This window comes from Mercenaria mercenaria, chromosome 11, assembly GCF_021730395.1.
Source record: "Mercenaria mercenaria strain notata chromosome 11, MADL_Memer_1, whole genome shotgun sequence".
NCBI lineage: Eukaryota > Metazoa > Mollusca > Bivalvia > Venerida > Veneridae > Mercenaria > Mercenaria mercenaria.
In genome coordinates, this window is record NC_069371.1 from 49,272,672 (window position 1) to 49,416,850 (window position 144,179).

General features: G+C 34.3%; 2 protein-coding genes and 1 long non-coding RNA gene across 5 annotated transcripts; all 3 read left to right on the forward strand.

The window, feature by feature from the left end:
• Nucleotides 1-26,934: 26,934 nt before the first annotated feature.
• Nucleotides 26,935-30,772, forward strand: LOC128546892 (uncharacterized). Its single transcript, XR_008366204.1, has 2 exons — nt 26,935-27,051; nt 30,558-30,772. It is a non-coding gene; the product is annotated as an uncharacterized LOC128546892 (long non-coding RNA).
• A 6,216-nt stretch (nt 30,773-36,988) lies between these two features.
• Nucleotides 36,989-88,784, forward strand: LOC123531794 (uncharacterized). Of its 3 annotated transcripts, none has more exons than XM_053517398.1 (10): nt 36,989-37,186; nt 76,524-76,769; nt 77,111-77,210; nt 77,854-77,990; nt 79,156-79,284; nt 82,261-82,392; nt 83,825-83,905; nt 85,058-85,130; nt 86,332-86,453; nt 87,411-88,784. In XM_053517398.1, exons 1-10 carry the CDS (start codon nt 37,093-37,095, stop codon nt 88,097-88,099), a joined length of 1,803 nt encoding a protein of 600 aa, XP_053373373.1. In that variant the 5' UTR covers nt 36,989-37,092; the 3' UTR covers nt 88,100-88,784. The 3 variants fall into 3 exon arrangements, with proteins under 3 accessions (XP_053373373.1, XP_053373376.1, XP_053373374.1); XM_053517401.1 differs by lacking the exon at nt 36,989-37,186 and adding an exon at nt 51,267-51,395; XM_053517399.1 differs by lacking the exon at nt 36,989-37,186 and adding an exon at nt 61,542-61,740.
• Nucleotides 88,785-101,472: 12,688 nt separating this feature from the next.
• Nucleotides 101,473-109,249, forward strand: LOC128546580 (uncharacterized). The gene is made up of 7 exons (XM_053517413.1): nt 101,473-101,676; nt 102,711-102,788; nt 103,179-103,307; nt 106,794-106,907; nt 107,429-107,537; nt 108,519-108,599; nt 108,858-109,249. Exons 1-6 carry the CDS (start codon nt 101,644-101,646, stop codon nt 108,590-108,592), a joined length of 537 nt encoding a protein of 178 aa, XP_053373388.1. The 5' UTR covers nt 101,473-101,643; the 3' UTR covers nt 108,593-108,599; nt 108,858-109,249.
• Nucleotides 109,250-144,179: the final 34,930 nt, after the last annotated feature.

Genomic DNA, 144,179 nt, shown 5'->3' on the forward strand with positions numbered 1-144,179 from the left:
AGGTAGGCAATCGGTAACCATTATTTAACTAACTGGCGGCTCACCAACCGGTCTCTCTTCAGTAACAAGTCCCGCCTTTGACAGGGCTCGAACCTTCGACCTCCCGATTGCGGGGCAGTATTCATTTTTGGAAATCGTTTAGTTCTATAAACATAACAAGCAATCAATGGAATATAAATGCCTATTCAATACACCCATCTCTTTTATTCAGAAAATGACCCCTGGTCAAAAACTCCATACTTCACGTGATGCTGCTCACGGGTGCAAATGTACATTTAAATTTGAAATGTGTCTGTAGAAAGAGCATTGAATGAGCTAGACGGGAATACCGCTGATTATGCGCTAAGCAAAAGAGAAAGCCAAGGACAGCACTATTAGCTCTTACAATCAGGGCCATAAACTGGTGAGTGTAATCTTCTTGTAAATGGTGGAATTTAGGCCTAATTTACACACAAGCCAGTATTATTTTACAGAATGTTAGAATGTAAGTAGGACGTATTTAGTGAAACATTAACTAATAGGATATTTAAGATTGAAAATTATGGGACAAGGGATGGAAAATTCTGACATTCCGCGGAAATGCGTTGATACAATTGTGAGAAAAATTACAGAATTTACAGAAAATTACAGAGTAAAATATCGGTTTCAGGACACTAAACTGAAGAAAAATTTTCTTCTCTGTCGTACATTCAAGAGGCGGCGTAGGCTGAAATTCCACAATTTTGTTGATTAATATGTCGCTGATTACTGTTTAAACGAAGAAGTTTGTAGAATTTTAAAGTCATGGTCTGAATAGATTGTTTTGTTGTTATAATGATGTACTTATGCACTCTTAAATGCCACTTAACTACAGACGGTAAGTAAAATTCGAATTCAAGATTTCCAATTATCTTTCCGAAATATAGACAGATCTTTTTGTATTGTATGTGAGGTCTTGATAACTTCAAATTCAATACAGCAATGAAATCATAAACGTTTTCATATAATCGTAGTCGATAACGTTAGATTATTCTGATGAGCCCATTCTTCTCAAAACGATATAGTTTCTATATAATCATTAAGTGCAGTAGCCGCAGCTTTTGGGCTTCTTCAGTGGCATTTATTCTGCAATGTATACTAGAAAAATAATTATTAGTTTTATATCAAAATTAAAATTTATCAACACATCTTTTTGTATTGTCTTCAGATTCAAATAACATTGAAAATGTGACCGATAACCTGCATCATGCCAAATTAAAGCATTCACTTTCTTTAATTGCTGGCATAAAATCCCAACCAGTGTTCTAACGTTACAACATTTATGTACAGTGATTTTAACTCACCTTTCTTTATAAAGATGATAAATGATTTAGACCTTATCTATGAAATGCAACCCAATCTGCAGTTGCTTATCACAGAAGTCTGACTCTTAGACAGTTTACCCTATATCTTATTTAACCAACATCATGTGTACCATGCAAAAGAGATATCACAGTCTGCATATAACAGTGACATCATCGCTGAATCGTAGACACATCAAAAGAATCTTAATACAGTTGTCTTTAAGGACTTTCAAATTCCAATCCTACATATGCTCCAATCAGATCTAGTAGTCTGATTTGCTGATTTTGGTTTGTCTGAAATAGCTTCAACTGAATCGTTTTACCTTGTACAATTTCATAGTTTCTCCTGGAGAACCACTGAACCCTTATTCTTACCTATACTCCCTATTTACTCAGAGGTTTGCGTTTTAGGTATCTTGCGAACACAAAATATTGTATTATAGCATAATTCATTGAGGACTACCTACCCCTACCTGTATTCCAATAACCACGGTACTGAACTATTTTTGTCTGAAATGGCTTAAAATGCAGCATTTAGACTCGTAAAATTGTTTACTTTCTTCAGGAGGATCCCTGACCCCAAGCCCCTACCTCCTAGCTATCCAGGTTAGTGGCGTGTACCTTTCAACCTGATTTGCCAACATTTTTTTCGTCTGAAATCAATTTTGTACATTTCTCTGGACTGAACCAGAATCCCAACCACTACCTATACTCCAATTATTCAGGTAGGTAGTGTGTTCTTTTCAACCTGCCTTGCTTCGTTCATATGTCAGAAATGTCCTAAGACTGCAGTATTTTGTCTTGCAGAATATAAACGTTTCTCCTTGAGGACCAACAAATCCTTCAATCCTATATACATACTTGAATTACGCAGGTAAGAAGTGTATAGTTCTACACTCAATATGCCTGTTTATTACTTCTGAAATTGCTAGTTTAAAATTGGACTATTTTGTCTTGGATAACTTCAACATTTGATATGTAAAGAAATGCTCAAAATTAATTCAGTTTGAACCTAACCCCTGTATCCAGCCTCGTGTTTCTTTTTTTTTTTTTTTTTTTTTTTTTTTTTTTTTTCGTTGGTTTCAAGAAAAAAGTTCTTTCCAAATTAAGTTATAATTCATGCGTTGATGCAATTGTTTTCCTACAAATGATTCAAAAAGGTGAATGTGTTTCCACTTCGCATTAGAGTGTGAAGAATTGTATTTAACGTCTTAGATAAAATTACGTTTTATTGTGGGATAATTGGGATTTTAATTGCCCTGGCGGCTGTTTTATAATTATTTCGTAACCACTTAAATGCAAAAAAAATGCCTGAAAGAATTTGCTTCTTTTATCAGAATTGAAAGGTATAGAATTTCTGCTGCAGAATACACGAACAGACATAAAATCAAGCAAAAAAACCCTGAAGTTGTTTTTATAGGTTATGCAATAAAGTACTATTAATTTCAAAATAGCTACATTTACCTGTAAGCGATGCTGGGGCTAGGAAGGTTTATTGAAAAAGTGTTACGGTATTTGTTGCTAGTTTTATCTATTTTATGCAAATTACTTTTCAATACAGAAAGGTTGATAAAACCCGATAAAAAATTGCTCAGTTAAACTATCAAACGACTGAGAGAGATACCGTATATAATCTAAAACAGAGGTTTACAAAGTTCATGCAAATAATAAATCTAGGTCTCAAAACTGGGATATGGCATGTCAAACGTTGCTAAATTATATATGTATGTTATTATTATTGTATGTTTGTTATTGTTATTCAATGTGTGTGTGTGTGTGTGTGTGTGTGTGCGTGCGTGCGTGCGTGCGTGCGTGCGTGCGTGTGTGTGTGTGTTCGGGTTTAACGTCTTTTTCAACAATTTTTCAGTCATATAAACGACGGTGTCTACTTGTAGCAGTGAGCACAATGCCCAACTTTATAGTGCTGCCTCACTGGAATATCACACCGTAGACACGTGACATGATACCCCACCCAGTCAAATTATACTGACACCGGGCTGACCAGTCCTAGCACTACCCTCTTAATGCTGAGCGCCAAGCGAGGAAGCTACTAGTACCATTTTTTACGTCTTTGGTATGACGCGGCCGGGGATCGAACCCACGACCTCCCGCACTCGAAGCGGACCCTCTACCACTAGGCCACCGAGGCGGTCATTCATATTCTAAGTGTTACTATTGTTATTCTATATGTCGTTATTCTTATTTTATGTTCGATATTCTTATTGTAAAAGACGTTATTGTTGTATATTCATTATTGTTTTGTAAGCTTGATATTCTTATTGTATGTGGGATTTCCCGCGATATAAATAGCACACGCGATATAAATAGCACAGCGACGCTATACAAATTACACAATCACATAACATAGAAAAAGAATGACACGTTTTGTAAATAGAATCGTCAGATATTGAACAACAATGATGACTTTCACCATAAGAATTTCGAACATACACTAAGAATAACGACATATACAATAACAATGGTATTACTTAGAATATGAATGACACGACATTGGATAACAATATCAAAGATACAATAAGAGTAACGAAATATAGAATAACAATAATGACTTTTACTGTTTTACCATAAGAATATCGAACATACAATAAGAATAACGGCATATACAATAACAATGGTACGACTTGGAATATGAATGACACGACATTGAATAACAATATCAAAGATACAATAAGAATAACGAAATATAGAATAACAATAATGACTTTTAGAATATGAATGACAAGACATTGAATAACAATAACAAACATACAATAATAATAACATACATATATAATATAGCAACGTTTGACATGCCATACTGGGATTTTTTTTCTTCTTATTGTAGCTTTATCTTTGGTTACATGTTAACATTAAATAGATAACCAGGCACAATTATGTGGTTTGATATAAACGTCAGTTCAGTTAATCAAGTAAACAAACATCAAGGATAACAAGGATTCTATTCTGAGGGATGAAGCGCTCCTATCTTAATTAAATGTAACTCCAAATGATATTACAACAAGTAGGTGCTGTTTAGTTAAGACGGGCCAAAACTTAAAATAAATCGCTACAAAAACACTTATGTTTTCAGGAACCTTGAAATAGACTGAAGCCATCATTCACGTAATGAAATTGTTTTATTAAAAGTATGTGATTAGAACGATAAACACAGACAATGTATGTCAACTTCAAACTTGCGCGTGTGAGTGAGGATAAGAATTACAGTGCAGTTGATTTAGAAAACAGTATTAACAGAAAAAAATATCACTGAAATTTCATGCAACAACACACTATTACTAAGCAACCTTAATTCAATAATAATATGCTTGAATGCTAAATGCAACAGGTCATTTTGAATTCAGATGAAATGCACCACTATTACACAAATTGCATCATGTAAGCAACATTTAAGATCCAAAAATCAAAACCAATATGCTCCAATTCAGTCAGTCAAAAAGGTAAAGAAGAGTACTACTAATAATAATCTCAAATATATAATACCAAGTTATTTTGTTTTTACTGACTGTGATCCGCCGCAACTAACTAATGTAGGGATACTGGCAGTCGCTCGTAGAGTACAGACTTTTAATACTAAGACATCTAACAATATGAAAACTAGCACATATAAAACCATAAAACCACCTGATCGCAGATCCATACAGCTAGACATAGAATCAGCAAAGTAACAGAGATTGTAGATTGTGAATTTGATTAAATAACTTCATGACTGTAAGCCAATTCAAGCAGTAGTCCGCCAGCTTAGCTCAGTAGGGAGAGCGCAGTTTTACAGTCGCTGGGTCGTTAGTTCGAGCCCTGGGCGAGGCGTATGTTCTCCTTGATGATTTGATAAAAGACAGTGTGTCTGAAATCATTAGTCCTCCACCTCTGATTCATGTAGGAATGTTGGCAGTTACTTGCGGAGAACATGTTTGTACAGGTACAGAATCCGGGAACACTGGTTAGGTTAACTGCCCGCCATTACATAACTGAAAAAGCTGTTGAAAAACGGCGTTGAACTCAAAACACCTGATTCTTTTTTATATTACAGTAGTAACTGACACGTTTTTCTAATGATTGCAAACACACATTGATCATTCACCTCTGGGTTTTCAAAAATACAAATTTATTGACTTTTAAACGAAAGTAACTCTTGTCATTAGACCATATCAATTGAAAACAATTGCTTTGAATATCAAAAAGAACCACTTGACAGCTTATGTCGGGGCTGACATCAACACATGATACGTGTAATGTAATCTTCTTAGCGTCGGAATTAAACAATCAGGGTCATGTGTATAACAATAATGATACAAAAACATGTCTGTGAGTTATATACAAAAAAGTCTAAAGGTCAAAATCTAACAAATATGCACGTATATACTTTAGATATGAAATTTGGATTAAGTTCCGGGTTTATTATTTTGTTGTAATATTGACTTGTTTGTGCATCGTTAAGTAACAGAAAGAGCATTGAAACTAGAGGGTAAACGATTTGTACGAGGGGGCGTAGCCACCCCCCCCCCCCCCCGAGTATAAATCTTTTACCCGAGAGTTTTAATATTCTTTCTGTTTTGTATCATAGCCATCCATATATGGTAGTTTTAGGCGGTCCACATTGCCATATACAGCAGTCAGTGAGTACTGAAAATCCTTGCTTTACAAATGTGTAAAGCCCAGGTAAAATAAACCGATGCTAGAGCAGAAAATCAATAAAATACACTTTGCTGTCTACTGTTCCAGACACTTTGCATACTTTCCTATCTAACAGTGCGGTAACTAGCGTGCGGGTATTAAATACCTGCACACTTTTAGTTACCGCACCCTGTACTCAAGAGTATACGAATTACCTGCACCAAATTTGTTCAGAAAAAACACCGAGCTATGATACAAATGCATTTTTGACTACAGACGGTAAGCATATTATCTTATTATTTCGATTAATTTTGAATTTTAACTTTGCTTTTTCAAATAAATGACGCATTCGAAAAATACATATAATTGATAGTTTACAATTTTAAAAAGATTGCATTATTAAGAATACATTTTTATACAGTCCTACTTTTCCAGTGTGGACTGAGTGGGTTCAATATTTGTTTGTACCTTTTGCCATGTTTTATTACACGGGAAATAACTCGTCAGACTATTCTATTCAAATATCTATCAGTTATGTCCTTTCACTTCTCAAAATAAATGAGAGCTGGCGCAAAGATCAAAACGTACAAAAAGAATGAAAACAAATCCTGATCAGAAACTTGTTATCATCTTATGATTAACCACTATAATTCAAGCCTTGAATAAGTTCAACAACTTGGGCTGTTAATGACAATATGACACAAACTATCATAAACTCAAATATAAATAACTGTGAAAAGTACAAAAATATCTGCAAGGACACTTATACGATGACGCGTTTCATATATCGCACTGTGTAACACTTTTAGCGTAAGTGGCGTTCGGTGCTACTCTGTGGTTATATAAAAAGTGTCTTTTCATCTAATTCAGTGTTAACCTTACTAAGACCACATGAAAGTCAATCTGACATAACAACAGGAAAACTTACGGCTTATTTGTTAATCAAACGAAGTGTGTTAAGCTTCGTGCTATGTTTAGCCAGTACGTTGCCAAACATGAAATGGTCACAAAGGTTTAGATTTCCCTTGCTTTAGTTTTCTTTATAATCAAGTTCATGATATGTAATGTATATACTATGATAGCGTAAATATTTACCAAGATCTTAGATTATTCAAACGTATACTTGAATGTTTTGAACAGCACCAGGCGATATAACAATAACTTGTAGAAATGAAGGCCGCTACACTGTAAGGGTATTAGTAAGGTAAAACAAAAGACGAAGGTTCGGTAACATTGTACGTTTTACGTCATTCTTGCTATATGCTGCAAACAAAATTTATTTGTAAAAAATATAACCAGTGACAATTGTTCTTTTTAAGAACGGTGAAAAAATTAACAAATAATCAAGGCCTCCGAGTTGTTTGCCGACTAGTTTATAACTGTTCATAGTTCAGATCCACAGGAATTGAACCACGAGGGTCTTAGCCCGAGTGGTTTAATATCCAAGCATCTGAACGATGAACCGTGGTAAATTAGACGACAAACCACAAGAATGCCTTGATTGTTTTCATTCTTTCATGTTCATTGAAATGTTTTGATTATGATTATGCTGGGCTTCATTTGTCCGAGTAGTAATGAACCAGATGTCATGCGAGACTTTGACGTCATAATTGGCGTCACAATGCTCTCTTACCTGTCCTCGCGTCAACCGTTGTTTATTGCAGAATATACAGAGCTTGAACTTCTCCTTTGTTATACTGGCAATCAAATCTAACCATGGATTAAATTTTGCTGAATTGATAAAACAGACGTTAGGTTTGACCTTTGATACAGTTATAAGCGTTTCTGGCTTTCTGTGAACAACAGAAAAGCTAGGAAACCTTTAGAACTGCTCGGCAGACTTAATCAACTTTATATATTTATTATATTGTATTCATTTGGTAAACAAGATCCAAGAGATTTTAGATATAACTGTATATCGTAATTAATAACCTTTACATTTTGTATGTTGCAGGCCAGAGTACTAAATATGAAAACACCCTTATTTCCAAAGAAACTCCTAGCAATTACGGATTTTATGAATTTTAAGTTTAATGTATAATACTTTCTCTGGCAAAAATACGAGCAAAGGTTATCACTTTTTTATTTTCAAACTTTATGAACGTATTTTTATTTAATATATTTCGTGAAAAGATTCCCATGCCCACTTGACCCAGTTTAGCATGTGTTCGATACTCAGTCTCCACAGAACGAGACGAACTAAGAATTATATGAGACGCGCCATGAGAAAAGCAACATAGTGGGTTTGCGACCGGCATGGATCCAGACCAGACTGCGCATCCGCGCAGTCTGATCAGGATCCATGCTGTTCGCTAACGGTTTCTCTAACTGCAGTAGGCTTTAAAAGCGAACAGCATGGATCCTGACCAGACTGCGCGGATGCGCAGTCTAGTCTGGATCCATGCTGGTCGCAAACCCGCTATGTTGGTTTTCTCATGGCACGGCTCATATAACGTATCTCTTTAAGACTTTTATTATTTCAGAACTTTATTTCATCACGAAGAGGTATTTTTGTATAATTGCTACTTTTGAATTTTTATAGGTAGCATTAAGATAATTAAACTTATCTATCTCCAGATGGGAGCCTGAATTGCGTCTGCAATTGAAGATTTCTTTCAATCGCATATATTCTACTGCGCAGAACAATTTTAACAGAAACTTGTTTTATGTTGCATTTTGAGTACATATACACATGTGATGGTCTGCATTTATGTCTAGTTAGGAAGTTATCTGCCTTGTCAGTGGTTCTACCTAAGTGTACTCTTATGCCTAAAACTAATGTTTTATGAGGCACTTATTATGGCTTTGCCTTTGTCCCTTAAAACCCAAGTACGAACGCTAACCTCTTTCATCCAATAAAGTTATACCGACTACTCAAAATGGTAATCGCTTAGTGATTATATAGTCGTAAAAAATGAAATGTTCCAAAGCTACTAGAGTAGTTTGTTGTCACTTTCATACTGATGGTTAGATAACATAAAAGTGTGATAATCTGTCTTCACGCCTTAATTGTTTAAATCAATGTTAGATTGCTTAAGTACATAATGTTGTGTCTAATGAGCAATGTTAGGTACAATAACAGTATGAAATGATTAGCATACACTTTCTGCCTGTCAGAACTCGTAACAATATTCCTAAATATAAATTATATTATAAATGCTTTTTGAACAAGATCCAACCGATGAGGATTTAACATTCTACATTTACAATTATCTCAGAAAATTGTCGAAACGGAACAATATATTGATCAACCCTGGGTTAATGACAGTGGATAGATAACGAGCAAAATCGTCATTGATATGTAAAAGAATGTAACTGATATTATCAGATAAAATTAGCGAAATAAATAAATATTTAGAGAAGGGGTACTATTATAGCAACCGGTTAATTCTAATGTAAACAGAATATGAACAGGCACAGCGTGTTCATTCATATCTCGCAATTAATAACTCCTACACTAGTTAATTATTTCAGATTCAAATAAAATAAAAATTGTGACCAACGACAACCTGCTTCATTCCAAATAAAAGCACTTTCTTTAATTGCTAATACTAAATCCACGATCCAAATCAGTTCGGCAGATTTATCATAACGTATTATTATACAATTTAAACAATAAAAATGAAAATACTCGTGCTTATTCATTTTAGCTGAACGATAAAATAAACCCGTTCTTAATGAAGATGATAAACGATGTAGAACTTATCGATGAAATGCAGCCCTATCTGTAATCGCTTATCATAGAATTCTGACTCTTAGACAGTTTATCTTACATCTTATTAAAACAACATCATATGCAACATGCAAAAGAGATATTATAGTCTGTTTAAAATAGTAACATCATCAGCAGAATGGAAAGACACACCTGAAGAATATTTGAGCCGTGTCATGTGAAAACCAACATAGGGGCTTTGCGACCAGCATAGATCCAGACCAGCCTGCGCATCCGCGCAGTCTGGTCAGGATCCATGCTGTTCGCTTTTAAAGCCTATTGGAATTAGAGATACTGTTAGCGAGCAGCATGAATCCTGACCAGACTGCGCGCAAAACCACTATGTTGGTTTTCTCATGGCGCGGCTCATTTATACTTATATAAGAAGTGGAACGGGAAATAAAAAATGGTATTTTCGTTCGATTGCATCTTCTCCGTATGCGCTTTCAGCATTCTCCGATTGTTGCGAAAAAAGAATTTTCTGTTATGACCGAAGGATGCAGAAATCGCACAGTATGGAGATTATGGAAATTGCCATCTGTCCTTACGGGTCCAATGCCTTTAAACTGGTAAGTTCAAGTTCATTAATAATCATATTATATGGTAAGCTTGTCAAGCTCATAACGCTGCTCTGCTTTATAATCAAGATTTTACTTATAAACATAGGATAAAGACAGACAGATCCAGGGTGAAAACTACCATGTTGTCATTTCCAGCTGAAAAAAAAGCAATGACAACTTCCTTACGACATATCTTCAATTTTTACGATTGTTCAATTTCCACATGATAATTTGATTCAGCTTCAATTTTACTCAATTGTATCTTTGTCAACCTATAATATTCATCTATGATAGATCTTGCAAGTTCCCTGCCCGACTGTTTGAAAAGATACATGTACATTGGGCACATGTTTAGAGCAAATAATGACGAAAACATGGACACAGACTAGATTTGTCACCTACTTGAACAAGTTTGTACTTATGCAACGGGGTAGGTACAATTAAATTAATTGTACAAGAATAAACAATATTTGTAATGAATACAAACTCATTTTGAATCATACTTTTAACAGTTTATGAAAACCAGTATAAAAATGTTGAAAAAAAAAATGAAAAAACGCCATAAAAATGTTGTACTTACCTTCTGTGTAAACAAATCTTAATCATTCTAACCTTTTTCTGGCATAGAACATTAATAACAGTTTCATCAGCCATATGAAAGGAACATGTTGTTTATGTTTTTCAACATGCTTGGTTTATATTTAACAATTTATGCATATTCAAAACGAACGAACAATAAATCATCAAAGTTAAAAAATGGCACATGATCGGCACGAACTTACAATAAATATCATAAAAAATCGTGTTTACAGAATTTTTTCTGACATCTCGAATTTTACACTTTTACTAATTTTCTGATGTTCCGCACTGTTTTATGAAAACTATTACACTTTAGTACTCTAGAGCCGTTAAGTCTTTACGTTATTTACATAACAGCTATGTTGCTGTGAACAGGTATAAATAAAATTATTTACGTTTTTCGCGTTTACTAGTATGTGGTTGCTAGTCTACTTTGGGTTTTAAGCTAGTCTATGTTTTTCAAGGTTTGATAGTTTCGCGCTTCTTTGTTTCGATTGAGCGATTTTCTATAGCGTTATTTATTGGGGATTTCGCCTTTGTCAATCACTCGAGGCTAGGTATTACACATTTACGAATTAAGTCTACGTGGACTGTGAACACCTAAGACGATCGATTTTTCAAGGGGACCGTCTCGACATGATAATTTTAATTTATGTGTGGTAGGAAAACATTCCAATAATGATGGTAAGGTCTGGCTTATTATGTTACCGCACAGGATAAGATTTGGATTTGTCTGTCCGTCTGTCTGTTCGCCAGAGAGGTGTTTTGTTATGCATATCGCAAAAAGTATTTGATCTAGCGTCATAACACTTTCCCGAAAGGTTCTTAAATATTATAAGTTGCGCATCTGCGACAAAGTTGAAAAGATGAGCTTATCTGTTCGCAATGTATCCGTATTCCATCGTCGTCGTCCGAAATGAAAATAAATCTTAACTGGGTTAGCTGGGATCAAAATGTAGGTCAGCAGGTAAAACATTGTGAAAACTGTAGAAAACGTAATATCTTGCGTCTCCATTCTTTTGTTGTTATTATACGCCCGAAGGAACGTAGTTTGGTGTTCGTCTGACCGTCTGTCTGTGTGTGTGTCCGTCTTAGGGGTCAAAGGTCATATAACTTTGTTTCGAGTGCGATGTGTAACACTTAAACTGCTTAAAGGATTTAAAAAAAAACTTGGCACAAATGTTCATCACATTGAGACGACGTGCAGAGCACATAGCTCGCTTTAAGGTAAAGGTCACACTTAGAGGTTAAAAGTCACATGACTTTGTTTTGTGTTTATGTTGCTTTGCACTGCGGTGCTCTTGATTTTATTTGGCAGATTCTTTTTTTTTTGTTTACTTACAATATTTTTTATTGAATTACTTCCCTTTTATGTTACTAGAAACAGGTTTTTTTGTAACTTTTTTAATTATTAGCCGTAGGTAAAAACCGAGACTTTTCTTTGGTACAACATGGATGGTACCTGCAAAGTTAAGGTGTATTTTGACACATCTGTACCTGTTAATAATTTTAGTGGACTAAGAGTTTTTCGGGGAATTTCTTCCCTTCGTTGTCATTTTCCTTAGGACTTCAACAGTAAAGTTCTTTAAATTTTGCTCCCATCCTCTAATATTTGACTTTATCAAAACCTTTGGGGGCCTCCGTGGCCGAGTGGTTAAGGTTGCTGACTTCAAATCACTTGCCCCTCATCGATGTGGGTTCGAGCCTCACTCGGGGCGTTGAATTCTTCATGTGAGGAAGCCATCCAGCTGGCTTACGGAAGGTCGGTGGTTCTACCCAGGTGCCCGCTCGTGATGAAATAATGCACGGAGGGGCACCTGGGGTCTTCCTCCACCATTAAAGCTGGATAGTCGCCATATGACCTATCATGTGTCGGTGCGACGTTAAATAAAAAAAAAATATCAAAAACTTTTACCAAAATTCTTAGTTAAAAAGGGACATAACTCTATCAAAATTCAAATCACAGTTATGAGGATTGTTTTTCCTGCTGTAGACGTTTATAGTAAATAAGTATTTTAAGTTTCAAGTCAATAGCTTTGATAGTAACAGAGATATTTGACTTTATCAAAGAACTTTAACCAAAAATTCTAAGTTAAAAAAGGGGCATAATTCTGTCAAAATTCAAATCAGAGTTATAGGGATTATTTCTCCTGGTGTAGACGTTTATAGTAAATAAGTATTTTAAGTTTCAAGTCAATAGCTTTAATAGTAACAGAGATATTTGACTTTATCAAAAACTTTAACCATAAATTCTAAGTTAAAAGGGGCACAATTCTATCAAAATTCAATCAGAGTTATGGGGATTATTTTTCCTGGTGTAGACTTCGATAGTAAATAACTATTATAAGTTTCAAGTCAATAGCTTTGATAGTAACAGAGATACTTGACTTTATCAAAAACTATAACCAAAAATGCTAAATTAGAAAGGGGCATAATTCTGTAAAAATTCAATCAGAGTTATGGGGATTGTTCTTCCTTGTGTAGACTTTGATAGTAAATAAGTATTTTAAGTTTCAAGTCAATAGCTTTGACAGTAACAGAGATATTTGACTTTATCAAAAATTTTAACCAACGGAGACGCCGACGCCGGAGCGAATGCAATAGCTCTACTTTTTCTTCGAAAAGTCGAGCTAAAAACAGGCACATCCAAATTTTATATCACCTACCGCATAGTGATGATATAGTAACTCAAACCCTATTGCCGTTATAAACTCTTTTTCATATCGCGCATAATATAATTAAACTATGTTGAGACGGTCCCCTTGAAAAATCTATCGCCTTAGGTGTCCACAGTCCACGTAGACTTAATCCGTAAATGTCTATTTGGCAGTTACACACCGAAGCTGTTTTTATTGCATACTAACCCTCACACCCTCCCTCTTTCAGCATCAAGCTCGTCTGCAGTGTCTTCAGTAATGATGAAGTTTGTTTCTTTTTCAGTTGCAAAGAACTGCTGTATACGTTTTGATATTGTGTCTTTGCTTATTTTTGACATTATATTTAACATATGTAGATCTAGTTAGTCTTTTTCAGATACTGATGTCAGACACATCGCATTGGTCATGTTCCTACTATTTATATCTCCTACAGAACAAATAACAATAAACTTGAATGGAATTTTACGTAATAAGTAGTTTGAGAAGCAGTTACTGTTGGAACATTTGCCGCCCTCAGGATCTATATAATGACGCAGAACATTCATAACCTTTATGGATAATGTGAACAATTCTTATTCGGATACATGGAGTTATGTACGTAAAAATAACATTCAAGTGCTGATGTGTTAAAGACACTTCGCTACTTAATATCTAAGAAGTAGCTTTATGTACCGCTTGTATATAATATAATATATATTTTTTGCTGCCAATACATGTCGATTGAAATGCTGCCAAATACTAATGCCTGTTACCTAAAACCTGTTGTTGTTTTTGTAGTATAGGAACACGAAATTAGTAAATAATTGATTTACTCACAGTGAAATGTGAGTAAATTGTCTTACCTTCTTCGTGACAACATGTCTAACACAGTTTCAGCTATGAAAATTACACGGTCGTTGATTCAAGAGAAGTAGAAATATAAACCTATAACATTGCACATTTTGGGCTACACGTACAGTGGGTATTTTCTGGTCAATTTTATTTATGGAATGTTACAAAGATGTAACTAAAAACAAAACAATTACTAGGAATAGATTTAAAGGTATAGATCTTATTAAATAAGTACATACAGGACTGATGGTAGCTTTTGAACAGTTTAAGAATCCCAGACAAATTGAATAGAGGCATGGTATTAACTGTATCCGGAAGCCAAAACGGCCCTTTGACCAAATTTTTTCTTAACATTAAAGGAACATATTTTTATTTTGTTTTATTTCTTAAAATATATTTTAAACAATCCCTGTATATTGTTATTTTCTATCTAAAACTAACTACTTTTGCACCTGTGGTCTCAAAACTTTCAGTTTTGTAATTACTAATATAACCTTGCAGCCAATTAGAAAACTGAACAAACATGGATACCGGAGAAATCTACGTTTGATACGTGCTATTAGCTGGAAACTTTACCTTAATGAATGTTAACAATGAATATGTAAGCGTTTGTAAAAACAGAAAGCAAAACTTGGCGTATGTTCCAGTCAGACTAGACATTGCATTAATACACTTGTGAATTATTATAGATTCTGCATACGATCATGAATGCCACAGAAAATTGGTCATTTGGAACTATGATGAAATGCAGCACAAGAATTCTGATTAAACTGGCCATGTTAATTTTAATAGATATAACGTACGCCGATCTAGTTATCTTAGTGAATAACGTACACAAAATGATGTATGTCCGGAAATTCTAAGACTGAGTGATAAAGGTTAAAAGGGAATTTATATAATAACAGACTATTAATGGTGATTCATACAAAACAAATACAAACTACGAAGCCACACGATAATTCATAATTATATCCTTTTGTAGGTTTACAGAATTCTTCTTTTCAATAAATAAAATGATCATGAATTTTCAGATACTTCTTTTCTTTTGCAGTTAGTAGGCCATAAGCAAGAAACTTAAATGCATTGTGATCTTTAGAACGAAGCACCTACGTGTCGATACCATTTGTGGTGGTCAAAATGTCTGTACAATTACATAACATAATTAATCTCAAATGCAATAGGTATAATTACACTTTGATCCTAAAAATGTTACCGGTAATCACTTTTAAGATTCGCTTTAACCGTGTTGAGCAAAGGAGGATCGAGTCGCATTAAGTCATCAACATATGATTAATGTAGAAACGGCAAACTCAAATTTATTATCTCTATTTTTCTAGAACTTTATTTTAGCACTTGCACATAATTTCCACTTGAGCAACTACAAAATGTTCAAAATTGTAACATGTAGCATTTAATCATAAAACGTATATATATTTCTATCTGTGGCTTTAAGTTATGTCTGCAAATAAATGTTTATTGAAAGTGTATGCATCCTTACATGGCATATCTGCAAAAAGATTATCATAAACTGCTTTTATCGTTTTACTTTGTACACAACAACATGTGATGGTCCGCAATTAAGCATACCGCTGCCTTTTAGTAATATACATATCAGTAAACTACTGCCTGAAATCTGGCATATAAGATCCTACACATTTAGAAATAAAATTATGTGTAAAACAAACGGTTTTAGTCGCTGCGTTTTATTTCTTTTCGAACGTGACATTCTCTGTTTGATATTTATCCTTGTTTATTTTTTTATATAATATCATCAATAAATGCTTACACACTGACGTAAGCTTGTTTTGAAAAATATGGTGTTCGTTTAAAGAAGGGTATGTACAGTCATATGACTAATTGTCTAATTTAATTCAAATATTTGGTTAATTAAAGGGTCCCTTTTAAATTTGTATATACAATTTTGACCCACCAATCAGTTATAATCAAAGAGACCCACTTATCGGTTCCTAAGACATTAGGCTAGTTTCATAGGGGTATCCCCACTTCCAGACCATTGAAGAAGTGGTAAAACATAGTTGGGTGCCAAAGGACCCACTTTTCCACTTCGTAGCCGGACAATCGACTTCAGACCCAACTGTTGACTTTCCGAATTAAATTAGACCCTATAACTAACCAAGTTTAAAAGCTGTATATATTGCGAAGCAAACCAACATTCATGTTCAATGTGCTACAGATCAAACAAGTTACTTTTTGAATACAAAACTCATCAGATATAAACCTGAATTATTGAATGAATAATTACTTTCATCTTTTGCATCACCTATCAAATAGAATAGTCCAGGAGATCATTTTGAAGGACGCAAAAAATTAAGAAAAAGAAAAGCGAACTCGGTTTGACTGAGTATGTTCACGGGAGATAATGACATTTGCGAGACCCTTTCCGCCCCAGCAATTTAAATATATACCAACCTTTGTGCTTGCTTGTCAAAAATTTACATCAGTTAAACATTTTTGGCAAGATTATCGCTTATTAATTATCAAAAGATATATTTAATATAGTCATCAGTAGGAGCGTAGCTGGTTTCGTATATATGCGCAGACCCAACCTGCTGGCACACTCCTACGAATAGTTTTGTCTAGATTGTATACGAGGATTGTTCAAATATGAATGCATCTAAACACATAAAAATGTATCCTTGATAGATTTCAATGAAAATTTTATTTGATCACCTCGAAGTATTCACCTCCAACCGATATGCAAAGTTTCAGTCTTCTAATCCACTCCTTGAAGGCATTTTCATAGTCTTGGCAGACGTTGCTGTTTTCGGCCGACGGCCATGTGGTGCATTTTCTGTTGAAACTAACCCACATTTGAATTTCTTAAACCAACAAATAACTGTCGAAAAGAACATTTCATTATGACCATAAACAGAACATATGTCATCAAAAATGTCTTTACATCCTATGCCAAGAATACAATGATTCTTAATATAGGACCGTATTTCAACGGCGTACGCTGACCTTCTTCCAACCATTTTTGTATTAGTATACACGAGTAGGCAATGTTTAGCGAGCGATAGACACAGCTAAAGTGAACGGATTTTAATGGGTGTGGTGTCAATGTAAAGCTAACATCTACCCAATAATGTTAATTTCCTCGTGATTTTCGCATCATTTCTGTTTATATAATTTGTAGGTAAATCAGTGTCAACTTTATTTCCCGAGGCAAATTTCTTTCCATGCTTATTCCGAAAAGTCGAAAATATTGTTTATGTTTATTCTCCAGTTCTATCGATATCACTGTTAAATTGAAAACAAGAAATTAATCTTGAAATCAATTTTATGTGTGCGAGATATGGCATACACAAATTATATATATATTTGTGAAAAAGACACAACAAATTTCTGTATAAATTTGGCAGAACATGTCTTATCAAGAAAAACATAAATAAACCCTACATGTAAATTGTCTGTATTCAGGGGCATCCACGTGGCGTGGTGAGAGATAGATATAACCAATACTTTCAAAGTTTGCTTCTGTATTCAGGTGCATCCACGTGCTGGGAGACAGATATAACCAGTACTATCATAGTTTGCTTCTGTATTCAGGTGCATTCACATGATACGAGGTAAATATATCTAAATACTAACAACATTTGCCTTTTTAACATGTATTCTACAGATTTTTATCTAACGTACCATGAATTAGGCTGCGGTGCCAGAATGTATTGCCTAACAGACAATATTGTAAAGTTAACAATATAAACATCGGTGTCTGCAGCTATTTTATTCAGTAATGACCTGGTTCACATACAGCAAGTTTTACAGTCAACATTAGCAGGAGTTTTGAATAGTGATAAATGCTACGTTATTGGAATATTCTCTAATTTTGCTGTACTGTTCTTATGACGTTTAATTATCAGTTAAATGTACCTTCGTCAACGCATCCAGAGTCACCAGAACAAATTTACGGAATGTGCAATAGTTTCCTAGCCTCAAATCAACAGATTTCAGCGTAAATACTTTCAGTTGTAAATAATACAAGTATCCGTTTGAACGATCCATATAGTCTTCACACGTCTTATATGGTTATCGGTGCCAAAAATCCAAGTTTGTCAAATCTGATGTAAATATTTGATGTAAACAGTAGCTACGATTGTCCGCTTTCTTATTAGCTTTAGCTGAAAGATAATATAATTCATCTTAATGAAAAGATGATAAACAATTTACAATAGAAATAATGTATATTTATGTAGACATCAGATTTAAACAAAATAAACTGCAACGAGCAGAATAAAAAATTAATTCAACATTGACGCCACCTAACTTATTTGACATGAATACAAAGACTCTCCTGTGTTTTACTTATTAATAATTTCGTAAAACCTATAAATCACGTATGAAAGTTTAATAAATATGAACTACGTTGCTATTTCAATTTTCTTTGCGGAACTTGTCTAGCGAATTAGGCGTGTTTAATTGAAAACGTGCCATAAAGATATTCTAGTCAAATCAGATTTATTCTTTTAATTTACCTGTAACTAGGGTTAATACAAGCTGATTTTACTAGCTAGAAGTTTGTAAAAGAACACGATGGTTAAGATAGTTACATAACAGACAACGTCATAGTTATAAATCATTTTTTAGATATTTTATATCTTTACTGAACATTTGCTTATACAAACTAAGTATCAGAGAATAGAAGAAAAAAAAGATATCAAGAAAAAAATAGGAGCACCAGAAACAGTGATTTGCTATTTCAATATCGTAATTTTATACCCAGGAGATCAAATTAGGGCTCATTTGGTCCTCTTGTTTGTGAAACAGTGTTATTCAAAGAACGTTTGTTGTTGAAATAAGAAGTTTGCATACTGGGTGTGACATTGCGGGATCAAATTTATTAGATTCTTTATGGAGTTTATGCATTACTTATGGTGGTCAATCTCTTCGAGAGCGTTAGCAAAATGCATTACCATAATTGTCAGGTCAGTTTGCTGGCCATTCTCTACATGTAAATTCTCGAAGAACTCTTGTGTAAAAGTTATATGTTTTGTTTCACCGATAAGTTTTGAACTTACACAATATTGGTTATGACTGAACGGACCATTTCTATCAAAGTAGGTCGTGATGTTAGATACTGAAATATGTTCCATCATTTCACAGGCAATACATGTTAAGGATATATGCCTATTGTTGTTATCCTCGGATTTTTAGCCCTCCTTGTATACTGGGTCGAAGCAACTGCAAATTTCCATCTACTGGGAGTTGATCGGTTTTAAGCGATAGTTTGAATATATCGTTTTATGACTAGAGCTGTCCTTTGTGAATCTCCTTGAGCGGTCATGTAGAGGCTTTATTAGGATTTCGCCCCTTTAATTATTTAACCATGCTATTTCATACTTTGTTCCTTAAAATGGGATTACGCACTCCGTTGTACATTAGATGAAATTTAACCAAAGAAAAATAAAATCTGAAAGGAGAAGTCCCGGGTAAGGGGCTATAAATTGTTGTATCGTAATGTAAGTAAGTCGTTGGACTTCTAAGAATTTCCTGGTGTTGATTGCAAAGAAAAGTTCCGTGTCTGAATTCGTGTAAAAACCGTAATTTTCGATGCACATATATGTATGTAATTATGTATAAGAAATGTCCGTTTTTGTACTATATTTAGCTACTGTTGCTCACCAATTCAATGTGTCATTTCAAAAGTCTTATTATCGGTGCAAAGTGTATGTGCCCAGCTATAGTATGATACCTTTCTATGATATTTCTGCCGATCACAATGCCTAGGAGAACCCCGTGCGTGTATAGTTATTATACAAGCACGGATTTAATTTAACAAGAAAAAAATGTCGTAATTTTATACACAGGAGATCGAATTAGGGCTCATTTGGTCCTCTTGTTTGTGAAACGGTGTCATTCAAAGAACGGTTGTTGTTGGAATAAGAAGTTTGCATATTGGGTGGAAATATATTAGATTCCTTATAGCGTTTATGCATTATTTATGGTCAACCTTTTCGAGAGCGTTAGCAAAATGCATTACCATAATTGTCAGGTCAGTTTGCTGGCCATTCTCTACATGTAGAGCGTCACTTCTAAGCGCCAAAACACTGTGTGCTACCTGTAGATCGGTTTTGAGGTCAGCGATAGTTTTGTACGTTTACTACTAGAAAGTGAACATTCACTGCCATTGTGCATATTAATAAAAACCAAACAATCACGTTTTCGCTATTGTGGCTGTATTTAATACATATTTGCTAATTTACGGCTGTAAGGTGAGTGTATAACACATTTTAAGTTACCCTGTGTACACTAACTAGTCAAAAAGCTATGTCGTTTTATTTTTTGTTAAGTAAATGCTGGGATCAATATCCAGATGTTCGTTCCCGTTGAAATCTGGTCTCACTCACATAAACATTTGTATTTGCTTTTCGTTTAAAACATTCAGTCCCTAGATTATTGTCATGTTCAAAGTTGTTAAGCAGTAACACGTAACGTTAAAAATATAATTGACCATATTGCTAGGACAATACAACAACTGTCCCACCACCGGGAAAATATTCCAGATGTCATCACGAATTTATTTGAAACACGGTTAAATACTAGATTGAATCCATCTTACATTTTCTAAGGTACAGAAAAGTTTTATTGAGCATAAAGTTCCAAGAGGCAGTTTCGCCGAATACAGAATTAGTTAGTAATTGTAAGAATTTCAAACAGATGATGAAAATGAGGTACAGAATAGGTATGATTAACACATAAGCTGTTAACACTGCAACTGCCTATAAAAGATATAGGACTACAAGGCTTTCTTTTAACACTGAAAATGAAACATAAGATGGAATACCCTGTAAGCGGAATGTTATAGTTATACTATGCAAGAAGCTATTTATCAGCCGGATTCAAATAGACACCCTCATGGTACAAAATCAGTTTGTAGCAACAAACTTTATTTCTCTAAATACGATGTAAAATAAGAAATTAATGTTAACTTCTATCTGAATGTCTAAAAAAAAAAAACCAAAAAAAACAACAACGAAAAACGCGTTGATTTTAGTCTTTTAGTAATTAATGCTTTTTAATTTAATCATATATCAACATAAACACGAAACATAGCCAAATGCAATTTACATTTGGTCACAGCTGATGAAAAAGCGAAGAGGAATCCTCTTCAGCGTGACATGATATTTGTATATAAATTATAATAACATATTATATTAAAACATATTGTATACATGTGTAGCGACACTTGTTTTGAAAGACAATAATTACATGCATGTGAAAATACAAATTACACTTTTTTTTCTAAATATGTTCCCTCAATGTTTCTGCAACTCAGTAATTAAATATATCACACATACGTTACATAATATGATGACAATCAGAACGTGTATTTCATATTCAATGTAAAAAGTGACAATCGATCAATCTGGATATGAATTAATTAAAAACGTTATTTCCGGCTGGTTAGTCAAAGGACTCACGAGTTAGAGTTTGATGTCAGGACAGACGGAGGCGATTTCTTCCGATGATGATTTGACAGAGGTCATTACGTCTACATACTGGGACAGAATAGTTACGTTACCTAATAATTGTTCAAAGAGAAAGGCGATGTAATATCAGAATCAACATTTAAAACTTCAATACATTCAAGAACTTTCAAACTGTATTACAAGGGCATATATATTATAAAAAACATCAAGACACGAGCCTTAGTGACCATTTTATTCTGACATTTTTCCCAACACAAATGCGAATTTGTCTATTATGTGAATGTTTATATATATCATACAATGCACTAAGAAGACAATATGATACATGAAAGTAAACTGGGCTTAACCGTGGTGAACAGTTTTGTTTAATGAAATCATTCTTGTTAAAGGCTCACAGCTACAAACTAGGTGTGTAACTCTGAAGTATATCTTATTAAAAGGGACAATTACTTAAGAGTTTTGAAAAATATTTCAATCCCTTCAAGTGAATAAGAACGTTGAATAAAAAATTCATGCGCTAAGTAATAGGTTATTTATTTCACCGTGAAATGGTTTTATAAATATCAGACATCAAGAACTTAAAGGCTGGTTGTAGGAAATTCTAAATTTTGAAGATACGAAACTGTAAACAATATTCTGATGTTGAACTTCTTTTTCGAAAATGTTTAGTCCTTTTGAGCCTCGAAAGTATTAAAATGTAAAACTGACTCCACCTGTTCAAAGATTCCTAGAAGGGCTTATGTGTTCCTGTTAAAAATGGAAACTTTTGAAAACCAATATTTTTTTCTGATGTGTTTTCATGAAAATTACATTTTTGATGATATATTTAAAATATAACCTATATTCAAAAACGTCCTAGACATACAGAACCAGTGAAGGAACATGATTTTGTTTAAACATAATTTAGAAGAATTTCGTGAAAAAAACTGTTATGGATTTAGTGAATGGAACCGTTAGAATTATTGTTTAAGTCCTGCTCAAATTCACTATAAAACAAGGTAAGATTGGCAATTCGATACAATGATACAATTTCCTTCACGTGTAATCAAAAGTTATGAAAGTTCACATCACAATTTTCTGAAAAAGAATTAGCCTGTGTCCTTTTCTAAAATTTAACGTTTCTACAGACAACTTTAACAGCACTGAATAGAGCTACAAATGCCAAATGCCAAATGCCAAAAGCTGCATCTTCCAAACAACTCGCACAAGACTTTAATGACTTTTTCATAAACAAAATAGACAAAATACGGATAGAAATAGCATCCTGTTCTGTATCTGACATTTTGTAGATGACACTGAAACACAACCACCAATGGAGGACTGCCTAAACAGTTTTACTCAAGCTACACCTGAAGGAGTGAAGAATATTATCAAGGCATCCCCATGTTAGTCGTGTGAATTAGACCCAATACCAATTTGGCTCTTAAAGACATGCCTTGATGAGCTCCTTCTAGGTTTGGCAAAAATTATCAACACATCACTGGAAACTGCTTATGTTCCAAAGGAATTCAAAAGTCCCATGTTCAACCCCTTTTGTAAAAAGACCAGACATTCCAATGAACAAAGAACTACAGGCCAGCATCAAACCTAACTTTTGTCTCCAAAGTGCCGGAAAAAGTAACCGATAAAGGCATTAAGTCCCACTTCACTTCGAAGAACCTACATAAACAGCACCAGTCTGCATGCAGAAGCATCACTCAGCAGAAACCGTACTATCTGAAAGTTCAAAATGACATTCTTCAATCCCTGGATGAAAACGAAATCACAATTTTGGTAATGCTTGACTTATCAGCTGCGTTTGATACTATCGACCAGGAAACGTTGCTAAAACGCTTGGAAAAGGACTTCAGGATCATTGGAAAACCACTAGAGTGGATGACGTCTTATCTGAATGACCGCTACCAAACAGTCTCAGTAAATGGCGAACTGTCTACTCCAGTCCACATGAAATACAGTGTACCACAAGGATCTGTCCTAGGAACGAAAAACCATATCATGTACACAAAACCCATCGGTTCAATCGACTGGATCATCACTTTATGACTCACAACTACACTTGTCGTTTAAGCCAAAAAAATGTTTCCTACCAACATGAAGCCCTATCTCGAATTGGGATCTGTCATAAAGACATAGTTAGTCTATTGGATGCACCAGGACAAGCTGAAGTTCAATAGTAACAAAACTGAGGTCATTTTGTTTCACACAATTCACACAAAAATACCCGAAGATATCTGCGTGTGAGTATGACCCTCTCGTATTAAACCATCAATTTGTGTGAAGAATCTCGGTGCTAGAATTGATTCAAACATGGACATGACACAGCATTGTTAAAGACCTGCTCCAGTCCTACCTTTTAACCTTAAATTGTCACTGAAAATGCATGAAAATCCTGACTATGAACAGTTACGCCTGTCAAAATAGAGTGTATTTTATATAAAATTCTGTATAAAATACCTGTGTTTTTTCGTGCTAAAGTGTGGCGCGTGGTCGTTAACTGTTACCTATTGTAACATGGACTATAGAATTCGAATAGCCGCGGAGCAGGGCTTTAACTCTCCATGTAGAGCTAGTTTTGTATAACTTCGGCAAATAGGCCACATTAAGCAGTATATCACAGCTGACGGTACTAAGTCTTTTGTGAACTCTCTGGTTACATCGAAAGTAGACTACTGTAATTCGCTGCTATATTGAATTTCCGAAGACACACTGCAAAACCTTCAATGTGTACAAAACATAGCGACTAGTCTTGATTGAGTTGCACTGGCTTCCGGGTCAGCACGAATTTGGTTCAAAATCTTGACACTTACATACAAAGCCATGTACAATAAATCTCCCAAGTACATTGTCGATATGCTGGACGTGTACAAGCCTCGTATAGACTTAAGGTCGGCAAATGGCCTAGTGTCTTTGTTTGTTCCGAGGAGTAAAACAGTAAAGTATGGTGACAGAAGTTTCAAGCATGCAGCTACAAAGCTTTGAAATGCCCTTCCAGCTAGCTAGCATCAGAGATTCATGAACAAGCTCACTGTCTGCATTTAAAAAATCTTTCTGTAAAATAAAATCATGACAGGTTTGTTTCGTGTTGAGAAAGGGATTGCTCTCCATTAATGCTTTTTACGTTGAGCAAAACTTAAGGATGATCACGTGTCAATTACTATTCCTTTTAATATTTTACCAATGTATGTATATATGTATGTGTGTATGTGTTCTTTAATGTCTTTGTAAAGCACTTTTGAACGCACACATTTTATATGAAAAGAGTGCTATGTAAATGTGGTATAATAATGATAATAACAAAAATAGTAATAACTTACCATAATTACCCCCAAAACCTATTACAGTCATACGAGTATACAATGCAGTATATTTATACAAATTCACATGACATGGTAATTGTTGTGTGTGCATGATAGAAAAAAAGATTTATGCACATAGCATGATACTTATTCAAGAAGGAAAATTAAAGGCAATTACTCAAAGTGACCTGAGTGAAAAAAATAGCTTACAGAAGCAAACTATGTAATAAGGACAGAGAGAGAGAGAGAGAGAGAGAGAGAGAGAGAGAGAGAGAGAGGGTGGATGTTGTATGAAAATCATCACCAATTGTATAGCCTACTTTGAGACCGAATAATATTTTTAATATAGACATTACTGCGGGAAATTTTTGAAATAGACTAAATTTGTTCTATCTAATAGTCTATGACCTACTTCAAACAGCTGTGTAAAACATATGCATTTTCGTTTTGTTTTGATGTGACATATGCTGTTGTGTGAATAGTAATATATTATCTTACTATTGCAAAGACAAGTCTGAAGTTTTGTCTTAAAAAATTATTGTGGACATGTATAATTTAATTTTGTAAAACAGTTTAGGTTAGAGATTTTTTAGAGATTATTAATTTATTCCATAAGGATATCAGCCAATCTTAAATACAACATGACGAACAGCAAAATATACATATAATTACTAACACTTCAATGTGGAGAAAGGCTGACAAATAATCTTTACGACCTTTTCATTTAACATTTATTTAAATTTGTTACAATGTTTCTGTTAATTACATCACACTATATATAACAATGATATGGTAGACATATTCTTATAATTTGTGACTCTCATAAGTTTTCTCTTAAGGTATAATTAAGGAGTACACTTAAGATATAGCGTAATGCGTTTTTGAGAAAAGGGCCCCAGAATAGTACTAATATTGCTTGATCATATATATTCTTTAAAAATATATTATTAACGGATTTAAAAAAGTATCTACATGTACATTGTATCTATATCTTTGCAGAAAGTTTATATCTTTAAACTGGAATTATGCGCATTTTCGAAGTAAAAATCCAGCAAAAATATATGTGTGTGTAAGGAAGGTGGAGAAAGTTATAGCTTTTAACCAATATTCCTGTTACCAGTACGAAATAATAAGTTTCAAAATGTGACTTTTCACAATTTGACTAGGGCAGTCTTTGTAAGAAAAGTTATTCTGCCCACAGGAGTTGCTTCCCTTCAACATCAGAAATCTCTACGTATAGGTAAGGGCGATCACTGAGTAGATGATTGAAGAAATGAACTATTATTTTTTAAGTCCGATTTCTTTATTTCAAAAGCATCAACTTCAAATACTTACGCGGCATTATCGTTAACTTAACACATTTAAATGCACAGCAACCGAAAAAAAAATGCTTTTATAAAACATTCACCAAAAATACACCATGTGCAGTAAGATGCGCATAATGCCACTTCAAACCAGGCAAGAATTAAAACAAAAACACTTACAAAACAACATTTTGTTACATTTTTTTCAGTGCATTATAGGAGTGTTAGTGTGAAATATATATGGTACCTAACACTGTGAAAAATATCAAATATATTTTTCACTGTTAACAATCTATAAAATTGTTAAACGTAGTTAAAACATTACACAAAAAGAAACTCTGTTGTTTCTATGTAAGTTTTGATATCCTTTACGGGCAAACACCATATTGCAATTTCACTAGTGATATTTCTTTGAAAGAAATTACTATTTTCTATTTCATCTCCAAATGTTATTTAGCATGATAATGGTCCTTAATAAAGTCTGCATTGCAACCTCGATTGCATGTTTGTTGCTCGTTCCTTAATTAGTTTCTATATTAACAGTTTAATTAGTGTTATATTTCATATGTAATTATACATACTGCCGCAGTATATTTCATTATTATATGATATTCGCCGCAGTGTTGAATTGTATTCTTGTACAAGAAATATGAAGTTCTACATTGTGACTTTGATGCTGGTTTTTACGCTTGTGACAGAAACTACATGTAAGTACAATTACTTTTATTTTATGGACAATAACTAATGAAATCGACATATTAAAATCACAAATACTGAAAGCGTCAATTTTTGTTTTATTTGTATTTAAGATTTATTCAGTTTTATATATTTGATACCTGCATTTTGTCACAGCTGAGATTCATAATAGTGTACATTACCAGGAAAATGAAGAGAAAAGAATTCCGCTTACGTTCGTGCTAAGGACGTGAGAAGGTGCACAAGTCATATTATTTACCCCTCATGAACACACTTAATCAAACTAAGTTTGCTACATATTTGCTTGCCTATGTTCTATGATTCCAATGGACCTTCTCAGTTTTCATCCTTCAGAACTGTTTACAGACAAAACTTGTAAACATATATGTCTTGCGTTTAATATAATTATGCACTTTTAAAACATGTAATAGAGGTTCAACTCATGTAATGGAGTGAATCAACTTAATGCAAAAGAAATGTTTTGAAACATAGTCTTTATAGAAAATGATCTCAAATCTCTCTTTAAATCAGCAGTACAACAATAGAAACAATGCGCCAACATGGTTTGTATACGTATCAACGTCAGTATTTTAACAGTTTATTTTACAATCTTTTGGAAATATAAATATGTATCTGAAATTACAAATAACATTGTATGAACAAAACTATAACTAGTTAAATATTTACGATGATAACCAATATCAAGAAGTGACTCGCAGCTTACCTGGACAAGACTACATCTGGACGCTAATGAAATAGTTTGTTTTTAATATTAAGGAATACAAAGTTCCTAAGTTACATACATGCACAACGGACAACATGCTTATTGCTGCGTAATGGCAAAACAGTGTAAAAATCAAGCAACATAATGTCAAACATGACGTTTTTGTTTCATTTTGTTATCATGGCAGCGGAACAGGTCATAAACCAAATAATAAGAGTTAAATCTCATCGCAAATGACAACAACTATTTTCCAGTCGCTTTGTTCTAGTCGGGGTGACTGCTAAGATCATTTTCAATTTTGTTTGTATTGGAAGAGCCTTTACGACAGAACCAAAGACCTAGCACTGAATAATTATTATAGAAAAGTTCAGTCGCGACTAAGCAATACTTTTGTTATCCAATTTAATAATGTCGGTTACTTAGAGCTGAATTCATATCAGAAATATTAGTTTCATTGACATATATAAAATTTGGCAACTATCTCTCGCCTGTATGTATTTCACATAGGAAGTATCAATATGTTGGAATGTATTTCTAAATCATCTGAAATAACAGCGGTGACAATACATAGAATATATAAGGCTGTATAATCTCAATTGCTCAACTAGCTGACAACGGAAATGAAATCTTAAGTTTTCGTTTCCTAGTAGTAACTTTTAACAAGGAAACTTGACTACTACCGTGCAATTAAAAGATAATCCATCATGGCTCTACTTAAACTTATAGTATAGCAGCAGTTTTATTTAAATAATTCTACTATAAGATTCTTTCACTGGATGTAGGTGCAGATGGGAATTTCCGGCCTCGAGGGTTACTGCTTAGGCGGTAACGAGGTTCCTACCGAGTTACCGCCTAAACAGTTACCTGAGAGCCCGAAATTCCCATCTGCACCTAAACCAGTGACAGAATCTTTTTCTTGCATACCGATATCAAGATATAATAATAAAAATATATTCAATCGAACGGCTTTCTTTTTAGAACTATTTCTTATAGCAGCGTATTCAAACAAAGCGCGGGAAACCAACGTCCGTAAACAGGAATGACGTCATTATTTTTAATAACAAATAACAATGTTTAGTTCCGGTTTTGTTTTATCAGTTGCAGCGTAACGTTATGAATTTTTAGTAAAATAACGTGTTTTGAATCGGGAAATATACTATCAGGAACAAAGAGGAACTGTCAAGGTATTGAATTTTTATTCCGTTTTTCGAAATAAAATATAAATAACTACATAAATCTTCTACATATATGTAGTTCGTAATACGTCATTTAAAGCACGAGAGTCATCTTACACCCCGGGGTGTAAGATGGATTTTTCCAGCACCGGTAAAATACCGGAAATCCCCGTCTGGTATGCAAGAATAATTTATCTTCATCTTCCGTCTTATTGCTCAAAGCGTCATCTAATCGATATGGATTAAACAACAGACACTGTTCATTATATACCAGATACATAGGGGTCTACGTTGCCGAGTAGTTAAGTCGCTAAGTCGCTAAGTCGCTAGATCAATTGAGTCTAACTTGGGGCGTTGAATTCTTCATGTGAGGAAGTCATCCGACTGGCTTACGGAGGGTCGGTGATTCTACACATGTGATGAAGTAATGCATGGAGGGGCACTTGGGGTCTTCTTTCACCATCAAAATCTGGAAAGTCACCATATGATCTATAATTGTGTCGGTTTGATGTTACACCTAACAAAACAAAACCAGATTAAAATGCAAGTGTAGTGCAGAATAGGTTTGAATTTTAGCCAGTAGACAAGTTATCTATTTTGTAGCTATCCGGTTACCTTTTTAGCTCACCCGAGCACAAAGTGCTCGGGGTGAGCTATTGTGATCACTCACCGTCCGGCGTCCGTCACACTTCCTTTTAAACAACATCTCCTCCTAAACCAACAGGCCAATTTTTATGAAACTTCAAAGGGATGTTCCTTGGATGGTCTTCTTTAAAAAGTGTTCAAAGTAGTGAATTGCATGCAGAACTCTGGTTGACACGACAACAGAAAGGAAAAATTTTAAAAATCTTCTTGTCCAAAACCACAGGTCATAGGGCTTTTATATTTGGTATGTTGCATCATCTAGTAGTCCTCTACCAAGATTTTTCAAAGTATCCCCCTAGGGGTCTACCACAAGACCTAGGCCTTTGATGTTCGGTATGTTGCATTGCCTTGTGGTCCTCTACTAAGATTGTTCAAATTATGCCTCTGGGGTAAAAAGAGTTTTACATAGACTTACATAGGGAAAAAAAGTTAAAATCTTCTTGACTGAAAGTTCAAGGCCTAGGCTTTTGATATTTGGTATGTAGCATTGCCTAGTGGTTTTTTAACAAGATTGTTCAAATTATGCCCCTGGGTGAAAAGAGGCCCTGCCCCGAGGGTCACTTACTTTTTGCATGAGTTATATAGGAAAAAATACTTCAAAGATTAGCTGATCATGTTTCCTAGACTGTTTAATTATAATTACCTGATGATCCCAAGTAATGAGGGGTCACTTGACTGTTGCCTTGACCTACTGACCTACTGTCTTGTTTTTAAGATACAGCCTTTAAATATGAATGACGTATACAGTTTTGTACACCGATCTGAAAACTGACTTTCAGTGACCATGAATGTGACCTGCTGACCTACTTTCTTAATACATGTAATGTAGCTCATATTACTCAGGTGAGTGATCCAGGGTCATCATAACCCTCTTGTTTATGAATGTAATGATTAAAATCGTAAAGGATTAGCCAAACCAAAGTTGAAGCTGACTTTAACACTATATAAAGTCTTATACTTATTTATTTTGCAGCACGGAGACGTAGTCAGGGCAATAAAAGATTTAATGGCGCAGCAGCTGGTCCCGGTTATCTTTTGAAGCGGGAGGCAATATATGTTGACAACAGGAATGAAAGGTTGCCTGAAATACGCCTGCCTAGGCCCAGGATAACCAATGAAAATGTTAAATAGCATATGACCATTTTCAATGACAAACCTATAGCTGAATAAAGTGCTACAAAACTACTAGCTTGTGTACTCATTCATCTATAATCCATTTTCACTACTCCACTACCTTTACTGTTCGGTGTAAGGACAGTTTCAGTGCTAATGATATCATCTAGGGTGAGTGTATAAAGCCAATTCGGCTTGCCTGTTACTGTATGTAAACTGCAAAGTAAAAGCGTGTTAGAGTGTAGCTTCTGTTTTAAGATACAGAAGTCAATTTCCGAAGTGATATTTTGCAAAACAGTTTATTATCTCTTCGGTAATATGAATCGAGATTCCAAAGAAGTTAACTGCAATATTCGCCTTTCCTTAGATTATCAAGATTACTTGATTTACAAATTACCTTAAGAAATATTAAATGGAATGTTCTTGGCAATATTCCTTACTTATGATATCTGGGCCCTGTTGTTCGAAACTTTAACAGGGGATTAAGCTAACAGCTGATTAACTTTTAGGGTTAGTTTTCGACATTTTAGACATTTTAGAAGACTTAAAAAAACAAATGTACGAGTTAAGAATTATGAAATTTGAAAATTCTTTACAATAAAATCAAAACATCATACTAGTGTTTCCTACCAAGACTAGTGTTTTGAATCAAAATTTAATCAGCGGTTAGTTTAACACAGCCGGTTAAAGTTTCGAACAACTGGCCTCTGGTCTGACATTTCAAACCTGTATATTCGGACATGGGATCATTTTCTATTTAAGTTAATTTATATTTCAAAGCCGAATAATACAAGTATTATCTACAAACTTATATACATGTATAAAACTGTTTTATTCAACAAATATAGCAATATTAGTTAGCTCGAGTAATCAACGCAGACAGTTTTTAAGATACAATTTATTTGTTTGTTTTGGGTTTAACGCCGTTTTTCAACAGTATTTCAGTCATGTAACGGCGGGCAGTTAACCTAACCAGAGTTCCTGGATTCTGTACCAGTACAAACCCTGTTCTCCCAAGTAACTGCCAACCTCCCCACATGAATTATCAGAGGTGGAGGACGAATGATTTCAGACACAATGTCTTTTATCAAATCGTCACGGAGAACATACGCCCCGCCCGGGGATCGAACTCGCGACCCCGCGATCTGTAGACCAACGCTCTCCCTACTGAGCTAAGCGGGTGGGTTTTTAAGATACAAAACTGTCAGTGGTACTAAGACTATTTCTGGTACACCTTATACTCCATGAAACACCAAGTATTTCAATTAGCAAACGTTTCTTGCATTTGAAACTAAACAATTTGTTCGGATCAAACCTTGGAAACATAGACAATTTCGTAGAATATCAACTTCACATGAAATTAAGGTACTCTTTGAAACGGGGACAGTTTCATACAGTGCAGGGCCGAATTATGTCCGTAGCTTTAAGGGTTCATAACAAATGCCGAAAAAAGCGGTATTTGCTTGGCATAATAAATCAAAACATACCTGCGATTCTACTACCAGAACAAAATGTATAAAAATACAAATCTACAGGTCCTTCTATAAACGGCACAAATGAAATATGAGAAGAAAGACTCTATATACAAAATGTGATACTACCAACTGAGAACGTTTGTCAGCTTATAGCCAGGATTCCGATCGATACCTCCAGAGTACAAAACCATCTTGTTATTATACGCTTTATTAAGCTAGTTGCAAAGTAAATCACTAGAATGTGAGATTTATAGAAAATAGTGCCCCTATATAGTTGGACGGTGATTTGTTTCTGCGTAAAGTAGAACCACGTGTTTTGAGTAAATTAGGAAAAAACGACTCTGTATATGTCCCTCATACTAATCCTATAGTTGTTTTTTTAATATAATATGTGAAAATTAGGTTGACGTATCTTCATAGAACGAAACATCACCGCAGTGTAATTCACATTTAGTCAAAATTCATGAGATAGAAGCTAGAAAGCGTAAACGAATATTTAGAAATAAAACAAATAATACTGTATTAATGAATTTTGAATAAAATTGTATAAATGCATGTATACTTTACGTTTAGAAAGACAATATACGTCCAAGAGAAACTTAAATTATTTCTATTAAAAAATTCCCAAACAAATTAAACAAAAAAGTCACTATTTTCCAAAATTATTCAGCTAGTTGCGTTACATGTACCAGAGTTGTCAAAATCAAGAAAGTTGCTTTACTTTAGGTCTACAAGTTAAAAACACATACAATTTGTTCTTAGTAGGGAACGCGTATGAATACTTTCTGTTTTGAGTAAATAAAAACGCACAGTTTTTCATTTTTCTTTTCTTTTGGAAAAATTTAGTCTAAGACTTTCAGCAGTCTGAACTAAATACAAGATGTAACCACGTACTTAAAATCCACAAATAACAAGGAACAAAAAAAAATACATTTTTGAGGACAGGTCAAAACTTCAGACTCAAAACATTAAATGAACTTAGACATTCGAAAGCCTTAATATTATAAGACCATAAAATGATCATCTTTGCTATTGTTTTTGAAAGCAGTATTTACTTATTTCAAAATGAATTTTATACACGATTGTTTCCATGTTGATTTAGGGTACATCTTTAAAACATCCATAAAGAAAAAAGGCAGAGTGAGTGGAACTCTTAGTACAACGGTAACTTCTCATTGCATGGTTCTTACTAATTAACATGTTGACAAATATTAATCCCAGCCTCGTTTTCGTTGTTATGCTCGGTACCGCTAATTAGTTTCAACATTAATTATTTAATTAGTTATATACATGTATTTTCAAAAGTCCAACGATTGTGAAGCACTTTTCGGATAAATTAAAACTTCATGCTGCAAGCGTGTAGTTTTTCTATTTTATTTTTCCTTTTTGGAGAAATTTATTCTAAGACAAGAATGTAAAATTCGAGGTAAATTTAAACTTCATTCTGTAAACGTGCAGTTTTTCTGTGTTTCTTCTTGAGAAATTTAGTCTAAGACAAGAATGTAAAATTTTCAACTTGATAACCTGCGGTGTCTAAACTAAATAGGTACTTAATTAATGAATCAACAAATTAATAAGAAAAACTGCATTTTTTAGATGAAGTCTAAGCCCCTGGCCCAAAACATTAATTCTAACACAACAAGATTTATTTCCCAATGAAGCAAAGAAGAAAGAAGTTATAACGCAACCCATGCACTGTTTGTGTGTAACAATTATTACGTCATATCGTCAAACGTCATAGGGGCCCGCTGGGAAAAAATCAGACAAATATTTTGTGAATATCTTCAAACATGTAGGTAACAATCCCTGATAACGTGTTAGAATCATCGAAATAATATATCTCAAACAGTGATTTGTTCTTGAATAAAATCATTATCTTAGAAAGCAGCCCGCGTGATATACCTTATTCAAATCTGAACTCCAAGCAAAGACTTTATTCAACAACAAATCAATGTTTGGGATATGTTATTTCTTAAAGGAACACGGACTTTTGATTGCCTTTTTTGAAGAAATACAATATTTGAGCCGTACCATGAGAAAACTAACATAATGGCCTTGCGATCAGCATGGATCCAGACCAGCCTGCGCATCCGCGCGGTCTGGTCAGGATCCATGCTGTTCGCTAACGGTTTCTGTAATTGCAATAGGCTTTGAAAGCGAACAGCATGGATCCTGACGCGCAGGCTGGTCTGGATCCATGGTGGTCGCAAAGCCACTTTGTTGGTTTTCTCACGGTGCGGTTCATTTACTGATTTCTAAAAGAGGGAATGCATTATTGTTTCCTTGTTAAGTGTATGTCTTCAAAACCATGAATAAGAGGTATATAATGAAATGGCTCTTAATACATAGAGAATATTTGAGCCGCGCCATGAGAAAACCAACATAGTGGGTTTGTGACCAGCATGGATCCAGACCAGCCTGTGCATCCGCGCAGTCTGGTCAGGATCCATGCTGTTCGCTTTCAAAGCCTATTGTAATTAGAGAAACTGTTAGCGAACAGCAAGGATCCTGACCACACTGCGCGGATGCGCAGGCTGGTCTGGATCCATGCTGGTCGCAAACCCACTATGTTGGTTTTCCCATGGCACGGCTCATTTGTTTGTTCCAGTGTAAGATTGAAACGTCTTCCACGAGTGAACACCAGACGTAATATTTTCACGAGTGGCATATTATTGACACATTTAGCTACATGTGTACTAACTAATATTATTTTAATGGTTTGTAAAGGATTATACTTTTTACAAGTCTCTAAAATCCAAAAGAAAATATTATTCCTTCAGTCCTAGAATTTTTGCCTGTAAGCACCTATGCATTTATGTATTAGTCATCTTATCTACAAAACTTGCACAAGCAAAGACTTGAGCTAATTATTTCACCGATAAAACCAGGCATCCGGGTATCAATAGTAAGAAATCTGTATGCCTTGTCTGTTATTTTTTATTTTCAAAATTGATCTTTTTCGTCGAACGTTACAAATTTTATCCGCCAAGATGTAAATTAATGTTGTACCACAAGAAAGACCGAAGAGCAAACAGTCTATGTGATTGGCATTCATAAAACTAAAAAGACTGAATTCAGCTTTATTACATCACAAAGAGATCAAGCCGATCCACGCTATTAAACATAATTGTCTGATCACAATACAGTAATGAAATGATCCACTTTAAATGAAAGAAAAGGAAAGAAAACTATATTCCAAGAGCACAGAAAGAGGACTACTTGTTCACAGCGGATGGGCACATATACTCATTAACACAAACGAATGAAATAATGAAAACTCAGAAGTAACAATCAGGCACTATCACGCATGGAAAAGGAACAAATAAACCATATTCAGTAAATCTAACCAAACAAAATAGTGTGCTAATTATATGACATGTTTAATACAATCCTGTCTTTCGTCTGTTTCACTGTTGCCATCAGCTTTACTTTTAAATTGCTTTCCCTTTTTCCACGATATCTGACCGTTTAAGATGGTATCAACTTGATTCTTTGCCATATCGGCTTTTATATGACATTGTCTTAAATGCTGGTGGTGTTACTTCCCTCCACTTTTGGCGACCCCAACCTAGCCACTCTTTACATGCCCCATTTCCTAAAACACCTACCCCCATTTATGTATTGTTTTTATATAATTAAAGTATATCTCGTTGATGATTAATTCAAGCTTTCTGCAACACCTATCCACAAGGGATTCTACACTTCTTCTGGATGATTAACGAATAAAAAGTTTGACATGGAATTCGGTCTAAATAGCTATTTAATCTGTGGTTTAGAGTTTATTTCTGCAATAAAAGTGCGCACCTGTGTGAGTTTTTGCTCTTAATTTAAACCTTCCGTAATAGATACCCTGCAGAATATTTTGTTCTCTCTGACCTTTGCCTGCAGTGAAAACAAATTGAATTATTTCATTTACCTTTTTATCTGAAACATGATGGAGCAAGTACATAAAATGTTTGTGCGGATATCTATCTCGTCTTTAAGTGTTATAAGTACCATGCTGTGATTTGGAACGGAAAGCTCGAAAATAACAAAAACATCTGAAATCTCGAAAACAACAAATAAGAAAATATTTTCTATGTGGGCAAATAGTATAGGTTAATGAAACTTCATGTTTTGTACAATGTGAAACATTTTGCATATAAACCATGCTTCAGGGTCTGGTATGATAACGTGTTTTTATCATTCACTAAATAAATGACGATGTAACTCAACCTCAGATATCATTATAAACTAATGGAAAATCTTGCATAAGTTAGAGCATATAAAAGTATTAACAAGAGACGACAAATTAATTTATGAAAAGTGTATTACATATACACATAGGTAACCCAAAATGCATTTAATTATATATGTATTCATTCATTTTGTTTTGGCTCGCTGGACTTATTTGTAACTTAAAACCGAAACATATATATAAACAAAAAATAAACACAGTTGAATTCATATTCTTAAAAATGAATTAGCTTTACTCTGATATAAAAGCTGGGTTATAGATTCACCTGTTATATAACGGGAACAGGTTATTCATGTTTTTCAACAGACTAGATTAATTTATAAATTTTCTGACAAGAACGAGTATCAACTTATTGCAGTAAAATTGTGGCACTGAAAAAAAAATAGATCACACTCTTTACCAAAGTGTGATAATATAATATTGTCTTATTGACAATTTATATTTTGTTTCATTTTTATGCTTTTTAAAGGATAAAAATTGCATGTAAATACTACAGAAAAAATAGTCTAATAACTGTATACATAAAAACTAGACTACTTTAAAACTTGAACAGAAATACGTAATTTACCTCTCTTGCATACACTCTACAAGCTGCTGAGCTTGAATACTCGGCGCTATTTTGTCAGTGGTTATGGTACAGACAGGTTGCTGTGTAATAGTGATTTTCTATAGGAAGAAAGAGTATGAATATGAATTTCAGAGTGAAGTTCTGGATTAATTATTTTGTTGCAACAGTGATTTGCGTGTGCACAATTAAATGCCAGTTAACCACAGACGGTAAGATTACAAGAGACTTTTCCAATAGTTATTCGATTTTATGACACTTATTTCCTCAAAAATCTGAGTTGTCTTATTTATTTTTGGTATAATTGCGAATACATTGATTCAGTTACGTTTAGAAATTAGATAATATTAATACTTAACTGTTAAAGGAAATCGGGCCTTTAAGAACAATATTGCATGTCTGAACCTACATGTTAATCAGAAGTATTGGTATTTTCAATATAGTGCAGTAATCTTACATTTGTGAATTATGCAAATAACATCGTTTAGAATCCACTCTCCTTATGTCGAATATGTTACTTGTTGCGGTCGCTTACGCATAGCGTGAACGTTTAAAGCCAATCTTTGACAACTGCATCAGTGAGTCGACTTTTTGACCCAGTTAGAGCATTGGACTAGCAACCAAGTGACCCGGGTTCGAATCCCGCTACGTGCAATTAGGATTTCTCGTCATAAAAATGCTATAAAATATGGCTAAAAAAGAACCACTTGTTTTTTTGTGGAATATGTTTCATGTCATCGCAGTTGTTAACTAGACATCACATTTATTTAGTGAATACTTCTTGATTCTCAAAAAAAAACAAAGTAGGAGATTGAGTGAAGACTGCTCATTTAGTATTGATTCATAGTTTAAACAGGATTCGGTAGAAGGCAGCTCGTAGATCTATTTATAGAAATGCAAGATTCATATTCAAATACGAAACAATTTTGTGATTTGGGCCAAAACGACTATTTCGGATATAAGTTCGTGAATTTGACCTTTGCATGAAATGAAAGAGAATGCTACTGATTTGTTTGTAATTAAATTCCGCAGACTGACTCAGCCATGAAATCCACGAAAATAAGTCCTCAAAAATTATTATAGGTATATCCTTTAATTTTGAGTATTATCTCGGGATTTTCCTGAATTCACGCGCATAAAACTCAAATGTATATAAACTGACAACTGTGTTTTTTTACAAGATGAACAATAAAATTATGGCACGAACTTACTGAATAAAAATATATCTTGTAACTGGTCCATCTCATAAATAAAGTAACTGCACCTTAAAGTCCTATAACAAACAAAAGGAAAATAGCTTTTGCAATTACCCTACAAAAGCTTTTTAATATTAAACAACAATAGATTTATAGCCCTGAATGTTTATACGGTTTTTATTCCTGATAGAAGGAGTTTCCTAAAATAGATGATCATCTGCTGGATAACATATACAGTTTACAGTATGTCTGCGAACTTCTAGATCAGCTTTCTGGAACTGAAGTGGAAAAGCCTTGCTTCTTATCAAAGTTTTAATAATAAATCCAATTTGATATTCTGGAACATTTTATGAAATACTAATTAAGGAACTGCGACTGTGTTGATTTTTTTAGTGGTGTAAAAGATTGACTTAAAATCAATATATGCTAAACATGTTAAATCTATTGAGTTATTAAGTAGAATTTTCTCTAATGTGTGTTGGTTTGTTTTGTTGGGTGTAACGTCGCACCGACACAGTTTAGGTCATATGGCGACATTCCAGCTTTTGATAGTACAGGAAGGCCCCAGTGCATTATTTCATCACGGCCATGCATAGAAGAACCACCGACCTTCCGTAAGCCAGCTTGATGGCTTCCTCACATGAAGAATTCAACGCACTGAGTAAGACTCGAACCCACATCGGAGAGGGGCAATGAAGATATGAAGACAACGACATTAACCACCCGGCGACGGAGGCCCCCTTGTCTAATGTATCTATCACATTTATATATTTAATACCTTTGTACCTCACCAGAACGGTGTACCGTCACATTCATGGCAGATTTGACATCAAACTCCCAGCAGCGATTAACTCTCAGAGTGGTACATTAATTACTGCCATCGCAAACCTCGTGACCAAGAAAATCACGTGATAATTGACAAAAAGTAAATACTATTTTCTTACTTTCGATTTTATTTTTGCATTTTATTACCTGCTTAGCCTATGATTCAGGGTCCGTAATGAGTGCAATGAATTATGAATTAAGTGTATAAAGTCTATAACTGAAGGCCTTGTGAGCTACCGAGGTTTTATGAATTACATTTATAGCTGTAAATGATTCGAGGCCTTGTGTTTTACTAAGATTTATTTAGTGTATAGTCAATGGTACACATTTTTGTGTGCTACCGAGGTTTTATGACCCCATCAAATATATTGTAGTCTTAAGTAAATAGTAAATAATATATACCATTGGCTCTTTTAGTTCTCTTTATATCAGAAAACTCTGCTTGATGTTTACCCTAACTCATATATTTAATGAACAGAATGCTATTAATAAGTGAAGACTGTCGTACAAAAAAAGAGAAAAATTAGCATCAGTTTCAGCCTTAGAAAAACTATATTCATGATTTCATTCTGATTATTTCAATGAGTACAATATAACTATAGAGGAACATGATCATTTAATACTCTCGGCAAGTCGGCAGTTATACTTGCAATTTCAGCAGATTTTGTATCACATAATTAAGTTGGAACTTTAGAAAAAAACATTGCAAACAAGCAAAATTAACTTACAAACAAGTAGTCTCAACTTGACATACAGTAACTGAACAAGATAGTGAACTTGTCCGGAAAGCTAGATTGTAATTTTTCACTATAGATCTAGGTTTTTTTTACATCACTTAATTGGAATTTGTACACTCGTCAAAGGCTATCTCAATAAAACTTCAGATCATCGAATATTATCCATTGCTGAATATCGCAAATTAAAAGCGCTTTATGCTTTAACCCTCGTTTGTGAAGTAAATTGATAAAATAACAACAACCATAAAAGGTACATAATCACACTTAAAGATTGTTTTTATGAATGTTTGATGAACTGTAACGTAGACATTTAATACTGACGTCACTGCGTGTTATATGACAGATACAAAAGGTCGTTTTTCGTTATCTTTATCATTATATTTATTCATTTTCTAAGTGATGCCAAAATGTCCAACAGAAATGAAATAGCCACATTTTATATAGGAGAGCAGCAGAATTATATTCATGTACTATGTTGTGCTATATTTTCAATGTAACTATAGTTTTATTTGCTACACTGCTCTGGCATAAAAGACAATAAATAGTTTCATCTGTCCTATGACGAGAACAGTGTTTATGTGATCAAATGTATCGTTCTATAACTTTTCTTTCCCGTAAGAATATCAAATTATCTCTCAGCCTGTGATATATTCGCACAGATGAAATGGAACACAATCTGCATGACGTCGCGATAAATATGAAAGATAAAATAATGTGTATAGATTTTTTTGTAAAAAAAAATAAATACTTTCTACATTTCTGATTTTACGAAGGATAAACATGTTGTATGAACATTCTAAAAAAAAGTCTTGGTAAAGCTGTCATTGTAAAAGTAATTCTAGACTGCTCTTAACTATTTTTTACAACTTTACATTCGCCAAGCGGCAAAGTTGAAACACTCAACAATTCTTTTTAGTTTAACGTTTAGTAGCATACCACCAAAATCACAGAAATATTTGGTAAACAAACAATATCTTTACAAACAATCTGTCAGTCCAATACCTCTTTTACCAAGTTGTCCCATAAGACTGCGTACTTCGTTTGTTTGTGCATTAGCATTTAAAACTGGGTAATATTCTCACATGCTAGTTAACTACAGACGGTAAGCATATAATGCAAGTCACGTTTGAAATAACTATATGTTTTTATCACAGTATGTTTTTTCCCAAAATGAATTTGAACAGAAATTAGATAGAAAACATTGATTTAGCGACTTTTAGAAATAGTTAATAAAAGCAATTGGGAGTTTTTTACAGATACTACCATTTAATGTATGCCTGGACAAAAATCGGAAAACATGTATCAATCTTTTTTTTCAATCTGATAAACAATTTATAATTAATCATACCTGGTAATTTGCAAGTACAAATGACATACTATTGAATCGAATTCGACTAAAGTAGTTGAGTCATTTACATCTGCTTCGTACGACCAGCAGGAAATAAATTACACAACTGTTCAAAATATCTCAATGTGCATTTTTGTGCGGTGACTCGTTTTATAAATTGCATATTGAAACCGTTTGAGCCGTGCCATGGGAAAACCAACATAATGGGTTTGTGACCAGCATGGATCCAGACCAGCCTGCGCATCTGCGCAGTCTGGTCAGGATCCATGCTGTTCGCTTTCAAAGCCTATTGCAATTAGAGAAACTGTTAGCGAACAGCATGGATCCTGACCAGACTGAGCGGATGCGCAGGCTGGTCTGAATCCATGCTGGTCGCAAAGTCACTATGTTGGTTTTCTCATGGCACGGATCATTCTATGACAAGTAGTATTAAGTACAAATTTGTGGTTGCATAGTAAAGTCAATGGCTTAAAGGTGTTTTTACCGACCTTGTTGTTAACTGTAAACTGACCACTGGCACTTCAAAGGGAAGGTAGTAAACCGTTCAGACTGTTTAGAACTAGTTCAAATATCATTTCTAAATCTCATTTTTAATCTTAAAGAACGCATGACATCTCTGGCATTGAAACTATGAATGCGATGGCAATACGTTCCACTGAAAGAGACCTAAAGTAGTGCGTTTTCAGGATAGGTAGTATATTTTGAATTAGGAATATTTAATGTTGGATTGCACTGGCAATAGAAATAACAATCAGCTAAAAGAATTCGATTTCGCGTGCTATGTTTCTTTGGAAATGGTACACAATTTTATACAAGAACAGTTGAACAATTCTAAGTTTAATTATCATGTCACATATTTTGAGATAATGGACATCTGGGAATGAATCGGAACACAAACTAAAGGCCTTATATAAACTGATGAAATAGTCGCTTTCAAATTGACAAAGTTATACTGAAATCAGCGTAGCAAAGCGAATGTCGTTTGGTATGAAATAATACTTCTCATTTTGAAAGCGTATTGTCCTTAATTTTTTAGTATCATTAAATCATTCAATTCGTATATAAAATGTGGATAATTCTGCTAAAAAAGTAAAAATCATTCCAAATTGTCCAATTCATTAAAAAGAAGCACTTGTTTAGCTTATGCATTTAAAAATACTGACTCATTACGTAAAGGAAATAGACATTTAACATTAGGCCAGACATACAAAAATTATGTTTTTGGTATGTGCACATTACTTGCAACGAACTCAATTTCACCGCGTTCATCCGTGTTTATATCCAATGTACCCTACTTAAAGAATATGCACGTTAACATGCATTATACTCGTTTTTCAGATACGAATGATTTCGAGAGATATTGAAATTACCCGAACCTAGAAAATGTCATCTTTGCATTTGACTTCATCAATATCGTGTTATAGCCTGCTTTCTGAAATCATGAAAACCTCATTATTTTCAGCTGACAAGATTCTAATGCGTCCCAATTTGGAAGTTTATCAATTCGTTTTATTGCCAATTGAAATTAACCATCTTTACATTCCTTATATATCAACTTACAATTGGCACTGATTTGTACTTATTTTTTGTTTCAAGGACATGCAGATCTGTGAAATAAAGGAATCAGTTGGCGCATTTATGTCTGGTGCAATTACAGTTTAAAGAATATGGCTTTGTGTGACTAAATACGACGCCTAAATAATTAAACTGTTTAACAGCTTCTATTTGTACAGCATCATAATAGAAGTGTTCATTTTCTTTCAAACGACTTCTTTTGCGAAATACCACAACTTTTGTCTTTTCTGTCTTATCACTCAGACCCAACATGTCAGAATAATATCTTAATGTATCTAGATGGCTTTGCAGTTTTAATAGGGCGGGGTTTCAGCAAACAATGCCATGTTATCTGCATAGAGTTTTACAATTAATGTGATTTCTATGATTGTGAAACCAGTAGATCATTCTTTGATTGTAAAAAGAGCTCCAGCTCCTCGACGTATAAAGAAAAGAGCAAAGGAGAACACACTTCGCCCTGTTTGAAGCCTACAGCTATATTAATAAACCAAATTCATCGTCTGAAATAACATTATGCTTTTCACACCAACCATTCAGTCTGCTATTGATCGTTTTGTAAATCAACTGGTGAGTGTTTTCAACCTTACTTTGAATTCGTAATAAGTAATGTTTTACCTCCGTTGAAATGGTATTACCTCTGAATAGAGCTTGACCCTTTCTTCACTCCCTTTATCATAACCGCAAAAATAATCATGTTCGACACGAAAAATACTAGTTTCGTACGAGGTGAAAAAAATATCATCATTTCATTAACTTCATTTGAAATTCATGGCCTATCTGGTGATCAACAATCATATACGTGAGGCTACGCGAATATTATTTTCAAACCACTTAAATACTTCACTATAAGTCAATAGAGCAAAGGGAGTGTTGATATGACCTTATTTTTATTTCTTTTGACACATATGTAAGCACTCTCCCTAGAGTCACAGTCAACGAGTGTCGTTTCGTTAGTTAGGCGCGTGTATTTCCTACGTTCGGTTTGATGTCGAAAATCAAAGGTGGATAAAGTTATAGCTGCTAGTCGCGTAAATATCTTTTTGCAGATAAAAGATTTCACATCCTGTTTTGGTCAGCAAAATAGAAATTCTTTTCTTTAATTTCACTTTGTAGAGACTGAACTACTGCAGGAATATATTACAGGGAAAAGTCTTTATTCCATTTAAACACCAATAGCATCCTATCTAATCTCACATGTATACATATTATGTAGGTTATATGAGTCAAAGTGAAATACTGGCTGTTTAAATTCTACTTTCAGTTTTGTAAATCAATATTTTGAGAAATATATATGATGAATTTAGTCTTGATTCATCCAGTGCTCGTTGCAAGTTCACCTAATTTTACGGATATAAGGTTTCCTAACATGACTGAGCATATCTGTGTATTATAACGAAAACAAACTACAAAATGTCTGCAAACTTCTAGATCAGGTCAATGGAAGTTAAAAGAGGATTTTTATCAGTCTTAATAACATTGAAACCCGACATTTTAAAATAGTGCACGTGTATTAAAAATTCTCTTATGAGCACAGAAAACGTCTTGAAATCTGATATGGCCGTACTTACTCAAATTACTTTGATTCATCCATGTTTGGTATGTTAGACACGTAGTAATATCTACACGGACCTACTATTATTTTTGAATGAAATACTATCATTTAACAAATTTTAAAAAGCTTTCGTTAAAAAAGCACAATAATTCAAAGTCACGTACATAACAAAATCATTTTACCTACTACGATCTGTTGTTTTTTACCGAAACATTCATTTTTAAAAGAAAGCTTTTGCTTATAGGTATTTGTGAAAGAATTAATTTGGAATATGTGTTTAACTTGTTTAAGAGATGTAAGTACTCGCTTTATTAAATCGTAACCTACGACATGCATGAATTTCGCCTTATCCGAAAATGTGGCATGTCAAAATGGAAAACATTTTTACGGGCCACTATGGAATATAAAACATGCATGACAGGTATGATAAGTGCCAACGCCGAAACTCAAAGACGTAATCGTTTTTAGAATTTTATTTACCACAACACTGTCCCGCCTTATTCTTGACTAATACGACATTACAATGATCATCATTACCACATTACATCATTATATGCAATTAAGCAAATTTTATTACTCTCTGTCCTCTTGCCATATCATTTTGAATTCCAGTCTGACTATTAAAATTGCACCTTTCATTTTCTGTAACTTTCTCGCTAAACAGCTCGCTTGTCTTGACCGAGAGTTGTCTCTTTTTGGTGGGTTTTATGTCTGATATTCCAGGTTTGTTGTTACCATGAGTCCACCCAGGTGTTATTTCAGGCACGGATCGGCACCTGGATAGAACCACCGACCTACCATAAACCAGCTTGATGGTTTTCTCACATGAAATACTTTTACTCACCCCAAGCGAGGTTTAAAGCCCCCCAGCGGTCAAAGGCAAATGATTTGAAGTCAGCAATTTTAACCAAGCGGCCACTGATGTCTCCAATTACCAGTACGCATATTCTCTATTATTATATCTTTTAACGCATAAACGGTGTATATGGATTCCTTTCTGAATGGTTAATGTAACAGCACGCAAATGTGATAAATAAATTATTTTCAATTTGAATGTCAAATATTTAAAACATTAGAAATTGTTACTGAAAAAGAAGGATAATAGACAATTTAGAGAGGTTTTTGTACAGTATTATACACTTATTTCATAAAGGGTCATTTTAGAGATATTATGTTATTTAGGATTGTTATAAGAAAATTGCATCGTTGTTGAAATAACCATGGCATTTTTATGTGATACAGTAAAGATATGAAATAATCAGCATGTTCGTTCTGTCAGTTAATATGTCAACATTCCTGAATGTAAATTATATTCAGTAATTTTCCTTTGAACAGATTTAACATTAATTTGTAGCTTCAATTTTGTATAACACAAACGCATAAGTAATAACCACGAATACTAATTAGATAATTGGCCTATAGGCTGGTTTTGTTTCAGTATAAAACAGTATGAATTAATGTTTGATACACAAAATCAGTGCATGACGTTTCGTGAATATCTTCTTTATTAGACAAGATCAAGATATATACTGTAGTATTTAAGGTGGGAGTCGGAACCTTTTGAATTTCTGAGGTATCTTGAATCTTTAATCTGTGAAAAGATCCTGTGGATGCATAGATCACAACTTTGCAGCATAATAGCACCCTCGTTTTGACCGAGTCATCATGGCAGATAGTGACATGTGAAACACCCCTCGTAGCAACTGAAGTAGAATCATGGATGTCTTCCATGATCCCAAAAGGACCAGAAAATATGACACTACTGAGTTCAAGTAAAAACAACTAACAGAAACGAATTATTAAAACATATCAGAATACCATTTGGAAGAAGGGAAATGAATGCAGACTCGGTTGGACTGAGGTTTTCTACACTAACTGTGTAAGGACACTAACCGTGTAAGGCTTCTCATACTGTGCTCTTATATTTGTTGTTTATCCCTAGTTGGGTATTGTTTTATTTGGGATACATGACATTGACCTTTCTAACCGGGCTAACATACAGTTTTTGTTTTCAACTTATAAATTAGTTAATTTTATTATAATATTTTGATTCATATAGTCATATTTGCGTTCCTTCACAGAAACATGTCCGGAGACTGAGGATAGTCTAATTTTACAGTGCATAACTTTTTCTACACACAATATTTATTGTATTGCTCAACACGCAATGTCAATTATCATCTAAACCCAAAATACTGAGAGAAAATCTGTTTAGCAGTTTACTTCAGGTCAATAACCTCATCTGCTCTCATAAGTAAAAGTGTTTAGGTTCAAATAACCAATTACGTTATGAAAGTACATGGCTACACAACATCTCAGCTAACAGAGGGGATTTTTGTCGGTGTTTGTCTGATATCTTCTCCATTCTTACAGAATCAATTAGAGATACAAACACGATTTCTCAACCTGGTTTAAATGAAATGCTCTGTTTTGCCGCGGTCTTTCCCTCGAAGTTCGTAAACTGCTGTCGTTATCTTACCTGTAGTGATATAGTCCAATCAGAACGCAACCCATAGGGAATTGTGGATGCGTCTCTTACGTAGGTTTTACGGATCTTTTTTATGGTCCTTTTTAGGTTGCGGGTTTATCCCGCTACCAAAGTTAAGTGTATTTCTGACAATCATGTAGCATCTTTATTTGATTCCAAATCACATCCAAAGGAATTTGTTCATGTGCTACACAAAGTAGTCCCATTCATGAACAATGCGGATGAATTATCAATGATCAAGCAGTTGTTATTCATCCTCTATCCATTCACACTGGTCATTTAGATTATATAAGATCTGTCAATGATTAGGTATTCCAGCCCATGGTTACATCACTGACTTCCAGCTGTTCATGTAAGGTCAGGCAGAGTTTATATTAGATATGAGGCACATTAGTATTTGTTTCTTATACATGTATATTTATAGATTGGCATTTAAAATGAAAATAACTCTAGCAAAACCCGCAACCACCAGTCATCTCAAGGCTTTGATTATACGTCGTACATTTTCATACAGCGTATTTTTAGCTACATCTTTAGCTTTATTAACGAGGATATGTATTTGATCATCAGGAATAAATGCAGAGTATTGTGAATTTGCCATACCAAATATTGGTTTAAACCCACCATCAGTTTGCGGCGGTCAAAGGCGGTGTCTCTATTTTAAAGCACCTTATTATCCGTACAGTGCTGAAAAGTTTGTTCATTGTGATATTGCTGCTGTTGTTGTTGTTCTTCTTCTTCTTCTTTGTTTATATTTTCTATTTATGTACAGTGTTAGGCCAAAAACATTAATGTTTAGTTTCGCGACCACTTTTTGCAAAATTCAATGAGGCAGTGCGGATTTTTTTTATTTTTATTTTCTTTTTTTATTAACGACATTGCCCGTTTTATATGGAATCCAGTAATGTACATCCATTTCTAACACACTTAAAGACATTGCATCTTACGTAGATAATAGTTTATCAGAACAATACTTGTTCTGAATGTTACTTTGTGCACTCAATATATTCTGAGAAAAATACTGTATATATTAAACAAGAAATTGTTGAAGCATGGACACCAGACGAAATTGACGACAGACAAAACACGATCACAAAAGCTCATATTGTCACTTGGTGACAATTGAGCTATAACAAATTATATATCAAAAGAAACTGGAATGAAAGCACCATGAAAGTTTGTATATAATATGTTTGATGATGTTTTTCAATTCATGTTGATAGGAAAATTATGGTGGAATGTTGGCACATTAAACCGATGTCCGACAGTCCATATCAAACCCGGGTTGTTGGTGTAGGAGATACAGTCCTGGACTTGTAATCTCTGGCACCTCTGACTGAAACAGGGTCGTACGTTCGAGCCCTGCTACCAACTAGGATTCTTTATGTGAAAAAGTACGCAGCTTCTTATGGACTTCAGGTTCTAGAACTTGTCTTTCCCAGGAGTGATGGTTAAGTGAACTGACAGCCTGATATAACTGAAATAATGCTGAAAACGGGCGTAATACCGAACACAGAAACTGACCCATATCAAAAGGCATTTCTTGTATATAATTGTTTTCAATGCAATAAAAAAAATATCAACTTGAATTTTGTAGTTTCGTTTTGGCACGAATCATTAATGTATAATGTACGCTTATAGAATAAACAGAACACCAAACGACTATTACTCAAGATAAACAGAGTAACAGTTCTTGACGATTTATTCGTTCTTACTTATTTTCGTTCTTTCGTCCTCAGTTTTAGTTGAATTTTCTCTTTTCTCGAATTTTGTCAATTTTTCATTGATAAAAATTTAGATGCGGCGGGTCAAAATCGTATGCGGCGGGGCCTGAAACTAAACTTTTTTATTTTTGGCCTAACTGAGTTTTTAAGTTTTTTGGTTTGTTGAACATGATTTTGGATAAGGACGGTAATTATGTTTAATGAACTGGGTGTGTTCAATGTTCTTGATTCAGTAATTCATTAGACTAGCAAATAAGAAATGTTCATGGATGTTGACTTCAGATAACAGACAAATGAAATCATTCCTGATGATGATAATAAACTATTTAAAACTTATCTATAAAATGCATCCTTATCTGCAATAGCGTATCACCAAAGTCTGACTGGTTAATCTAACATCATTTTGAAGTAATATTGAATGCAGCGAGCAGAAAGAGGTGTATATAACATAGTGACGAATCGGTTGAGTTTCGATGCTCGTACAAAAACACGCTTAAGGTTTAGGAGTATATCACCAAAACACAGAAATATTTTATAAACGAAAAACATCGTTACCAATATTTTACTTAACCATTACATGTTCTGCCGTACTGTCCCGTACTGAAAATGTTCTGAAAAAGTTGTCCCCCTTTGAAAATGAATGCTATTTGTAAAGAAATAAGAATAAACAATTGCTGAAAACTGTGTTCCACTTAATTATGTAAAATTTCAACACTCGCATGCGATTGCAAATGAATCAAAACTAACATGTGTAACAGTTCTTTGAAAATGGTGAGTTTTTGAAGGCGTTTGACTGCCCGGAAGTGGGTCCCATTTAGGAAGTCTTTTTTTTTCGGAATTCAATGTTTATTTTAGTATACTGACACTTGTTGCGTTGTTTTTGTAATGATAGCCTGTATATTACTTATATTACTCTACAAAAGAAGTGTCAGTATACTGATATAAGCATTGAATTCCGAAAAAAGAATTGTTTAAACAGGCCCCACTTCCAGACAGTCAAGCGCTTTTAAAAACTCATCATTTTCAAGGAACTGCTACACATGTTTGTTTTGATGCATTTGTAATAGCGTGCGAGTGTTGAAATTTCACATAACTAGGTGGAAAACAGTTTTCAGCGATTGTTTATTTTTATTTCTTTACAAATGGCATTCATTTTCAAAGGGGGACAACTTTTTCAGAATATTTTCAGTACGGGACAGTACGGCAGAACATGTAATGGTCAGGTAAAATATTGGTAACGATGTTGTTCGTTTATAAAATATTTCTGTGTTTTGGTGATATACTCCTAAACCTTAAGGTTTAGTAGTATAACACAGAAATATTTTATAAACGAACAACATCTTTACCAACAATTTTCTGTCCATTACATGTTCTTACGTACTGACTCGAATGACTGGATACTTAACAGTATTCTCAAAAGCCCCCAACCCCCACCCCCCCCCCCCCTTTAAAAATGAAAGCCATTCATAAAGAAATAAAAATAAATTGCTGAAAAACTACGTTCCTCCTACTTATGCGAAATTTCAGCACTGGGACATTATTGCAAAGGTATGTAATAGTTCTTCGAAAATAATGAGTTTTTAAAGGCTTGAACTGTCCGACAATGTGGCCTCTTTATATCGCCTTTTTCCGAAATTCAATGTATATATAAGTAAATAAACTATTGTTTTCTAGAGTAATTTACATGTCTTATATGCTGTTCAATTTTCATGTAAAACAATTCTTTTTTTTTTTTTTTTTTTTTTTTGATTTTGGTGTTGTTTGATTTCTTTTGTGGAGCTAAACGTTAATCATTGCATTATGGCTAGTGTAGTATCATTTTGAAAAACAATTCCAATATGTTAGTTTATCACTCTGTGTGTAGTTACCTACATTAGTTATTTAATATTCTGCGGTACTTGTTTTTAAATTTAACATGTTTTTGTCTTTTCGGACACAATTGCAAAAAAAAAAAAAAAAACAGAGTCAAAGAATTGCTTTAAGATATTTACAGCCTTAAGCTTTGCCCTTATATCAAATCTATATAGCAACCTGAAAGTTAGAGCATTTGGTGTCTATTAAAGAGTAACAACTTGACATAACTTCCTTCATGTCTATTAAAGAGTAACAAAGAGTAACAACTTGACATAACTTCCTTGATGTCTATTAAACAGTAACAACTTGACGTCAATGATCTATCTTTGTACATACTATATGGGTATTTTTATACTTAATGAACGATGTACGTAATATACCCGAGTACATGTGGTCTCTTTCTGTGGTAACAGAATTCTTAAAAATCATTTGAGCCACGCCATGATTAAATCAACATAGTGCGTTTGCGACCAGCATGGATCCAGACCAGACTGCGCGGATGCGCAGGCTGGTCTGGATCCATGTTGGTCGCAAAGCCATTATGTTAGTTTTCTCATGGCGTGGCTCTTTTTCTTTTTCCTCCGGCATAGAAGAATGATGAGCAGATTCACCTGTCTTATAATGGGAACAGGTTGTTAAAGTTCTCAACAGATTGACTTATATTTTATCAATTCATATATTCCTGGGCCGAATTGATCATAAAGTGTTGCGGAAAAAGAACATCGCACTAATAAACGTGACTTACTCTTCTCGAAAATACAATAAAGAAATGATAAAATAAATCTTGTTTTATTAGATATTCATAAAATTTTACGTTTTTCATATTTTGGTCAAAATATAACTATTATAAAAAGTAGTTGGAAAATAAGCACCTACTGTGAAAAGTAGTGTATACATAAAACCAACAGGCTGTTCTTAAATCTTATTTACATCTCTGCAATATACTCGGCAACCAGCTGTGGCTGAAATATTCAACATTTTTGCAGGTTTAATATAGACACTAGCTGTTGTACAGACAGGTTGCTGTTTTAGATATGAATTCCGGATTGATGCTCTGGGTTAATTATTTTGTTGAAATATCAATTTGTGTGTACATCGTCAAATGCCAGTTAACTACAAACGGTAAGGGTATCTAATAATGCATGATTGTTTCAATATTAAGATTTGTAATAGTATTCTACAAATAAGATTTTAACAGAAATTTGAAATGAAGGTTACTTTGGTGCTTGGCTTGGTTCCATTCCTTATTTTAACCACACTTAAAGATAATTATAAAAACAATCGGACAGTTCTCTTCTACATATAATACAGTAGTTAATGCATGTCTGATCCGATATTATTTTACAATTTGATACAAATTTTCAAATATATATATTTGATTCCTACTTAGAAAATTAGCAAGTACGTCGATACATTATTCGTTTTTTATAGGACTAAGTGACTGAGGTGGTTCTGTCTTTCTTTCGTAGATGACCCCTTTTTGTCTTTCAAAAAACATTAAAGCTAGAAAACAAAATCTGTAAAAAGATCCTTTGGAAGCAAAGATTGCAACCAAGCAGAATAATAGCAGACTTGGTTTGAAGGAGTCTGTTCATGAGAGGTAATGAAATATGCAACACCTCTCACGCCCCCGAGCACCGGCTTAAGCGGAACCTTATTAGATAGATAGATTTATTTCGATAATTGAGCAAACATAACATAGTTACAATACATGCATATAGATCTTATAAAATTTATAATCACATATAAAAGTTGTCATATGAAGTAATGTGTTATGAACTATGTCAGTCACATCAATATCAAGGATGACACAAGAAAGAGAAAAAAAATCTCTTATTTCCATTGTGGTCCTTGGTACCAATGGTCTGACATAGAGAGGCATGAAACATTAACATGAATATATATAAAAAAAATACCGAGTTCATTATTATAAAATAACGTATATGTTATGCATACGTAATTATAATTGCTCAATTTATGATTCTTAATTAAATGAAAGACATATGAATAAATAGACACCAATATCACATCAATATCACAGTACATTGTAAAAATATAATTTCTTTAAAAAATGCATTACAACCAGGGACTAGATAACAGAAAGAACACATAAGTTCAGCAATGAAGCTTATCGTTAAGAAAGTGGTCCTTTACCGCCCTTTTAAAACTAGATATGTTGGGCAATTGTCTTATGTGGGGAGGCAGCATGTTCCATAACTTGCAGCCCAAGTAGGAAAAAGACTTTAGGCCCAAACCTTTAACTTTCGGTGGCACAAATGACCCATTTTGGGTAGATCTAGTTTGGTATGTGTGAACAGAATCCTGTTTAACGATATGATGACCCATGTAATCAGGGGATTGACCATTTTTTATTTTAAAAACATGACAAAGAGTAATTTGTTCAACTCTTCTGGAAACGGGTAACCAGTCTAGGGAAATAAAATGATGTTGTTCAATATGACATCTGTGTTCCAAGTTCAATACAAATCGGATCAATTTATTTTGTGTAACCTGTAGTTTGTCCTTCCAAAATTTTGTTAAACCAGGATACCAAAATGAACAAGCATAGTCAAAATGGCATTGAATAAGGGATAAAACCAAAAGTCTTTTAGTATTACACATCAATTGAATAAACTTCATGATCCCAAAGGACCAGAAAATATAATTACACTAAATCCAAAGTGATGTTAGCTGTCAAGGACACTTTAAACCAAACATACATGAGAAAGTTTTTTTTATTAAAAGCAGTATCTAGTGCAACCCTGAGGTTACTTAGTACTATCATTTGCTGTTCGACGTTTTGCCGAGTTTGGTGTTAGCCGCGATATAACCACATAAAAACCATACTATAATATCAACAGGAAACTACGATTTTGATTCTGCTTATTTGTCTATAATATATACACTGCGTAAAAAGAATCGGTGTCATATAAAGTCTTCTTCTTCTAAAGATGCGCTAAGACGTCTGATGCCATACTACTGTATTTTCTGCGCGCATAAAATGTTCATGATTTATAATGTATTTGGCACAGAGTGAGAGAAAATGATTGTTACAATTTAGGACAAATTGTCTTGGGCAAAACTATCATTGCTTTATTTTTATCTATCCAGCGGGTGGTTCTACCCACGTGTCCGCCCATGCTTGACATAATGCTAAGAGGGGCAGCTGGGGTTTTCCTACATAAAAAGCTGAAAAGTTGCCATGTGAACTATAATTGTGTATGCGTGACGCTCGCTAAACGAAATAAATATTTATTTCTCTATGACAATCAGTTCAAATTTTGTCTCTGCAAAATTCATATTATATTTGAATCTTATTATTTGAAATAGTCCCTGCAATAACCAAACTGTATTAAAATTCTGTGTTTTATACTCCGTGTATAGTGACTGATTTGTTTTAATTGTTCTACCTCTTGAATTAATACACTATTTGAATTACTTCTTTTATAACGACATCTTAAAGCAATTAAACAGAAAACATTTTACAGAATTCACAATAGGAGGTACGCAATCATTACAAACGATTGCTAGTCATTCAAAAATATATGGCCAAGCACAAACTTCTTCGTTGCTTTCTATATATAAAGATAAGGTTAACGGTACATATTCAAAACTGAAATAAAATCGCATGCGATGAGCTTCACAATATCGGATGATTCATTGCATAAGGAACTAAACACTCACTCCAACATCATGAGTTGCAACGAATTCGACATATTCGTGTCACTACATGATATTATATTATTAACCCTTATCACGCTAAACACGACTGATTCTGCCTTTGCGACCAGTGAAGATCATGATCAGCCTACACATCCGTGCAGTGTGATCATGATCTGCACTGTTCGCCATTCAGTCACTATTTTGCAAAGCACCCCTTTTAACAGTTAATGGTACTGTCCAAATTGAAAGATGGACGGGTTCATTGTAGAAATTTTGCAGGGTAAGCGTTAATTTTAACAAAGCGGAAATCAAGCGAACATGCAATATATGTTGTAGATAGAACAACTTCAAATAGAAGTGGTTTGGAATTACTGAGGCTCACCAAAGTAATTTTAAATACTTTTTGCAAAAGACACCACCAATGTTATAACATTATGATACCCGACTTACATTTTGTTGTATATTACACGTACCATTTTAGTCCATTAAAACCGGGCTGTACTTTTATTTATTTTTTGTTTGTTTTTGAAACAGACAATAAGCCTATCTAAATTTTTCTTAACTCAAAAGAGTCAATGCCGTCGTCAAGGTAAATATTCCTTGTATAAATACTTACAGTTGGTACCGGTTAGTGTTTAAATCGCGATTAAGTCTCATACGCGAAACTGCAAATCAGTTGGCAAGTCTGTACGACATCTTATTTGAACAGCTTAAGAAATGAGGCTGGCAAAAAGTTAATCCGTTGTTTGTTGTTAGTTTATTTGCTAAAGCCGTTTTGAATAGTTTTCTCTTTCACTTAGAAGTGTTTGATTCAATAAATTAAAAATGTATGATTTTATACATTATCAATGATTTGCTTTTAATTTTTCATTAATCTCATGACGTGTACATTTATTTTTCATACTCATGGCTGACAGCTTCTGTACTTTAGGATTTTTCCTGAAACTGTTTTTAATCTTTATATAACCTAATCTTGCATGTATACCAGATCATTTAATGCTTTGCTCTTTCTTTGATATCAGGGATATCTGCAAATCATAACTGTAACATTTAATGCCAGCCCAAAGGTAGACCTAATTAGTAACATTCCACTTTCTTTTTCTTTCTTGTTATTTCTTCTTTCTCATTTTTCCATAAATCTGTTGTACCATTTGATGTGTGTTACCTGTTTATACCTGGGATAACTGTGCTGGACACGTGCTGTGACCTGGAATTTCGTCTTGTTAAAAGCTTCTAATTACTAAGGAATCTTGTGGAACAGAAACGAAAATTTGGAATGTGTTCCATAATAACACATATGTTGGCTAGACAATGCATTAACCCTTACCCTGCTAAATTTCTCAAATGGAATGGTCCATCATTCAATTTGGACAATACCATTTATTATTCGAAGGGGTGTTCACTGAAAGCTTACTGACTGAATAGCGAACAGTGCAGACCATGATCAGACTGCACTTGCCGCCAGCAGGCTAAGGGTTAACAAACACATTCGTTCTCAAAAACAAGCATAAGGTTGCGCAAAACCTGCCCATTTGTACAAGTACACAGTTGATCAAACATACTTTGGAAATAAGGTAAATTTAAAAAAAAAGGATTTTTCATCCATTTTTTCCATAACAGATTCTTGGTCAACTTGAAGAAAATGCTGATGCTAATAATTATTTTTAGTATTTAAAGCAACTTTTTGAATTATTGATAACTCTCGAATTTGGCATAAAGTCATTTACTGTGATATTTCCGTAGAAAATGACAGCCATTCTTGAAGCCACAAAACAAAGTTGCAATTATGAGTTTATTTGCTTTTGTACCCATTGTCAATTCTTTTAGGGTTGAACCATCAAAAACACCTTCAAAGATTCCTACTTCCAGACTTACAGGATGAGATTTGATACCTGTGTTTTTCTTGCAGAGTTACAAAACTGGTGTCTCATATGTCAAAAGATTTTATCAGCACAAACAATAAACTCTTTAAATCAGTGTTGATTTATGCAAGATAAAACATAAAGAAAACCCCCAAAGGAAAAGAAATATTATCTCGGAATTTAGACTAAATGGCATCTAAATTGACATTTTTTCAGAAACGTTTTATTGATTTTAGCTGTAATTATTGAACTGGAATTGGTGGACAAGCAAAAAACGGGAAAAACGCAGGTGCCAATACAGCATTCCAGGCGGAAATATGGCTATGCGTAATCAAATAAGATAAAATTTATTCGTGGCGGTGAGGTCTGAACTTGTCGATACTAAATAATTAAAATCAAAATAATATATGGAACTACCTTGAGGAAATACCTTCACGCACAGATACTGTTACTTTTTATGGTAAATATCTGAGCTACTGTAAAAGCAGAAATTTTTGCGAGGGTTTAATTTTGCTATATTCGCGAGGTCTTACATCTCGCGAAAATTAATCCTCGCGTAAATATTCGCCATTCGTATAATTCAATTTCAAGTAGGATACAATTTTTACAATTTCGCGAATATTATATTCTCGCGAACATACTCAAAATTTAAAATTTGCGAAATTTTGACCAAGCGAAAATATGTGCTTTTACGGTAAGTAATGAAAACAAGTGGATAATTTTACATTTTTGCAGAAGACATTGATATTTTGTATAGAAACATTTAACAATATAAAAATTTCAAAATATGACAGGCGGCTCTGATCGCATTTCAAAATGATTTTTTTAGATATTTTTTTTAATATGGTTTAATGAAACTAAGGGCGTGTACTGATTTCTCGTAAAATATGACTCCATGATTGACCTTTTATACTCTTTAAATAAATAAAGCTATTGCAAATCTAAGTGTTTCTTGTTTCGCCTTTAATAAGCAATATAACGAGAGCTTTTTCAACTACTTTACAGAAGCGATTAACTGTTAAACAATAGTAGAGTTATTACTATGCCTGTTTATATTGTTTAACCTTGATCCGAGAGTTTTCCGGAAATACCTGTGCATTTCTTGAAACGTTTTCACTTTGTATTTCAGGTCGGCTCTGTAAAAATGGGAAGGCTATTCGTAGATAAATCTTTATAACACATAGTTTTAATTGGAGAGTTTTATTTTGAGCTTCAGATGCCCTAAGGATTTTTGAATGATTCTAGAAAAGGTTGTGTCAATGTAAAAAAATCGCTCAATATCTTAGGACTAGTTTTAAAATGTATACGTTTTGATTGCACTATGCTCGATATATCCCTAAACACACTGGACGTAAAACGGACCAACTAAAATGCACAAACATTTTTGTAAAATACGCCAATGTTCACATTTGAAGGGTTGTTTCAGGTTACAAAATATCACAGTTAATATTTCTTTGCCATTCCTCAGCACAAACACATTCGGCGGGGAATACCAATTCATCGAATTTGCTTGTTGGGTTTAACTTCACAGCAATACGATTAAATGTCATTTGCTGTTCGCTTTCAAAGCCTATTGGAGTTAGAGAAACTGTTAGCGAACAGCATGGATCCTGACCAGACTGCGCGGATGCGCAGGCTGGTCTGGATCCATGCTGGTTGCAAAGCCACTATGTTGGTTTTCACATGGCACGGCTCATATAATAACTTTCCCGCTTTGGATGGTAGAGGAAGACCTAAGGCTAAGGTGCCCTTTTATGCATTATTTCTAGGCATGGCTGGGTACTGGGTAGATCCGTCCAGCTGGATTGCTTCCTCACATGAATAATTCTACACACTAAGCGAGAGCGATGAAAGGAAGTATTTCGGAACAGCGGTCTTAAGCGCTCGGCAATGCAAATATTTAATTAAATGAATAGTCGTTACACAAAAAACAATATATACGATATGCATAACATGCATAACAAATTCCTTCGTCAGGCAGACATGATCGTCATTTCAACTGATATCCATCAGAACGGTGTCTATACAAATATCACATTTATTCCTCATTATCATATCATCTCAATCTATGCAATTTATAAATTGCTCTTATTACAGCCTATATTCTGATTCCTATCTTAACTATGTATGAACATAGAACTTACATTTACGATGCAACACTCATGTTTTTAGAATTACATACGGACGGTTCATAATACCTCTATCTCGCCGCGGCAATGCTTTTTTTTAATACATTAGCTGGGTGCATGTAATTGAATGATGAGAAAATGAAATCCCTTCCTGAACACCAAATATTACAGCACGCAAATGGAACGATCTTTTTCAGTCTGTATGTCAAATACCTAATTCATTCAAAGCTGTTACCAATAGAGAAACTTGGACATTTAAGGTACAGTTTATACAGTACTATCTTTCGGACCGTTGGTTCTTTACGATTCACCGGTTTACATTTGCATTATAAATTTACCTGACTACGGTATATTATAGTGTAATATGATTTGTATTATCCGGTGTAGCAAAGTATGAAAAAAACAGTGAATAGAACAACATTCTTAAAGGGACTGGCCTAGATCGTTCGACAACAAAAAATATTTTTAGATATCTCGAAATAAATGCTATATTTCTTAAGAAGGCTTTAAAACTTTTAAAATTACTGACAAACTACATGTATATGTTACGGAAACACATGAGAATTTGCTGTTTTTACTACTTTTTGCGATGAAATTCGAAAAGCGTCTGTAACACTTTACTCCAGGTAAACTGTCTCGATTATGAATATCTATATTTCGAAGTCATAATTCACTAATTCCGCTATAGCTCTATCGGTTATGGCGACGGGAAAATGTCTTCATCGCCGCGGCGGTCCGGGCTTCGATTCCCGATGCGGTCTTCCTTTTTTCTTGATTTGGAACTTTTAGAATATTTTAGAAACAAAAACTTACATTCTAATGTTCATAATATGACTAAACTTCAATTTGAAAGAAAGATTATTTTTTAGCCAAATCTGGAGGCCAGTGTCTTTAAATGAGCCGCGCCATGAGAAAAACCAACATAGTTGCTTTGCGGCCAGCATGTATCCAGACCAGCCTGTGCATCCGCGCAGTCTGGTCAGGATCCATGCTGTTCGCTTTCAAAGCATGTTGCAATTAGAGAAACCGTTAGCGAACAATATGGATCCTGACCAGACTGTGCGGATGCGCAGGCTGGTCTGGATCCATGCTGGTCGCAAAGCCACTATGTTGGTTTTCACATGGCACGGCTCAAATATAAATTCTATTAATAATGTTCATTTGACCAAAATTTATCATGTTAACGTACAGCCGCAAACCCCTTCAATGTTATGTTCATCACCGTCGTTGTTACACGTTTACGTACTCTTATATGTATTTAAGTTCTAAATTAAGTTAAAAATATTTTGAATAATAATGGATGTATTTACATGTATGTTAAGTATACATACAGGGTGTTTATTCGCTTGTACTTTATTCAGTGATTCACTGGGATAGCCGGTATGGAATGTTCATGGTTGTTGATTCTAACTGAAATTAAAATAAATCGTTTCTGACGATGATAATAAACTATTTAAAACTTATCTTTGAAACACAACCGTATCTACAGTCGCTTATCAGAGAAGTCTGTCTGGTTTATCTAACATCAGTTTGAAACAACATGCATAAAAAGATGTAAACAGTGACGAATTGGTTGAATCATGATACAAAGGCACACCCGTAGAACATTTAAATGAACATTTTATCATGTTAATTACAGTCATATAAATATTATAAGTATTTTCATTATCTGAAAATAGAAATGGATCATAACTGATTTAATTTCTCTAGCTTTTTAGTTCTTCCATACAAGGCAATCGCATTCAAAGACATACTATTATTTGTGTACAGACAAGACCAGGAATGCAAGTATCAAATTCAAAATGGTTTGTATGCTTCGTCTGCGATTTGATAGATATTCTTATTCAATCTCATTAACCAACGTCTAACCTCACAGTCAAACTCAATGGATACTCCATCACACACACAAAAAAAAGAGTTAATTGACTGATGATACATGCGAGATTGTTAACATGATAAGAATGATAAAAATTGAAATTGAAAATTCTTCGAAAAGCTTCAGATATGTCTTCAGACAAATTTAGGTAATTTTAATAAAAACAAATGACTGGGTCGCTGCAAATTTTCGGTAGAACTCTTCGGCTGAAAATTATGGTGGGAAAAGTAACGATTTTGACCCTGAAAAAAACATCTGATTATATTATCTAAGGTTATCTTGGAGAAATAAAATTGTGATGAACTGAACATAACTTTATTTTATAATGTAGGACTTGATAAGGATTTATACTTGTGACTCGAAGGATCGTACGATCTATACAAACCCTGACAATATTTGGCACGATTCCGTGAGAACTTTGGCAGAAAAAGAAACAAACTACATCACTCTAATTGTAACTTTTGTTAGAATGAAAGAAGATATACATAACTTATATCAGGAATATCTCTTTCTTCTAACAATGTTATAGATATCATGCTGAGATTTGTAACGATAAGTTCATAGGAAAAAAAATAAGATATTACTATGCAGGAAAATATTCAGCATGAGCAGTGAAAGTTTATCGTAATACGAGGCCTGAACTTCTACACATCTCATGTAAAAATTAAATTTAAAGGTATTTTCTAGGAATCCCTAGAATATTTGGTTTTCTGTATAAATAACTGGTTGATTTAGAACGCCTGCTTTATTGCTCATGTTTGATTTTGAACAGGGTTAAATACTTAATACAGCTATGTTTGACACAGACTCATTACCTAGAAAACTAATCTTTATTAATGAGAAATTTTTAACAGAAACGGAAAAATCAGTTCCAGCCTGTGGAGAAGGCAGGCTGAACATTTTTAATTTCTTCTTTTACTCCAGATTTAAAATAAATGGATATGAAAGAAAATAAACATTTCAGTTTCCGGAAGAATGTACAGACAGTTTATGAATATTCTCACATTGCTTAGCTTTACCATTTGGCCAAACAATACATACATTAGAAAAATAATGTCCATGATATAGATTTAAAGCATTGATGGTAAAATGAAAGGAACGCTATGTTGCTAACGGCATCTTTATAAATAGCTATGTAATCAGGTAGCCAACCCTGTCTGAAAATATATCTTGTTTAATGAATAATAAATAGGACCTTTATAATCTTAAAACATACTACATGTATAAAGGTTTTTATAGTAATTGACGACTTGTGGTTTGCAACCTTTTCTTCTATTTTATACAACTAACGCATGAAACACAGTGTCAGAATAACATATGAGTGCATGCGGTCTGTTTGTTCTGTCGGGAAAAATGTTTATTAAGAATAAATTGTCTTACTTTACTATGGCATTAAAGATTATCTATTGGTTCACTTGTCATCGGACGAGACACTTTGTTAATGATTCACCAGCTAAAACTGTATTTAGCAACTAATATTTTTCTTGACCAAACTATACTGCGTCGCACTAAAAAGTAATATACAGTACTGTACTCGAAATTAAGATGCATTTATGATATAAATAATCATATTTTATAGGATTTTCTGAAAACTTCTACATGTTTTTGTATCATTTTATGAATATTTGTAGTAATATAATCATGATAAACTGTAGCCTGGGTATAAACACTTAGTGTGAATATCGTAAACATAAAAACCACAGACTGTTCTAAAATCTTAACATCTTTCCGTTATTTACATCTCTGCTATTCACCAGGCAAGCAGCTGAGGCTGAAATATTCAACATTTTTGTGGGTTTAATATAGACACTGGTTGTTGTTCAGACAGGTTGCAAAAAATTGTGTAGATATGAATTTCGGATTGAAGCTATGGATAAATTATACTGTTGTAATATCAATTTGTTTGTGCATCGTTAAATGCCAGTTAACTACAGACGGTAAGAATATCAATTAATAATGCATGATTGTGTCAATATTTGGATGTTTTATAATTGTAAGATCAATAATATAGTGTAAGAGAAAATTAACTGAAATTTGAAGTCTATGCAGTTAGTCTTTCTACAGTTCTACAGTTCCGTTTATAATTTGAAATGCTTATTTAACTTCGTTTTGAGATAACTATTGATACAACAGGATTGTTCTCTTTCGATCAACATCTAAATATTTAATATATGAGCCGTGCCATGGGAAAACCAACATAGTGGGTGTGCGACCAGCATGGATCCAGACCAGCCTGCGCATCCGCGCAGTCTGGTCAGGCTCCGTGCTGTTCGCTTTTAAAGCCTATTGGAATTGGAGAAACTGTTAGCGAACAGCATGGATCCTGACCAGACTGCGCGGATGCGCAGGCTGGTCTGGATCCATGCTGGTCGCATACCCACTATGTTGGTTTTCTCATGGCACGGCTCATATATCTTTATCAAAATCAGTTTTATCATATTTTAAATTTAATTGAAATTTTAAAATAACTGTATACCTGACTTACTGTATCTTTATTCCGTCAGAGATTACGGAACCTGGAAAGTATGTCTACGCATTTTTCCTGCTAGGACTGAGGGGCTGAGGTGAATCTGACCTTTTAGCCGCCCTGTTGCACATCTTTAGTCTTTCCCAACCATTTAAGCTGGAGAAAAGCAAAGTAATGTCAGTTACAAGGGACCCTGTAAACCATATAAATTATATTGTAGGAAACTGAAGTCTTTTTATATCATTAATATTTTAAAAACGCCTTAAGATATTCTCTTATTTACTCGTTTTATAAATAGTTAATTGCGATCTTTCGCATTTTATGCATTTACGTAGTTACATAAGAATGTCATTTACTTTTTAAAGACAGTTTCGCTGAGGTTGGTGTGCGCTCATTATGACCACATTAAAGACAGTATGTAATAAGAACAGTATATTTTTTGTGTGTGTTATTGTGCTGCTTGTTTGTTTATCAAACACCGCGTATCAAGTATCGGTGTCATATTTAGTCTGCTGCCTCTTCAGATGTATTGAGACGGATAATGTTTCAATACGCCTGTATTTCCGGACCGCCCATAGACAAGGTCAAATTTTTAATGTATTTAATACAGGGTGACAAGAGTGCAATCAGTGAGAATATAGTGTAAATTGTCTGGTGCTAAACGGTCATTGCCATTCCTCATTCATCGCGCTATCAAAATTCATGTGCATTTTCCTACTTTGTATAAATTTTGTTTTAAATGTAGCCCCATTTAAACTCGAATTGTAACCTGTTTATATCTGTGATCAGTATGCTGGTCACGTGGTGTGAACTGGAAATATATCTTGTTTAAAGCTCTTAATTATATCTTAAGGAAACCTGTGTAACAGAAACGAGAATTTTTGTAATTTGTTCCATGAAAAGCAGCTTATGATTAGACACTGCATTAACAAACGCATCAGAATAACTACCATGAACTGGAAATAGGGCTGTTCAACAGGTGCTAAGTCATGGCATTGCTTTTTGTTGGGTTTAACGTCTCACCGACGCAGTTTTAAATCATATGGCGACTTTCCAGCTTTGGTTGATGGTAGAGAAATACCCCAGGTGCCTCTCCGAGCATAAGTTCATCACGGGCGAGCACATGGGTAGAAATACCGACCATTCGTAAGTCAGCTGGATCGCTTCCTCACATGAACAGTTCAACGCACTATTGGTGAGGAGCAAGTGATTTGAAGCCAGTGACCTTCACCACTCGGCCACAAATTATCTTTCTAAAGTTTTATGGACCATCATTTTACGCAGGTATTATTCTTGTAAAAAGGTACCTTTTAGGCCATACAATTGAAAACTTTAAATTCAGCATTCCCACTTTCACCTTTAAAGACCTGTAAGATGATATTTTATATGCGTCTCATTAAATTAGTACTGATGCAAATAAGGAAAATAAATGACATGTACAGAAGACTAGATGGAACATTCATTAAACGTATATCGCTTATCTATGAACTGACCTTGGATGGATTAGCAGTAAAACAGATAGAAGAATGATAGATTCGTTGATGAAATGGTCTTGTCTAGTAGCTTATTTTAAATCCAGTTTTTAGGTAGAAAATCAAATGAAAATGTACTTAAAGCATGTTAACAGTTCATTGCTGATTAACCAGTAAAAACAGGTTAAAGAGTATAAACATTCCCGTTAATAAATCTACCATTGCTACTGCTGTTTAAGAATAAAACGCTTCTGCTAAGCAGTTGAAAGGATGTCTTCATTTCGCGTCTTAAAGGTTGACCAGAAACACTTAATATTTGCTATAGTTAGTAATGATACCATTAAAACTTTTGATGCTTGTATACTATGTAAATATAAATATGAACTGGATAAATGACTGTTAAACACGTGATATTGCCGTAGTTTATACTTATGAAAATGTACCTTTTGGGACATACAACTGAAACCTTTAAATTCAACACCTTTGATGTTGTTCGCCCGTGATGAAATTATGCTCGGAGTGGCATCAGGGTTATTTCTCTACCACCAACCAAAGCTGGAAAGTCGCCATATGGCATATAACTGTGTCGGTGAGACGTTAAACCCAACAAAAAAGCAATGTGACCTAGCACCTGTTGAACAGTCCTTTATCTAGTTCATGCGCATTTTCATATGGAACTAATTAATATGACCAAATCATTTTGCCATTTATTTTTATATTTACAATCTGAATTAGGTATGTAATATTGACGAATAGTTTCAGATTTACATAAAAGTCGATGATAAGTTTGTAGAGAATTATAACAAAAATCAAATACAAAATAAAAATGTATATTTGGATGAATATTAGTTTAAACTCTAATATGTGATCACATGGCTAAAGAATTGCATAAAAGTATAAAAATTTCAGATCCAGACTTAGTTTATTTATTAGAACGCTAAATGACTTTATGGGTACAGACTGAAGCAGAAGCTTGACATTTTACACCACCACCAACAACGAATACTTTATAAATCGAATTTGCCAAAGTAATGTACAGTTATATGATCACCTTTGGAGCGGGAGGAATTCAGGAAAACTACAAGACTGTCTGTTTAAAAAAATACACTAGAAGAAAACTATAAATTGACATAAAAATAAAATAATAAAACAGTAGAAAAGGAACAGGAATACCCTACGACATTTTATACCACAATCCGGATTTCGAAAAAGCTCCAAAAGTTTTAATGATATCATTATTAACAATTGCAGCTTTAACCTTCAGCCTGCTGGTGGCAAGTGATTCTGCCTTTGCCACCATCCGTGCAGGCTGATCATAGTGTGCACTCTGTAAATTTTCAGTGAACACCCCTTCAAATAATTAATGATACTGCCCAAATTGAATGATAGACCAGTCCATATTAGAAATTTAGCAGGGTAAAGGTTAAGGGTTTCTGGTCCACCTTTTAGACACAAAAGGAAGCGATCATTTTAACTGCTTGGCAGATGCTTTAATTCTTAAACAACAGTTGCAGAGGAAGATTTATTAACGTGAATGTTTATACTGTTTAACGCTGATCTAAGAGGTTTCCAGAAATAAATGTGTATCTCTTGGAATAACGTTTACGTTATGTGTCCAGATTCTATGTCGGCTGATTGATAGCAGAAAAAAGACACTTGTTTCATATAAGATGTCTTAAAATAGTTATCGTGAGTTGCAGCAATTATTTTAATGAACAGTTTAATTTTTGCCATATAACCTAAAATTGAGTCGGTGCGACGTTAAACCCAACAGAATAAATAAATATATAAATATACATTAACAGCGTGAAAAAAAATAAGCATGCACTTTCTGCCTGTCTATAACAATATAAAAGAAAGTTATGTTCCTTTGATTGAAATCCAACAGATGGGAGTAAATGTGTTACCTTCAGTTGTACATAATTACAGAAACAATGTTCATAATTATCGAAGTAATTTAATATTGATAAGATAACACCAATCTTTACATTGGTTACAGTTTTATTAATTAAGAGCATGTCACGTGCGATTTGCTGATGAATAGAGACATAAAAAGTAGAAATAGCCTCTCGGATAAGGATGCGTTTCCGGTTAAAATTCATTCGGTAATGCTATGTGAAATTAGACGAAAATTGACAGTGGGCTTTACGAAGCTATCTCATGTTTACATTACGTAGCGTGTAACAATTCTAAGTGTTAAAGGAGCTTTTTTTTAAATCTATTTTGATTTATTGTCTTTTTTTTTTACCTTATACCAAGAAATAATGATTTTCGATTCTAATAAGAAATCAGATTTTAACCGAACAGACTGAACAGGAAATGTGTACTTTTCTTATATTCTGGAAAGATTTTTGTTTAATATTTCTGAAATGAAATATGAATATCGATGACCTCTCTTCCAGGTAATGGGCGTATAAATTTGACCATCGATTACATATTTTCGAGTTCATGTAATTTTAAAATTTTAGCAGCATACCTACTTATTTCTAAAACACTGTCTTTTTATGCCCCCGAAGGGAGGCATATAGTTTTTGAACCGTCTGTCCGTCTGTCAGTCTGTCGGTCTGTCAGTCTGTCCGCAATTTTCGTGTCCGGTCCATATCTTTGTCATCGATGGATGGATTTTCAAATAACTTGGCATGAATGTGTACCACAGTAAGACGACGTGTCGCGCGCAAGACCCAGGTCCGTAGCTCAAAGGTCAAGGTCACACTTAGACATTAAAGGAGAGTGCATTGATGGGCGTGTCCGGTCCATATCTGTGTCATCGATGGATGGATTTTCAAATAACTTGGCATGAATGTGTACCACAGTAAGACGACGTGTCGCGCGCAAGACCCAGGTCCGTAGCTCAAAGGTCAAGGTCACACTTAGACATTAAAGGATAGTGCATTGATGGGCGTGTCCGGTCCATATCTTTGTCAACCATGGATGGATTTTCAAATAACTTGGCATGAATGTGTACCACAGTAAGACGACGTGTCGCGCGCAAGACCCAGGTCCGTAGCTCAAAGGTCAAGGTCACACTTAGACGTTAAAGGTCATTTTTCATGATAGTGCATTGATGGGCGTGTCCGGTCCATATCTTTGTCATTCATGCATGGATTTTAAAATAACTACGCATGAATGTGTGGCACAGTAAGACGACGTGTCGCGCGCAAGACCCAGCTCCGTAGGTCAAAGGTCCTAAACTCTAACATCGGTCATAACTACTCATTCAAAGTGCCATCGGGGGCATATGTCATCCTATGGAGACAGCTCTTGTTCACCAGTCGTTTTGAATGATCACACTTATAAGATTATACTGTCATTGATTTGAATTAGCTTTATTGGATTTTATATTGAATTTATTTTGATTACTGGTACATATTAGACAAGGCAAAAACTACTAGCATCAGAAAGTGCACAGGTCACCAGAGTAAAGTGAGATTTCACTTACAAATTTGAACTCTCCTTTTACAATTATAGCCAGTGTTTCAACTCTCATGTGTGGTCTTTAATTTACTAACATGGTATGTATATTTCAAAGTGGCACGACCTTTGTTTACATATTGCAATACTTCAGAAAGCTTGCTTTGGGGTGCCCCTGAATGTTTTCTTGTTTTCGTGTGTGTGTGTGTGTGTGTGTTTTGTTTTTTTCCAACGTGGTAATAAAGCTTAGTTCAGCCTTAGGATTTTTACTGAGTATACAGCTGACGTTTGCAGGACATCAAATAATTTAAAATTCTATACGGTATATGGTCTTTCCAGTGCCCCAGATTTTTATGTCCTCTTTAGTATTACCTAGTCAAAGAGTGCGACTGGTTTTATATACGTGTGGCGGCCTTTAAAATTCACGTTGTAAGTATTGTTCAAGAACTACGTCTGTTGAATTTTCAAAAGGTATATGCAGTTGATTTCGAACTGGATTTCGTTTTACCATGCGGACGTGTGTTTATTTTTGCCACGTCTTTAATCTTACCATTTCTGTTGTTGATTAATCAAATGCAAAGTCTAAGAGTAACGCGCATGGTTGTAATGGCTTCGGCTGAAACAGAAAGCACACCATTCCAGCGATGATAATAAATTATGTAGTATTTATCTATGAGATGCAGTCCTATCTACCGTCGGTTATCACTGAATTTAGATTCCTAGATATTGTATCTTACATCTGTATGAAACAACGTAATCATGCCTTGTAAAACATGCAGATGTATATACGATACATTATTGAACAGTTACGTCATCATAAATCAGTTTGGAATATTCTATTGTCAAACAATTCTGATATAGTATTTGAATGCAAGTAAGGAAGTATTTAAAAATGATCACTATATCTTTTTTATAACTAACTGTCTTTAACTATCAGTTTGGTGCGGTAGTAATTCCGACCTTAACAAAAGCATATTGTCAAATTAGAAAGTAAATCAGAATACTGAATGTACATATTACTTTTTTGTTTGTTTAGCGACTCATGAAGCTATTATAATGAAATCAGATACTGAATGTACATATTACTTTTTGTTTAGCGACCCATGAAACTGTTATAATGAAATCAGGTACTGAATGTACATATTACTTTTTGTTTAGCGACCCATGAATCTATTATAATGAAATCAGACACTGAATGTACATATTACTTTTTGTTTAGCGACCCATGAAGCTATTATAATGAAATCCGATACTGAATGTACATATTACTTTTTGTTTAGCGACCCATGAAGCTATTATAATGAAATCAGGTACTGAATGTACATATTACTTTTTGTTTAGCGACCCATGAATCTATTATAATGAAATCAGACACTGAATGTACATATTACTTTTTGTTTAGCGACCCATGAAGCTATTATAATGAAATCCGATACTGAATGTACATATTACTTTTTGTTTAGCGACTCATGAAGCTATTATAATGAAATCAGATACTGAATGTACATACTACTTTTTTGTTTGTTTAGCGACCCATGAAGCTGTTATAATGAAACCAGATACTGAATGTACATATTACTTTTTGTTTAGCGACCCATGAAGCTGTTATAATGAAATCAGAATACTGAATGTACATATTACTTTTTGTTTAGCGACCCATGAAGCTGTTATAATGAAATCAGATACTGAATGTACATATTACTTTTTGTTTAGTGACCCATGAATCTATTATAATGAAATCAGATACTGAATGTACATATTACTTTTTGTTTAGCGACCCATGAAGCTATTATAATGAAATCAGATACTGAATGTACATATTACTTTTTGTTTAGCGGCCCATGAAACTATTATAATGAAATCAGAATACTGAATGTACATATTACTTTTTGTTTAGCGACCCATGAATCTATTATAATGAAATCAGATACTGAATGTACATATTACTTTTTGTTTAGCGACCCATGAAGCTATTATAATGAAATCCGATACTGAATGTACATATTACTTTTTGTTTAGCGACTCATGAAGCTATTATTATGAAATCAGATACTGAATGTACATACTACTTTTTTGTTTGTTTAGCGACCCATGAAGCTGTTATAATGAAATCAGATACTGAATGTACATATTACTTTTTGTTTAGCGACCCATGAAGCTGTTATAATGAAATCAGAATACTGAATGTACATATTACTTTTTGTTTAGCGACCCATGAAGCTGTTATAATGAAATCAGATACTGAATGTACATATTACTTTTTGTTTAGCGACCCATGAATCTATTATAATGAAATCAGATACTGAATGTACATGTTACTTTTTGTTTAGCGGCCCATGAAGCTATTATAATGAAATCAGAATACTGAATGTACATATTACTTTTTTTAGCGACCCATGAAGCTATTATAATGAAATCAGATACTGAATGTACATATTACTTTTTGTTTAGCGGCCCATGAAGCTATTATAATGAAATCAGAATACTGAATGTACATATTACTTTTTGTTTAGCGACCCATGAAGCTATTATAATGAAATCAGAATACTGAATGTACATATTACTTTTTGTTTAGCGGCCCATGAAGCTATTATAATGAAATCAGAATACTGATTGTACATATTACTTTTTTGTTTTTTTAGCGACCCATGAAGCTATTATAATGAAATCAGAATACTGAATGTACATATTACTTTTTATTTAGCGACTCATGAAGCTATTATAATGAAATCAGAGTACTGAATGTACATATTACTTTTTGTTTAGCGACCCATGAAGCTATTATAATGAAATCAGAATACCGAATGTACATATTACTTTTTGGTTAGCGACCCATGAAGCTATTATAATGAAATCAGATACTGAATGTACATATTACTTTTTGTTTAGCGGCCCATGAATCTATTATAATGAAATCAGATACTGAATGTACATATTACTTTTTTGTTTGTTTAGCGACCCATGAAGCTATATAATGAAATCAGAATACTGAATGTACATATTACTTAAGAAATAATAAATATGTGCCTATATTTTATCAGTTAATAAAATATGGGCAGGAGTTCGGATGCGTAATAATTAAATCACGAGTGCGTAGCACGAGTGATTTAATATTCGCATCCGAACGACTGCCCATATTTTATTAACTGATAAAATTATTGGAACTTATTTATTATTTCGATTCTAACCACGTTAATTCTTCGCATTTTACAGCACTACATTTTAGCGCGATTGTCATTCGGCTGGCCATATGCTATTATAAAAACCTCCCCACGAATGGAAAGCGTTGCATCAAACGGAATTTTCCGATATTCAGTAAATTTTAATTAAAGTATTAAGTAGTTATTGCCGTGAAAATGTTATTTTCAATAACATCAAAGGTCGGGTATAGAAATCAGAGGTAAATACTTAATTCAAGGTTGATATATGCAGTTTCTAAAAATAGTACACGTCACCTACATGATGGCACTGAAACATACACGCCAGAACATTGCGGCGGCATATAAACACGTAAAAACTTGAGTCTGGAAGATTGGAAAATTAATTATAATTTATTTACTGTCAAAGTAGAATCTAGTTGACATTTGTGGTGCCTACAACGCAGAAATTGTAAACTACACACACGACTAGACATAGATGCACTGGTGTTGAAGTTGAAACTTACCGGGCTGAAACATATTCTTACGGTAAAATATAAACAAATAGATTCATCAGTTAGATATTGTTTGTTTCAGAAAATTTGATGTACTTTTTATTACTACTACACAACTACACAACACTGAAAAAGTCGAGTATTTAGTCGGTATATAACGGAAGCAGAGTAGAATCTCAGTCGTGTTACAATCGTAGGGCGGAATGGAAGAGCTATATTTTATCGTAGATTCATGTATAGGCGATTTCGCTATATGTTTATATAGCAACTGCTGCGGATCGTGTTAGAATTTTTGTTTAGCGGCCCATGAAGCTATTATAATGAAATCAGATACTGAATGTAGAAGAAGAAGAAGAAGAAGATTTTATTCAAGACTTGAGCTGAAAGCTCCTCATCTAAACATACAATATATCAAATATATAAGGTCAAACTATACAACAAATAAGTATCTACACATTCAAAAAATAAACATTCAAAACGAGAGTAACAGTTCATAAATTACAAAGCTTCAAAGCATTAATAACTATTTCATGTTCTATCATTTAAGAAATTGTCTCTAATTTTCAAGGCACAATGTATATAACATGCGAGTTTATTTAGCACTTTTGCGTTAGTTGATGAGATCAGATGTATAAATTTTTGCATACTATGGTGCTGAAAATAATATTTAGCAATATAACGCTTTCTGATTGTTTTATATTTCGGACACACAATTATAAAATGATATTCGTCTTCTATGTCATTACTTCCACATACTTCACAAGTTCTTTCAGATCTGTCAATTCTATACCGACCATATCTACCTGTCTCAATACGAAGTCTATGAGCACAAAGCCTAAACTTTGTTAATAATTGTCTATATAGTCGATTTTGCACAACACTTAAGTATTCCTCATAACCAAAATTTTCTTTAACATATTTGTACACAAATAGAACACTATTTTCATTCACCCCATGTTTCAACAAGACGCTGTTTAAAGTCAGAAATAAATACATTTACGGTAACATTATATGGATAATCACTTATTACTTTTTGTTTAGCGACCCATGAAACTGTTATAATGAAATCAGATACTGAATGTACATATTACTTTTTGTTTAGCGACCCATGAAGCTATTATAATGAAATCAGGTACTGAATGTACATATTACTTTTTGTTTGGCGACTCATAAAGCTATTATAATGAAATCAGAATACTGAATGTACATATTACTTTTTGTTTAGCGACCCATGAAGCTATTATAATGAAATCAGATACTGAATGTACATATTACTTTTTGTTTAGCGACTCATGAAGCTATTATAATGAAATCAGATACTGAATGTACATATTACTGTTTTGTTTGTTTAGCGACCCATGAAGCTATTATAATGAAATCAGATACTGAATGTACATATTACTTTTTGTTTAGCAACTCATGAAGCTATTATAATGAAATCAGATACTGAATGTACATATTACCTTTTTGTTTGTTTAGCGACCCATGAATCTATTATAATGAAATCAGATACTGAATGTACATATTACTTTTTGTTTAGCGACCCATGAAGCTATTATATCGAAATCAGATACTGAATGTACATATTACTTTTTATTTAGCGACTCATGAAGCTATTATAATGAAATCAGATACTGAATGTACATATTACTTTTTGTTTAGCGACCCATGAAGCTGTTATAATGAAATCAGATACTGAATGTACATATTACTTTTTATTTAGCGACTCATGAAGCTATAATGAAATAAAAAGTAATCATAGAATCACAAGAAGTGTATCCAAAACAATATAAAAAGCCACAGCGATATAATATGGCAATTTTCAAATATGCTGATATGTACGCGGCTTCATCACAATTCGAAACGGAGATTCAAACTCACTCTGATTCAGAATGAGTAAACTCAGCCAGGTAATTTTAAGGCGTATGCTAGAATTTCACCATTTTTTCCCAATAACAGATTTTGTTCATATTTTATATATTGTTAGTTCATTCTATAAGTAACTTAAAAATAAAAAGAAATATGGGGGTCACCGACTTCGTTTTCATTTTATTTCAGATTATAATGCATGACCATGGTACAAGTGTATGTTGAAATCCAGAGCGTGTCTGCCATAACATATAAGATCAAGGAATCAAATAAATGATTCATGAATTATAACTGCTAGTCAAATCTGATAAGACATGATTATTTCCCTTCAAAACAAAAAGAAATTTTAATGAAATTCAAGAAATAGTTGCATGACACTTGTGTGTTGTTGTTGTTTTCTAAGTCAAAAAATCATCATAATTATGAAATATTGTATATTTCCTTTAACAGTTAATATTTCCAAATCTACATAAAGGAATTTGATTAAACTTGCAGGAATAGCAGAATATAATGTTTACTTTTGGAATATAAAAAGAAAAAGGGTGGTCAACGAATTAGATTTTTCACATTTTCCTTTTGAATTATTGTCCCTTTATGATACTGGTTTGTGATCTTCATGCAGGGAAATAAAAAAAACCCATTATAAATCCAAAGTAGTCATAAATACTGGTCAGACTCCAAACGATTACAAACAAATATTCATAAAGAAACGTCAAATGGGTCAAATGTAACTCATAATTTCAAATTAGAGACTAAAATCTTTGGAAATATGTGAAAAGTGCGAGGAGATATCTACCTCGACACCGGTTTCAGCCGATGACACTGAAATGACAGAAACAAAAACACAAAACTTACGTTCAAAAATATCAGCGAGACAATTGTATGCTTTAATGTCAACATAAATTTATTATCAGACCTGTTATCTTTCCAAATACATTCATATGTACATGTACCAGAAAACGTTCCCAACAAACTTCATCGGAGGTGTCCTTACATAAATACGCACACTAAGCTCGGGCGTGACGGGACTGTGACAGTCAAATGTTATTACGCTGTCCCGAAACATACATCCTATTAGTTGGATTTGTTTTGATCACGCATTAGAAATAAACACAGCAATTGTCCGAATATCCAAAACCATGCAACTTTACCGGAAACGGTAAGTCATACGATTTCTGCCTCGTGAAAATTTTAACTTGCGTACGTATTGATTGTGGATTTCCTTACAGAAATACTCAGAATAAGCATGGACGTAACGGGACAGTGATAGTCAAAAGTTATCATGCCGTCTTGAAACGTACATACTATCATTTCGACTAGTTTTGACCAAGCGTTGAAAATAAACTTTACCGGAAACGGTGTCGTAATCGGTGCGTCATGCGATTTCTGCCTCGTGAAAATTTTATCTAGCATACACCTTTTGATGTATTGGATAACGTGTGGTGTTATTAATTCATAATCTGATATAGAATGAACACATTTCTAACATTTTGAAAAGGTTTTAGGATATCCAGAATATCATAATACATTATCGCACATTATAACCTATTAATCTTTTTCTGGGAACGATAATTTTCCAAACTGTTATTTATTATATTCATGCTCAATTTGATTTCTGTTACAAAGGATACATTATTATTAGCCATCTTTCGGCATATTAATTGCTTTTCTCGGTTACGGGTGTACCGCGAACTGTTGGTACAACTTAGAAATATAGTAAGTTACTAAATTGACTAGAGGCCCTTATATAACTGATTATCTGTGCAGTGTTTCATTCTGTTCAGTTAAATCTTTTCTCAGATTAATTTATCGACACCTTATGAAATTAGTTTGCTCAAAAGTTCTTTATAAACCGGATACTTAAAGGCAAAGTTTATGTATTTGGGTATTAGCATGCTTATTGATTTCTAGGTTAGCCATGACCGTGCGTTTCAGTATCTTGTCGTATGGTCCGATTCATCTCACAACGTGTTATTATTACAAACACCAATGGAAATATTAGAAATGTTATTGATACGAAACATTTAAAAGGGGTCATGGAATAAAAAGAAGTTTCAATGACCCTGAAATAGATTATACTTGATTAGCTGCATTCCGGATGGGCAAGTCTTGGATGTATTACAGTCCTTATGGCATGAAAATAACACTTGTTTAATACCGGCGGTTTTTAAGAGGATGTACTGTTACTGCTTATGTTGATGCCGTTTGTTCATTTTTTTTTTTATTTATCTTTTTTTTTTTGAAACTACACGAAACCTTTAATCAAATATTTGTGTGAAGATATGTGTTCGTGGCGTCTATATTTGATTATCGGCTTTAGACCACATAAAATCTAGCGCTTAGCTTTACAATCAAGAAATAGGGTATTCTTCAAAGGTAATTAATTGAATCAATAAAAATGCTCTGTAAAAGAATCTAAAATCAGAAAAACCATTAACGATCATTCGATGCTTCGTATAAAAACTTTCCAATCAACAGTCCGTCTCATCTTAATCCATAACACGTGGATACCTACCTGTATTTTGCTAATATGCACTCATGTGGCTTTCTTTGAAAGTTTAACAACAGGCGTCTGTTCTTGTAATTACCGCAGTGCGCATGCGCATGGTTGCTAATGGAAACCCATGAACGCAATATCTGATGCTATTTTGTACCTAACGATGTAGAAAAAAATAACATTCGTCTTTTCAATGAGAATATGATTTTTAAACATCTGGATATGTATATCATATTTTATATATGATCTGTTGCGTGCCCACAGGTTAAAATACATTTATTTTAACCAGAATTCCGTTTGGTGAACGTTAAAATACAACTTAAAGACTGTTGTTTTTCTGTACAAAAATCAATGATATCATGAAATGGTTTTTAGTTTTTTTCTTCAATTTAAATTTCTTTTAACTATATAATTAACTTATATCATATACCAACGAAGAAGTCATACAAATGAGGATATACATGCTTTTGTCTAAGATATCTAGATTTTTCTCGGATTTTGGTTCAAATTTGACATGTACCATAACTCTACTATTCGTCTGCTTTGTTTCCATCCTGTGTAGTCGTAAGAAAAGTCGTCATTAACCCACATCTGTAACAGAACGCTTCAATGTGGATATGAATTCAACGTAACGTCTGTTTCATTTTTTTACTTCCAGCATGGACAAAAAATTTCAAGAAAACAAAAAAACGAAGGTACATACGTAGGAGTATGCAATGCATTTTCGATCAATATTGTATTTCAAGGACTTTGCAATCAGTAAAGATCTTAGAACTGGCCGACTCTCAAATTCATACGCAGTTTTATCAATTTATGAAAGTAATCACAAGTTTCAGTGATATTTCGAAACCTGCAAAGCTAATTACGATAAAAGTTTTTGTTTCCAGAACGGCAATATGTCCAAGTCTATGACTCATTACTTTGGCCTGGATTCAGAGTTGTGTCTGCTGAATGTATTGAAATATCATTTGCATTATAATTTATGATCATTTCCAAGGTTAAAACAAGAGCTGTTTCATTTTTATTAATTTAACATGCTATGAAGTTCTATCACTCTTGCTCGACTCGCTAACAATGCTCCTACTTTGATAAGTGTATGGGGCAGAATTTAAATTTTCAAACTGCTTATCAGTTATACTTTGTCTCTCATCGGCATTTGTAATGACACAATTTACCGTAAACTGTGTTATTTCACTTAATTGTGTGATTTTAAACGCCATTTACTTTGAACAGGCACCTCAGTATTTTGCGTCCATGTTTTCAGTCGGAAGTTGTGAATTTTCGACTGTCCATCCGGAAGTTGTGAATTTTCGACAGTAATTGTAATATATTTTTGGTATCTTTATTTTCAGTTTTGTGGGACAGCTGCGATACAACAATATGCGGTACAAATAAACTGAACATTCAGTGTGAAAGAAATTCCAAGATTCTCGTCAACAATGTAACTTCCGGTCTGGGTCATGAGTTTGACGAAATCAGCTATAAGAATTTACGGCGCATGTGCATGGGCATGTCAAGTTGTGATCCTAATCAAACAGGTTTCTGTGGCCTTCATAATCAAGCAGTGCGCTTCAATGTCAGCTATACATGCGTTAAAGGTTAGTGCATTCTGTCTTAAACAAGAAATGTTCCAAATTACTTATAGTCATATGCTTTACTGACGCTGAAATAAAATGGGAGTATTTCATTCAAGTATGCGATTCATGCAATCTTGACCGAGTCAAATCTGGTGTCCTTTAGTTCTTATATACAAGCGTCATTCTAAAATGTCAGTAAGCTGCACAATTTGATATAGTTGTTCTGCTTTCAGCAAGTATGATTTATTACTTACTGTAATAATTTATTTCTTTTTTTTTTTTTGTTTTTTTGTTGTTGGTTTTTTTTGATAACTAATTTAAAAATGATCGTAGTATGAAAAGCAGACGACATTATATTTCAGATAGATACATCGACAACACTTGTGATAAAGACGGTATAGTTTTATCAAATAAATCCGGATTTATAACAAACCCCAACTACCCAGCGCAGACTAATAATAGGTAAATTTTACAGTTTATGAACTACCGGCTTATTTGCAATAACAGTAATATTTTATAAAAGTCATAATTTCTTTGTTTAAAATGTGGCTGCCATGAAATATATTTTTATGTTAAATCCCCTTTCTGATCATTGTTTTATCAGATATTTGTCATAGGTTGAAATATTTGATTGATACAGTAGAATGTATTATCGGACCCACTGTTTTGATTACCTCCCTTTATGGGTTGATATGTAATATTCAAGGTAGTGGCATTCTAGCCATTTAAATATTCATTTTATCTGGTTTATCAGATTTTAAAGTAAAATAAAAAGCCCTATGGAACTTTAACATTACTGTGTCTGCTCTAAAAATGTGTCTATTTAATGACAAAACCTTCAAGAAAATCAGTCTTTCGAATAATACATGTAATTACTAAAAATATGAACCACATGAATATTTAAATTGACCTGCTGCTTACCTGACAACTTATTCTGAATGGTTGATACATCAGTACATGACATAACAAACTTTTTATATAACCTTTATATATCCTTGCTCGTCTCGGGTACCATGTCGAACATCTGAAGAATGACAGCTAAGCTCAATTCTACATCTATGTACAATTTTATACAGTTTTATTTTTATTTTCGTCTTTATAACAGGAATTGCAAGTGGAAGATTGTCGTGCCTGAGAGCTATTATGTACACGTATTTCTGCACGAGGTAGTGCTAAATCATCCTACCCAATGTTCAGAGAGCGAAAAGGGCGGACTAAGATTTTCAACAATCAATAATTGCGGTAGTTTTTTTTTATACTTTCATCCAAAAACAAATGCACTGTTGCAAATAATTAGTATGTGGAAGACGATGTAGTTATGTAGTTTTGTTATATGCTAATGGATAAAATGCGTTGTTGGGTCATGTTTCTATGTTACAATTATACGAAAGATGACATCCGCGGCCATATTAACACGAACACGGACTTCGAACCATTTCTTTCTCACCGACGTGGGAATTAAACCGAGCTCATAGAACAGAAATATGCCGTGCGAGGAAAGTAAGCAGTTGGCTTGCGGAATGACCTTGGCTGTATCATGATGTCTAATCACGACTGAAGTAAATGCCTGAAGAAGTGACCTTGTGTCATTCTTTAACTAAGATGTTTGTTGTTATGTTTACTCGGTGACAATTTGTAATGAGTCACTCACCCCGACGTAAACTCCAAAATACAGTTAAACTTACAAATAGTGGCATATTTCTGCCATGAGATAGCTAGTAGCTATCACGATGAAATTGTATTTTTTCCAGGAAATTGGGCTTGTTCTGAAAACATTTCAGCAATAAAACTATTTTCAATTTCCTGAAAACGTGTTAGCTCAAAATTTCTCGTGAGTGCTTGGTATAGCTTTAACGGTAAAATTTAAGTTTTCCAGCAAAGTTGTGCATTTTCTAAAAGCATTATCACAATAAAGCATTTTTTTCTAGAAATGCTACTTATTTCAAGGGAAACTTTCGGCTGTTGAAAAAATATTTTCAGAAAAGTTCGAAATATCAAAATTATTTTTGAAAGTTTCAAAATAGCTATCTAGCTAATAAATAGCAGCTGTGGACACTTTAACGAAAGATATCATTACGATATTGTAAATTATCCCGATATTATTTCAACGAAACCTTCGACTATTGAGCTAATCTTTTCAGAAAACTTCGCTTAATCATGATAAGTTTTTCCTTAAGGTAGCGGACCCATAATTACAATCGGCAAATTAATTAATATCCGAATGTGAATTTGGCAATATCCGGTTTGTATGGAAACGCACGTGCGCGTTGAGCCATATTTACGCCCGAAGAATGCCAAATTGCTCAGCTGATGACCGTAATCACACGGGAATTGCCGAGTGTCGTAACGGGTCCGCTACCTTAATTAGTTGCTAGTGTGATAAAACACTTTACATTTATTCCTACAGAAAACCGTTTTCCAACCTTTCCTGTATGTAGTGAGTCGAGTATGGATGTTACAATAACAGCTTGCAGTAATACAGAGATATGGCTTCCATTGTCCGATCAAGATATGAGGTTTTGGCTCTCTTATTACGGTATGTTTAAAAGTATAATCTGTCAGTGGTATTCATAGTGTGCTAACTACAATACCTAAGCTTTGGCTTACTTGTTCTATTTAAAAAATGACATAAATTAGCTTTGGGCTTGCTTGTTCCATTCATAACATGGCATGATTTTGCTTTTGATTTAATCATATTTTATTGCTAATATAAATTCATAATATACAATACATTGGTACATATAACACATTTACAATAAACACACATATGACGAAGCTGATTAAAGTGACAAGCAAATGGGTTGGACCTGAAATAAGTAACAAAATGATCAGTGTTGTGATTTAGCTCCTTGTTTACTTGTTCTATTTAAAACATGACATAATTAAGCTCTTGACTCCATTGTTCTCTTTAAAACAACACATAATGATTCATTTTCTAAAGCAGTGTTTAAGTCACAACAGGAGGTTTAAGTTCTCATATTATGGTAAACATTCAGGTAAGGCTTCCGTGGTCTTTTCGAAACTTGCGGTTTTGATTGATTCTCCAGTTGTAGTAAACCTTTAAACAAAAGGAACGTTTTTTCTAAAACTTTAAGACAAATCAACAATTATAAAATGGTGTGGTATCTTTTAGATCTTCAATTATACCATGCAACGAAACAATACTGGAATATTTCCCTGCTTTTGAGTTTTAAATGTTTACAAATACCTGTACGATTTTCTCTCGACTTTCGTCTGATGCGTGTGGCCAAAAACGCAAAGGTAATCCAATTATCCGCCAAACCGGAAATCTTCAACCTCACAGCTTTTTCTTGGCAGCGTTCAAATACGTATCACTTGCGTTAATTAATGCGTTAATCTCTTTTACGAGGATTGCGCGAAGACAATAGCAAATCTTTCAGATAAGTGCATCTTTTTACATCTTTTCTTTTTATTTTGCAAATTTTAAACAGCTGTTAAATGACAGAGTGAATGATTTATTTGACGTGGAGATTTTCCAGAACATCAGAACTTTCAGCCAATTGTTTAGACTGTAGTCAAGAGGTTTGTTTTGAATATTTGACGTAATGGAAATTTTCATCAATTAATTTGTGGTCTGGAAAGTCTTAAAATAGAATTGAAGGTCGTCACATCAAAAGGACCATCTTGCATTTACTGTTGTTTTCTTTCTGGCTCATATCTGGGAGGAACAGTTTCTTTAGTGTTTGTAAAAGTTCAGTCATTGAAAAGACATTATAAACATTAAGACAAAAAATAATGAATTAATGATATTTAAAGAATAGTTCCTTCGCCTGTTCGCAAACGAAATGAAACGAAAGTTATGTGAGATATCATTACACAAATGCATGTATAAGTGTTGAAAACAGTCTATAAATATGAGTAATTACAAATGTGTCTTCATCAGTATAAATCTTTAGCCTGCGGTTGGCAAGTGATTCTGCCTTTGCGATCAGAGCAGACCAAGATCAGTCTTCACATGCGTGCAGGGTGATCATGGTTTGCAGCTGTTTGCTATTCAGTCAGTAAATTTTCAGTGAATACTCCTTCGAGTAATAAATGATACTACCTATATTGAATGATGAACCAGTCAATTTAAGGAATTTAGCAGGGTAAAGTTTAAGTCATATAGGAAACCAAACATACAAGAAACACAATTTTCATAAAAAAGATGAAAAAGTATATGCTTCTCTTTACTTATCTAACATTGACTCAGCAAATTTCAGTTACTGTTACAGTAGCTTTTATTATCGGTATAGTGCCATTTTTGTTTTTTCTTTATTTTTAAATCCCTATTTTTAAAATGTTCTTACTGGCTCGTAGTTGTTATTGTATAACAATATATATTATTCTGTATTTTCCATTTTGTTTCAGATATCATCTTGCTAACCTGTCTGTTATCATCATATCTGAAAATTACGTCACTGATGTTGACATATTAAAAGAATTTGACCAAGTTCCAATCTAAGAATAGTCAGTTTTTTGCCTAAAGAATTTCATTTCATATGCACCAAAGATTCTCTCTATGATTTTGTACTAATTTTGTTGGATAATTTCATAATACTGAGTTTATGTTCTGTAAATACAAAATTATGTAAAAAAAAATACACTGGATCAGTGTTTAGCGTAGAGAAGAACCTTATATCTGAACACATATAAACCTCCATTGTGTATATATCCCAGTATTTGATATAATATAACTTTATATGAAACAACTTTGATTCAAATCTCTTTGTGATACAAAAGATGGAAGCTTCGAGCGCGAAACAGAACATTTGACGCGACACACGACACGACCCACGCAAATGGAACGCCACACCCGATATAGCGACGTGACGCACGACAATGCGACGCAACCATAATACAGTCGCGTTATCGCACTGTCATATATCGCGCCTGTAGCACAGAATGTCGCAGTAAATATCGAGTGTCGCTCGCACTGTCATATGTCGCGTAACATTGTCTTGTGTCGTATCGTGTTTCGCGTCACATTGTCGTAAGTCGTATAGAGTGCTGCGTCGAATGTCATGTGTAGTGTTCCAAAGGCGATACACTACACTTAACATGACACTCGACGCGACACACGACAATACTACGCACCACACGACATGCGAAATGACAAACGTCATTATATCACGTAAATGTCGCGGAATTGTCGTGTGTCTAACAGTGTCCAAATTACTAGTAGCTAGTCGCACGATGAAGTATCAAAGAACTATTCGTAAAAATGCCATTGAAATTATGATTTCCAATAAACCATTATTAAAACTTGTGTGAGATTCAATATTTCCAAATCAGTACAGCAAAAACAAAACTAAGTACATGAAACTGTTTTTACTTGCTGTATTTTCAAAGTATATTCTGAAAATAATGGAGCTTTATCGACTTCTATATTGTAGAAAATTTTTTGACCAGAACATGCAGACATACCTTAATAAACAAAAAACAAAAAAGTTTTTAGAAAATACACCTAATTATACCGTATCTTTCATTGTTGTGTTTTTATTATTTTCAGTGGTTGAAGTACCTGAACTACGCCACGTGTCTCTGTATAACGTAGATATCACGTGCAACGTACACGCTAAGGACAAGTTCACGTACCATATTCAAGAACAAACCGATAGAACGTATTCTGTAAATACAACAGGTAAGACCCAAAACTTTCATGAGAAGGAAGTTAAATGCTGAATACTTCAAGTTCGTAATAATACGATTGTAATCAGTTTCACTATTGTAAAATGCATACGACAATTGTTTTTTTTAATTTGTTTGAATGACATTGCAGGGATACACGTGTAATGTGTGTTTTTTCATGTTAAAACATCTGTAGAATCCCGAAGGATAGGTTGGTGCCCGAGCCCCGTTGGGTCGGTTACCAGCATATCCCTTGGGATTCAGAAGATGCTATGACACGAAATGATTTTGCGCTAACGCTATTATAGTATAAACGCGTAAAAGCTAGATAATGAATGTATCATCCATGAACGTAATAACAGGTCTGTGAAATGCACGGGAATATCAACGTTGTTTGATCTCGCTGACGTTATTTCCTTTTTGATGATCATTTTTATGGGGCGGTAATACGTTTACGTTTTGCCGCGCAACGAGCATATTTAAAAACTTGTGTTTTAACAGCGCGTTAGCGCGAGAATCTCTCTGATAGCATGCATTTAATCTCCTATTTAAAAAAGTCCCCTCAAAAAAAGACAAAAGCAGCAGTTTTGTGCTAAAATGGTCGAATAGGCGGAACATTCCAGAGGTCTCCACAGGCCGCCTTTAGTTGACGATTTTCGCGTTTTAAAGACTTATCAGTTTTGAGGTATGCAACACTGGATTACATTTAAAAATAGTATAAATGATAAAGGAAACAAAAATGTTCATAAAATCATGTATCGTAATGTCCAGTTCGGATTGCAATACATTTTTGTGTTAGGACAAAGGCCTCCAAGAGACCTTCTCAAACTTTAAACACATCCGAGTCGAATGGAAACCTTTAAATTCCGATTTGTCATTACATTTAAAGCGATGTAACAAACTGACGTCAATTTTCAATGGAACTGCCAATACAATTTTTAAATCTAGAATCAAAAGTATTTTCAATTCATTTAAGAAGACATGTTTAGGCTCAAAACATTGTCTGTTACAATTTTCAACATGTATGTATGTATATAGAATTTTTTCAGAAGAAAAAAAATCGCATATCGAAAATGAGTAGATCTATCTTTACTTTCTTACTTACAATAGTCTATAGAATATAAACCCTTAGCATGCTGGACACTTTTGATTCTGCCTTTGCGGCCAGTATAGATCATGATCAGTCTGCACATCCGTGCAGTCTGATCAAGATCTGCACTGTTCGCTATTCAGTCAGTATCATTTTGGGAAGCAGCCCTTAAAACAGACAATGGTACTGTCCAAATTGAAAGATGGACAAGTTCATTATAGAAATTTAGCAGGGCCAGGGTTAATATTTATACCATTATTCCAAACAGAGGAATACAAATTGTCACGTGTTGTCGATGAATGATCGCTTGTATAATTACTTAATACTATATATATTAGATTACATAACATTACAGAGAATTCTAACATTGTTGTAAACAACGGCACAGCAACTATCGACCGTTCCACGGAGACAGACGAGGAAGAGGTGGAATATGGTAAGACAGTAAATATTGTTTTTATGCAAAGTTGTTGTTTTTTTATAGTAAGAGGGCCTTAGCAAAAATTATGAACATGGTTTTTGGTTTAAAGTAATAAGCCAAATTAAGCTATCAAGTTTGAAGATACTAGGTCAAGTAGTTCTCAAGTAATTGGGCGGAAATAGTTTTCAAGGTTCAGGTCCCAGTGACCCTGACCTTTGAGTTACTGACCCCAAAAACAATACAGGTTATCTACTTCATAAGTTCAATCATGTTATCAAGATTGAAGGTTCTGGTTAAAGTGATTCTCAAGTTACCTTGCAGGAATTTATTTCAATGTTCAGGTTCCTGTGACCTTGACCTTTGGCCTATATACTCCAAAACTAAGAGAAGTCATCCAATTTTTAAGCACCATAATGAAGGTTTGGGGAAAAATTGTTTTCAAGTTTTTAAGCGGAAACCGTTTTCAAAGTTCAAGCCCCTGTGATCTTGACCTTTGTCTTCCTGACACCCAAAAGAAAACACAAAGATCATCTACTTTATATGTCTAATTATGGTACCGAGTTTGAATGTTCTTGGTCAAGTGGTTCAAAAGATGGACGGACCGACGGACGTTCCTGCATATGGTAAAAAAAATAGCCAAAAAAAGCTTACGGAATGAATGACATCAAAGAAAAAAGTATAGTTACCTATTGTTCCTTTAGCCACCTAAGTATGTAAATGTAAACTACCGATCTACCGAGCGACCGCTGCGACCGACAAGTGCAAAGCCAAAGCAATACACCCTCTCTCCTTAAAGGGGCTTGGGGTGGGGGGAACATAATTATCTCGGTTATGGTACGAGAGTGAACACGAACACATAACCATAGCAAGAAATTTGTGAAAAGATAATAATCGCGGTTAGCTGCTCTTTCTACATTTTGCATGGAAATACTGTTTGCTGTTATAACTTTGTCCGGTTTTTTTTTTGCAAGTTGCTCAATAACTCAGAAAATATGGTCAAACTAAATTAATGTATAATTCAATTTCAGTTGCAGTATTTGGCTTTTGTGTTACTACTTGTCAAATACAAACCATAGTTATTTCTTTTTTCCTATTGCTATTATTTTTATTATTATTATTATTATTATGATTATCATCATTATTATAATTATTATTGTTTTATTCCAGTGATGTACATTGGTCTGGCCGTTGGCGTTTTGGTCATCATCGTCATTATCATCATAGCGGTCATTTACCTCAGGTACGATATGTTTAAGGGGGATACATCTACGACGCCTTTAAGCATTTTCCTATAGGTAAATTCGGTAAAATGTGATAGAAAAATAACAAAAACAAACGCGAAAACAAATCTTGAATAGCAACTGTATTATAATTTGGAAGTTCACCTTAAAACCGTGCCGTCATTGGCTTTTTCTCATGTGGTCACGATCTTAGACAATTGATGCATATTTTATCAACATTTAGTATTCTAATTCCAAGTATATAATAAAACAAATGACTACTATGAAAGAAAAAAATGTTTACAGGGTAAGGTCCATAAGACATAGCATCAATGTCAAGGACATACTTGTAGGTCAAAGGTTGACAATGTTTATCTTGTGTCTGGTCCATGATACTGCCACCCATCAAGGCATTGTGAAATTACTTGGCACAAATGCCCTAGTAGTCGGACGACGTCTAGTTTGCAAACACTAGTTCACTAGCTATTACAGACCGTACAAATTGAATTAAGATGTTTGACCACTCAGTGTGGCCTTGTCCTTTAATATAGTAGTCATCGTCTTATGCAAGGCAAGTTGTCTTATTATAGGGACTATTTGTGCCAAATTATTTTGAAAATCCCTTTATTATTGGCAGAATAACGGACTGGACAACAAATAGACCTTGTTAATCTTCGACCTCCAAGTTAGACAACGACCATTGAGCTAGGGGTCTGGGTCTTACGCGCGACACTTCGTCTTTCTATGGAAAAAAAACTTGTGCTAAGTAATATAATAATCCCTGGATCGATGGCGAAGTTATGGGCTTGGATCCGTTAACCTTTGACCACCAAGTCTGACCTCGATATAATGTTCAATTCTGTGCACGAATGGGTATTCAAATCACTTAAAATATATTTTCAACGTTACAAGAGGACGTATCAGGTGCAATCCTCGTCAAGTATCATACATGTGTTGTTTGTTTCTTTTTTTCTTTTCTTTTTTTTTTCAACTTTCTATGAGTTCACTTTAAAGTAAGATGATTTATATTGATAAATAAAGTCAAATTTAGATTTTGTAAAATGCAAACAAACGGTAAATCTTTACAAAATTATCTAAAGCTTCTAGGTTGAATATGTCTTTAAAAGATAACCAGTAGGTAACTTTGATATTTTGATGTTTAGAATTTAGAATTTTCATTTGCGTAGTGATATAAATTGACCACTGATGTTGTTTTTAAAGAGGAAGATATCTGAGTGCTAAGGAAAACAAGGATACGAAGAGCAACTTGTCAAACTCAAACTCTCTGACAAACTGCAGCGAGATCCAGAAACGACCCCTACCCGACACACAGTCAAACACAGGTGAGTTAACTGGGATTACTTTAATAGTGTGGAAAAATATTATATAAAAAGAACCATATGCTTGGAATTTTGGGACTGATCTCCAAACTTTTTTAACAGTTTGTAAACCTAGGCGGAGTGGTTAATGTCACTGACTTCAAATCACGTGTCCCTCGTCGATGTGGGTTCGAAACCTCGCCTCAGGTGTAGAATTCTTCATGTGAGGAAGCTATCCAGCTGGCTTACGGAAGGTCGGTGGTTCTACCCAGGTGCCCGCCAATTCCTTACAATTTCATGGATGGGCACATGAGGTCTTTTTTTTTACATCAAAAGCTTAAAAGGTAGTCATATGGCCTAAATCTGGAAACTTGTAAACCTCAGCTCCTTTACGACTGGCTTAGTATTCATCTTTGAAAACGCCAAAATGATATATCATATCACGTATTTGTTTACCATGCATCTGACCAGATGCATTGTGTAGACATTCTTTGTGTTCTAAGAACTGTAAGCATATAAATTGACATTAATAGATAGTATTGTACATACCATAATGAAAACAAAGAGAAACTTTTATCCATTGAGACAACTACTAAACCTGTCAATAAATTTTAACTAATATTTCATTAAAAGCAGATAGAAGACTAAATTTCTAAGAAACCTAGTTGTAGTAGTTAACCTGCCTTTCCATTTCACATTTTTTATATCTGTATTTACAGTTTCTAGCATTTTACTTTTGCTATAATGAAAAAATAGAAAGTCAGAGGCTGTAATTTTCTCCATCAGGATGTAGCGAGGCAGCCTCATATCATCATACACCTTTCCAAAAATGAGAGCAGCCTGCAATAATTGTCTGAGTGGGATTTGAAGTTCTGCTTTTAGTTTCGTATTTCTATCATGTTCAGAACAATTCATACTTGTATGTTAAGACACAAGAATATTCTGTATTGTCCGCCACAATACCTATTCTTTTTTCCGCAGATCTGGATGACAAAGATACACCTGTGCTTCAACAAAGTTACAGTATAGTAGCAGACGAAATTCCACGGCAGACGGCACAGACCAACCTTACGTCACCAACATACGCTGAAATAGAGGAGTACAGTGATTCGGGAATAAAACCTAAACTGCCCTTAGTTAATAAAAGGTCCATAGATAATTCTAAACGAAAACTACCTGCAAAACCGGATGAACCGCAGAGTTCAATATATTCGGAAATAGAAGATGCAGACGAAAAAGACGCCGGAAGTGAAAAAGAGGTTATTTCAAAAAATAAGAAAAATCAGGAGAAAATATATCCTGCATATCTTTACAAGAAGAAATTATCAAACGCGAGTAATATTTATGACGAATGTCAAGATGTGTCTAAAATGGATAGTGACAAAACATATATTGATATGTCACATAAGAAAAAAGATGAGTCCGAATACGTACCTCATTGCAAAATTTCAAAAGACATGGTGAACCAGTCTAAGAAAGACCGCGTGACTGATAAATGGACCAATCAAAACATCATTTATGCAGACTGTGACGAAAAGACAAACGGTTCGGGCAAAGAAAGTCGAAATAAACTGAAAAAGGAATCAGTGACAAGTGAATCAGACTCTGATGAAGATATTTGTATTGTTGAAAACGAGTTATACGAGCCATTTGAATCTGCAAAAGTTTGATTAAAATATACGTTTTCACTTAATGTGCCTTAGAAGAATAGAGATGCCTTAGCGGGTCTACCTTTTAACTTTTCAAAACAATACTCTATACAAAAATATACTCAAAGTTCTTAAAAAAGTGGCTCAAATTTGCCAGTGAAACACATAGTGTGCTAGGTGTAAAGTTTGTCCTTAAAGTCAAAGATTTACTATTTTAAAAAAAATTCAAATCTCACAAAAATCTGCGCAAGGTGAGGTAATATGTAAAAAGGAAACGAAATATTAGCCTGTTTTATCGCATCGGTGAATATCACCTCATATTGCACAGAAGAAAAGTTCAGAATTGTATAACATTTTACTCTTATTATTTTATACATGAAAATGTTGTAAAACTAAAACCTTTTCGGATATATATAAACTAGTATTCAGTTGCTTCAGGACTGCATAATATGAATATTAAAACGTTGGACATTTCAGATATCATTTCCCATGCTATGTATTGCAAAACCTTTTCATTACACAATCGATGAAATGTTTGCCATTTTTATAATAAGTTTAATATTCATATTTAAGAACAAATAGCATATTCTAAATTCTATTTATTCCGTTTTTTATTCCTTGTCTCACGTTGTAATTTATTGTTTACTGTAATTTAATTTTAATGGTTGTATATAGATAACTTTCGTATTATTAAAATTTAACATACTTCCGATATTGGTAAAAAAAATAGAATCATTGCCAAACCTAATTGAAATGTACCTGAACTTACAACAATGTGAAAACAGTTAATATTCTTCTTGTTTATTGATCACTTTTTACATTAAATCAAAATAAAACGAATACGCTTTGTCAAAAACAACGCTAAATACTCAAGATTAAAGAAGCGACAAATTGAGTCATTCATTTTTCCCATTTGTTACAATTATAAAATTTTACAGTGAAATAATTATTTCTGGTAATTTCACAGCAAATATCAAAGGTATTTCCGCTGGTCAGTAACTATAAAATGTGTAATGTTTATTTAAATCTATTTAAAAGACATGAAAGAGAAAGAAAATATGTATATTTCACATGTACTATCAAAATATCTTTCACCCGTGAAATGTTCATTCATATCTACACCAGTCCTGAAAATGAACATCTGGTGTTCGCTCAGTTCAAGATCTGTCACCGAAACAAACATGCATCCCCTGTACACTCAGTCTTGTAACCCTAACACTTAGTTATACTGTTATACTACCCAGCTTCAACGTTACCAGAAGTTCATTGCTGAATTTGGGAGTCATTTGGACAATTAAACTGAATACTCATTTTAAGACTTTGAAAAAAGTCACACAACAACATAGTTATTAACCTTAAGCCTACTGGTGGCAAGTGTTTCTGCCTTTGCGACTATTGCAGACCAAGGTCAGCCTGCACATCATGGTCTGCGCCGTTCACTATTCAGTCAGTAAATTTTCAGTAAGCACCCCTTTGAGTATTAAATGGTACTCACAAAATTGAATGACGGGTCGGTCATTTTCAGAAATATATACACATACGCTCACATTAAGAAATACCGTTATAAATACTTGTCAAGCATACACATATGATCATTTTATTCAACTTTTCAAAGATGTGTTATGATAGGTTGCTCTGGCTCTGTTTACGGTACTGAATGTTTCAAGGGAGCCAACTGTAACCTTCATCTGGATTGCCCATTGACTCTGGAGTTATGGCTCTCATTGAATTACACAAAATTGCGAAAATCCGCTCCATGTTCTTATCCAGTGAGTACCAAGCCTGGTCGCGCTAGTCAGATAAGTTCGATAACCAGACAGTAATTTGAAATTATTTTGAGTATTTTGAAATTCAAAAGTGTTTGCAGGTTTTCATGACAGTTTTGGATGAGTTATATTACAACCCCTTTCGAAATATTTTGACCTAAACGAGGTCAAATTGCAGAACTTCATACCAGAATAATTATCTCACATTTCACTTTTAATAATCCAGTTTGAGACAAATATATATTAAGATAATGCATATATTTATAATGTACTTACTGTTGGATTTTTGAAGCAACCCGTCTACAATATTTTTCCGTTACAGCTTCATTTTGTAGTGGACCTACTTTGCGATGCATGACTCTTCTATGGCTGTGTTTGGGATGCTCTGTGCTTCCGGGAAAATCTACCCTTGCATTTTATCTTTTAATTTACCATGAAAGTGTAAGCGACTTACTGCATATTGCTTTTTTGATGTTACTTTGAAAATCATTATTTACCATATTTTTTCTTTATTTTTAAGTACATTTTGTATTATGCTTCCAAGAATCATTTTGAATGTTGCGGATAACTGAAATGTTATGTAAAATTGGAGAGCATATCAAGGGGTGAATGCGAAATGGTTCTAAGTGCTTCTTTATTTATATGCACTTAGAACTCTTTCGAATTCACCCCTCGAATTATATTTTAGCAAACTTGCTGAGCAATTATACACTTCAGCAACACTTACTTAAAATAATGAACTCTTGTATACAAAAAGAAATATTAATAATAGGATAAGACTCGTGATGATGGTATGAGTATAAAACTTCGACCGAGCGGAGGAAGCCATTGACAAAATACATTGGACACAAGGCGATATTGAACTACAGCGCCAAAATGCGTGATAACATAGAACGTTATTACTGATAATACAATGCTTATATAGAAACAAAAATGTTTGAACATTTACAGTACTAGATTTCCTGGACACGAAATTGTTGCCGTGAGTTTTTGCGACCACTCAATATCCCTCGGTAGGTTTTTTTCCCCCAAATGCACTCTCTAGAAACAAATTCCTTTCTATGCAGAGTTTTGGTCCATATGACCAAAAAGATAAACTTTTTAAACACAAGCATTGTTCACACATCATCATCATCATCATCATCATCATTATCATCATCGTCATTTTGTCATCATAATAATGTATACAACTCTTATCTGATATAACTAAGATGGGCTTACAGTTTCCTAGCACACACGATCTATTCAGTATGTTTAGGTGAGGAAATGAGATATACAAGAGACAGCCAATCACCGCATCATCAACAAGTAAACATCACTGCTTCCAAAACAAGTACAAGAAAAACCACATGTAAATGTGTTAAACTGAAACAGACTAATTCTTACAGTAAGAAATATTCAAAATTCATTGACAAATCGAACGCAACTTTGCAACGCATTTTGGTACTGAAAAGCATAAGTAACACTTTGTGGTGTCAATGTAAAAAATTACTTTCTTAAGGTAAATAAAGATTGTTGTCGATCAACTCAGTTCAGCTGTAGATGCCTTGACCATTGCATTTGTAACGCTATGACATCACCGCCTCGGTAGCCTAGTGATAGAGCGTCCGCTTCGAGTGCGGGAGGTCGTGGGTTCGATCCCCGGTCGCGTCATACCAACGACGTAAAAAATGGTTATTAGTAGCTTCTACGCTTGGCGTTCAGCATTAAGAGGACAGTGCTAGGACTGGTCAGCCCGGTGTCAGTATAATATGACTGGGTGGGGTATCATGCCACGTGTCTACGTCGTGATATTCCAGTGAGGCAGCACTATAAAGTTGGGCATTGTGCTCACTGCTACAAGTAGACACCGTCGTTTATATGACTGAAAAATTAGTGAAAAAGACGTTAAACCCGAACACACACACACACACACACACACACACACACACACACACACACACACACAAAAATATGAATATCGAGTCGTTGAAACTGCAGCGTTTGTTAAAAAAAAGAACGAACGATTTTATTCAGCGTTACATATCTAGTAAATCATGTCTCGTTAAAATATTAAATTTCTGTATTTATAAAATCCAACACCTTAAACCGACAAACCATTCTTTATATAACTTGTCTTATAAAGATAAAAGAAAATCTATACCGACACTGGAACTCGAGCGTCAAAATCAAACTATGGTCTATTAATGGTTTAAACTGTTCAATACATTTAATTACTGTTTTTCACGGTGTAGGTTGTTTATGTGATCTGCTGTTTTATGCGAGAAAAATGTTTAAATGCAGTTTAAAATGGCGATACTTGTTTGACATATCAGAGGACACATTTTCAATGGTAAATGTGTTTTATCTACAAATTTTCAAACGATACCGCCTAGTTTGTGGCCATATGAATTATCCTCACTCGGATTTTGGTCTGACATTTTTATCTTTGTTTGTAAAAAAAAAACTTACAGAAGCTACAGTGCCAGTTCAAACGGAAAAATTGTAACCGTCTATGAAAATGCAATTTCCGTACAAAACGAACACTTTACGGGATGTTACAGTTTTTGGACGAGGACTTCTTACAATATGGTATTGTTATTGAAGATGTATATGTACTACCTCTAAAAGCTGCCCTTGCAAAATTATTCTGGTACTAATATTTTGTTTCATGTTATATACACGACGCTTTTGTCGTATGATTGTTCTACCAAGATATCTTTTTAAGACTACAGATTATAGACATTGGAAATTAGAACTTGTTATCAAATACTAAATTCAACGTAATATGTAACAATACTAATGAAGGCAGCAAATATCAATATCAGGTCTCACATGCCTAAGGAGTAGTCCCTAAATATTCTATATATAAGACTGGCATTTTTAAAGAGCTACAAAACATAGCTAGAAATTTTTCAGAGAACAAATCCTTACCTCATTTTATAAAAGGTATGATAAAACTGACATAAAATGAAGAGAAATGTAGGGGTCATGTATCTTCTACAAGGGATTTATCTTTTCATCACACTGCTGTGACCTGGAAGTTCTACTCATACTAAGATTCAGTTTCACTTCACCAAATACAACCTCCTCTCTCATTTTATCTACCAAAATGTCAAAAATACACCCACAATGAAATTTAAACAGAAACCAGCTTTAATTTAAACCCCTGTGGCCGCGCCAAGTAAATCAAAGCCTTGAGATGTCTGGTGGTTGCGGGTTTTGCTAGAGTTATTTTCATTTTAAATGTCAATCTATAAATGTACATGTATAAGAAACAAATACTAATGTGCCTCATATCTAAGATAAACTCTTCCTGACCTTACATGAACAGCTGGAAGTCAGTGATGTAACCATGGGCTGGAATACCTTTAGAATCATTGACAGATCTTATATAATCTAAATGGCCAGTGTGAATGGATAGAGGATGAATAAGAACTGCTTGATCATTGATAATATTCATCCGCATTGTTCATGAACGGGACTACTTTGTGTAGCACATGAACAAATTCCTTTGGATGTGATTCGGAATCAAATAAAGATACTACATGATTGTCAGAAATACACTTAACTTTGGTAGCGGGATAAACCCGCAACCAAAAATTAGTGTTCATAAACCTGTCTGCCATTTCGCGACTAGACCAGTGTGCCTTTACTATAGTTAGTCTTTATCTCTTACGTATATATTTTAATTCGTATAATTGAAGGGCCATATAATTATTGTTTTATGAGATAGCATATCATATAACACGGGTTTATGACGTAACGTTCACCACACCTACGTATTTATGTACAATGCAAAAACAGTTATAAGTTTTTCATCTCCATTCAACGTATTGTTTATACTATACTATACTATACTATATACTATACTATACTATACTATACTATACTATACTATACTATACTATACTATACTATACTATACACTATACTATAATATGTGCTATTAAGCAATCTTCTTGCCCGTGTATATCCAGTAACACCAACATGCGCAAATAACAGATCATTTGCGCAAATAATAACACTAGAGTGCGCAAATTAATGGCGGAATTCACCGCAGAAAGAATACACGGTGAGTAAACTGGCTAATATCTTTTGTACTTATCAGTCTGTCAGTATGGAAACAATTAAATACGTGCATACGGCTGAAAAAAACATTTAATATTAAAGAAATTACCACGTGAAGAATGTCCGTTCGACATGTATAAAATATGCACTGTTTCTGTTGGCCCTGGAAATGCATAAATAAAACATGTGTCCATAACAACCTGAAACGGCCGACTCCGATCGGCTAATATCAGCTGAATAGTCTTGTTTTTTCGATATTTCCAGCACTTTAGTTGTGTTTTATGCAAGAATAGCGATAACACACGTTTGTTTCGTGAAACAACATCTGCAGAATACCTCGGGCTATGTTGGTGCACGAGCCCGTAGACAAAAAAAACGTGCGTTAACCCTACAATGGTTTCACTACCGACTCTTTTTCTCAATAATAACATAAACGTGTTATCGTTTCAAATACCGTGCGCGAGTAGTACTCCTCGTTTAAATGGGACTTTGGTGTTGCTGTACTTATAAAATAGATTGGCCCGGTTTATAGGTCGGTCAGGGCTATGCGGATATGCGATATATATTGTATTTTGGTCATTATTTTTGAGTATGGATCCCCTTCAGTTTTGAATTGTCCATGTTTACAAACACATTTGTTTATTTTATGACGAGTATCACTGTTTCATAACAAATTAAAACAAATACAATATGTGAAGACATATTACCGCGCTGTGCTGACCTAATGGATAAGGCACTTGTCCCGGAATCGGGAGGTTGAAGGTTCGAGATCTGTCAGATGCGGGAGACAACGGCTGGGTAGTTAGTAAAATAATGGATACCAATTGCTTTCCTGTCTGGTGGCCGGCATTAAACAATAGGGATCGGGAAGTAATGCTGGTCAGTGTATGTAGGTGTCTCATAAACCAACTTGGCTGGCGCTTTCAGCAGGGGTAAAACTATACTAAACAAACACTATACTTTATTAGACAAGTCCAGCCAACCTCTCACTTCTCCCCATCTCTCCCAAACCTACCTTCTCCAAAGCAATCGTTTTATGTAAACAGCTGTTAAAAAGGGAGAGATATTTCATAACAGTGAATCATATGCAAAGGTTTCAATCTAAATACATGAGTAATGGTTTACACACGCTGCTGTTCATTAAAAGTGTTTAAACACACTCGTTCAAGTATGTCTACTGAAGGCAGCTAATTTGAAAGGAAAGGACATGCGCAGAAGACCGCTCTAGCTCTGCAATGAGCTACATCGGAAGTTTTTTTCTACGTGTTACGAGTAAATTGGATAAAGGGAGCTATCTCAAAATGTAAGCAAGGTAAAATTATAGTTCTTGTATATTGCACATCCTCACCCCATGTCCACACTTTTTGTTTGCACTTTGAATAAATTCCAATCAGCGCTTAAATAGTTAAACACTGAATTAGTACATTGAATAAAGGGAGGTTATTGAAAACTAAGTAAGGTGAAGTTATATCTCTTGTACACTGCCTTTTCTTTCTTTTGTCATTCTGCGAAGTAATATTTCTTTGATAGCTATTGGAGTTCGGCTTCGGATAAAAACACAATGAATACATTAGATAAAGTGTTCATTAAAATGCATCATGTATGGTGGCTGATTTATGCCATTTTGTTCTTGCGTGTTGGCGCGTTTTTAATGTAGCGCCAATAAGACAAAAACCACACTTCAAACACGCCAACTCGCCGGAACGAAATAGCAGTATTGAGCCATCACAAAGCTTGGTAAGTTATATAGTTCTTTATCACTGCACATTCCTGAATGGCATACATCTTAGATTTATAGATTTAAGAGCCATGCTCTGGAGAGGGAAATTAGAGTGTACCGAAAATAAGCTGGGTGTAGTTATAGTTCTAAAGTTCATGTACTTGTACTATTTCTTAATACCCTCTGTTACTGTATGAAGTTTAAACAGACGCCCGTCAACAGGTTGTAATTATGCAGAAGATAAATATTTTATGAATTAATCAAATAAAACAAGACGATTCAAACAGTAACCAAGTTGGACTTTTCATGTACAATACACGTTCCCTCATTAGCATCTGTCACTGTGGAAGTTTAACAGAATAATTTCAACACAATTGGAGTTATGCACCGGACAATAGCGGATACGATATTCTCATTCGCCTTTCGGCTGTTGTACGTATTTAACTACGATTTAGATCTTAATATATGAAAATAAATAATATAATGTATAATTATCAGCTATTGTAGTATATTGAGAACTTCTTTGTCTAGTTTATTCAGCCTTTGTTATTTACTGTGTCATTGATCAATGGGTGTGTGTGTGTGTGTGTGATCGATAATCATCAATACATTCCGCCTTCCAGTGTTTTATTCGTCTTAATGTGACATTTGGGATTGTTGAGATAGCTACTAACAGTTAAAGTGCTATGGAAGTCTCTGGTCAAAAAGCTAGTAAAGACAAAAAAGTAGATACTGCAGTAACGGGTAAATTTTGTGACCCATGCCATGATATACATGTCACGACAAGTGCGAATGGCTTATGTCGCGAGTGTAAGGAATATATGTGCAACACGTGCTTCCAACATCATCTTAAAGCGAGACAATGTAGAAATCATGTTTTGGTTAATGCGGTCCATTCGTCAGCGTCCTCTGACAGAGATGAGGATTTTGAGAAATGTAAACAGCATGGAAAAGAAGCGATTAAATATTACTGCCGTAAGCATGATATTGTAGGGTGTGGTGACTGTATGGTAAGCGGGCACGGTGCTTGTAATCCTGAATTTATAAAGGACTTATCGGAAGATTTCAAAGAAAACGATGAATTCAAAAACCTGGTCAGAAAACTTGAGAAAATGACTTCTGCAATCAAAGATAGTGAGAAGAAAATTCAAGATGATAAGAGAGAAGTAAAATCGATGCATGAACTCGCAATTAAAGAACTTAGAGAATTCAGAACAGACATTAATGAGTACTTGGACAAGACTGAAGATGAATTAAATCGTTTAAAGTCTGAAAATGAGAGCCTGCTGACCAAGCTGGAGAAAGATTGCAAACTACTTTCAATAAAGTTAGCAGACTTTAGAAAGGAAACAAACGCAGAAATCTACCGCGGAAGGTCGCTGTTTATTCACTCAGTTGAGTGCAAGCCAAAGGTTCTCGACACTGAAAATGCAATAGCCCAGCTACAAGTAGAAAGCAATATTGAGAAAATTGCATTTGTACCTGACCAACAGCTGCTCAGTATCATCGCTCCTAAATGGAACTTAAAGCGAGCTGGATTTAAGGTTCCGCCGTTTGTTGGCACTAAACAAGATTCTCAGAAGAGTAATGGTTCTATGCCAGATCAGAAAAGCAGAAATGACAAGGTCACCAAAAAGAAAGAAGGTATTATGTTACAAGGTTTTTTTAAATTAAATCATTGTTACTGGTTGAAGATGATAAAAAAATGTCATGTAATGTGAATCTCCAATAATATGACTTATAGACTGATTTGAAATCCGTCAAATTATTGAAATTAAAAGGTAGCCTTAGAAAAGGACCTGTTACAGCTTTAACAGTTTCCAAAAAAATAATTATTAGGTATTCTAGTAGGGTAAAATGGGTGGTGCCCCCCCCCCCCTCCCCCGATATTTCTGCCCATACCGATATTTTTACCCATACCGATGTTTTTGCTCATACCGATATTTCTGTCCATACCGATATTTTTGCCCATACCGATGTTTATGCTCATACCAATATTTTTAACCCATGCCGATGTTTTGCTCATGGTAATATTTGCATATACGAGTTTATTGTATGTAGAAAATAACCTTAAGGGGAGATCAATGTGACATTGTATGAAGAGTTATTCTTTTCAACAATTTCAATTTTTGCAAGTTTCCACCAATCACTGGAGAAGCGGATCTTTTGTTTATTGCCTTTGATAAGACACATTTCCAAGCTACAATTATCATTGAAATGCTCTAAAGTACTGAAATTGGGGTCTTAACATAACATTTTATCTGAAAGAAGGAACTAATTTGGTAGTATGTAACCTGTTTACATTTTCAAAACGAGACTGTTCACTTCCGCGTTTTGCAAAACCTAAATTTTTGTGTGAAAAACTGATATATGATAGATTGTGGATTTAACGGAAGTTCTGTGCGGTTTAAATCAATAGGAAATAGCTTTTGTCAAAAGAGAAGTGAACATCTGACCGTGAACAAACGTTAGGTGTGCTAATAATGATAGTGATAGTGGATGATCCCAGTTCGGATAGTGTCATTTTGCGCCAAAATTGAATATGATATCGAGAAAGATGCCTTGTTATATGTTGTATGTCATTTTCTCGACCGAAATTTTGTATGTTGTGCTAAAATTTCGGTTGCAAAAAATATGGCAAGGTATTTGTAATCTACCCATAATCAAACGAGGATATGACAGAGTAAACAATAGAAGTTTGTTATGGGGAATGTCACGGAATACATTTTGGACTCCTAGGCTATGGAACAGTCGCTTGTTTTAGAATAAATTTGGATCGCTATGGTAGATTAATTTTGTGTAATGTACTAGATAATATTTGATAAAGTAACAAGTCAATAATTTGTCTCAACATTGTCATCACAAAAGGTCACGAGACACTAAATTTGTGTTAGAACCAAGTGCTCCTGGGTTACTAGCCGTTGCTGTTCGTATTCCTGAAAGTCTGCGAGTGTACCAGAAAAGGTCGCAGACCAGTGTAATGGACTCCGGAGGTTCCATAAATGCCAAAACTAGTCTATTTCAAAGGTTTTAGTGTTTAAACTTAATTTTGAGAACAAAAAATCACGAACAACTCTGATTGATAAATATTTTATTTCCAACAATTATTTTCACATTCTTTTCTTTCGGTTGTAATCATCTCAGTGTGCATTGCATTTAATTTAACTTTATATGTCAGCCAATATTATTGAAAGTACACTTTTTGTGTAAACAGTAACAGTTACAATATGATATCCTAGCTGTACACAGTTGATCGCTCCATGCTTCACTTCTCTAAATCTGCTTTTCTCCTGTCTCAGAATCTTCCTCCGAATCTAAGTCGTCTTCTTCATCCAACTGAGGTATATTGAAAGTGCGAAGAATTTTATCAAACAGGAATCTCCTCTTAAGGATTGCGTACTTTAGTGCCTCATCACTCTCATAACCTTCTGTTTCATTAAGCTCTGATTTATGTTGCCCTCTGTAGCTTTATAAAGGGCATCTTTTTTCATGGCGTTGAACCAAAGTAGCTTCTTGCCAAATGCATTCATTTCATCTTGGATTATGGCCCTTGAATTACTCGAAAAACTGCCAATTTAGACTTGTCCGCTCTCTAAGTCAAATAGTTTTCATGCAATCTTCACCAAAATTGCTGTCTATGTTTGTTGGCATCATATCTCGTCCAAGTTCGATAAGTACCCAAATCACCACAGGTGCACTTGAATTATGGCCCTTTAATTACTCGATAAACTACATTTTAGCCTTGTCCGCCCTCTAAGTCAAACAGATTTCATCCGATCTTCACCAGACTTGGTGACAATGTTTTCGGGCATCATATCTCGAACAAGATCGATAACACCCAAATCGCCCCAGGCACTATGGATTATGTCCCTTGAATTATCGTAACTAATTATTAAGACGGGCGTATTTTGTGACAGCTTGGCACTCTTGTTTTATATGTATATAGTGTTTCCAATGTGTAAATACTGGAAAATATCTGCAAAACCCTGGCCAAATTTCAAAATAATTTCAAACATATTTTCCTTGCGCGACCCTCGTTCAAACAAACTGTAAAACTCAGGTGAGCATTCTAAGGCAACATGACTCTCTTGTTAAATAATTTGAAAATGCAAAAAAAGGAATAGTTGATTTTTGCCAAATTTAAGCAAAATTTATGTTTGATGTGAAGTATAAACAAGGAAATCTGTATTCATAGCGAGACGGAACCTTATGTACCGTGATATTAAACAAAAGATTTACGAAACACAGACTTCATTCTTCATTCAAGACTATTATCTACAAAGCCCCCGAAATACTGTAGGTAACCATGATAGACCTCTGGAATGCAAAGCTGGATAAACGGATGTATAGTGTCCGGGCCTCATGTTGAATATGCTACCATATCCCTAAAGAGCAACCTTTATTTACGAATAAACACTGCGACGAATTCGTGCTTTTCTATTCCTCATTCATTTCTTACGTATGGCAAATATTATTTGTGTGTACCTTGATGTTTAGGAGGTTCCAAAATGAATGAAGTAATAGACATATTAGCTTTTATATGGATTGTTTTTTCCAACTGTTTCAAAGTTTGTTAATGATACAGTACATGGTAAACTGTTAAGTTACAACGATCAATATGTAAATTGAGACATGTCAACTGTTTCTATCTTGAGATAAAACATCTTTTTTACCCTTCACTGAAAATGTGAAGGCGGAAGTATAATTTCAATTTATAAATTTCGATTAACATTTTTGTAATCTTTACATGTGACCTTTTCAAACATTATATTAATTAAACAAATTCTGTAACTCACAGATTCTTGAAAAGTTGTTTAACTCACGTTGTGTAAAGAATAATTATTACATTTGACAAATTTTAGATTATCTATCATACCGAAGACTATTCTCAAGCTGTTAATCCATAGTGGTTCTATGTAGAAGTAATGTATAAGAAGGGCATATACATATTTTACTAATTAACAAAAATAATGAAATAAGAAGCATTTGATTAGATCTAACATGCTATTTTTAAAATACATTTTATGTTTAAGTTTTATTGACTCCTGCCATGATTTATAAAGCCATCATTTCGTCTTTTTTCCTTCTGTTTTCCATATAAATGTGTCAAGGTGTTATATATGTGTTTTTAAAAGCAATTGTTTTAATAAAACCAGTAATATGAAACCTAAGGTGAAAACGTTGTCATTCTACCAACAAATATTTCTTATATATATTTCATTTTTGAACTAATAATAAAAGAGAGTTAAGAGGAACAACACATCAAACACCGGGTGTGGTTTCATTTTTGTAAAGTAAGAATTTGATTAACCAAAATACGGTTATTTTCACGCAATATTTATAGTGAACAATATTTTTTGAATGCGCTTTTATAACTATGACATCAAGAATAATTTTGCGACTTTCTGAGTTTTGGGAAACTGGCTAATGATTCTAATAAACCCCACTTTTACCTCCCCCTCTCCTTTTCACTGTGAGTGAGGTTTGGTACCTACCACATACTGGGTGGATCTCCTAAATGTTGATTTTTTTCCACCGGCCTTTCCCTGAGCCTTTACCCTCTGTGTGTGTATGTTTGTTTGTTTGTCCTATTTATCTGTTTGTTTGGCTTTGTCTATTTGCATGTGTGCGTGTTAATTTTGTGCGCGTCCATCGTAACACCCAGGAAGACTGCGGTTTTGGAACAGGACTTTCCTTATTAAATATCCATCTTTGTTTCTCCCCTTTAACCAAACATCCACACACTTCTTTTCCTACCGCATCTCTATTTTGTATCTTGCATACTATTAAAATGTATTTGTTGCTGAATTATTAAGCAAGCCGTTTGCTGTGTCTTTCCACTACAGTTTCTCTTTGTTGCGGGCCTGCATTGTAATGCATAGGTCTGGCTTTGTTTCCTGGGCTTTGTGTTTTCGGGAAATCTGCCCTTTCATTTTAATGTCTGTGTATTACAGACAGACGACGATATCGTATTTGAAACATTCTATCATCGGAGCGGGAAAGAGTTCCAATGTATATACCAGAGTGGAATGAGGTTCTACCTAGATGACTTGGGATCTAAGGTATAATACTTTATTCAGAATACAAATAAAATATAGTTAAAGTTAATACTTTTTAGTAAGATATAAGCTCTGACTAATTTTCTTTCATTTCACATCAAGGTTATATAGTGACTAATGAAACATTTTGTGGCAGCGGAACATTTTGCAGTTTCACAGACAGGAAGTTTTTATCAGTCGATTTGATTTGCATGCTGTGTATAGCTACAAATTCACCTATTATTATTGATGTGATTTTCGTTTAACACAATACTGGAGGTATGTCCCTTCAAGTGCTCATTTGGTATACATTGCTAATGAGCTAACATTTACGGAATATGTTTACATTTGGAAATAAGAATTAATTATTATCATATGATTAGGCCAGAAAAATACCTTCATTAACGTTACTAAACCAAACTTATCTATTTATTTTGTTGAGTTTAACGTCGCACCGACACAATAATATGCCATATGGCGACTTTCCAGCTTTGATGGCGGAGGAAGACCCCAGGTGCCCCTTCGTGCATTATTTCATCACGAGCGGGCACCTGGGTAGAACCACCGATCTTCCGTAAGCCAGCTGGATGGCTTTCTCACATGAAGAATTCAATGCCCCCCCGAGTGAGGCTCGAACCCACATCACAAGTGATTTGAAGTCAGCGACCTTAACCACTCGGCCACGGAGGCCCCCTACTTGACCAAAAAAAATATGTAGGTAGGTAGGCCTGTGTTTTCTTTTCTATTCTTTTTTTTAACTTTTTTCCAAGATGCAGCTTCAGTAATAACGGTCTTTAGAACTTCTATTCATTTTAGATAAGATTAGTGTTACTTGTCTCATCATTCCCAAACATATTGGAAAAACATTTGACATCACATGAATAAGTTTGAATTCTAAAGTATAAAACTTGTTCCAAACGAAAATGTTAAACTAAGTAAAACGATTCCTACGTAAAGGATACAGATATTATGTATACTCATGATATAGGTATACTGATCTATGTTCACTTTCTTTATTATTGTTATAATTATATGGCCCGTTACGTTCTCACATTCAGGAATGGATGCCATTTCCTAAGCGTTGGTACAACGAAGGCTTGTTGGTGACAAACACCATACTTAAAAATGAAAATGCAGTAAGTTTTCTAGTATTGATGTTTATTTATTTTTTAAAAATGAGTCTGGAATATTTGTTTCTATGTGAATAGGTTCTTTAAATGAACCTTAGATATGGAACAATAAAGTCTTGAAATATTGGAAAAGCATAAGAATTAGTTCTAAATGAACAATAGTCGTTAGGACCTTAGATATGGGAAAATAAAGTACTCTAATTCTGAAAAGAAACGTAAGAATTAATGTTGAATATAACAATTTTCATTATTTTTATTTTTCTCAAATTAGGGGCATGCATATTTGCTATTTTCGTTCCGTAAGTCAATACTTCCCTAAAATTCAATTTTACACTTGTCTGTTTTATCTTTATTAATTCAGTGGACGCATTTCTACTTTAATTTTTTTTCTTATAGAAACAGAATATAAATGAGCAAGCAACTGGGGGATCAGGTCAAGGTGTGAAAGGTACAAGTGGTGGTAATGACAGAGAAGGTTTTCTTATGCATCCGTCAAAAGGCAGAATACCTACTTATATTTTTTATGTAAGTACACATATTAAATAAATGAAATATTTAACATAAGTGTGATAAAAACGTGGAAAAAATGTGTAATAGATAGATGTGGATCTTATTGATAGGGTGAGTATTTATCAGAATATTAAATTATTCAATAAAAAATATGAAGTAGTGTAAATAAAATATAACATTTATGATCTTTGACAGAGAAAAAAATAACATAATAATATTAATCATGCAAACAAGTAGTTGTGAAACGGAAAAATATCTGTAGTAACCAAGGACATAAAGAAAATTTGAGAAAAGAAAACAAATACATGTACTGGTCCCAGCAACAAAGTGAAAATATACCAATAGTATGAATTGTCTCAATGGATATAAACTGATCAAATGCACCAGTGAATGCTACTGATTCTTCAGTGTTTACCGTAATGTTGAAATGTTCATCATCTCCATACCTTCGAAGAAGAGGGAGGTATATTGATTCGCTAATTTCGGTCACAGTGACACCATCGGTCGGCTTGTAGGTAGAACATTTGATTCCCACTAAACTCCCAGTTACTAACTGGACAAAGATGGAATCTACAGTAGTCAAACTTTATCAGATAATTGATTGCGGTAAGTGTATGATCCCAACTGATTTTGGGTCAGAAAGTCAAAGATGACCGAAACGCTGACTGAGATTAAAAATGGTTTTCGTTTAATAACATAAGAATGCTTAGGTCAACGACCTTCAAAATTCGAAAAATAAAATTGCATGCGGACGGTAGATAATACCATTGATTTTTGCATCATTAGGTCAAAAGTCAAGGTCATTGTGACCTTGTGCTGATAACGGTTTGCGGTCAATAACTTGAGAACGTATAGGCATAGGACTTTTAAATGTCAGTGGACGTCATGATTATCTGCTGTAACGACAACCATATTTTTGGGGAACAAGATGTCTAAGGTCAAGATTACAGTGACCGTGAGATTAAAATAGTTTTCAATCAATAGTTGAAAACGAGTTAAGGTTACGACAGTCAAACGTGTTACATAGGTGGCATGGTTATCTGATTGTCAGAATGGGTTACAGTGAACACAAAATTGAAAATGAGTTTCAATCAATAATTGAAGCATGATTGAACCTACGACAATCAAACGTCATAGTATATGTCATAGTATTAATTTGCTGTGATCATTAGCTGACTCTTATTGTTTTGGGCTTTAGATTTATTGACAATTTTCCAGAAGGTATTCAAAGATATGGGCATATTGCCATCGAATTTTATAGCACGACTGCCAGCGGTAGGAAGATGACATCTGCTATTATGTCCTTAACCTTATGCCTATTCAGTCAGTAAATTTTCAGTGAACAACCCTTCCAATGATAAATGCTACTGCCCATATTGCGTAATGGACCAGTGCATTTAAGAAATTTAGCAGGGTAAAGATTGAACAAACAAACATTCAATACTAGGTCATCTACTATTATGAGACAAAGTCTACAATATGCTTCGTTACATTACGTTCAATGTATTACGGTTCAGAAGATTGAAATATAATACATAATAATTAATACAATAGTTACTTATTATTTGACTTAGCGTTGATCACGAGTATTATTTTGTACTTTTTGCAGTTACAGTGTTTGTTAGATTTATAACTAGAGTACAAAAACGTAAAACTGCGGCTGTACGAAAATGTTATTTGCCTCCTTTTAGCGGTTCCATGTTCATTTAATTTTTAGCTCGACTATTCGAAGAATAAGTAGAGCTATCCTACTCACCATGGCGTCGGCGTCGGCGTCGGCGTCGGCGTCACACCTTGGTTAAGTTTTTCGTACCAGTCCACATTTTGACAAAGTCTTTTGAGATAAAGCTTTGAAACTTTCAACACTTATTTACCATCACCATAGCCAGTTATAGGCAAGAGTACATAACTCCATCAAGGATTTTGGCTGAATTATGGCCCCTTTTGACTTAGAAATCTTGGTTAAGTTTTTCGTACCAGTTCATATTTTGACAAAGTCTTTTGAGATAAAGCTTTGAAACTTTCAGCACTTGTTTACCATCACCATGTCCAGTTATAGGCAAGAGCACATAACTCCATCAAGGATTTTGGCTGAATTATGGCCCTTTTTGACTTAGAAATCTGGGTTAATATTTCGTACCAGTTCATATTTTGACAAAGTCTTTTGAGATAAAGCTTTGAAACTTTCAACACCTGTTTACCATCACCATATCCAGTTATAGGCAAGAAATCATAACTCCATCAAGGATTTTGGCTGAATTATGGCCCTTTTTGACTTAGAAATCTGGGTTAATATTTCGTACCAGTTCATATTTTGACAAAGTCTTTTGAGATAAAGGTTTGAAACTTTCAACACCTGTTTACCATCACCATATCCAGTTATAGGCAAGAGTACATAACTCCATCAAGGATTTTGGCTGAATTATGGCCCCTTTTGACTTAGAAATCTTGGTTAAGTTTTCCGTACCAGTTCATATTTTTTGTAAAGTGTTTGACATATGGCTTTGAAACTTTTATCACTTGTTTAGTATAATAGTCTCTGTCTGTAGGAAAGAGTACATAACTCTGTCATCTATTTTGGCTGAATTATGGCCCTTTCTGGACTTCGAGATTGGTTCTGTTTTCATACAAGTCCACGTTTTGTCAAAACTATTTGACATATGGCTTTTAAACTTTGAACACTTGTTTATCATTATGATTTCCATCTGTAGGCAAGAGTATATAACTATTTTGACTGAATTATGGCCCTTTTTGGACTTTGAAAGGGGTTCATACATTGCCATTTAGTGCAAGACTTATCGAAATCAAAGAAATACAGGAACATTGTTTGTCTAATCTATTTATTTCTTTTGTCTGAATATCTGTGGAAATATTTTGACCCCATTCTTCAATCAATTCTTCGAATAGTCGAGCGCGCTGTCATCAGACAGCTCTTGTTGTCAGTCGCATTTAATATAAAAGAACACAACATTTTATTATTATCTTGAATAATATTAAGACTCGGACTTTTAAAATCCTGTATTCATTTAATCAAGATAAGGGATAGTCCCTGATTTGCTAGGTAGTAACAATATTATTTTGATAACATATAATCGAATTTCAAACACGAAACATATTTCAGCCATAGTCCCTTTTCCAGAATCTGGTTTAATACCCGGCAAAGTTCAAACGGAAGACCTACATTATGACCCACATCCCAGCTTTTCCCATAATATTTATGAATCGAATTATTAAGACCCACTTTCTAGAACCAAGAAATGACACCAGACCCCTAAAAACATATGCGCGCACAGTAGATAAAATTGTCGATTATAAATTTTTGTGTATTAATTTGAATATTTCCCAAAATGTATTTATCCTATACCTTTGATTTAGGATCTATTGATGATATAATTGTGTTCTACACGGTCTATACAGCACATTCCATTTTAAATGATTTAGCTTTTTGATTTTCTTTAACTATTTGTGCTTGATACAATGTAACTTTTAATTTTATTGCAGAAAAAACATAATGTGCACATGTACTTTGACAGAGATATTGGTTCCTGGGTTCGTATGCCAATTGGTTGGGAGATGCATCATAGTATGGTTAAAAGTCTCGTTGATCAAATAGACGTAAGTCAGATTTTATTTACGAAATAAATTTAAGTGCGAAGAAATAACAGATTAATCTCTTTTTCTAAAATGTAGTGGTTGTTGCACAATTGTTTTTATCTTTGAATGAGATTGTAAAAATGCAGCTAATATATCAAAGGGTTGATTATCAGCTAGAATTCCAATGTACTCCTAATTAAAACATTAATGCCCTGGAATAATAAATGTTTTAATACAATTTATAAAATGTCTGACGTCGTGAGAGTAAAATAAAGTCATTTGTTTTTGTATTACATTAGTGTAGAATCTAATACATTATTTGTAACGTTTTTACGTTGACGTTGTTTCAAGTATTATAGAAGAGTTTGGTCGACTTGGCTTTGTACGTCTAATAGGTAATGAGGGTAGGGATTTGGATATGTGCACATTTGCATCTTTTTACACTGACTATACAAAACTTCGCATTTAACTATTTTATTTTATTCGTTTGAAAAATTCAAAATGCAAAGACTCGTTTATTAGCCTCTATATATTCTCTTTAGGAGGAAGTGCCAACATGGGGAGATCGGCATGATATGTTAGCGTTACTACGAGCGTGTAACTACGATCCTGATGAATGTATATCTATATATCTACATTTAGAAAAGGACGGTAATACTGTATTTTTGAGATCATTATTTCACAATATATGGCAAATAATAATTCCCATTGTTTGATCAAACTAGCATTTCCTTTAAATGTTACCAAATAAATAGATGTTTGTTTATTACAAAGTTAGCTTAATGTAAAAGTCAGCGGCTCGTATTCATGCTACTGTTTAACAAAAACGAGACTGACAGGTCTGTGACTGTGATCTTATTTTGAACAATATAGGCACATATATAAAGCCTTACACTAAACAAACTTCTGTGCCAAATAAATCAACACAAATACAATTATACTCACTTGAGACAAGAATCTTTTTCGATTTAGATTATTTTCATCCTCAAGTGTTTCAGATATTTTCAAAGATCAAGCCAGATTTAGATTTAAATGTTCCTTTAAATGACTTGTAATGGGAATGTAGTTTGAAACATGGTGTGTAGAATTCTTTCATGTGGGAAGGTCATTCATCTTGTTTACGGAAGCTCGATGGTTCTATCCAAGTGTAAGACTGCATTGAAATGATACCCGGATGGCACATAGGTTCTTCCTCCAACCACAACAGCTGTTTTTGTCGGTGTGACGTTATATCTAACAAATCAATACGAAACACATAGAATATTACCTATGTTTCCTCATATCGTCGATAGCGAACAACTTTCATTTAGACAGTAACTCTTTTGATTTATTGCGATAGATGAGCAGGCTTGCAGCTTATCACTTGCTTATTGCACAGAAAGTAAGCTAAAGCTGTGGTACTGGGAAGCTTTCGTTATTTTAATTGTTCTTAAGCAAAAGTCCTGCAGTAATATTGACCTGTAGAGATAGGCCAGAACAAGCCATTTACATTGACCAAAGCGCAAAGTGTTATATTCGATCATTTTTACAACTCCAGCTCATTTATCCCATTTTTTTCTGTATAAACCGTGTGTTATTAGCATGAAAACTAAGGTATCAGTTGCAAATGAAATAAATTCAATATTTTAACAGAATGGATGAAAGACGCTAAAGCACCAGGCAAATCTAAAAAAGACAAGACATCTGGAGTTAGAAAAGAAAATTAGACACTTAGTAAGTACAGATGACATAATTTTTAAGTTGTTGTCATAATTACGGAGACTCTTTATGTTTGATATTTCAGATTTTAGTTGAAAAAATAAGAAAATAGCTTGAAATCTCGTGTTATGCCCATGCCTTCAAAGAGAATGATATATGAGAGTTTGTCATGTCTTCAATTTTTAGTAGCGGACCTTAAGTTAGAAAAAAAACTGTTAAGTAGAATTATTTTGAATTGAAGGAAACCATGATTAGGATTTTTTTTGATTCCAGGAATACAGTTACAGAAAGAAATGTATGATAGACCTGAAAGAAATTTTAATAAAGGAATTTTAGTGTTCCTGTTAAATGTTTCCAAGTAACTGCACACTTAAAGCTCCAAACAGATGTGGCTATAACTCGAATGGATTTTTATATGATTATACTGTTAGAAAGCTTTACATAACGATGCATTTGTAGTTTATATATATATAACTTAACATTATTGCCAATTACTCCGTGTTTCGACACTGTTTGAAAGCATTAAATGAAATCAATAAAATTTTCAGGAAATATGCCCTAACCGACAGAATATTGTTTTATGAATGTAAAATTAATTGAAGTTTGTTTGAAGCATTGGTATTTGGAAAATGTCCAATAATAATTTGCAATATATTTTGCATGGACATTCAGTTATGTTTTGATTCTATATGATCATTAGATATTAACTTTAAATGTAGAAAATCCTCATCAAATGTAATTAACTCTGTTAAACATAAAAAACTCTGCTGCGTTATCAATAATACTTATACTAATAATCGACATTTGTTTAAAACAATTATCAGTGTCAAATGCCATTATTAATGGTTGTACAATTCAATTTATAACCTAAAGGCGATTCCAGAATTAAATGTATGGGGGTGTCGGACGGCAACCGAATTTTTTATTGACGGGTGGTGGGGTCCATCAGAAAATCATAATTATGGGTGGTGGGGTCCATCAGAAAATCATAATTATGGGTGGTTGTCCTCACAAAAATCGTCTTTATGGGTGGTGGGTTGATTGTAAAAAATATTAAAAATATGGGGGTTGGGGTGGGGGGGGATGTTTGATCACCTCTCTTAATTACTTACGGACATTTTCCTTCCTTTTCAACTACAATTCGCTTCTTTACTGAACGCGATACACGGAACGCAATTTTGACATCACCGAGCTAAGAAATGTGATCTTTTTTATTTCTGTTCATTAAATATTTCATTTTCATGTCTCGTTCTTGTTGAATTTGCAGTCAGCGTCCTTAATCGCCGAAAGTTTGTCAATCAGCATTTCCTAACGTAATTTTGTTTGTTTGTTTTGGGTTTAACGCCGTTTTTCAATAGTATTTCAGTCATGTAACGGCGGGCAGTTAACCTAACCAGTGTTCCTGGGTTCTGTACCAGTACAAACCTGTTCTCCGCAAGTAACTGCCAACTTCCCCACATGAATTATCAGAGGTGGAGGACTAATGATTTCAGACACAATGTCGTTTATCAAATAGTCACGGAGAACATACGCCCCGCCCGAGGATCGAACTCGCGACCCCGCGATCCGTAGACCAACGCTCTTACCTACTGAGCTAAGCGGGCGGGCCTCCTAACGTAATAGAATCGTGTCACCGATTATGTACTATCTCTCGCACTTGTGTAGATTTCAATAAAATCCGTGAAGACTGATTGATACTTCCATTTTTCCCGCCTTTATTCACACACGTGTATTCTGACTGGCACGTGACGTTTGTTATGCCACCACTTACGGATGTTTCGCATATACCGGGAAAAGAAATAGAATGTAGCTAAATGAAATCGAGGCAGGCCGAAACGAGAACATGCGTGAATTGACTTAAAATTCTTTGCACGAAAATCAGTCGATTTTTTCCATGCTCGCACAAAATCGTATGTTAATAAATCAATGGTACCGATTTCATTATCCGATGCCGACGTAAATAACCTATTGTCATCATCCATATTAAGGATATATTTGCCTCAGGTATTTCAATATATTTGTGAAGCACTAGCCGATTCGGAAACCTTTTTTTACAGAAAATGTATAAGTCGCTAAGAAAACCAAACATCATAATATTCCCGACAGTAATTCTCGTTTATAAGTATGGGAAATCACTAACGTCGCACACAGTCATATTTACTGCAGTATTACGCAAACATTTTCTTTACTGTTATATGTGGCCAAACATGAAATTGAACCACGCGCGGTATATCTATTTTTCTGTCGAATTGTTCCGTTAATTCACTAACTAAAAATCATAAACGTCAATTTCTTTAAAATACTTGCATAGTTTATGTTGAGCATGATAAAAAACAAAAGCCACGTGTTCATTTGATTTGCAAGGTGAACCTATCTTCTATTAGTTTCCAATCATATATTTTGCCCCCAGATAAATGCAAATGATAGACAGACCTATCACAAATAAGTGATATTCTTGCAGTTTGAAAGTATTGATGGCGAAGCAAGCATCGTAAAAAGAAAAAAAAAAGAAACTTATTTTACGTGGAAGTAAAATAAATGTGACTTGCTTAATATGTCATATCTTTTCCTAAACATTACCATTCTTAATTATTTCCATTATACGTTAAACAGTATCTGGACAAAAAGATCACAAGTTGTAACTTTCGCGTTTAGCCATTTAAAGGCACTGACCTCCAAATTTTCGTTGAAAGTTTGGTCATATTTTGAACATTAGAACAAGAATTTTTGTTTCTAATCTGTCTTAAAATGCCAAATCAAGAAAGGGAGAGAGAGAAAACATGCTCGAGTTGGGAATCAAACCGGGCGGGCGCCGCGGCAATAAAAATTTCCCTGTGGTCCTGACCAATACACCACTGAGGAATATGCGCGTAACAGTCGTTAAATAAATTTGAAGGCAGTTTACCTACACTATACCGATATTTTGAATGAAAAAAAAAACCCGCAAAAACAACTAATTCTTAGGTGTTTCAATAACATAATCTGTCAGTGACTAAGTTTTAAAACCTTAAGAAATATAGTAAACTTTTCTTTTTTGTTGTCGTACGATTTGGAGGCCAGTGCCTTTAAAAACAAGTTTACTAAAACATGTACTGCGTGAAATCATTATTCTAAAAACGGTTGACAAAATTTCCATACATCATATCCAAAGGCATGATACGTGTATGTTTTAATGACTCAACATGATTCTTCCGAAACCGTATTTCAGTAGAAACTGCTAGATTGATGTATACATTTTCGTACATTGTTCGGAAGATTTTCCTAATGTTTGGTTGAACACACCTACAGATGTGAACGTTAAGATGGAAGCGTGAATAATAATAAAAAATGAATATGCGTAAATATCGGGCCTTCTTGATAGAACCGGAAGCAGACGTTTCTTCTTTGTATTTTGACGGGAAAACTGCACGTGCCTTCCATGATGCTCCTTCGGTAATGACCGCGTGTTTATAGAAAATTACGTATTGATGTTATATTTTCGTGTCACCAGAACCGTTACTGTGTTAAAATTTCCATGTTATTGTAAACAAAATGCTCTACAAGCAAATGAAAATGCATGCTATGCTTAAGACCTTGAATTAATATCGTGTCTGTACATCCGTGATAGGCTCTTAAAATATTTTTATTCGAGTTCTTAATATTATATCTACGAGTTTAACTTTTAAAAAGAAAGGATGTTAATGTTTAAACACTAACAGGCATGTAATGACGATTGTTTCAACGGTAAACGAACATGTTTTACGGGTGAGCTTATAATAAGTCAAGTAGGTGGGGTATAGACATTTTTCTATTCTAACGGCGTATCTTCGAAGCGGAATGAAGCATTTTGGTGATGCTTCAACGTTTTTGAGATATACGGTAGAAAGGGAAAACGGTAAAAACTACCGCCATCGGTTATAACAATAGACCTCCCCATGTTTCGATTTTTGTACATTTAATAATTATAGGTGGTGGGGGTTAGTGGAAAATTCATAATTATGGGTAGTGGGGTTGGAGGAAAATTAAAAATCATGGGTAGTGGGGTTGGGGGAAAACAAAATAAATACGGGTGGTGGGTTTTTTCAAAATGTGTCTTCCGCCCCTCCCGTAGAATTAATTCTGGAACTGCCCTAACATTTAATCGTATTTATAGAGGAACTTCAAAAACCAAGAATGTCAACGCTTTGAACAGTTTATAAAGTATTACAGTATTTATATTTATTTGAAATGTTATATCATTTTCAAAAATATTGTTTTTGTTATAAAAGTAGCATTTGCCAAATGCAGATGTGATGCACTAAGCCGTTTCGTTTGGGATATTTATGTACTCGAACTATCTTTATGTTGTAACAAATAATGTATATGTCATTGTTATCCAAGGGATGAGATTGGAAACCAGTCGTTTAAACATGTGGTTTTTCTTCATGTTATGTTGTTTTGTAAATATTGTACATGAGTAATACAACTGATTGAAACACATGACCAAAACTTTGTAAATTGGAGGCAAAGTCAAAAGCGACGAGCATCCAGTTACCGGCTTTTAGATAGATAATGCTTACTTTTTTTGTAAATAGGCTGAAGACCAGGGAACTACATTATATCCTTTCAATTATTACCCTTTTCTGCAGGGATTCTTGGAATTATGAATTTAATTAAACAATAGAATAATAGGTGTTAACATTTATGACAAAGAATGACTTGGTAATTAAGGGAAGTATGCAGTCTTTTAGATGGAAATGGTAGATCAAACAGAGGTTAAAATGCAGATAGCATACGAACATAATAGATAGTATAGAAGATTCATTAAGGGGTTCCTCGCACTGAGGGTTGTTGCTTATTTATTATCTCTCGTGAAAGAACTCGATCAAGCTAAGTCTGCTACACTTGTATTATTTTCTTTACTGCGTTCTATGCTTCCAAATGATCTTGTAGAAAACCTCCAGATCAGGCAACAATTTGCTTATAAGTTGTTCCTTATTACCTGACAGATTTCGATGAAATAAGAGCCATGGAAAACAGAAAACGAAAATGCGTCAACCACACATTCTCAAATTTTTTCACAAACGCTTCGCAAAAAGGTTTTCTCGCCATCCAAATATGTACACAGGTATCGGGACATGTTTGAAGGAAGTTTTCTGTCATTCTGCGAAGTTATATTTGAGTTACGCTTTGGCCATAAGTATAAAAGGTGAATTAAGGTGGAATAGCACTTTGTATTTTTTTTACAACCCGCATATGATTTTGATATCATATTAAAGTAGAAGTTATCCCCGGCAAGAATGTGTAACTGTTTTTTTTGGTTATTAGTGAAACGTTTTAGCTATGACGTCGCAAACATTACCATGCACGTCTGTTTTGGCGCCACGTTAAAAAGCGATAAAAAATCGGTTTATTTTCTCTCATTTGTTTATTTTTCAATTTACGGCAATGAAATTTACATCTTTATGTGTGTTATACAAAGGTCTACGGCGCTGGATAGTAGTTGTCACTTTTGTTTTCAAAACGATGGAAAAAATGAAGGAAAACGACATTCTCAAAATTTTAGTTTTATTGAAAAAATCGCACACTCGTTAAATTAACGGGAAAACGGCTCGAAATTTTTTTGCCAAAATTTTATATATTTAAGATAAAATTATGTTTAATAAAATTTCAAAAAATTGAAAACTTTTACCATCTAGTATTCTTTTTAATCACTGATTTTTTCCCCTATCCAACGAACAAAAAGTGACGTTAAAGTGCGTTCTTAGATACAACGCGGGTATGGTTTCTTAAGAATAATCTATATACTTAAAAAGGTATGTATGCACTAAATATTCCCCTATAAATGTGCTTCATTTTTATCAATTCTTAATTGTTTTATAATAAAAATATTTCGTGTATGAATTTCATAACAATTCTGTTTCCAGATCTTATAAAATCTGGCAAAAATGTGCCGTCATGTAGGCAATCAGTCATCTATAAATACACCAATTTTTTATTTTTTACGAAAAGAAAATTGTTTGAAAATTTTAATAGCTAAAGAATGTAAAAGCTGAAGAACGTTAAAGAAGGATCTCGGGCCCGCCCGCCCGCTTCGCTCAGTAGTGATAGCGCAGATCTGCGGATCGCGGGTTCGGGAGTTCGAGCCCTGAGCGAGGCGTACGTTCTCCGTGACGATATGATAAAAGACAGTGTCGGAAAGCATTCTTCCTTCACCTCCGATTCATGGGGGGAAGTTGGCAGTTACTTAGCGGAGAACATGTTTGTACTGGTACAGAATCCAGGAAGACTGTTTGGTCAACTGTCCACCGTTACATGACTGAAATACTGTTGAAAAACCCAAGACAAACAAACAAAAGAAGAATCTCATGACAACAATGGGGTCACATGAACATATGACATAACAGATTCAATCAAGTGTAGTGATAAAAACAATGTCTTACAGGAAGCCTTTTCCGCAGGTAAATTATCTTTTTTTCTTAAATGTGGTAGTGTTTGACAATACCTTGTTTTCCTTTAAATTATAAAACTTTGCAGTGATAGATATATACATGTTTAGATTTTATACATGTACTTTTACCTTTGCCAGTAACTTAAGTAAGAGCTCGTGCTTTATTTTGTTGAGCGCCAGAGTTGTAGCAGTTTTGATCATTTCAGTTTCAGTTCACGCTTATTATTACATTGATAAATAAAATTCAGACGTAGGCATACATTTGTGATTAAAAACTTTTTCAAGCGGATGTACTACGGATATACTACAGTAGTATGTTTAGGACATGCATCTATTTTTTTAAAGATTAAATTATTTCGCGCGCACGACATCTTATCTCGTGGTCACGACAACTTATCTCGTGTGCAAGAAATATTATCTGGAGAGCATGGCATTTTGGCATTTTAAAATTAGCATGGCGCCTTCCGCAGTCTCATTACTATACTACTAAAAACGAAACCCGCTTCCAAAATGATTAAAATGGAATTGCTAAATAATAAATTATAGCCTGATATATAAAAAATTAGACGCTGTGCCATTTAGTGATTTCGCCTATCATCACCAACCCTCCTACCCAACCCCTCCGTCCACTCCCCCCACTCCAAAAAAAAAAAAGAAAAAAAAAGAAAACAACAACAAAAAAAAAAAAAAAAAAAAAGATAAAAAGCATTGTTTCAAGTTTGGCCTTCCGGAATAACAAAATACGATTGTATTAATCAAACCTGAGATAAAAAGTGATGAAATTAATGAATAGTTATGATAATATTTGTCTGTCGCCGACGAAATATAACTACTATATCCCCACTTACCTGACCCCTACCCCACATCCTTCAGTCCATCGGTGAGTCCAACAGTGACACGACGTGTGACTTTTAAATAGCAAAATTTTTCATGTCATATAGATACAGGGAAATATTCATGCGTGAGTGCATGCAAGCGTGTGTACGTGCGTGCGTACGTCCGTCCGTCCAGCTAATTTGTGTCCAGATCATAACATCGTCGTATATTTTGAAAATACTTTATGCTTTACTCAGTGAGATCGATTCTCGGGAGCAAACATAGGACCTCTATCTCTAAGGTAAATGTAACACTTGACTGAGGGGGTTAGACAAAGGTTGTGCTCAAAAAAATCATCACACTGAGGCAAGCATGTAGCATTTTCCCAATGTGGAGCAACAAAAATTAAACAGACAGATGTTGAGAATTACGTCACACCGACACAATTTTAGTCATATAGCGGCTTTCCAGCTTTTGATGATGGAGGAGACCCCATGTTCCCGTCTGTGCATTATTCAAGGGAAGAGATAAGATGTCATGCGCAGGAGATTATATGCGCGCATGACACACAAGATAAGATGTCATGCGTGAGCAGGGAATACGCATAATATTAACTAAGAAGGTCGGAAAAAGTGCTAGTGTAACTAACAGATCATAAATAATGAACTCATTGTCATTATATTTTGATAGGAAATGAAAATGTAATGTGCAATTTTAATGTACGTTTCAGCGCTATTGTAAGTGCACATATACGAGTAGCATTTCATTTCCAAATTTCGTACTTTTTTAAACTCCCAGTTGTTGAAATTCAGAATAGGACAGCTTGTGCAATTTCATTGTACACGCTTAAAATGCACCCGTAAAACATAAATCTGATAAGTATGGAAGCCCTGGGGGGCAAAAGTTAGAAGTCAGAAATGGGAAGTACGGAAATCAATTGTCCTTCAATGGGCTTCCATAGATAAGTTATACTTTTAACTATGTGTAGCGGGCAAAAAGATGAAATTTATTTGTAAAAATTGTGCAATTTTTTTTAACATCCAAAGAAGTTAACTGCACGTACGTGTAACAGTGAGGGCTATATCGTGGCTGATTTCTGCCATTTCCTTTTCGTGTGTTGGCGCGTTTTAATTGCGCCAACACGCCTAAGCGACAAACTAGCGCGCAAATGTGACTAAAGCCGCATTTCTCGTATCGGCGCGCTAGTTTTGTTGGCGTGCTGGCGCACTTCAACGCGCCAACTCGCCAACTGAAAACTAAATGGCAGACATCAGCCACCATAAAGCTGGATAATGTTATAGTTTCTATTACTGCACATTCCTGGTTGATCTTCATCTTAGTGTAAATAAATTCTCTTCATCAAATAAAGAAGAACCATGCTCTGGATAACTAATATATCAAGGGAAGTTATCAAAAATAATCAAGGTAAAGTTAAAGTTCATTTACCTAGAACTTGTTCTTAATACCCTCTGTTATTGCATGAACAAAATTCCTCCAATAGTCTTTAGATTATGCTCTGGGCAAAAGTTCAAATAAAGGAAGATAATTCAAGAAAAAAGCAAGTTGGACTTACTTTTCTTGTACAGTGCGCTTTTTCTCAGTGGTCTCTGTCACTCTTTGAAATTTTAACAAAATCCTTTCAATAGAGTTACAAAGTGTTACGGACTCACGAACAGAGTGGCGGACTCACAAACAGATGGATGGACATATCCCCGTCGCCTTTCGTTCCCTAACATCTCTAAACTCTTTTAAAAAGTCACTGAAATCTTATTTGTTACATGAATGTATTAACTAAGGTTCGAGATTATATAAATTCTTTGACTGTAAAACTTACTCTGTAATGTTTAAGTATGAATGCAATTTTAGATTATGTTTTCTGAGTGATTGTCGAGTAATTTAACGTTCACTTGTACATTATGTTATTGAAGGCCATATTTGAACTAAGATGTTGTAAATGTTTTATTTGCATGTCTGTACATGTTACCTTCTGAAAATAAAGAATTTATTATTATTATTATAATTATTATTATTATTATTTCGGCTTGGGTATAACAAGGCTGCACACATTTAATTACGTTTTAGCTCTTATTCACAATATAATGATCAGCTATAAGTACCGCACAGTACAAACAATAGCACTCTGAAGATATACGAAGTAAAATCAATAGTTGGCTTGATGGCACAATAGGTTGAGTGGATTGACGTATAATCATTTTTGTATTTATAGTTTTGACTGTTCGAACCTTGCATCCTGGGGCCGTATTCATAAAGCATCTTAAGTATAAGTATAAGAAATTGATTATTTACTTATAAGTATTACTTAGGTAAGAAATTTATTTTACTTAAGTATATCTGTTATACATAAAACAACTTAAGTAATTCTTGGCTAAAATAAAACTTAACTATACAAGAATTTCTTAAGTAAAAATGTTTCGTTCGGTATAATTTTTAGAAGATTTACAGTGACGCAAACTGGGTTTTCCGAGTGTAATTATAGTAACGGAAGTGTGACAAATCTTTATTTTTAAACCGGAAGCGTACATCTCGTCTGGTAAACATGGAGGAAACTTCAAGTTCAACTGTTCAGCCTCAGGCCTCCCTTGAGGCTTTTGAGACGAAAGAAAGACGGGCCTCTAACTTCACAAAACAGGATTGCTTTTTGCTGTGTGAAGTTATGGGGTCACCGTGTCACTTCGATGAAAAGATGACCAATCACACGTATCTAAAGCAGAGATATAGATCTAGTGAGCAGGCTGGTCACGTTGCCCTATCGGGCTTAGAAGCAAAATCGAGCTATTATTGCCCGATCGGGCTTAATTTTATGAAAAGAAGTGTGAAATTATGTCCATATCACATACAATGGCTTGACGGTGATCCTTCAAACTCCTAAACTTGGCACATTTTGACTAAATGAGTACATTTATGAAAAAGGTATCTTTAAAAAATATGTTGTTTGATGCGCAGCTATGCTTGAAAATTACCTTTTTATCCATATAAACATATAACAACTAGCCTAAATAACGATACCTTTGCAAATTCTGAACCGATTCACTCAATTCTTTCAGGAGACCGCCATCTTGACTTCCGGGTTATGCTAAAAAATTGCGACTATTGTAATATACATGTATCTTCAGCATCCTTTTGTTTTACTAATTAGTACGGACTGTTCCAAAATTATTTACTGTAATTAAAATTTACTTTGAAGGTAATGAGTCCGACATGTCTGACCATTTTAAGCGAGAGTGCTGGTTAAATAGGACTATAAATAAACATATGTAGACACCTTTACTTTATGAAATAAACTATAGCATTTAGAACCCGTTTTGTTGTATATCTAAATTCCAATACCTTTTACTTACCGTATTTTCCCGAATTAAGGCCCCCCCCCCCCCCTCTAATTAACGCCCCCCACCCATTTTGGAGGGGAAAAAAGTCAACAAGAACGGGAAAAAATCACCTACCTCATTTTTATAAGTCCACATAATAAGTAATTTACAGTACTAAAGTCCAATGTATTAAAAATTAAACACACTTTTAAACAGTCCATGTACCGTAAAGCCAAAACATTTGTACTAAGTACGGTACGTAACAGAAAATTAAACGGTAAATACATTTTTGATTTTGTTTTTACACCACTCGCGCACACGCTTCCTGCCGACTTTAAACAAACTTGCAGCAATGTGTTTACGATATACCCTTTTCTTCGGCAGTTTTAAAAACTTTTAATTTTAAAGCAGGCACAGCAGCGTGTCAAACCATTGACATTGTGTATTGCGCTATTAGCTACCCGCATGTACTAAGGAAAATGTTATCGGAGTACACAGCTGTTTGGGTCATGACGTAATGTGTAGTGTCGCGAGCGTGTCAAAAAGCCAGACATGGAATACACGAGGTACCGTATTTAAATGCATAAAAGACACACTGCATTAAATTGGATGCCAAATAATTACGTTTTAGGGGGTTAAACAACACAGAAACACTTTATAGCTAGTTTGAACGATATTTTTAAGTTTTGTAAAAATTTTCATTTTTTATTTTTTTACCTCAAATAAACGCCCCCTCTTTGGAAAATGTAACGCCCCCGGGGGCCTTAATACGGGAAAATACGGTATTGATTGTGTAAGTCCCGTGAACTTCGTGAATTTTCAACGTATACTTCTTGTCACGTTATTATTTATAGATGTCATTTCAAGATTGTGTTTGAAAGAGAGACATTGCATTTTTCAATATGGCGTCGAAAGTAAGTCCCCAACCCTATCGTTTCTATTTGATTTAATGACATGTTGTTACAATTTGTGATCCAACATGTAATTGCCTTTATGTGTTTAGTGCTGAAGACCCAGGAGACTGATCAATTTACAATGTCAGTCTGTTTGTCATATGTTTTGCTTTCTATCAAATTCAAATGAAACTTTCAATGTAGTGAAAGTATCAAGTGGTGTGAATATTGTTATAGGTTTCATGTGTGATAATTCAGTTATGCCCATTTTTAAAACGTATATAAAACAAACTGTAACCTCACTTGCGAAAATATTGTTCGCAATATTTTGTTCTCTTGATTTTATAAGTACATGTTTGTTTTGTTTTTCTCCTGAAAGTTTTTACTTCATTGTTGCAGAAAGGACCTTTCTGTGCATGTGTGAAACATAGACAGATATCTACTGGAGATATCGTAAAAATAGTACGCTTAGCAAGTAAAAAAATAAAAATTGATACAATAACTTTTTATGAAAAAAGGTTTTATTCCGAACCATGCTATGGCAATTTGTGAAGATTGTAGGAAGCACGCAGAAACAATGATGACTTTCCAAAACAAAAGATTTAAATCTGATGAGTATGGAGTTTTAATCGATAATATTGAAAAGGGTGAAGTTCCTGGCGATATTTAAAAAAACATTGTTCAAGCAACTGGAAAAAAATTATCTAAAGACTTCTTAGAAGATGCAAATAGTATCAGTACATTATACAAAGATGAGTCTGTGCATGAGAATTTTGACACTAAATGTTGGCTTAGTAACCGAAATGAAACTGTCATAAGTTTCCTCATGGCATGTGCTGATATTTATAATTTAGAAAACAAGAAAAAGAATGTATGTATCATGGGCACAGTTGACTATTTTACAAGGCTAGACTTTTAAATCTAGTAACGCCCATCCTATTTTTTAAAAGCATCATTAATTATTATATAAGGGGTAGTAGTTACCTGACAAGGTTAAATCGCACCTACTCTCCAGCAGGAAGTTATTCTTGCTTGAAATCTTGGTTAACTGATACATTTTTGAACCCTATTCCAGCTGATGATTCTAATAAAGATGTCATTACTTTTTTTGACAATAATCAAGTTGTTAAAAAGAACTGGCGGATTACATATAATTATAAATGTAAAGCAAGTGTAGTTACCACACATATTCATATAAACCCATCTGATGGCACAAACTTGCAAATGATAGAAAATCTATCACCAAATGTCTGGTTGTACAACATTCATAAAAACAACGACTTGTTACAAAAAATATATTCACATGTAAAACATGCAGACAGTGTGTATGATAATATCAGGAACCAGTTTGTCGCTAACAGATTGAAAGAGGCAGACTCCCAGGATCATGTAGTTAATGGGAGGCTCACTGACCAAATTAGTAGCCATATATATGGTAAGTTTCTTCGGACTATATCAAAATAATTAATGTATAATGTCTTAACAAGTAGTATATTTTTTCTAAATCCTAACTCATTTATTGAAAAAGAACTACCAGATGTTAACTTCGTTACACTATGTATAATAAATATTCAAAATAATCAAATATAATATGTGTCTATTTTAACAGTGCCCATTGATTTAGAAAAAAAAACAACAAAACACTGGAAGTTAGAGGGAAAGGCAAGATTGTTCTCAAGTTAACTCCTTCTGATCAAAGAAGTGAAAGTATTTTTAAAATCGGATAAAAAAAACATATGAGCATTTAAATATTTGATCTAAATGGCGACCATTTTGTTTCCATGGCAACATACAATTTTTCAAGCTAAACCTAAAAAATTACCATCTTACAATCAAGAAAAAAGTAATCTACTTAAAAAGTTATTTGCCAAATAATAATTCAGCAGTGTGTAAACTACATCATAAACACACTAAAACGGCTGCCTCCATGATCAGTCATTTTCATAATTTTCAAACTGTCATCTCTTTTTAAATAATGGTCCGATTTTGAAAATTCTTGCAGCGTTATGGAAAGATTCATGATAGCTTTCATATAAAATTAACTTTTATCAGGCTTTCCTTGCCCTTTAACTTATTTGAAAAATATGTTTTCAAATATAAAAATATGATTTTAAAGGTATATACATTTTTTAAAGATAATGTTTACCCGAATGTGACACCTTCTTCTCCTGATCCATATTCATGGGTGAAAAGTGAACATGGGAACACAACGCCCACATTTTCTGTTGGAGAACCTTGCATGGTCAACCCTTGTTCTTTTGAATCTGCATCAAAAGTTCTTACGGTGAGTTATGAAATTTATATTCGGTTCTAGTGAACATTAACGCTGTTTCGTATTTCAGTACTTCTCATGAACAGACTCATTCGAACCGAGTCTGCTAATATTCGCCTCGGTTGCATTGTGCGCTTCCAAAGAGTCTTTGCTGCTTTAATTTAATTCAGTACCACAGATGTTAACATACAAATATATATCATAGATTTTTACATAATGTGTCAATATAAGCTCAAGACTTAAATTAGCTATTCACCTATCGGCCAAATTATAAAGTTTCAGCAATTAATATTTAACTTTGATATAACCTTCTTTCATTACAGTCTACATTTTGATGTAACCTATTCATATATTTTATAGTATATGAATAGTTACAATTTCAGAAACATTATTGTATTACCCGGCAATGGACACGTTGAAATGAACGCCACAAAGGCTTTTTAAATTGCTTTGGGATGTTGGTTTAGAAGATTTAGCAAAACTTAATGGCCTCCGGACAACAAGAGCACTTTTGGCTGCCAGAAATTGTGCAGACCACCACAAATCTTGGGCCCTTTTGATGACTTTCTTTTTCGGAACTTTAAACGAATTAATTGAACCCTATATTGTCTCTTGCCACGAAAAATCTACCACAGCAGACGTGGCAGGGTTTTATTCCTTCATAAAAAAATGCTAAAGCATCTAACTACAGATTATTAGATGACATTATTCTGAATTATGTAATGGCCCTGTTTGTGTTCAGGTGTGGTTTTCGCAGATCAAACTACCACTTCATTGATGCCGAAAAATTAAAAATTACTAAACTATTCTATGGTGTTGGTATGACAAACTACCAGTTTTTCACATACTGTGACCTAAAAGTTAGGGCCTTAGCACCACCTGATATTCTCAGATTCATCAGGAAAACAGAGTCCTTTTCTGTAAGTGGAAACCCTTGCAAAGGAGAGGGTGGTAATTTTATTCTAGAGTCCATTAATGCACGTACAAAACACTGCCCCCCTCCTGGGGTACCTACAGAAAAGCACTGGAAACAGGCCTGTCGTAATATCGACAAGATGGAACAGGTTAGTGAGTAAATGCTTGTGAAGAAATCATAAGAAAATTATTTATACCGTATATACTTTAACGGTATTCTTTTAAAACTTTTGAAACCTTTATTAAACTTAAATCTCAATGCATTTTATTTTGATAGTTTTTATGTTTTTCACCAGGAAGTTTAAATAAAATATCTTGTGAAACAATTGCATACAAGTACAATTGGACAGAAATCACCAATTATTTTCCCATACCGTCCCTCAATATGTACGGCATTCTTGAAATCAAAGTCTGCATGTGTGTGATAATTTTTTTCTCAAAAACGTTTTCTGATTACATTGAAAAAAAAAACGGAAAAAATATATATTAATAGTTATACTATTAATAGTTATACTATATTGCACTATTCATAGCGTGAGTGATCACACATTGTTTACATCGTCGGCATAGCGGCGGGAAAATTGAATTCTTTTAATATTTCTCTAATACCCACGAAATGTAGTATTTTTTTAAAGATTGAAATAAAAAAATCTAGAAAAAAGTAGAAACCATTAAAATGAATAACGTCTTACAATTGTTAGAAATAAAGACCTATGCAGTAGTTTCCTTACATGATTCATAAATATACAGTTCCCCTAAAAATCAATTGGTAGTATTTTACCTCTTTTAAATATAAGTTTCATTATCTTGAACTTATGTAAAATAAATGAATTATAATAAAATTCTAAAGCTTTTCAAAAGCATTTCATTATTAACAGATAAGAGACAAGTTACATAATGAGTTGGGACTTAAGAAGAAACCACCAGTACTTTATGAGAGCGACATGTCAGAAATATTTCAGTGGAGAGTGAGGCTCAGAAAAACAGGATATTTAAACAATAGTGACATCAATAAGTAAATACACTTCTTACTTTATATGAACATTTAAAATGGTAACGATATAACCAAATGATAATGTAATATGCCAATACTGAACATAAACAGATGAATAACGCGAATATTGCAATAATTGCAAATGTACACACGCATTCAATTCTATCTTTAATTTATGAAATTGTATTTTTATAGACCACATACTTCTATATCTGGCACTGCACTTGATAGAGGACTGGTAGCATTTGAGACAGTATTGACAGAGAATTTTAGTAGTTACCTTAAATGTCTTGCTAATGGACATCAACCAGGGAAAGTAGTTAAATTGGATCCCATTTTACAACAAACCAGGACCGGGGAAAAACATAATATAAGATATAAAACAAAGTCCCAAATTTCAACACTGATAGAGAACGGTATATCTAATATTGAATCACTTGGCAATTCAGAGGAAGCTTTGGTCCTGGAAAGACAGTGGAAAAAGATTAAAGGTATTACGTAGCATGATTATGTCCACTGATAACAATTAGTAACATGTCTTAAACATTTATTGTGTACATGATAAACATTATATGTTATTTAATAATTTCATTTTTTCTTACTAATTAATTTTTCCACATGTTCAGGACACATATATTTCAAATGCTTCAACTCTTCGGAAGTGCCCTTGAGTCCTACACATAATGCGTGCACCTTCCATTCACATTTCCTTTCTATACAATTTACCCACTTGCATGTTCTTCTGTTTCCGATATGCGACTTGTCTCCTACCTCTATTTCTGCATTCGCAGTTGGGGGATCAGGATAAATGGCATCAGTCTCTGTATGAACATCTGCTTCAAAGGATGGTGTACATGTCGGAACTGCGAAATAAAAAAAAAATTGAAACAAACTGGTTACTTATATTTTATGCATATTCAGTTTAATAATGTTTCTGACTAGTAAAAGGTATACCCGCAGTATTGAATCAATGTGCATTTGGAAGAAATATTAATGCTGATAAAAAAAAAAGCAGAAAATGAAGACAAGCTGTTTGATGACAGTTATGATATCAAGAGCGTTGTCTCTTAAAATAAAATAATGAACCGTTTACGCATAAATAAGTGAAAATTGGAAAACATTTAGTGATAGAACTTGTCCCTTTTATGATGGCTACATGTTAATTTTAAGTTGTTTAAGTATTGCAAAAGTTAACAAAGGCGTATAACTGTATAAAGTAATGTCCTTTATGAAATTTCAAAAATTTTAAGTTTTGGAACCAGTGCGCTACAAGAGAGATCACATAGAACGTGTGTTTGAAGTTTCAGCTTACTAATCTGAGGGGATGCTAACATACCAGGTTACATACAAAAATTATGACGTGCACACCATTGACTGCCATAGTTATATATATTTTTCAAATAGTACGCGTGTTTTAAACGTAAAACACAAATATTGCTTTGGTTTGATATGAATTAAAGATCCTCGTGAAATGTGTTTAAATTTAGTAAATGTATGAATCAAATTTGCACATGGAATCATATTCATAATTAAATGCCTTTTGTTTATAATTTGTTAAATTATAGGTAGTTTTTAGTGGTAGTAAATATTAATACAGTGTCAAAACATTTATTTATAAAGAAAATTATTTTAACCATGATAATGCATGGCACTGTTAATACACGTAAACGTGATGATTTAATGTTTACATAACAGTAAGAAGTAATTGTGTATGATTTTGTGTAATATACCTTTAAAAATAACACTTGAAAAGATATCAGTAACAGTTTTCTGTTTTAAAAGTTTCAACAGGGGCGTCTTTTCTGTCTTTCCATTGCATCAATATTTCCATTCCAAATTTTTGGCCGAGTTCCTTCATCTGTGGCAAATTACAATACGAGTTACATAACAATTGAATGCTGTGAATTGCAAAACATCAACAACATATTTTAAAAAAATCATAAAAAAAAAATAGTCTGATTTATAAATTTATGATCTTTTATACAGTAGGGACAAAAGATGCACTTCTTCAATTCTACAGAGAAATAACTACAGCAGTACAAGACGCTACAAACTCGCAATTAGAAACAGGTAAACCTTACTTTCTTTAACCGTCTTTATACGTCTACTATTTGTTTCTGGTCTCTTTTTGTTGTCTTCCACGTATTCTGTTGAAATTTTTCCACTGAAATGTTTTTTCGCCCTGCACTTTTGCCCTTTCATATTTTTACCTGGATTTTTCTGTAATAATACAGATTTAAATGCTGTAAGAAAATATGAGAAGAACTCTGCCCGATTTGTCTTTCTTTGTAATCATACCCATAAGCTGATTGTCTGAATTATATGTATATAAATATGTATATTATTGCATTGTTCAAACATAATATATTTCAAGTTTCAACTTCAACACTTCGACTACATTTACATGGATTTTTACATTTTATGTTTTTCAGACAGCGACGAATCAAGTGGAGATGAATATGAAGACGAAGTCGAAGATGAAAACATTTTATAAATAAGTTATACTTACAGCCATAATGTGTACTTCAAGATACTCAAAACCCTCACTGTTTTTGTTGGAACGTCCTACAAATGTCCTAGTTAGAGTGTAAATCCAGCACGGAAAACACGTGCGAAGTATATAGCCCGCAGTTACCCTTTGCCACTTGTTGAAAATGGCATTAAAATGGCGCTAAGAATCTCGAAAAGTGAATTAAGACAAGTAAAAGAAAAAGATAACTCTCCAACAATTCCATTCGTATCGACACGCAATCCGAAAAAATGCAGAGTTTTTTAGTATCATCAAAAATAATATACCAATATTAAAAGCGGATGAGAAATTGAGAAAAATTATAGACAAACACAATTTAATAAAGAGTAAAAGACAACCAGCTAATCTTAAGAAATTATTAACACGCGCTAAATTTGATGACGAAAAACAAGAATACAGAATTACGAAATGTGGCAGAGGAAACTGTGGATTATGTCCTCATCTTCTAGGAGGGAAAACATATACATTTAGAAACGGTAAATATTTCAAAATAAAATTTTCAGCAACCTGCGAAATCAAGAATGTGATATATGTAATACGCTGCACTGGTTGTAAAGAAGATTAAATAGGAGAAACCATCAATCTAAGAAACAGTGTAACACTACATAATCAACATATAAGACAAGCAGACGCGGCAATATTTCCATTAAGCAGACATATAGCAAACTGTGCAAAAAACTGTTCACCGAAATTCAACATATTCCCATTTTACAAGCCGAAAAAAAATAATAATACCCTTCGGAAGATGAAAGAAACATATTTCATCAATCTATTTAAACCGTCTCTGAATGCGAAATAATTATTACTACTTGTATAAATATTTGCAGAATCTACAAGGACGGAATTTATGCATTATTTCATATTTTATATATTTTTCAATGATGCTAATGACAATTAAACAATATTAATCATTTACATAAGCGACGTCATTATTAGTAACGTCGTTGCCTGACGACGACGTCATAAACATTCTCCTGAAGATCCATATTAATGGTGAAATCGGTTGAGATTTTTAACATATATTTTTACTGAATTAAACCATGTAATATCAAAAAGGCATTTCCTTCAATCTTTTTTCCCGATATATATATATATATATATATATATATATATATATATATACTATCTAATGATTATTTATGAAATATAGTATTCATCTGTTGAAATACCAAATAAAAAAAATATGCAGTCCAATATTTTTTATGTGGACTGTAGAAATTATTGAAACAAAAGGATGCTGACGATATATGCATTTTACAATAGTCGCAAATTTGAAAACATAACCCGGAAGTCAAGAGCGTCTCTTTTCCATACGGAAGAAAGTACTGCGGCCATACAGAATATATTGACCTTCTTTTACTGTGGCTATATAGAACTAGTCAGATAGGTATTTGGTGCTATATTGACCTCTCTTTACTGTTGCCATATAGAACTAATCATATGGGAACTTGGTGTTATATTGTCTTTCATTTACTGTGGCCATATAGAACTAGTCAGGTAGGTTTTTGGTGCTATATTGACCTCTCTTTGTTGTGGCCATATAGAACAGAACTAGACAGATGCGTACTTTGTGCCATGTTGACCTCTTTTTACTATTGCTATATAAAACTAGTCAAATTTGTACTTGCTGCTATATGGACATGTATTAAGTGTGGCCATATTGAACTAGTCATATCGGAATTTGGTGTCATATTGATCTTCATTTACTGTGGCCATATCAAACTAGTCAGATAGGTACTTGGTGCTATATTGATCTCTATTTACTGTGGCCATATTGAACTAGTCATATCGAAACTAGGTGTTATATTGACCTTCATTTACTGTGGCCATATAGAACTAGTCAGATTGTTACTTGGTGCTATATTGATCTCTTTTTACTGTGGCCATATTGAACTCGTCATATCGGAACATGGTGTTATATTGACCTTCATTTATCATGGCCATATAGAACTAGTCAGATAGGTATTTGGTGCTATATTGACCTCTATTTACTGTGGCCATATTGAACTAGTCATATCAAAACTTGGTGTTATATTGACCTTCATTTACTGTGGTCATATAGAACTTGTCAGATAGGTACTTGGTGCTATATTGACCTCTATATTAACATGTATTTTCTGTGGCCATATTGAACTAGTCTATCTGAACTTGGTGTTATACTGACTTTCATTTACTGTGGTCATATTGAACTAGTCAGATAGATTCTTGGTGCTATATTGACCTCTATTTACTGTAGCCATATTGAACTAGTCATATCGGAATTTGGTGTTATATTGACCTTCATTTACTGTGGCCATATTGAACTAGTCATATCGGAACTTGGTGTTATATTGACCTTCATTTACTGTGGCCATATAGAGCTTGTCATATGGTAACTTTGTGTTATATTGACCTTCATTTACTGTGGCCATATAGAACAAGTGAGATAGGTATTTGGTGCTATATTGACATCTATTTAGATCATATCCATACTCCTCTTAAGATTGAAACTTCCATTAAAGAAATAATCCTACTATAGTATATTACTGTTAAATAATGAAAGGGCAATAACTTTAAAATTCATCCAACCTGAACCTAAACATAACATCTACTTGATACTGAAACTTTCTATAAAGATCTGTTAAATTCCAACCAGCGGTTGCAGAGATATACTCGTAGCAAGAACTGTACTATAGTAAACTATTGTGGAATAATTGAAAGGCGATAATTCGAAAAATCACCAAACCGCAACATGAAGATAATAATAGTGGGCATCTCCTCTTTATAGTGAAGCTTCCTATCAATTTTCACTAAATTCCACCCAGTGGTTGCTGAGAAATACTCAGAACAAGAATTGTACTATAGTATACTATTGTTGATTAATTAAAGGGCAATAACTCGAAACATTATCAGACCGGAACACAAATAAAATGAGTTTATGGACATGTCCTCTTGATAGTAAAGCTTCCTATGAAGAGCGGCTAAATTCCAAATTGTGCTTGCTGAGAAAACTCTCAACGATAACAGTATATTACTGCATGCACTGTTAAATAGTCAAAGGGCAATAACTCAAACATCTGACCGGAACAACAAGTCTGTGAAGTTTCGCTATAGATTACAATCATCAGTGGGTAGGTAGAAATACTCCAGACAAGGAAGAATACGGTACGGACAGACGTAGTACCGGTCTTTTAGAGGTGTATAACCTTCAGTATGGAATCTTTCGTATGGAAAAGAGTGTTTCCCAGGCAATAATAGCTCGATTTGGCTTCTAAGCCCGATCGGGCAATGTGGCCAGTCTGGTGAGTACATACTGCGGGCAAGTATGTAGGTCTATTTTTGCTCTTTTAGGATAGAGCAGAATACGCATCTTTACAGTAGTAGAATACCCTTATCTTTGCTTTTGCCTATTGTCTTATCCATACATATATGTCTGTACTAGATGGTAGATGCTATACACTTTAAATACACAGCTTTTTATATACCCTTTGGCTTTTAGTCAAATTACTAAATACATGCCGTCAAAATATTTCGACAGATGCACCTTTGGTTTTCCGTTGGTTCAAGCCTAGCTTAAAATCATGACTTTTTTATGTCAAGTTTAAGGCAGGAGTGTAAATTTTTTTCACACCACTCGCCCTGCAGGACTAGTAATCACTAAAATCTACTCGCCCTTACTGAACAGTCACTTGCCCTAATAATTGACATGTTTAATATTGTCACTTTTATGAAACGAGTATTATACGTGTACAGTAAGTAAATTTTAAATGTAACACACAGTAGACAAATACTATTCTCTTGTACACTACATTTCCTTTTTAAGGAGGCATATTTGTTCTTCTTAAATTTCCTTTCTACAGCAGACATTTTTATTTTTCTTCCCTCTATTTTTGTCAGCAGCACCAGCCAGTTACTCTCCAAATCACTTGCCCTTATAATTGACATGTTTAATATTGTCACTTTTATGAAAGGAGTATTATACGTGTACAATAAGTAAATTTTAAATGTAACACACAGTAGACAAATACTATTCTCTTGTACACTACATTTCCTTTTTAAGGAGGCATGTTTGTTCTGCTTAAATTTCCTTTTTACAGCAGACATTTTTATTTTTCTTCCCTCTATTTTTGTCAGCAGCACCAGCCAGTTGCTCTCCAAAATAACTGCAGCGATAGTAATAATAATTAAAGTCTATCCCCTACCGTATTTTCCTAAAGTGTTAGGACAGCATAAAATATTTAGTTATTTTCATTTTCTCAAGAAAATATTTAGTTTTTTTCATTTTCTCAAGACTTATTTCCCGAAAATAATTATTTTGAAAAGTGTCCCAAAAATATGGACATAGATCTAATTATCATCATCCACACACCCGTTGGGAAAGCGAAAAAAAAAACAATTATCTGAAATTATTCTGTTTATAAGCTAAGTAATTGGCCTTGTTTTCATTATTAATTAACACCCTCCAAAGAGCTTAAAGAAGTGTGTCGGTATCATGGCATCTAAAGTGGAGATCAAAGCTGTATATAGTTGCCCGAGATTGTCATGGCATTACGTCATGTTTTCGCGCCATGTGAAACATCACTGTTTGATCGTACCGCCTCGCTTCTTTAAATTGTTGAAAAGAAATCAATAAAAAAGTTTCTTCTTTAATTTTTTAAGAGCGAATATACAATATCACGAATGAACTGACAGGTAAATGTGTCAAACGATTATACTGGATATCCTACCTCTGTGACCTGTTTGCCCTCAAAGAATGTTACATTATTGTTAGAGAAGAATATCTAACAAAGTGTCGTGTCAAAAATAATACTTGTACGAAGATTCATTTAAAACTTAATTAAAAACCGCAACAACATCATACTGCTTTATTCTAAAGCCACATTTCTATTTACATAACCTATTCTGCCGCGCTAACAGAAATCTGCGAAAAATCGTTATACTCCATGTATTTAAATTGCTGTCGCTTTTTCATTATTTAAGATTTTTAATTCTGTTTTTATACTTTCTGGTCAAAAGTCTGAATTTTATTACCATATTATGTATCATTTATTTACTCTTAGAAAGAAATAAGTAATTAAGATCGCGCTGTTTGAAATTTTACAAGTGATTATATGAAAAATCGGCCGTTTTTATAGAATTTTGCCTACATTTTTGTCGATGTCTTATTAAAATTATTATAGGATTCAAACTGTATTACTTCTCAAGCGGTGTTGAAAATTTGAAGCGATTATATTAAAAAATGAATGCACTATGCATTTTTTTGTGTACGTGTCGATAAACAAAAGTAACGGCGATGTAAATTAGATATTACGATAGGTCGCACGTGCTCATGGAATGGAAACTTACCGGCATGACGTTTTGATATCTTTACGATTCGCGGGTTAATTCCAGTCAATCCAGGTATTTTTTCGTGATATAATTTCTGGATTTGGTAAAGTTACGACGTAAAAACCACTCGCCCGATCGGTCGAGTATACAGCGAAGTCCACTCGTCCTATCCAGAATTTAACTCGCCAATGTACGATGAATGTGAATATAGAACTGTCGGCGGGTGGACTTGTTCAAAGAGCTAGGTGAATGTCCATCGATCCCGTGTCCCTAAATGAGAGCATATAATTTTTTTTCGTAGCCGCAAATTTTCGTCCGAAAAAAAGTTTAGGGTCGGGGGCTAAAATTAGGGTCGGTCGGGTCACCGGAAACATACATATTTTTTTTTTTTTTGGCCTTATTCATATTTCCACACCCTGTTGTTCACTACTGCGGTTGCTATTCAGAGATGTAATCATTACATGTATTTTGTACATGTACCAGCAAATGTTCCCAACAGATTTCCATTGGGGATTTCTTACAGAAATATGCAAAATAAGTTTGGACGTGAAGGGACGACAGTCAAAAGTTATCACGCGGTCCAAAAACGTCCTATTATTTGGCCTTATAGCGGAAATGGCCTTCGCTATACAGGAGTTGACACTCCTATTAGAGGCAGAATAAGTTCCTAACCCTAAGGCAGATATAAATACAATACAGGTCACTTACTACCCAGATGGCCCTTGGTTCGGTGGATGATATAAAAGTACATGTACAATCAATAGAGTCTGGTCGTGAAGCGATGCTGTTCGTCCGTGATTGGTCCTCCTGGCCATGTGATAGGAATCATCCTCTCCGATTGGCTGGTTCTCCTGTGACCTCTTACAGTGACCTAACTAACCTTAACTACGTTCCCACTACATCCATCGCCCCCCCCCCCCCCCCCCCCCACCCCCCCGGTTCTATAAAGTGGGTCACCAAGGTCCGTGTGAATCACAAAGTAAAGAGATGACCTGGGAGGCCACAGATGGATTCCTCGCAGAGACAGGCATAACAGGGATACCCTGCATAATAATAAACATGGAGGTTTCACCAATGACGATTTTACATCTAATGCAAAATAGACCAGACAACAAGGACTTCTGAAATCATTGACGAGATTCCCCCGTAGGAGATTTATTACCATTTAGAAGCGGTTATTCCGAACATCTCTTAATAGCAGGAATTAAGGTCATGGGATCCCCATACTGACCAAAGTTCATAATTTTCTGGGTAACCCAGATAAACATACCAAATTATTAAGGTTCTGTGATACCCAGGGGAAAAACCATTATACTGATACTAATGCATACCAGGAATTACACATACTTACATCAGTTTATAACTTTAAAGTTGCCCGGAGAGGCATAATAAATCAATAAATCATTAAGGTGCTGGGATACCCAGCGAAACAACTGCCATATCAAGGTGTACCATAGAATATCCATACTGCATTTCTTAAACCTGGACATAACACAAAATGTACCTAGCAAAACATTCAGATCTGAGAACCCTCAATCATTAAAATACCTCAAGATCATGGGACACACATATTAATCTTAAGAAGCAAACCTGTCTAAAGTTTGGACCATTCTGCATTAAGGTTTAAAGAGACCCAATAGAGTTTATACTCTATGGAAATAGTTTAGCACTTGTCAGTATCAGGACAAGTTATTCAAAGGATAAACCTGGGATGCCCATGAGGCTTGGGGTGCACTGAGCAGATGGAAAGTTTCAACATCTAGAACAAAAATAAACCCGGGATACCAGGAGGCTGGGGAGACCCCAAGAAGATAGACGCAGTTTCTGCGTCTATTGAAGGACGAGGCATTACCTCTACTGACCCGTATAGGAAAAAGGATCTGAAGTAGGCGATCCGTGACCCGGAGTCCCTTTCCCCAGTTCCGTAGCCCAAGGATCTCTATTGCTTAGACCAGACCGGTCCCGTGACAGATCCCGGAATCCCTATCCCCATCTGGTAGAGATTTGTGCTACAGCCCAAAGGATGCTGTGGTTAAATAAAGGCTGTACAGACGTTGGTCTCACACTAGGAATGTTAGCAGGTGACACCAAACTACAATCAGACCCACAAGTGAGACTCTGGCACACCATGCCCCTACTGTTTTGTCCATCTGAACAGGAGACCTGAACACATCCCAGAGACCCTACACCAAAAACCCCTCTTTCAGTATTTCCACAATGATGTAAAACTGTTGCGGCAGAGGCATTGAAGCCCTTACTGTACCTGTCAGAATTCAACATTATTCCCCCGGATTGTGAACGGAAAGTGTAGTACAAACCTTCTATCTCTGGATGAAGGAGTGAGTAATACGGAGGTGTAGGACACAGATTTTCAGAAAAGGACACTATAATTTGTGACCAAGAGCAAGAATCGCTAAACCCATACTTGTTACATAGTTGCTGCCCTTGAGAATCACTTAATGTACAGGCACTCTGGTTGATTATGGGAAAAGGAAACCCTGAGGGAGGGGTGGCACAGAGTAAAATGACAAGGTTGCTGGTGGCGGCAACCCCCAAGCAAGTGAACCCTCATGGGCAAAGTCAAATAGGAATAAACTAACTGTTGGTTCCCCAACGTGAAAATGGAACAGGATATCCTGGGATTATCCCAAGAAGTCCCAGGCCCCAGTTTCACGAAAAAACTTAAGTAATTGCTTAGCTAAGTCTGTTATTTCAATTGCTTGTTTTTGCACTTTATGTGTCTTCAATGTAGACATTTTCATCTATATCAGAACCGTATATGACAATTTCATAGATCAAAACACAACAATCCTGAATTTTACAGGAAACGAAGTATAGAAATAAGAAATATACTAAAGCAAATACTTAAGTTCGTTATATCCTGCTTAAATAGAAATACCATATTTGCTTAATTGAAATAAGACTTGCTGACAAATACTACTAACCATAGTATCATTTAGGTATAAATACATTGTTATATAAAATATCAACATTAAATAACAATAACTTAAGCAATAGCACTATTTTAAAATAACAGACTTTACTAAGTAATTGCTTAAGATTTTTCGTGAAATTGGGACCAGGACTGTCCTGGGATAATGTCCTGAAAATATCTCAGGAATTCCTGGGATTGTCCTGGGACTTTTCACCCCGTTAAATGGGAATGGGACAATCCCAGGATTTTCCTATGAACAGGAAAAAAACAGGATGACAGGACATAAAAGTATATATTGTCCTGTTCTCAGGAAATCCAAGGAATACTTGAAGTCAGAATATCCCAGGACATTGTCCTGTCTTCAGGAAATCCCAGGAATTCTTGATGTCAGGAAAATACAGGACAGTTGTCCTGTCTTCAGGAAATCTCGGGACAATTGTCTTGTCCTCAGGAAACCCCAGAACATGTAATTGAATACCTTGTAAACATGATTTGAAATTTTCTTTGGCGGGAAATACAGTTAACAAATTGACTGTCAAAGTTCAGTAGTATTTACAGTAAGAATATAAGAATTATCATTTCTTAATATTAAAAAATATTTTGTAGTTAAAAAGCATACATCATGTACATTGAAACAAATCAACCTGTCATAGCAGAAATATTAATTTCTTGGCACATCTTAAATCAGCGCAAATATTTGCACTCATGGCAAAAAAAATTAGGTGAAAATACTACTTTATAGTCCAGAATCATCAAATGTGAGCTTCATACTGAGCAAAAAGCTTATAATTCTATGATCTGTTCACTAGAGTGAAACCGTCATTGATCAAACATGTACAGATAACCTAAACTGTAGTAACACATTTCACTTTTTTATGCTCTGGCTGATTTTAAAGAAAAATACTTTTCTATATAACTTATTGTTTTGTAAAATCATCAAATGAAGGTATATGTCCTATTATTTCTAAAAGTTTATACAGAAATAATTTGTTAACTTACCACAAATATATAAAATATATTCCTGTTGCACTGACAACACCACAACCAGAAGTACTAAATGATACAGTTTCTCCCAAAACATGGGTCTTCAACACCAGGATGTAATTAATTTATTACACCGTTACAAGATCATGTTTCAAATTAATTACCATCTTTCAAACTGTATCTTTTAGAAAAAGTCCTGTCTTTTTCCTGTGAACAGGATATTTTTTCTATCAAAAGTCCTGTCTTTGAGTGTTAAAGTCCTGTCTTCAGGACTTTCTTGCAACCTTGCTAAAAGAATCCTAGGATATCCCAGGATAATCCTGGGATTTCCTGAGAACAGGAAAACATTTCTGCACGGGAAAGGCGGCAATTCTCCAGAATAATTGAAGGGCAGTACCCTACCGAGCTCTTGACATTGAACATAGCTGCTAGTATCAGGTCCGTAAACCTTTGGAATACAATGGCCCCTGATCTTTCCACCGGTGCCTTGACCTTTAGTAACAAAATTCCCTACTATTCCCGATTCATCTATGACCTTAGGTTCCCCAGATGCCAGTTGAGGCCCAGATGACTTGGCTTTAGTTTGGCATAAACTTGGCGAGGAGTTTAGTGGAAGACATTGGTCATGGCCTTCACCTCTAGAGTCTGAAGTCTGAAGGTTAACTGCCCACCGTTACATGACTGAAATACTGTTGAAAAAAGGTGTTAAACCCAAAACAAACAAACAAACAAACATCAAAGATCTACCACTAACCTGCTTAAATATCTTTCTGTTTTGTTTTTTTTTACATGAGAAATACGTTCATGTTAGAATGATAGATAAACAGGTACCATTTTTTCATACCACAAGATAAAAAAATCATTCAGAATACAGAATAACAAAAATGTCTGTTTACTTTTAACACAGAGTAACTATATTTGTTCTCTTTTATACATCACAACATAACAGTGTCTATATACCACAGAATAACATCAACACTGTCTGTTGTTAACTTTTTCATACCACAATGTAACAATTTATGTACAAGGTGTTATAACCTGGAGAACAATACATGTACAAATTTTTCTAGCATAATATAATAACAATTACTGCATAACATTTCACACCATAGAAAAGCAAAAAAAAAATTATACCAAGGTACATGTAACATGTCTGTACATATTCCAAAATTTATGTACAATTTTTCCAAATTTCCAAATTGCAGTGCTGTATAATTATGTTAAATATTGATATTTTTCTTTACATTTTCATGAATAAGATCCTTTGTATAATCATCAAACCACAGGATAACAATGTTGTAACTTCACAAAATAAGAATGTTTGGAACACTTTTCAAAATATATGTATTAGATACCATGTCTATATCTCACAACATGTGTACAATTTCTCCACATTACCACACTGTGACAGGATAATGTTGTATATACATATCATCCGATACATCAGGAAAACAATGTGTTTATTTACTGTTTTAACAACATGTGATAAAAACGCTATACACCATAGAATAATAATGTCTGTACACATCTTCATGATTCAGTATAACATTATTGGTACAACAATTACTTTTCTTTAGCTGCAAGATATTAAGACTGATTGCTTCTTATCATATTGGTGATGGCATGCCTTTAATCACTTTATAACCTGAAGTATGGAAAAAGCATTGTTTACAATAGAAAATGCAAAATAAAACCTGTAAAGGCTTCATTCATGATTGCATGTCATTATGTTATTACAGATACAATATTGAAAATCAAATGAATTTAATTCTAATCTCCATTTAACGAGAAAAGTATATGAGAATAAGATTTAAAGTTTATTCTTGCCATCCAGAGATAAAATGAGAACGCCCCAAAACTTTAACCTGAAATTCTGAGTAAAAAGGGGACATAATTCATGAAATATATTTTTCAGAGTTATGAAGCTTTTGTCAAAAGATATGAGTGATGATGTGGAACAGTTATTTTAAGTTTGAATCAGATCCTTTAGATATAGTTTGTTTTAAGCCTGCATAAAACTGAAAGTTTTGTTTAAGATGTTTTAAACGCGACAATATACATTAAAATGGCATCACAAATGACATCACATACTTGATGGAAAGTTTGAAAATAATGACCTTTCAGGTACCATGTACAACTTAAGAGAGTTTATAAATGGGTATATGAATACTATGAGACACTGTTATTTTCTTATGATTACCTTTAACCGCACACTAATCAAGATGAGTGATGAAGGCATCATGTCATCATCGTCATCAATAATCGCATCACTGAACAAGAGTACACTGTAACTGTTACTGCAACAACTGACTGCTATTCAATACTTCTCATCTGTAAGCAGACAAAAATGAATGTTAATAATTATATAAACATATGTTTATCTTGATTTTATATATTTTGTATTTCGGTTGTGTACAGATATAACAGATTAAAATATAAAACAATCTGAACATCGAATTATTTTGACCAGATAAGCGGTCGGACACTGATTGTGCCGGGATACCACCTCCTTAAAAATACTTTTGGCAGTGGAAAAATACAATCACATATTTGATACAAAATCAAAGCAATTTGACGCCTTAATCAGATTCTTGTGTTTTCTTCAGCTCTCATGAATTAAAATAATAAATTTTATGTTTTCTTTCGTATTTAAGACATAGATTATGCTCATGATTTCTTGAATTTGGTTCAAGTAACTGCTTTAGTAAATAAATAACATTGACTACCAGAAATATTTGTTGAAATTAGCCGTTAAAATGTCATATTTAAATTATGTCATGAACATTGCTGAATCGGAGTCAGAGCTTATCATAATAAAATATTTACAAAAATTGTTATAACGGCAACTGTATGACAAAGTATCAAAACTTTACCAATCGAATATCTATGCCTTGTATTCTTGTTGCACAGTACCTAATGTACTACATGTAGTCCTATGTAGCGAAAGCACAGTTTGTATGTTCTTTTTCTGCTATAGCATCTTCAGAATCCCGAGGAATTGGTTGGTACCCAAGCCCAGTCTGGGCTAGTGTACCAGCAATTCCCAAAGGATTCTGAAGATGTTATAACACGAAAAGAACATGTATGCGCTAACGCTATTCGAGCATAAAACAAGTAAAAACCAAGTAAATGAGTATCTTGTCCCTCAACGTCATTAAATTTCCGTGAAATGCGCAGACAAGTCTACGTTGTTTTTTTTACACTGACGTCACTTCCTTTCGAATTGGGGCCATAATGTGTTAACGCTTTGCCACGGACGGAGCATATAAAAAAGTGTTATAACTGCACGTGAGCGTGAGAATCTCTCTGTTAACACATGTTTTCTCTCCTGTTAAAACACCACCGAAAAGTGACAATAACAGCAGCAATTTTAGTCAAACTAATCCGACGTATACAGCTGACTTAGACTATTTATTTTAGGAGGGTTGTGTTTAAATTCTTGTTAAAATAACATAGCTTTGGTATGGGGCCAGTAGCACTAATGGAAAACGCAGGGGTGTGGGGGCAGTAGTGTCCCCTTTTGTTTTATACTGTGATGGTCAAACTGTAACTGCAAAAGTCAGAAATTAAAAAAACAGCCACTCAGCAACAGTAAGCTTGTCTATCTATCTACCGTTGACGTCAAACCCCTTACGGGAACTTAGACATGACGGTGTCTACAGCAATTTTATGCTAGAATATACAGTTATAATCAGAACAGGGCCATCGCCGGCTTCGAAAAAGTGGTCCGGACATGGGACGTCGAAGGTGTCCCGCGAGTGCCGAAGGCGGATAATTAGCAAGGCAATATTTCGGCACTTTTAATCTAAGCAAAAGCTGAAATTTTATGCAAAAAAAAAACTGGTACGGCCGATGTCATATTCGGCCAAAAATGTAATCCGGCCATCCGACTGGAACACCCGCAACGGCCTTGCAGAATCAAATGTTGGGCAGTAAGCAAACACCTTCATTTTAATATTGATCGATAACTTCATATTCAAGCAAAATATTTTCATACTGCCTGTGTGCCATATTTACTGTACCTTTTTACTCGCGAAAACAGACGATTCTATCCACTTTTTCTATTAGATCTACTGAATATTCTGTGATTCTCAGTCTTCTATCTATTTATACTGTAGCACTCCTCTTTGCGAGTATTATGTGCAGCTGCGCGCCTGTACAAGAAGTTAAAAGTAGATTGGATAGGAGGACAAAAGTAATACACAATGTGTATTGCAAGCATGAATACAGTTGATAGTGTTAAAAAACAAGAAGGATTTACAGATAAAAGCAGTTTAAAAACAGGTCTATCATGTTAAGCATTGTGTACAAGTTTGGTCACACCCTGCTTAAACTGGTTCAGGGTGGGCGCTTGCACAAGTTGTACTGGAAGGGAATTCCAAAGCACTATGGTGGCTGGAAAGAAAGAGTACTTATAGTAATTACAGGATATGAGGATCTGAGTATTATACTATAGGAGTGTGGATGCATATGTCTTGTTAGACGGGATGGGGGCTGACATAGGGAGGGCGTGGCACAGCAACCAACCCATTCACTATCTTGTAGAACATAAGGAGGCGTGAATCAGATCTCCTATCTTCAAGGGTACGCATATTCTAGCTGTGGCCTGACTAGGATTTTATAAGCTACTTATCGAACTTTTGAGTTCTTGCATGGGATATTTCGCTTGATGAAGTTAAGTGTTCGGGTAGCTTTGGACGTGACTAAATTTATGTGTTTATTCCAATTAAGATCTGAGGACCCCAAGGTACTTTGCTTCAGGAACTGTTTCCAGGACTTGGCCATGGAGTGTGTACTTTGATTTAAAAGGGTTTTTTTGACCTTGTTATGTTAATAACAGTGCATTTTTGAGGGGTTGAACTCCATGTCCCACTTACTTTCCCATAGCTGTAACCTATTTAAGTCTTGCTGAAGGATGTTTTCTTGGGCAGAACTATTTACAGTTAAATAGATAGCAGTGTCATCTGCGGATAAACGAACCTGTTGAAATCAGATTTTCAGGCAGGTCATTAATGTAGAGTAAGAATAGAGGGGGGCCTAGGACGGAGCCCTGTGAGACTCCGGACGTTACTGGAACTTCCTCTGATGTTTCACCATTCACAAGGACAGATTGGCGCCTGCCAATCAAGAAGGAAGTGGCTATTCTTACGGTCCCGTAGGAATAGCCTCGGAGGCTATTCTTACGGCTCTCCCGTTAGAATAGTGAAACGCCCGCAGATGTCTATTCCTACGGCAGTTTTGTATTACAATACATTGTACTGAAGTCATACAACTGTTATATATTTTCAAACGATTTCAGAAATGACATCACATTTGGTCATTGTTTTACAAATAAAATGTCGGTTCTGATTGTCCTATTACAATGTTATATTCCATGTTAGACAATGAACATATTGTATGTTTTTTGCCTAAATAAATTATATTGAATCTTGTTATGTCAAGCTGATGTGTGATAAACATGTTTAGAGTGGTAAGAGATTTGTACTGTTGTGAAAACGTTGCATGTATAAACACGAAACATAGATCAATAATTCACTAACTGGTTTACTTGAAAACACTTTGTCAATATTTTAAATGTTTCAATATCAATAACGTATGTATTTACATCCACATCTGTACAACCAACAATCGTTTTCCGATTTATTTAGAAGACAAATTTCAGTGAAATAAATATTTTACTTTTCATTGTTTTAAAATTGTTTGTTTATGTAACAAATGGAAGCAATAAAATGTAACAAAAATGTGTAATAATCTGATAATAGGGGAAATCAATAACCACCTGCGGATTTTTCATAATTCATACGGGAGAGCCGTAGGAATAGACACCTGCGGGCTTTTCACTATTCTTACGGGAGAGCCGTAAGAATAGGCTGCGAGGCTATACCTACGGGACCGTAAGAATAGCCGCTTCCAATCAAGAAAGACTTGACCCATTGCAACGTGGTGCCCTGAACACCATGTTGATGAAGTTTTCCATTTTGGTTGCACGAACTTTATCTTCTCCTCTCTCTGTCCACATTGATGTAGCCACTTGTCTACAACCGTCTGATAGTTGTATAATAATCCACGTGTTAAGCTAGAATTGTGTTGTTTGCGAGCTGAGTGAACGTCATTGACCTTGGATAAAATGGGAAACAAGAGCCATGTTACACATGGCTAATCCCCCCGCCGGGAATACTATTATTGAAGACTAAAGTTCTTGGCAAGTTAGTGTCTGAAATTATTAATTTTGGGGAACGCTTTGAAAAAGCGTTTAGTTGCGGTCCGCATCAGGGGTTTTAAAGATGTGGAAGAAAGAATAAATCAGTAGTGAGGTGGTTTACCGCTAAATTTTATTAACTTTCATGAACAGTATTGCTATGATGTTTTTCTATATGACTACTGTAAAAAGAAGGAATGGAAAGCTAACAGGGAACAAGAGTGCCAGAATGTCACAATATATGCCCGTCGCAGCAAATTTCTTTACTGTAGCAGCTGTATTTGCAAATGGAATTTTAATTTTGTGGTTATTTAGTAATCATTGTAAGTCTTTTGTTTTTCTAAGTCCACAAAAAAACTCCTTACCAAGTAGAGATACCTTAAAATACACCTAAAATTGGAAAGTAACATCTATGTTGTTCCACAGAAAAGTGGTCTTGTTTTTTCCCTATGGTCAGTTATAAAAATGTTACAATATAAGTTATTTATAGTAACAACTAAGGGAAGTTAATCTTAAAAAAAATGCAAGTCCACACAAAAATCTTTATCAGGTAGAGATTGGTCAAAATACACCTCAAAATTGGATATAGCATGCATGTTGTACTACAGAAAAGTGTCTCGATTTTTCGCTATGACTAGTAATGAAAATGTTACAATAAAAGCTATTAAAAGTAACAACAAAGAGAAGTAATTCTAAAGAAGGGAACTGCTCATGACACTTCGTCTCATGATGGTGTATAATTGTGCCAAGTTACATCAAATCCCACCATGCATGAAGAAGAAATGCTTTGGACAAAGTCATTCTTGTTTGTGACCTTTGGCCTCTAAGTGTGACCTTGATCTTAGACCTAGGGACCTAGATCTTGCACATGACACTCCGTCTTGTGATGGTGAACATTTGTGCAAAGTTATATCAAAATCCCTCTATGCATGAAGAAGAAATGCTCCGGACAAGGTTTTCATTCTTGTATCCTTTAACATCCAAGTGTGACCTTGGCCTTAGACCTGGGGACCTGGTTCTTGCGCATGACACTCCGCCTCGTGGTGGTAAACATTTGTGCCAAGATATATCAAAATCCCTCCATGCATGTAGAAGATATGCTCCGGACAAATTTTTTAAGAATTATGATTAAGGGGAATAACTAAAAAAATAGGCAAAGTAGAGTTATTGTTCTTGCGCACTGCACTTTCTCCCAATGTGTTCTATCAGTGTATGAAGTTTGAAGAAAATCCTTCCAGTACTTTCGGAGTTATGCTCAGGACATTTTTTTTAAGAAAATATGACAAAGGGGAATAACTCAAAAAATAGGCAAAATATAGTTATTATTTTTGCACACTGCACTTTCTCCCTATGTGTTCTATCAGTGTATGAAGTTTGAAAAAAATCCCTCCAGTACTTTTGGAGTTATGCTCAGGACATTTTTTTTTAAAGAAAATATGATAAAGGGGAATAACTCAAAAAATAGGCAAGATAGATTTATTGTTCTTGCATACTGCACTTTCTCCCAATGCGTTCTATCAGTGTATGAAGTTTGAAGAAAATCCCTCAAGTACTTTTGGAGAAATGCTCAGGACAATTTTTTTTAAGAAAATACGATAAAGGAGAATAACTCAAAAATAGGCAAGATAGAGTTATTGTTCTTGCACACTGCACTTTCTCCCAATGTGTTCTATCAGTGTATGAAGTTTGAAGAAAATTCATCCAGTACTTTTGGAGTTATGCTCCGGACAAAGATTGTTGCGGACACACAGACGGACGGAGGGGCGGACGTTCTAACGAAACGGTATTTATGTGACACCCCCATTGTTCTCTCTATTGTTCTAACAGTCACATAAAAAGAAAAAGGTCACATAAACAGAACGGAATGAATGACATCAAAGAGAAAGTACCGTTATGCAGTCACTTAACCATCATTTCGCGGGCACGGACAGACGGACGGACGCATGCACGGACGGAGAGCATTTCTAATATCCTCTTCGCCTTTGGCGGGGGGATAAATAATCAATAAGTTAGAC

What these genes read in the sequence shown, in the direction of transcription:
- LOC123531794 (XM_053517398.1), top strand. Translation starts at nt 37,093, where the DNA reads ATGAATATGAATTTCAGAGTGAAGTTCTGGATTAATTATTTTGTTGCA. An exon ending in GTTTTGGCTCTCTTATTACG is followed by an intron (nt 79,285 to 82,260) that starts GTATGTTTAAAA and finishes TATTATTTTCAG; the next exon opens with TGGTTGAAGTACCTGAACTA. An exon ending in ATAGCGGTCATTTACCTCAG is followed by an intron (nt 85,131 to 86,331) that starts GTACGATATGTT and finishes TTGTTTTTAAAG; the next exon opens with AGGAAGATATCTGAGTGCTA.
- LOC128546580 (XM_053517413.1), top strand. Translation starts at nt 101,644, where the DNA reads ATGAGGTTCTACCTAGATGACTTGGGATCTAAG. An exon ending in TAGATGACTTGGGATCTAAG is followed by an intron (nt 101,677 to 102,710) that starts GTATAATACTTT and finishes TCTCACATTCAG; the next exon opens with GAATGGATGCCATTTCCTAA. An exon ending in TACCTACTTATATTTTTTAT is followed by an intron (nt 103,308 to 106,793) that starts GTAAGTACACAT and finishes ATTTTATTGCAG; the next exon opens with AAAAAACATAATGTGCACAT.